The sequence below is a fragment of the Schistocerca serialis genome, chromosome 7 (genome assembly GCF_023864345.2).
Source record: "Schistocerca serialis cubense isolate TAMUIC-IGC-003099 chromosome 7, iqSchSeri2.2, whole genome shotgun sequence".
NCBI classification, from domain to species: Eukaryota; Metazoa; Arthropoda; class Insecta; order Orthoptera; family Acrididae; genus Schistocerca; species Schistocerca serialis.
This window is the reverse complement of record NC_064644.1, coordinates 534,032,750-534,176,928: the sequence shown is the minus strand read 5'-3', so window position 1 is coordinate 534,176,928 and position 144,179 is coordinate 534,032,750. Positions and strand designations below refer to the sequence as shown.

The 144,179-nt window shown below is 42.5% G+C and overlaps 1 protein-coding gene across 2 annotated transcripts; it reads left to right on the top strand.

The window, feature by feature from the left end:
* The first annotated feature begins 26,024 nt into the window (after positions 1-26,024).
* On the top strand, positions 26,025-122,357 carry LOC126412083 (protein roadkill-like). 2 transcript variants are annotated; one of them, XM_050081490.1, is made up of 2 exons: positions 26,025-26,174; positions 99,361-99,852. In XM_050081490.1, the coding sequence occupies exon 2, from the start codon at positions 99,372-99,374 to the stop codon at positions 99,741-99,743; it is 372 nt and encodes a 123-aa protein (XP_049937447.1). In that variant the 5' UTR covers positions 26,025-26,174; positions 99,361-99,371; the 3' UTR covers positions 99,744-99,852. The 2 variants fall into 2 exon arrangements, with proteins under 2 accessions (XP_049937447.1, XP_049937448.1); XM_050081491.1 differs by lacking the exon at positions 99,361-99,852 and adding an exon at positions 121,944-122,357 and having other exon boundaries at positions 26,062-26,174.
* Positions 122,358-144,179: the final 21,822 nt, after the last annotated feature.

The window sequence follows — 144,179 nt, the reverse complement described above, 5'->3', positions numbered from 1 at the left end:
GATTTTGCCTGTGTGTAACAGTTGTTATTGTGCAGCCCAGGTCGTGGCACACCACGTCAGTTTGCACATTGGTTTGTGAAATGTCAGCGCAGCTTACATCAACAACAGTGGCAGCACGAGTACCAGCTGACACACCGCCGGCCACTGGGGACATCAGCTCAACTGTGGAGGTGGCGTGTGACAACAGTGATTGCAGCAGATGCATTGGCAACAATGACGTCTGTATGTGAGTAGTAACAAGAAAAGTAACAAAGTGCCATTAAATGTCATTCAAACGGCGTGTGACTTTTTTGTGCCATGTATTTTCTGTTTATATACTACAGCCAAATAGACTAGAAACTGACTATATTTTAGGAACATAGAAGTGATTTTTGCTCCCAACACCTCACACTGTGAAGAATTGGGGATGCGCGCTTTGTGCCTCTCTGATTAAGCTGTCTCTATATCTCATGAAAGTGTGGATACTTGAGAAAACTACTTGGTCTCTGCTGGCAGCAGCCGCTGCTAGCCCTTGTAGCAACAACAAATCATGAAAAATAGTAATCATGGTTATTTCAGAAGGAAAACAGAATGACAGCACACCGTGTGGCAGAAAGACAGTTCTATAAAATGAACTACCTCTGCTGAAACGGCATCGTTGGTCACATTTTTAGATGCATCAACTGCAGAGAAGACCACCATAGTCAACAATATTCTGCAGAGCTTCAAAACAAACTGAGGCATAAAAGAACCTTCACAGTTATACCAGCACCAGTAAAAAACAAAATTTGGGCACCCGCAATCACTCAAACAAAATTAGAAAGGCAGAATGGGGAGTTAAGTAAAGAAAATGAGCATTTACGTAAAGAATTAGCCAACAGTAATGCACCAGATGCACTGGAATGAATTCATTGTCTGGAATCAGAAATAACCAGTCTCAAATCAGAAAACCAAAGACTGAGAACCGAAAGAAAGTCTACACCACCGCCCTTTGTGGCAGTTGCAGCTACTGGCTCAGTTTCAAAACTGAAGATCAAAGTAGGAGAACACATAGAACACGCCAAATCAAAAAAGCTCAGTGTTGTCTTCTCCAAATTGGAAAACATTCCCGATGACAAGATTATACATGAAACAAGCACTGAAACATTCAGTTCCCAACAAGATAAAGTAAAAATAAAAGCAATGAGATCCACAGCAAATAGTCAGCTTAGAAACAGAAACACAAGCAGATAAAAGGAAAATCATAGAAAAGACAGCCCAACTAAAAGATATTAGATGTGAAGAGCTGAGGAAATTCTGACCTTTCCTTGCAGTATATCAGGTCGCAACTACTCTAACTGAGCAGGACTTCCAGGAAGAACTATATGAGATCACATCTATAAGGAAGAGTTCTATGAGGAAGTCAAAATAAAGTTCAAAACAGACCCAAAAGATAAATGAACAGTTAATAATGTCCTAGAAGTTACTCCAAGGATTCATTTTCTGCTGCTGCAAAGGGAGAGAGTTTATATTCAGTTTGAGTCATTGTACATCAGAGATTTTTTGGCTGTTCAGAAATGCTTTAATTGCTGGCACCTAGGTCACCCACCAAAAATGTTGTGATAAAAAAACCAGGCTGTAGAAGATGTGTGAAGTCAGGCAACAAGAAGTCAGAATGCTGAGAGGAAGCCACAGTTGGATGTATACCATGCAAATATAGAAACAAAACATATGATAAGGCAGGGAGCCTGACTGCTCTGCCTACAACCAATTGTACGAGAGGCAAATAGAGCACACTGAATATGACATTGCCGACAATGTTCACTAACACTGAGTACAACTACAGTGGCCAGACACTAAAGCCCTCTTTAAATACAAGTATAAATATGCAAAGAAACAATACAAGCAGATGCAAACCTAGTCTCCATCAACTAAAACAAGGGACTAGTGACGTGCCCTCGCTTGGTAAAAGCATGTAGGTATATGTGGTGTGCGTACTGTAAGACCTTCGGTACACACACCATCAGCTCTAACGAAGTAGGCGAGTGTCAGCAATATGTCTCGTGGTCTTATCGTGCATGTTTATCTTCTGCCGTTAGGTCAGACGATAGAAATGCCACTTGCACATTTAGAGTAGCAGATTGACGGTGACCAACTTTAAACAGAACTTGCTTAATTTTCACACACATTTATTAAAATAATAACAACATAAAATTACTTAACTTGATTCTGGATGCTATTTACAATTGATAATCTTAAGTTCCTTTGGTCTTGGTATGTTAATCTTATTCTCACATATCTCTGATACTTGACAAAGTGTCTATACATTTCTCTTCATGGCTACGTACAGGAATATGATAATGTTATTAGGCACAGACTGAAACCTGACTACAGGCTAATGCAGACTGGTACAGACTGGTGCAGACAAATGCAGACTAACTAATCGGAGGTCTGTACACTCATTTAATACCTTGCGCGTTCAGGTATCACTGTGCAAGTGTGATCCACGAGGAGAAAAGGTTCTACGTTAGCAGCAATCTCATTGGCTGTGTTACATATTAATACATGGATCGGCAGAAGCAGAATTTGGTCCGTCTTTATGGCAGCGCCGTCTCGTAGAGCGGAGACGGACGAGCGCTGCGCCTGCGCTGTTGTGCTTAGCGGGGTGCGCTCTATTGGGAAAGTTGTGTACGCACTGACTACGCAGAACTATGTACACAACAGTATAGAATGGATTTAGAAATAAACAATCTTATATAGTTGTAAACGTGTGACACAATACAGAAAAGATATTTTAAGATCACTAATTACGTAGATGATGTGTGTGCAGGGAGCCTTTGACTACCATGTAGGAAGGCAGATAAAACATGAAATGTTCCTGTGGGCAATCTTCCAGACTAGACATGCTATGAGTGGAAGAACTGTAAGAGGATGTTTTATACCAATGTACCATGGAATGTAACAAAACAAGCAGAAAACAAACACAGAGAGATACCATAGGTTTAAACATAGATTTTATAAAGTTTATAAGGTCATCATCAGGGTGCATGGGCATATTTATTATGACCCTAAAGGGACAACACCCAAGTGCTATGCCTTTACTAGTTACCCCCCACAGTGAAGATCTTGCAATTTAACTGCTTTGGAAGCACTTTGGTTGGAGTGGGACTGGGTAGACATCTGAACAAAGTACAGGCAGATATAATCTGTCTCCAAGAGCCATATATGCAAGGTGATAAATTCCAGGCCTTCCCAAACATCTTATAACAATTACCAGGACCCAAAATGACGATGACGACAACGACGATGATGTTTGGTTTATGGGGTGCTCAACTGCATGGTCATCAACGCCCATACAAAGTAGCAATTTTTACACAGTCCAATCTAGCCACTATCATGAATGATGATGACGATGATGATGATGATGATGATGATGATAACAATAAAAACACCCAGTTCCCGGGAAGAGAATATAGCCAACCTGGCCAGGAATCGAACCCGGGACTCCGTGATCCAGAGGCAGCAATGCTAGGGACCCAAAATGCCAAGGCTGCAATTGTAATAGTGAACATAAATTACACAGTCACAAAAACAACACAACTTTGTCCTGAATGTGTAGCTGTAGCTGGAATTACACATGGACAAGAACATTGGAGTATCACATCCATATATGCACAGTATTCATATGACAAAGAGCCTTTTGCTGACCAAATGAGAGATATAGCACAATTTTGTAGGGACAAAAGATTACCCAGACATAATGACATCAATGCACGGTCGACTCTATAGCACGCAGATAGAACAGACAATAGGGGACAAATCATAGTTGACACAATAAATGAATGAAGCCTCTGTTCTAAACAAAGCAGGACACAGGTCTACACACTGCAACAATGCTGGAGGATCCAGCAATATTGACATCTCACTAACAAATGTGAAATCCATAATGGGAAAATGGAAATGAAGTCCCATGCTTCTTTACAGAGCGTAGGGGAACGATGCGGGAGACCCGCACCGCCTTACTGGGCAAGGTCCTAATGGAGGTGGTTTGCCGTTGCCTTCCTCCGACCGTAATGGGGATGAATGATGATGATGAAGACGACACAACAACACCCAGTCATCTCGAGGCAGGAAAAATCCCTGACCACGCCGGGAATCGAACCCGGGACCCCGTGCTCGGGAAGCGAGAACGCTACCGCGAGACCACGAGGGCGGACCGAAATCCATGATATACATCAACAAATGGTAAGTACTAGAAAATGCCACACATAGTGACCAAAATGCCATACTTATCCACACAGACACATAAACATGAACACACAAACTTCATATCAACAAAAAAATGTCTTCTTATAAACAAGGCTGACTAGCAGAAATTAAGGGACATGGTTGAAGAACTTTCCCTCCATACAGTCAGTGGAAGCATAAGCTATAAATCTCACATTCTGATGGACCTGCTTCAAAAAGCACAACAATTATTCCAAAGACCAACTGCGCACTGAAACAGAAACTCCCATGCTTTAGTGTGTTCACAAAACTATATAAAGATGCTAGAGAAAAAAGGGAACATTGTCAAAGAGCAAAAACAGCACAAGAAGAGTGGTTAGATTGGAACTATACCATGATGCATAGCAAAAATATAAAAACAAATTATACAAGACCAGACAGGATCACTGGAACAATTTTATCAAAATTCAGTTGCAAAACAATACTTGGGGGAAACCATTTAAATTTCTAACAGATAAGGTAAAGATGCCGACAGTACTGTCAACTCTTAGGTGCACAGACATCACTTTTACATAGGGCTGCAGATGTTCAACAGAGTACCTGCTGAACCAGCTTCTCCCTGTTGACAAAAAGGTGAATGACCAGCAATATCACACAGGCTTATGAAGACAAATGGACCACACCTGCACAAATGGCCCCATTACTGTCTCATTTTCCCACAATGCTGAATTTGTGGGCCAATTTTCTGGGATATTGCCATAGAACCGCACTTAAACAGTCTGCATGAAGATGATAGAGTGAAGGGTATAGTAGCTTATGCTGACGACCTGCTGGTGGTAATAACTGCAAATTTGAGAATGCAACTCGAAAGCAAGGCTACACAACTCCTTATAAAAATAAGTGACTGGTGGAGCTGTAATGTGCTCGCAATTGCAGCAAACAAGACAGTATATTTACTGATCAAAGGGGCCTTGCAGAGAAACTCCACCATCAGGCTGAACAACAAACCAAAAACATCACAGGAGCTAAGTGGTTAAACCATAAGCATAAATGCAGACACCTGCATAATGACATACTTTGTCACCATTGCTGTTCTTGTTTAATACTTTTCTTATGAGCCACACTTCATATGTTCACCACCGTTTAAGTGTTAATTTAGGCTTGATAAGAGAAATGGACACGCATAAAAACTGACGTTACAAGCTTATTAGAAGTCAGCTCAGTGAATTTCTGTACACTGTGTAAAATGTAAATCTGAAAAAAAGTGCTACAGTTTTGCTTCATGTGCGTGATGCAAATTATATACATGAGTAGTATATGTAATTGTTGCAACTGCATCATGTCAGATTTGAACATGAGTCATATAAATGTGCTATTGTAAAACCCTTGTTCTATTTCCATGTGACATCTCTGTCATAGCACATCATCTGTATGAGAAGTATATTTTCAGCACTTCACAAAATGCTTTCACTGCTACCTGCACTCCCGTCACTGAAGGGCCACTCCCCCTCTCCACACGTCCAGCGAGCGAGCTCTTTTTGTGTGTGTTAGTGTGGTGTGGTGGCTGCCCAGGCTATTGGATAACGGTGATGAACCGTGAATTTACTTTCAAAACCTTTTATTAAGAATTTACTTTATTTACTAGCAATTCATCAATAACATTAACACATTTAATCACACTATGTGAGTGTGGAAGTAGTTGCTAGTGGGTAACTGATGAAAAATCAAATTTCTTTCAACAAATGAAAATTTTATTCCTAAAAACCTTTTTTTTTAAACAGATTTAAAATTATAATTTGAAAGCACCCTCTAAATATCAAGTTACAATTTATTCAGAGGCAGAAAGAACAATTTTTGACTGTATGAGCTTTCGGGCTGAGAACCTAGCCGCTCCCTTTTGACATGGCCGTAGTCATGACCACTCACAACAACCTCTGAAAGACTACACTGGTGCAAATCTGCAACACACCAGGTTACTTTAAACTACAAATTTTAACAACTCACACAAGCACATAAACTATGCACCCTGTAGGAGGGATGGAAATGGTACAAAACACTAACATTAAAAGATTAACTTGCCACTGAAGGTGCAACTTGAGTTTAAAAAAAAACTCTTAAATAAAAACCCATGAAATGCAGTCTTACATAAATATACAATGTTGGCCAAACATGCTCTACATTACACATATACCGCCTCTCAAGATGATAGGCAAGATAAAAACATATTTCAGGAATTTGGCCATTACACTTCAAGCAATAAATTCGTTAACACCGAATGCGACAAACATGACAGAGGCAGCTATTAACGTATGGCAGATTGACAGGGAGATTACCGAACAACCCGAACCGCAAGTTGCTCTAACCTGCCCCTACTCCACAAGGGAAAAACGGACCACCCAATTCATAAATAACCACCTTCCCGTGGGTGGGCAAACGGAGCAGAATGGTCGGACAACCCCAAAACAAAACAGCTGGTGACCTCACCAAGAAACAAGTAGAATTGAACAAGTAAGTGAAACAACATATCTCCAATCACTTAACTTCTAATAAACTGCGATTTTTGGTGAAGGCCTGGAGCAGCACCCCCAAAACGCTTTCCCGAATCGTCCGCTGCCAGTCGCTTCAAAGGATGCAGGAAGGCATGCCGATCTCCCGTCTCACGGCATCGCTGCTCGCACCGGGTAGCTGATGTGGGTTGACTCTTGTTGCTGTCACGTCGGGTGTGAAGCCACTACCCCTCGTTATACAGCGCGGCTCACTGCGCCGACACTCAAGGCAGACAAGTCATCTTGTGTCTCAGTGCGTGACCGACCAACCGATCGATCCAACTGCCAATGACCATTGCCTGAGCAACCCGAGCAGACTGTTGGCCTAACGCACAGACTCAGATGCAGGAACTCAGCCTGACCGGGCGACCACTAGCTGAGTTCTGTTACTGGCAGAGTGGCAGGACTCTCATTTTGCCGGCTTTAAGGTTTGATCCAAACGACAGACACTAACTGCCGCACAAATGCGAACGAGAGACAGACCAGCAATTGGTGACAAGTGACTGACCCAGACTCACTCCGACTGACCAACTGACAGACTGGCAAGCTTATAGTGCCCCTTCAATGCCCATGAACAGGCAACCTTTCCCCTTTTCCACCAGAGGGAGACACCAAAGCTGCGATTGCCACAGCGGCACCACCACCAGAAACGGAGGGCGACTGCTTCACACAATGCGCTGCAGCACGCTCTTCAAAACACCAATTTATTTTCCACGGCTCAGGTGACTTAACAAGTCCACAGCCAATAAGAGTTCACTAGCTGGAAATGGGCAGAATTTTCTCAATTATAACCGAGCGTGTTCTTCAAGACTAGGTGTTTGAATTTAAAAGGTTGACGATACTGTTGCTGAATACACTACATTGGAAATACATGCAAAAAAAAAAAAATGAGACTGAACTGTAAGTGGCACAAGAAAAGGTGGTGGCTGGGACCCCTTCATCACATACTGGCTTGGTTTGGAACTCTTTGTGTCGACTGTCTTGTTTTTCCATTATTACTGCAACCTAACAGTAGACGTATCATAATTACTTGGTGAAGCTAAATGTTGCAAGTTGTGTTGGCAACACCAATCATGGATTACATCAGCATTTCCTCTCTTACACCTCCACTCTCCACAACGGCCTAAAATATTCCCTTAATTCTGCCACCACTTGTGGTGTGAACCATCTGTCTTGTGAGCTACTTATAACTTGTTCAGTCACATTAAGCGTCAATGTCGAGTAAGAACTTAGAATCAAGGTAAACCTTACTGGGAAGAAATGTAAAATTGGGGAATTTTTAGCATTAATCTTATGGGTTTTTCACAGGGAATTGGTGTGGAATTGCAAAAAAACATAAAATTGGACAATGTAAAATTGAGGTTCCACTGTATACACTCCATTTAACAGCAAACAACAGCTCACTCAAGACTTGAGTCCAAAAACAGAGTGAGAACAAACGACTTTGAAGAACATAGCCTCTTTGGAAGCAATAAGAAGTTTAATGTATGCTCAACTAAAAATCAGGGTGGACCTAGCTTACTCATTAGGAAATGTCAGCCAGTTCTCTAATAATCCAAGCATACCTTACTGGCAGTCAATTGAAAGGTTCTTTAGGTATCTAAGAAGTACCTGGGATATGAAGCTACTGTCCCCCCCCCCCCCCCAAAGTGGAGGACTGCCACATAATCAATTACTGTGATGCTGACTGGGCTGCAGATTCCTAGAACAGAAAGTCGACAGCTGGATATCTGATTAAATCTCATGGAGCAGTGATATCCTGGCAGAGTGTACAAACACCAGCAGCTTCATCAAAAAATTGAGGTGTAATAAATGGCCCTACAGCAGCATGTCAGAAGACACTATGGCTTCACAGGTTAGGTAGTGAAATACCTCTGAACTCCTAGAAGAATCCATTCATACTACTATGTGACAACGAGGTAGCAATTTACTTGTTTAAGACAAGTGGCTACAAGAGTCACACTAAACATATAGACACAAAGAAACAATTTATAAGACAAAGCAAAGTCAGCCCAAGCAACTGTGCAGCATGTACCATTAGGCCAAATGCTGGAAGACACAATGACCAAACCTTTTCAAAACTTCCTAATCATCTGCTGCTTCAAGACTATGGACTGATAAATGCAGTTTTTGTTTTCTTTTGTTTTGTGATTTTTTTGCGGCCATGATTCTAATGGTGGTGCAAGAATTTAGAATCTACGGCTCACTTGTTAAACAATCTTTTGCATTGCCGAAGTGTAACTAAGGGTGGTTTGACTTTTTTGATCTACATAATATCATTAGTTACAATTTTACTATGTTAATTTTTGTGCAATAAACGTTTTCATTCCAATCAGATACCATCTGTAAATTACTTGACTAACCATTGTATATACATATAAATGATATATTTTCGCTCAGAAAACATAAATATTAACAAACCTAATGTAGTGAATGAAGGAAACCGTGTAATCATTAAAATTAAAACCATGAAAAACTTAATGATATTAAGAAAAAGGAATGGAATAAGACTGATCATCAAAAAAACTTAGCAACATAGTCTGTACTAGAATAATATGTAATTAAATTTAAACCAGCATAAGAGTAAACAAGCCATAAAAAATAGAAACTAAAGCTATAGAATATACCACTCATCAAAATTTATTTAATAAAAACAGGGGGATAAAAATTGTTATAACCAAGTATTTTCACAAAAAATAAACCAAAAGTTTTTTAAATCATTACATCTACATGTATATTTTAGAAACCACCTTGAGGTGCATGGCAGGGAGTATATTCAATTGTACAAGTTATTTAGGGTTTTTTCCCATTCTATTCATGTATGGAGCATGGGCAGAATGATTGTTTGAATGTCTCTGTGCATGCAATAATTATTCTAATCTTATCCTCTTGATCCCTATGTGAGAAATATGTAGGGGATTGTTGTATATTCCTAGAGTCATCATTTAAAGCCAGTTCTTTAGGCTTTAATAGACTTTCTTGGGATACTTTACATCTATGTTGAAGAGTCTTCCAGTTCAGTCCCATCAGAATCTTTGTGACACTCTCCCACAGATTAAACAAACCTGCAACCACTCATGGTGTCCTCCTCTGTATGTGTTCTATATTATAGTCACAGGACACAATGTTTTTTTTTCATTTTCTGGAGTGCACAGTATTACATTTCTGAACATTTAAAGAAAGTTGCCAATCTTTGTACCACTTTGAAATCTTATCAAGATCTGACTGGATATTTATGCAGCTTCTTCCAAATAGTACTTTACTATAGATAACTCCATCTTCAGCAAAAAGTCTGAGGTTACTATTACTATTGTTGCAAGGCCATTAATATACAAAATGAATATCAAGGGTCCCAACACACTTCCCCGGGGCACAACTGAAGTTACTTCTACATCTGAAGATGACTCTCCATCCAAGATAACATGCTGCACCCTCCCTTATTACGATGTCCTCAAGCCAGTTACAAATTTCACTTGATACTCAGTATGATTGTACTTTTGCCAATATGTGTAGGTGCAGTACTGAGTCCAATTCTTTCTAGAAATCAGAAAATATTGCATCTACCTGACTGCCTTAATCCATTAGCTTTCAGTATATCATGTGAGAAAAGTGCAACCTGGGTTTCACGTGATTGATGTGGTAATTCTGTTCAAGAGAGCTCATTAGATTTGAGCTCAAAATATGGTCTACAATTTTACAACAAATTGGCGGCAAGGATATTCAGCAATAGTGTTGTGAATCACTTCTATTACCAATTTTTCAGACAGGTGTGACCTGTGCTCTCTTCCAAGAACTGGGCATGGTTTTTTGTTTGAGAGATTATGACAGATTATAGGTAGAAGAGGGGCTAACTCAACTGAAAATTCAGTATAGAATCCGACAGAGATCCTGTTGGGCCCTGGTACTTTGTTCAGTTGTAACAATTTCAGCTACTTCTCAACACTAATTCAAACACTTATTTCACTCATCTTTTCAGTGGTATGAGGATTCAATTGGGGCACTTGTACTGGCATTTCCTTTGTAAAGGAACTATTGAAAACAGAGTTAAGCATTTCAGCTTTTGCTTTGCGACCCTCAGTTTCAGTTCCTGTGTCATTTGCCAGGGACTGGACTCTAAGAGCCTTAAATATGACCAGGATTTCTTTGGGTTTTTGAAATGCCATTTGACAATATCATGCTGTGGTAGACAGTGAAGGCATCATGCATTGCCCTCTTGACAGCCAATCGCTTTTCATTCAGCATTTCTCTATCTGTAGCCCTATGCTTTGTTCTACAGCTATTATGCAGTAACTGGAGCTTCTTTAGATGTTTCTTTACAGTGACTGTATAACACAGACCATCCCTCCCATTATGAACTATTATACTGGGTACATATCTATCCAATGCATGGTCAACTATTCTTTTAAACTTGAGCCATAGTTCCTCTACGTGCTCTTGTTTCAAGCTCCTCATTGAGATTTGACACTACTGATTTTTCATCTATTTTACTGAACATACAACCTCTCACAATAAAGTTTGGTAAATGAAGTCAGAACGGTTGATCGGGTAACACAGGTGACTCACAATACTGCATCTGCATAGTGGGTGGTGTTGACAAGCTGTCCCCACCACAGTTCAGTTGAGCATCGTGTGTGTTCCATGTTGGATCTGTTGGACAAAGTGCTTGTTTAGCACATTGTTTCTAAACTGAGAACAGGACACTGGACGAGCCAAGGATCACTTTAAAGTTTTGTTATAAGCTTGGCAAAACACCAAAAGAAATGATGCAATGCTGTTATGTGTTTATGGAGATCAAGCACTGTCCGTGAAGTGTGTGTACGAGTGGTTCACCCATTTTCAAGGAGGCCGGGAAATTGTTTCTGACAATCCTCATAGCAGATGACAGGCTACCACCATCAGTGGCAAAAACATTGAGAAAGTGAGGACATTAATCACGAGCGACCATCGATTAACTGTGCACATGATAGCGTATGAACTGCAGATGAACCATGAATCTGTGTTACAGAGCCTTATCCAAGAGTTAGGGAAGGGGAAAATGTCATCTTGTGTCACATCACTTGTCTGACAATCAGAAGCAGGCACGTTTAGAGGCATCATAGGATTTTGTCAAAATGGTGGATGTGACACCCAATTCCTTGAACTGTATTGTCACTGAGGATGAAACCTGGTGTCTCCAGTACAACCCTGGAATGAAAAAGCAAAGCATGGAATGGCATTCTCTGATATCACCTCATCAGAAAAAAGTCAGAGCCAAAAAAATCATGCATCAAATCGATGCTCATCACCTTTTTTGATAGGAATTTCTACCAGGGGAAACGATGTTGAACGCTGCACGGTACATTGAAATTTTGACCTGTTTCATGCAACGTCTATGCAGGATACGACCCCAGTACACACAACAAGGTTCCAGGTTTTTTGTTCTCAACAGTGCTCACCCACACAAAGCCAATATCGTCAAAGAGTTCCTGGCAAAAAAGGGGGTGGTGCAACTTGAACATCCACCATACTCGCCAGACCTCAGTCCTCCAGACTTCTTCCTATTCCCTCGACTCAATCTCGCATTGAAAGGAAAGAGATTTGACAATATTCCTGACGTCCAACAAAACATGACATGGTTTTTGAACACCATCCCAAAGGAAGACTTCGTGCAAAGTTTCCAGGACATGTATCACAGAATTCAGTGGTGCATAGTTATGGGACGTGACTGTTTTAAAGTACAGTAAGGTAACTGTAGTTCATAGTTCATCTAGGTAAATGTTATAGGACTATTCACTGATCTTTATTGTCAGAGGTTGTATGTATTTTTCTACTTGTTTAGTTGTCCTTTGTACTCTGGTAATCATTGTTGCCACAACCGTATCATGGTCACTGATACCAGTTTCTATGTGGACATCCACAAAGAGGTCGGGTCTATTTGTTGCTGTTAATCCAAAATTCTTCCATCAAGGGTGGGGTTCTTAACAATCTGTTACAGGTAGTTTTCAGAGAAGGCATTTAGTACTGTTTTACAGGATGTCTTATCATTCCCACGACTAACATAACTGTAATTTTCCCAATGAATTGTTGAATGGTTAAAGTCTCCACCAATGATTACAGCATGATTGGGGAAGTTATGTAAAAGTGAACTGTATTTATTTATTTACTTATTTGTTTACTTTTTAATTTTTGGTTACATCAGGAGATGAGACTGGTGGCTGACAGAAGGATCCAATTATAACCATTTTATGCCAACTCCTGATACTGAGTCTTGGTCAAACAATCTCGCATGCAGCTACAATTACCATACTGGTCTATCTGAGTTTCTTGTCTCTTGCGACAAATAAACAACCTCCATTTTCCATTTGCCTATCCTTTCAATATACACTTAAATTTTCCCCAAAAATCTCACTGCTATCAACTTTAGATTACAACCAGCTTTCTGTGCCTAGTATTATGTGAGCTTCACTGCTTTTTGTGAGTGCTTCAAATTCTGGCTCTTTGTTGTGAATGCTTTTGCAGTTAACAATCAGGATTTTAATACTCTCACCTGTGGGAGGCATTTCTTTTGGTCTAACACTGTTACTCATGGGTTTCCTACAGTTATTGTATCTGAATTGTACAGAGAGCTGCCTAATCTAAAAAAAACCTTCTGTGCATCCCACACAGCCAGCTGCCTCTAACTTGTAGTGCACACCTGACTTATTTATGAGGGCCCTACAGTTCTCAACACTATTGTGTGTGGCACCATAGTGAGACAAAATAACAGAAAAACCTAAGGCCCACCCACAAACAGGGAAAAAACCTAATAAATAACAAGAAAAAATAACCTTACTCAAATACAATAAGAAAAATAATAATGCAAATAATGAAAGAACATTAAACTCCATTAGTAACAGAACCATCAATCAGTATCTATATTTTTGAAGAAAAACTTAACCAATCGCAAAACAATTAGTAACAGAGTAAAAATAGAAAAATAAAAACCAAACACAAAACCCATATTTTACTAAAAGTAACCTCTGAATTGCTTGAAATAATAAATGCATTATCAGATATTATAGACATAGCAGTTATTAGATGAAATACAATAGATATTTCTTTAATTTTATTAAGATATATAAATAATACTTTTCATTACTTTAGAAACCTTCCTAATTGGATTAATAATGGGAACAATACTACAGGAAATTGTATCAACAATTCTGAGTGGTACATTAGTTTTGATACTTCAAGTTTTCTCAGCATGCTTAATTAATGATGTGTTTTTGGGTGTTCTGCAAAGTTATTGTTTCCATTAGACGCACAATATTTTGATGAGTGACCCAGCCATATTCTTCAGGAGCTGTAAGTATTTGTGTTGTGTGTTCTCACTGCAAGGACTGCAATGAGACTGAACTATTGTTGGTCCCATGCCACTATTTGTAGCCAGTTATTGACACTCCCTATACCCACTGGCACTCTTATTTCTCAGAGCTCATATTGGAAACTCAAGGTAGGAATATCAAAAATGTAGGAAAATATAGAGTTTTACTTACTGTAAAGAAGACACATCAAGTGGCAGACAGGCACAATTAAAAGACACTCACATATACCTTCGGCCACAGCCTTCTTCAGTACAGCAGTAAAGAGACACACACACACACACACACACACACACACACACACACACACACACACACACACACACGTGTGTGTGTGTGTGTGTGTGTGTGTGTGTGTGTGTGTGTGTTTGTTGTCCATGGAACTCAAACACTTTCAGGCAAGGGTAGCCTTTTCTAAGGAATTGCAACACACACAAATAGTTCCTTGAAGAAACTGGTACACAGGTAGTCAAACTGAATGGGCAATGCAGTCAATATGGAAAATGCTTGAGAAACAGGCTGAAACTGAGACGGAGGAAGAGAGGTCCAAAATCGCTTATCTGCCTTGTACTGGCCCAATATCCAAAATGATTGGTAGACTCCTATGGAAACATGGCATCCAGTACATTTCCTCCATTCAGCTTTGTAATGTTAAAGATGCCATAGGCCTCTGGAAGTCAGATCTGTGCCACATTCTGTGCAAATGTGGCATTTCTTAGGTATGGCAGTTTATTAGAACAGTCAATGAGAGATACAAATAACATCAGCAACAGACCCAACTACAACAACCAAACAGATCAGCTCTTACTAGCACTCCCTGAATATAGTTGAAAAATAAAATATAATTAGAGCAGTGTTATAGTTTAAATACCAGATCCTTGTACAGCATAATTATGGGGTCTATGGAAATAAAAATGTCTGAAAAACTAATAAACAGGAGCAGAGGTGTCAACTCTTATAATACTTAGTGTTCTTCACTCAATTTATTAAAATCTCACTGGCCATCACATTCACAATAGCAGGAAAATGTTGAGAGAATTTGCGCGTTTCATGGAATATCAGTGTGAGCTCTCAAGGCAAAAAGGATCACAGGATGTAGGGAGCATCAGGAATAGAATTCTATTAAAACAGTTCACATTCTGATTGAGTTTAGGTGGTGAGCACACCTAATAACAAAGCTTATACACTTGAGAAGGTGGTTGTGTGAGTCATCGAAGTATCTATGACGCATATGGCCCTTGTGAGGCATTTCTTAATGCTGTACGCCAGCATTAAAGGACGCATGTTGGCTCACCGCTTTACAGCTTATGTTAATCTGAAGATGCTCCACAAATGCGAATTGCGTCACTGTCATTAAATAGATAAAAACAATTTGCAAGCAAGACTGTCTTATTTTAAGAAATTCATAAACGGTTGCTTTACCAGGCGCCCAACATGGAGTGGAACTAATTTTACGTGAATACTTGTCTTGGGAACTTTTTGTTTTTCACACTGTTCACGAGAAATTATGCTAAGTTCTTGTTGCAGTGGTAGTTTCGGCGCTATTCTGCAGTCAAGATGGATGCGAACCTTTACAGAACAATGCTGAAGTAGTGTCACCAATCTTATCTGTAAGTATTTCTCGCACAGCTCTTTTTTGAGCAGCAGAACGAGCCAATACAATATACTGGACTGTTGATTCGAGTAGTACATAAACGCGGTAGCAGTATACGTACCTATCATCCATCCCCAGTTACATCAAAAAATCCCCCGGGTCAAGGGAAGTGTCCGATTTCTGTAGACTTTTTTTTGGTGTAGCGGAATGTTGTAATGTTTTTGTTTCTTTTTTTATTCGTCTTTTTGTGCGTTTTGGGATTGTGTGTGTGTGTGTGTGTGTGTGTGTGTGTGTGTGTGTGTTGTTTTACTGTTATATTTAGACAAAATTTTTGAAATACGCTGCCCTCAGTCGCGAACACAGTTTGTGACCTAGGTTTCGGTGTCACAAGGGACACCTTCTTCGGACAAAATTAAAACTAAGTGTTACAGGATAACGTACCAAAAAAATACGAGAGCTGCAGTCATATCTGACAGCGTCAGATAGTCAGAATTAAAATAAATGCAACAGAGGTGCAAGCCACTAGGGGCTGCCGTGTGTCCTCTGCTACAATCAACACAAAACTGTGTTGGCTGTAGCAGAGGACACATGGCAGCCCCTAGTGGCTTGCACCTCTGTTGCATTTATTTTAATTCTATCTGACGCTGTCAGGTATGACCCCAGCTCTCGTATTTTTTGGTACGTTATGCTGTAACATTTAGTTTTACTTTTGTCCGAAGAAGATGTCCCTTGTAACACCGAAACGTAGGTCACAAATTAATTGTGTTCGCGACTGAGGACTGTTTTCTTTCAAAAATTTTGTATTACACAACATTCGCTGATTGACAGCCATGTTAAAAACCTTGTTATATTTAGCTTGTTCCTGCCCTAAAAACCCCCAATTTCCCTCAGTTGTCCCGTTACTTTGATTGTATTTTTGGAGGGAGATGTTATTGTCTTGTTGTTGTTGTTGTGGTCTTCAGTCCTGAGACTGGTTTGATGCAGCTCTCCATGCTACACTATCCTGCGCAAGCTTCTTCATCTCCCAGTACCTACTGCAACCTACATCCTTCTGAATCTGCTTGGTATATTCATCTCTTGGTCTCCCTCTACGATTTTTACCCTCCACGCTGCCCTCCAATACTAAATTGGTGATCCCTTGATGGCTCAGAACATGTCCTACAAACCGATCCCTTCTTCTAGTCAAGTTGTGCCACAAACTTCTCTTCTCCCCAATCCTATCCAACACCTCTTCATTAGTTATGTGATCTACCCATCTAATCTTCAGCATTCTTCTGTAGCACCACATTTCGAAAGCTTCTATTCTCTTCTTGTCTAAACTACTTATCGTCCATGTTTCACTTCCATACATGGCTACACTCCATACAAATACTTTCAGAAACGACTTCCTGACACTTAAATCTATACTCGATGTTAACAAATTTCTCTTCTTCAGAAATGCTTTCCCTCCCATTGCCAGTCTACATTTTATATCCTCTCTACTTCGACCATCATCAGTTATATTGCTCCCCAAATAGCAAAACTCCTTTACTACTTTAAGTGTCTCATTTCCTAATCTAATACCCTCAACATCACCCGACTTAATTCGACTACATTCCATTATCCTCGTTTTGCTTTTGTTGATGTTCATCTTATATCCTCGCTTCAAGACACTATCCATATCGTTGTTATTGTCTTGTTTATATGTATTTTCATGTTTGTTGCCGTGTGTGTGTGTGTGTGTGTGTATATGTCTGTGTAGTGACGTCATAGATGCCATATTGAAGACGCTTTGAATAGCCATTTCCGCCATATTGATGACGTCACGGGTCGAAACAGAAGAGGGTGGAATCGGACACTTGCTGCACAATTGAGTTTCAATGGTAGTTTACCGTTTGTGGACAAAGAAGACCCTTGTTTGCTTGCAAATTCTACACTCAGTTTTACAAAGAACAGCTATTGCAGTAAACTCTGAAGAATACAGCCGTCTGTAGTTTGTCTAAGAGTCCAAACACTTCAGTCGAAACAGGAAATACTATTTTAAGCGCTACAGGAGGGGAAACAAAGGCAACTTTCAAGGTTTAGAAGATGTTGTTCTCTCCAGGATTAGAAAACTCAACTCTGTACGATCCAACACAACGCCAGATGCAGTCACAAAAGCTACGAATTATGCAGTCCATTTGGGCTCATTTCACAACAGTGTGACAACCTGTAGACGCGAGAAATGGCTTGAATGTGAATCAGTCCAAGGCCGTCAGATATCGATTCTACCGGCCACTTTCGATGTGCCCTTGAAAGATTTCTCACATTCATTGAGTCGGATACGTGCCTCGCTTACATCTCACGTTCCGTAGACAGAAAAGTAGGTTTGAAAACACACTTTGCATAATTTTAGTTACGCGAGACAATATAGAACAAATTAAGTAGCACGAAAGTGGTGCAATGAATCCATTGTCGTGTTCAGACATGTTTTGTAAGCAACGAAAGTATTTTAGATCAAATCTATTAAGACTTTTTTCAAAGTTCACAGCCTCTCCTCCACATCGAGAAGTATTAATGTCAATTATTTTTGTTGGTATTCAACTGGATTTTCTTAATCGTACTGACTTTTACCTGCATCAGATTCTTAATTTTCGCGTCCTATCACGTTTTGGAGCAATATTTTTTTTGTGTAAAGATCCAAGATTTATTTCATAACTCGTTGGGTATGCTGGATTTAATCACATGAGGATGAAATTTTTGACTGTTGAATCAAAAAGGTAGCATCCACATTCCTATTAATAAAGTAAAAGATGTATTTTGCATATACGTTTGAATAAGCTTACTGCTAAAATATCAAAATAATTTAAAGTAAAAATATTAATTTGATAACTATCAATCACTTGAGGTACTATAAGTTCTGTGTACTTCTTGTCAAATACTTTCCCTTGGGCACCGAATCAGTTACATAAATATGGCAATTTCTAAATGTTTCCTTCCCTTGGAAACATTTCTGCGGACACTCGTGCTTAATATTTGTTCCTTTTATTGAACATAATTATTTTGTTCTGCTTTAGTATGTGTGGTGTCACCGCCAGACACCACACTTGCTAGGTGGTAGCCTTTAAATCGGCCGCGGTCCATTAGTATACGCCGGACCCGCGTGTCGCCACTGTCAGTGATTGCAGACCGAGCGCCACCACACGGCAGGTCTAAAGAGACGTTCTAGCACTCGCCCCAGTTGTACAGCCGACTTTGCTTGCTAGCGATGCTACACTGACAAATACGCACTCATTTGCCGAGACGATAGTTAGCATAGCCTTCAGCTACGTCATTTGCTACGACCTAGCAAGGCTCCATTACCAGTGTATATTGAAATGGAATTATGTACAGTCAAGAGAGATGTACACCGATTGTGGATTAAAGTTAAGTATTCCACCAGTTACCTCCTGTTTTGCTAGTCTTATTTCTCTGACCTGTTCCAGACCTCACGCCAGCCTGCGTGTAAATAAACGCGTGCATTTCGGCCTCCTCTAGCAACACGGTGTTGGCTCTTCTGCCAACACTTCAGTATGTATGCATTTTTACTGATTGATTGAGCAGCTCTATGGTATCTTTTACACTAGAAAGTCTTCTCTGTAATTACCATTATTATTGTATTTATTTCTAACGGTTACATTCCCAATTTAATTAATCGCACTCGATAGAGGCCAACATGTCCGTTTACCTCTCTCGTCGACCGGCCCTCTCTGCACTGTTGGTTCTTGCGACAGGTGGTCGCGCAGCTGTCAGCGTGCGATCAGCTGATTGCTTAGTATGCGTCAGTTGTGTTCGCACGCTGTCCGCTAGGAGCGCTGACATGTTAATACCCCTTGCTGCGGCGCACTGACGTTCGTGGTTTTCGAATCTTATATTTTAAATTATTCACTACTTAACTGAGACGCTTGCTCTCAGCATATTTAAATGAATTCTTCCTTCCAGATATGTTAATTCTATTTCACTGTTTCTTGTGGTTCCTATACTTTGGAAGCACTCTAACTATGGAAATAAAGTGCGTTGAAGTTCAAAATGGTTCAAATGGCTCTGAGCGCTATGGGACTTAACAGCTAAGGTCATCAGTCCCCTAGAACTTAGAACTACCTAAACCTAACTAACCTAAGGACATCACACACATCCATGCCCAAGGCAGGATTCGAACCTGCGACCGTAGCGGTCTCGCAGTTCCAGACTGCAGCGCCTAGAACCGCTCGGCCACACCCGCCGGCTAAGATGCGTTGAGGTGCATGAATGATACACCTGAACGTAATTCTTCCACAATAAGGACATAATACACGCATCAAAAAAGTTTGGCATTACCCCGGTTCCCGGAACTCCTGAAGATAGACGTTGACTTTGGATATTGTATCACAGACATAGTCCCTTTGACTGTTCTGAGATGTCACTAAATCCGCCCAAAGATGTAAACAACCATGCATGAGCAGCGTCTATTAGATGGAGGGGTCCGACAGCTGATCATTTCCTGTCATTCCACCAGGAAGGAGGTACACGGCTCGTGTTGTCTGTAGTTCAACTATGCCTAGACGGTCAATACTGCGGTTCGATCGCGTCCGCTTTGTTACTTTGTGCCAGGAAGGGCTCTCAACAAGAGAAGTGTGCAGGCGTCTCGGAGTGAACCAAACTGATGTTGTTCGGACATGGAAGAGATACAGAGAGACAGGAATTGTCGATGACATGCCTCGCTCAGGCCGCCCAAGGACTACTACTGCAGTGGATGACCACTGCCTACGGATTATTGCTCGGAGGAACCCTGACAGCAACGCCACCATGTTGAATAATGCTTTTCGTGCAGCCACAGGACGTCGTGTTACGACTCAAACTGTACGCAATAGGCTGCATGATGCGCAACTTCACTCCCGACGTCCATGGCGAGTTCCATCTTTGCAACCACGACACCATGCTGCACGGTACAGATGGGCCCAACAACATGCCGAATGGACTGCTCACAATTGCCATCACGTTCTCTTCATCGAAGAGTATTGCACATGCGTTCAACCAGGTAATCGTTGGAGACGTGTTTGGAGGCAACTCGGTCAAGCTGAACGCCTTAGACACACTGTCCAGCGAGTGAAGCAAGGTCGAGGTTCCCTGCTGTTTTGGGGTGGCATTATGTGGGGCTGACGTACGCCGCAGGTGATCATGGAAGGCGCCATAATGGCTGTACGGTACGTGAATGCCATACTCCGACCGATAGTGCAACCATATCAGCAGCATGTTAGCGAGGCATTCGTCTTCATAGACGACAATTCGCGTCCCCAACCGTGCACTTCTTGTGAATGACTTCCCTCGGAATAACGACATCGCTCGACTAGAGTGGCCAGTATGTTCTCCAGACATGAACCCTATCGAACATGTCTGGGATAGATTGAAAAGGGCTGTTTACGGACGACATGACCCATCAACCACTCTGGGGGATCTACGCCGAATCGCCGTTGAGGAGTGGGGCAATCTGGACCAACAGTGCCTCGATGAACTTTTGGATAGTATGCCACGACCAATACAAGAATGCATCAATGCAAGAGGACGTGCTACTGGGTGTTAGAGATACCAGTGTGTACAGCATTCTGGAGGACCACCTCTGAAGATCTCGCTGTGTGATGGTACAACATGCAATGTGTGGTTTTCATGAGCAATAAAAAGGGCGGAAATGATGTTTATGTTGATCTCTGTTCCAATTTTCTGTACAGGTTCCGGAACTCTCGAAACCGAGGTGATGTAAAACTTTTTTTGAAGTGTGTATTAAGCAGCAGGTCTCATGCATAGCAAGACTTGCGATAGTTTACACCACCGACAACACGATCTTGAAGGTGGAGGGAGGGGGGAGAAAGGAAAGGAAAGCAACGGATCTACTGACGTCAGTTGCATCGGGACTTTATGCGTAATCAGCGGCGACGAGTGAAAATGTGTGCCGGACCAGGATCACCTGCTTACTAGGCAGTATGGTTATGCGCTGCATTACCTGGACAGTGTGTTTATTGCAATTGCGCGGACTCTCTCGTGTCGCTTCTCTGTCGCCCCATAATCCCACACAGCCCCACCTATCCGCGGTACCTGCCCATGCCCTTTTCACACTTTCACCTCTAGCCAGCCCATGTTCTTCCGAACATGTCCGGAATAACAGACACCACGCATTCACATAACTGATTCGCCTCGATGGGCAGTGAACCTACCACCATCAGCGCGGATCGAGTTTCGGTCTAACTCCTGCGAGAATCTCAAAGTAGCGAGCGTGGAGGACATGTTCGGGGAGTGTGGATAGGTAGCGCTGGGTGGCAAGGTGGGTCGGCCGAGATAGTCCGCGCAATTGCAATGATCACTGTGTCCTGGTGGCGCAGCGGTTAACCCAACTTCCAAGTACTGTCCGTGCAGGATCCGGTGGCCCATGTGCAGACCAGTTTTCGTCCAAAGCGCTGGACGAGTTTATTCGTTTGTTCGGAAGGGGAGGCCCATAAGTGTTTGCCCCGTTTCGGCTGGTCGGCGACTGAAGAATCGAGGTGCATGCACTGCAGTCTATCTCAAACGATTTCACAGAAACTATTCGGTAAACAAATTTCATTTTTGCGTTGATTATAGCTTTATATATCAGCTTCGTGTTGACGAGTTTATCATCTCGTTAATGGTCATAGATACTGCGATATTTGTTTGGAAGTAAGACACTGCATGAGATTAGAAAAAGTTTGCAATGAAAAATAGGGTTCGCTATGATTTTTCGTCTGATGCATATTACAAATGTTGCTCTGTATGATTTCGCTAACATACTGAATTTTTTTTACATTTGGACGGAGGCCCCTGTCAGTAATATCGCGAAAATTGATCTGATGTGGCACACTCATTTGCGATCGCGCGCCTAACAGTGAAGTCACAATGAAATATCCACAACATTCTTCATATTTCAAAAACGGTTTCAGATACTGAAATGATAGCACACAAAGAGAAGAATATTTTAACATATAGTTATAGTGTAAAACTTTATTATCTGCCTTGTTATTCCACTAACTACATACGTTGTCGATGAAAGAATATAATTTTTAAGGGCCATCGATAGCTGGTGAAATGAGAAATGCTGTGGGTTCTGGAACAGCATAAGTGAAGACATTACTCGTTTATTTTTGTACTGAGTATATGCTTTTTCTTAAGCTATTGACCTTACCTTGCCTCAGTTGCTCACTTAACAAACCAGTTTCAGGATTCTCTCGCAGTTGCGTCTGCACGACATATTAGTGAGGTGATATTGTGTAAATTCTGCTGTGTTTTGGCAAAAGAAGCAAATTTTAACATGGCAACAAGAGAAATGTAGGTTTTACCCAAAATTCGCCACTCACTTTACTTCTCTGAAAGCTACAAATGGATAAAAACCTAGGCGAAAATAAGTCTCTGCTTTTGTCACATTTTCAGCAGAATCCTTTCTAGATGCTAACCAAAGCATAGGTGACAGTAGATCTTTTTGATTGGTCACCACCATCCAAGTGTTGGCGCAGGGGGTCCGCTTAATATTTACAAAAAATGAGAGTGTAGGCTTCAGGTTAGAACGGAATTTCTCTTAGAGCCCCTGGCCAAAACCCCCACTACTACCACTTCTCACGCGTGCCCTGTCGTCTGCGCATCTACCAGCCACGTTATTCTGCGTGCACTCTAAGCAGATGATCACAGGTTCGAATCTCGGTCCGCCACACGTTTTCACTCGTCGCCGCTGATTCCGCATAAAGTTCTGATGCAGCTGACATCAACAGATCCGTTCCTCCCCTTTCCTTTCTCTCTCTCCCCCACCCCCTCCCCTCTCCATCTTCGCTGTACGTAATATGTATCAAGCTGCGGATTCCACGTGATGTCTGTTATTTCAGACATGCCTAAAAGAACAGACACCACGCAATCCTGATTAAGACTTCCTGTGTGTATTACACTCTGAATGGCATTGTAAATATAATACTTGTACTCTTCTTGATTTCTGCCCTTATCTGTAATATTTGAAGTAAACGATACGATATTTGTTTCTGTTCCATGTTACATAGACATTGGTTTAATGGCATTTGTTTTTGTTACTGATTGCAATGCACGTGTGAAATGTTCCATTTAACTGCATTGTAAGTATTTTGCTTTTATTCCACTTCAATTTTGTTTGCATCCGTTTTCTGTAATTCTCGCGTTAAATGGAGTATCGGTACTCTGTTAGCAACTTCTGACAGAATTGTTATTCAACTTTATTACGTCTTGTCATGGAATGCGTATGAAATTCTGCTTTGAGCGTTGTTGCCTCTTGCCACTGCCGTGCATTTCACAGTGATTTGCAGAGTACAGATGTGGATATAGACGAATATGGTTTGCAGTCTTAGTGACTAGAGCATTTTAGCCCGCAAATGCTAAAAATACTACTGTTTTCACGCAAATAAGTTCACATGTTATTAACAGGAACCACACACATTAGATTTAGCAGATATCAGTGTACTAGAATCATCTTCTCCCTACAGTGTAAATGTCAGAGCCCTCCATCAAATGCGAGGAAGTACGGAAAACGGATGTGAACAAAAATAACGTACAATATGATCAATATACAGTACTTACAATGCATTTAAAACGAAGAGTTCACACATGATTTCGTAATCACTAACAAATGGACATGAGTCCACAAAATATCATGCAACGAAACCGGTTTCCGTTTTCTATGAAACAAAAATGTCGAATCATTTACCCTACCGAGTGCTGTATTATAGTTGTAAGCAAAAATTAACCAAAATACGAGAAACTTATTTACAATGCAATTCAATGAGTGCAGATCATAGTCAGGAACATAATACGATGAAACCAGTTTCTGTGTCATGTCAGATGACTTTTAGATTTTGATAATTGCTAAAGCGAAATTATTTTCACTTGATATGTTCACATGGTCGATTTTGCGATATTAGGTTTTACAAATAATTAATTTTACAGTCAAAAGGTGACCACAGTGACATTTACGAAATTTTACATGACTGAACACCAGCTACGAGACATTATTATTATCATTATTATTATTATTGTAAATTGAGATTTCTGGGATACCTTTCTTTGCAAAGTCACAAAAACGTTTCAAGTACACACTTTACCACCAGACTACGAGGCACACCAATAAAGTGTAACTGAAAAATATTATCCAATATAGTACCTATTGAGCAAAGTGGGACTGCTGATTTTCGTGCCATATTTTCGCTATTCGAATTCACTACTAGGCCACTATGAACGCTGTCGTTGTGTGTATCCGTATCGAAACAAGGACCATGCACTTTTCATATTTGGTGTTCCGTGGTGTACAGAACCTGTATAGTTGCTTGGCTCGCTGTTCGCCGTGCTTCTGCCAAGCGGTCGACAACGTATATAAGATCGTCATGTTCCAAGGGTTGTCTTTACTGTTATATAACTAGATTTCTTAAAGTGTATTATTGGCACAACTCTGTAGGGATCTGTTATGAAGCCAGCTGTCAGTGTGAATTGCATATTGTTTATACGAGTATGCTGCTATAGCTTTCATCCCGATTTTGGTTTTGTTTAACTGTAGGTAACATGGTGTTTTGAGAGAAACCAGCCGCGACGACAGCAATGTGTATGAACACAAATAAGAATGCCATGATAAATGTGTAGTGGTTTCTTATTACTATTGACAAGAATCAGGTGTGAGGCGCATATCTCTTTTCTTTTTTAAAAAATATGGAGTTCATTGTAGCAACTGTAATGTTCCCACAACCCTGTGGGGAGTAAAACAATTCGCTGTGAGACCTGAAGAAATTCTTTGCACAAATCGGGAAGTTTAATCGCTGGGTTTCAACCACACAGTTTCATGCCAGAGATCTGAAAACCGATTTCGTCCGTCTTTCGACTGATAACGAACAAGACCTGTATTGTTTGAACAAAGCTCGAATGCGATGAATTAAAATACACGCAAATTGACACTAAATATTTATAGGCTATTCTGTAATTCAGTTTATACACGAATCTGGTACCGAATGCGTTAACTAAAACTTGATGAGTGAAGCATTAAAAATCAATTTGCAAATTAAATCATTTAGAATACAGACGCTGTGCCTATTTATAATTGCAGAACTACCGTGATTATGACGAAAGTGTTCCGTTTCCTTTAAAGAAAGCAGAACAGGTATTGGAACACAAGAAGTTAAGGTTCACGGTGACTGACGTAAAGTCTGTTGCGGCCTGTAATTGCGCGGCAACAAGGACAAGAGAGTATAAATATTATTGTATACTCCATGGAGCAATCAAGCTGCACGCCGCTATGTTGGCTCTTTTGTCGCGTGGCTGCAGACGCAGGGTTGTATCAGCAGCCCTTTGGGGGTGCTGGTTGTACTTAGTCACATTTATTGGGGAGCGCGTGCGGAAGGGTCAGGCGGAGCTGATCTGGCAACAGCGCTCTGTGACGTCAAACCAAGGTCGAAGCAGCTGCAGGCTTCGTGGCGCAGACCGCATAAGCTCCGTAGCAGCGAGACCGCGAATACCGCTATTTGTTCGAAGGTAAGGTGGCTGATGTGTGACCTATTCTCGAGATTCTGGCAGCTAAGACTGTCTTACGTTGTCGTGTTTGTGATTTGTTGTTAGCTCCTATCACAGGAACGTTGAAGTGCTGTTACTAGATTACAAATTAAGAGTAGGATCGTTACGAAAAGCATATAAGATTGCTTGTCAAGCGTTTAATAATTCATTAGTTAATCATCAAGCTGATATTACGTATTTAACGCTGAAAATGTAACGAAGGTAAATAAATATGGAAAGAACGGAAAATGGCGCTGTGTTTAGTTGCGAAACATTCAAAACAGTAGGCGTTTCGTTCTTTCTCAAAATCGCAAATACAGGTTTTCTTAATATGTTCAATGGACCACTGCGTTGAAACATTCTCGTAGGGTCCAACTTTACGAAAATGACTATTTCATAAACTTATTTCGTTAAAAATAAATTTCGAAATTAACACATAAGTTGTTATAATAATTTAAATTAACATGAGTAGGACTTTACGTAAGAATGGGAAAGGCAACCATTAACATGTAGCGGACTTTATGGTGTGTGGAGCATAGAAACACGTAACGGGCAACAGTATTCACACAAGCTTCAGAGCTTTTCCTCGTTCTCTATATAGAAAAGTGTGCATGAACCCAAATACATACGGACTGGCCGCAGGGGTGTAAGTTTGTGTGTGTGTGTTTACTTTTACTAGAAAAAGATGAGCGTTAACCCACTTCTCACTTCGATGTTTAATTTGTTCATGTAGAAAGTAATGACTGAACGGTGCGTTCAAATTTTTGTGGTGCTGAATAGTGTATACATACCTACATTCCAGCCTCCTCCGCCATCTAAAATGACTTGTAATGTGAGTAAGCAATAAAGCTCATTTGAATGCATGCAAATTGTCCCGTATGCTCCCTTCCTTGAAAGCAAAAATGTTTTTCGTGTCCAATAAATATATTTTATTGCTCTAAAGGTTTAATATTAGTAAAAATATTGCTTAAATAGGTAATAGCCAAGGTATGTCACCGTTGTTTTCAGTTCGAAATTATTCTAACAAGGGAACCTCCCCATCGCACCCCCCTCAGATTTAGTTATAACTTGGCACAGTGGATAGGCCTTGATAAACCGAACACAGATCAATTTAGAAAACAGGAAGTAGTTGTGTGGAACTGTGAAAAAATAAGCAAAGTATACAAACTGAGTAGTCCATGGGTCACACATGCAACATTACGAAGTTCGTGGATTCAGGAGTGCCGTGGTCTCATGGTAGCGTGAGCAGCTGCAGATCAAGAGGTCAGAGGTCCTTGGTTCAAGTCTTCCCACAAGTGAAAATTTTACTTTCTTTATTTTTGCATAGTTATTATCTGTCCGTTCGTTTATTGACGTCTCTGTTCACTGTAATAATTTTAGTGTCTGTGTTTTGCGACCGCATCGCAAAACCGTGAGATTAGTAGACGAAAGGACGTGCCTCTCCAATGGGAACGGAAAACATTTGATCGCAAGGTCATAGGTCAACAGATTCCTCCACAGGAAAACACATCTGATATATTCTATACGACACTGGTGACGGCATGTGCGTCACATGACAGGAATATGTTGTCGACCGACCTAACTTGTACACTTGGCGAATGGGTAAAAAGACTCTTCTACCTTGCCCGATTTAGGTTTTCTTGTGGATGTGATAATTACTCCCAAAAAAGTGATGAAAATATAAGAGTTTGTCACATAAACTGGAAATAAAAAATTAAAATTTTCACTCTATTGAAGATTGAACCAAGGACCTTTCGTTCCGCAGCTGCTCACGTTACCACGAGACCATGGAACTCCTGTTGTCCCAGTGTCCTTGATGTTACTTATCTTCTGATGAACTACTCAGTTTGTATATTTTGCTTATTTTTTCTCGGTTCCACACAACTTCTTCCTGTTTTCTCAATTGATCAGTGTTCAGTTTTTCAAGGCCTATTCACTGTGCCAACTTATACCTAAATCTGAGGGGGGGTGCGATGGGGAGGTTCCCTTGTAAGAAGAAAGCAAGCGCCTCTTCCCTCACATCGGTGATACACTAATTTTCATGAGATAATCCCGTAACACAGTGAGTTAAAAATGTGTGTGCACTTAGTCATGTCCTCGCATGTCTCTTGGACTCTTGAATAAACTATTTAGTGGGCGAAGTTTTATGTATGTGATTGTGATGACATTAAGAGCATTTTTATAACTTGGCAATAATTTTTTGCAGCAAATGCCATCAGTCAGTGGCTACTAGAACTCTTCCTTTAAATATTTTTGTGTACAGCCCAATTATGTCACTCATGACCTACCGATACAGGTGTCAATGCAGGTGTCACATTGAATTTTATCTTCTAGAAAACAATTTAGGGGACAAAATATTTCGAAGCAGACACTTATATATACGCATGAAAGATCCTCCACCGTTTTTGTTCTACCAAACTATTGCACTTAGAGTCCAGCTTCATTGTTATATTCATCCATTCGTAATGAAAATTTGCATGATTTGAAACTAAAAGATTATTCTTTACATTCCTTAAACCAGAGGTATGTTGATTCGAAAGTGGGATCTTACGTATTTCTTTTGCTGTCTGGTCTGCGATAAATGCAGCTGTAGTATGTGCCTCAATCGTACAAACGATCAGATTAACGAATGTCAGGGTCAGCTGTTCAGTTTTTCGATAGAAGTGCCAGTTTTAACGTTTCTAAATTTCGGAAAAAGGCATGTAAGTTTGAAGAAACCCGTGCATGATCTCAGCGGAGCACAGGCAGTTTAAGAAACATTGTTTTATCCTTGCACCATATTTTCCATGATGTGTAATACTAAAGGGGTTTCCTTATATCCCACAAAAAATTAAGAAAAAGAAATTTAAATTGTCGTTGACTTCTATTCACAACATCCATAAAAAAAAGAGATTGCGTGCGTGTGTGCGCGCGCGGTTCTGTAACTGACATGATCGAAGATCGTGCATTGACGATATTGATAACCCCACATATCATAAACCACTGGTGCGATATCAACCATACTTGTACTCGTATCCTGTTCTGTCTTGCAACAATCGCCGTGGTGGTAAGAACCACCTACCTAACATCCATCGGGAGCTAAGTCATAAACATTGAGATGCGTGAATATTTTCCGCATCTGACATGAAGTTTTAATACACACACACACACACACACACACACACACACACACACACACACACACACACACACTTTTTCTACTGAGACACAAAACAGTCGAATCAGCTTACGGGAATTCTTTACTCCTAGAAGCGGTTTTGACAGCTTTCAGCTGCGAAGCACAAACGGCTGTAAATGAAAAAAACAGCCGTCTATAGGCTATGATGAGACATTACCATAGACTTTAACAAAATAGCGTTTTAGACAGGCGAAGCAGCTGCGAATAGTTACATTCATCGCTGACTTAACATTTTTGGGCTCAATTTTTACTGTAAAAATTGAGTTACGGGATCTGTTGTAAGAAATCATTAAAAACAAGTGTGTTCGAATTTTTAAAATACACACCGACAGAAAAAATAGAGACCGAAAATAATGTAATGAAATTTCGGGCATATATTTGTTTATGTAACATATTTAAGTAATTAACATTGCAAAATCAGAAGTTAATGAAAGAACGAGATAAGCCATTGCAAATGTGAAATTCTGGTACATTAGTAACCGGTGTAACCGCAAGAATGTTGAATACAAGCATGCAAGAGTGCAGGCACAGTGTTGTAGAGGTGCCGAATGTCAGTTTGTGGGCTGGAGTTCCATGCCTATTGCACTTGGTCCATCCACGGTCAGTGCTGTGTGGATGACGCTGGAGTTGTCATCTGATGTTCCACTGGAGACAGATCTGGTGATAGAGCAGGCCAAGGCCACATGCCGACGCGCTCTAGAGCAAGTTGAGTTAAAACAGTCGTATGAGGGCGGGCGTTATCCTGTTGGAAAACACCCACTACAGTGCTGTTCACGAATAATAGCACAACAGGTCGAACCACCACATTGATGTATATATTTGTATGTTGGGTGCATAGGCTAACAGTGTGTGTGCTCCTGCTGTCATACGAAATCGCACCCCAGGCCATAACTCCAACGGTAGGTCCAGTTTGTCTAGCACACAGACAGGTTGGTTGCAGACCCTCAACTGGCCTACTTGTAACCAAGGCACGGCCATCACTGGCACCGAGGCAGAACCAGCTTTCATCAGGGAACACGTCAGATCCCCACAGTACCCTCTAATGGGCTCTCGCACCATCAAAGTCGCAGATGGCGGTGGTTTGGGGCCAGTGGAATGCTATCAACAGGGCGTCTTGCTCGGAGCTCTGTTTCAAGGAACAGATATTAACATTTCGTTGTCACTGTGGTGCCAACTGCTGCCGTAGATGCAGTACGATGCGTCAGAGCCATGCGCCGAAACGGTGGTCTTCCGTGTCTGTAATTCTAACTGGCCGTCGGGAGTCCACTCGTCTTGCGATCGTACATTCTCGTGACCACAGTTTCGTTGTCGGGTACAATGGCTGCATTCCCGCCGAGTGTTTCTGCGATATTGTAGGAGCATCGAGCTTCTCGTAGCCATATTATATGACCGTGTTCAAAGTAAGATGTTGATAATGGCGTCTCATTCTCCTTAAGGGCACTCTTGACTAACATCGCCTCGCCACGTCCTATCTCAAGCCTAACTAACGCTCACGACGGTTTCGTCGTGTGTGTAAAGCAAACTTGACTTGCATCCTCATAACTGCGCTGCTAGCGCCACTTTTCTGCGAGTTGCAAGACATGAATAGCCGTCATTTTTCAGATGTGGAAACATCTACCACCTTTCGTTATTTATTTACACGTCAAGTTCCGTAGGACCAAAATGAGGAGCAAATCTCTAAGGTCATGGAACGTGTCAGTACATGAAATTACAACATGAAAGTAACAACAGATAAAAATAAGTTTATGAACCAGAAAAAAGTGAAGCCACGAGTTTGAGTAAGCGCAGTCAACAATACAACAAGAAACAGCTTAATTTTTCAAGGAACTCCTCGACAGAATAGGAGTGAGCCATTAGGAAATTCTTCAGTTTAGATTTAAAAACGCGTGGATTACTGCTAAGATTTTTGAATTCTTGTGGTAGCTTATTGAATATGGACGCAGCAGTATACTGCACACGTTTCTGCACTTGTCAAGGAAATCCGAGCGAAATGCAGGTTTTATTTCTGCCGAGTTATAATTGAGTGAAAGCTGCTTATTCTTGGAATAAGCTAATGTTGTTAACAGTTGACAGTAAGGAATATATATGTTGAGAGGCCAATGTCAGAAAACCCACACTCGCGGACAGTGATAGACAAGAGGTTCGTGAACTTACACCACTCATTGCGCGAACCGCCCGTTTCTGAACAAAAAATATCTAAAAATGTACCCTTTTAGAATGGGAAGAGTTACTCAAAGATCTAATAACTTACGACATAAGCGAATGAAAATAAACAAAGTAGACTTAATTTTCGTGTCGATCACTTACATCAGAGGCCGTTCGAATAGTAAAGATGGCAACATTAAATCTGAACAAGATCCTGAACATGGGCTTTCCACGACAGCTTACTAGCTGAACACCTAGAAATTTGAACTGTTCAGTTTCACTAATCATGTGCCGATTCTGTGAAATTAGTCTTTTTTTTAAAATTGTGTGTTAAAAACTGTAAAAATTAAGTCATACTGTGATTTAGCGTTTATTTTCTAAAAGCCCTGAACTTATGTCATGAACTGCACTATTTGAAGCAGAGCCAATGTTGCACAAAATATCGTTTGCTATCAAGCTAGTGTCATCAGAGATCAGAGAACAGAGAACAGAAATATTTTAGTCTTACCTGTAAGACTTAGACGGCATATCATTTATATAAACAAGGAACAGGAGTGACCCCAACGCTGACCCTCGGGCACCCTCCATTTGACCATACCCCCCTCAGACCTCACATCACAGCCATTCTCAACACTGTGAATAATAACCTTTTGTAGTCTTTGCTAAAGTAAGAGGAGAACAGATTGTGAGCTACTCCCCGTATTCCGCAATGGCCTAACTTCTGGAGCAATATTTTGTGATTAACACAATCAAACGCCTTAGTTAAATCAAAAAATATGCCTAGTGTTCGACCTTTTGTTTAACCCATCCAGTACCTCACAGAGAAAAATATTTTCAGTTGTTAGAAGACTTCTAAAGCCGAACTGTACATTTGATAGCAAATCGTGTGATATACAGTGGTCATTTACCCTTACATACATAGCCCTTTTAGTAACTTTAGCAAACTCTGATGGCATAGATATTACTCTAAAATTGTCTACATTAACCATTTCTCCATTTTTATAAAACGGCTTTACTACTGAGTACTTTAATCGTTCAGGAAACTGACCATTCCTAAAGAAAGAATTAAAACGCCTTGGTGTTATTTTTTGCCGTCAGTGTGTAAAGTACACGACTAGATTACAATAGTTTCAAAAGGTGACCATGAAGTACTCCCCCTTTCCCTTGGTATTGCGATGTTAGGAAAATTGTAACTATATGGCGTTTTTGGCTTGTTTTTATCAACTAATCACAACACAGGGCACGTGACATGCGAACGATTTTGTGATGGAGAAACTGAACACCGACCTTACTCCATTTTTTCAGTTTTCTGTAATTAAGTTTGTAGCAGCAATTTAGTACCTGCTAGACCAAGAGTGATTTCATAAGTCTGTCATGGCATTCGTGCAGCATGACATAAATTCTTCAGTGTGTCTTGTGGTGATGTCGTGTGCCCCGTATTGGGATGGGCTGATGAAGAGCTGGTGTGCTGGACGCAAATTACGTGAGCACAACAGCTCCACAAATGGCACAATAAAATCACTACAAGAAAGTGGCACTTGCGTCCAGATCATTTAGTATTTCGTCGCAATCCTTTTGATAGTCGAGTTTCCCCGAATACGGATAAATTCTACATGAACAACGAAACAAACTGCACCCAATAGTTAGGAATAACCAGGAGATTCGTCGCATTTCTATCTTCAGACTGCTTGATCATTACGATCAATCAGCGACAGATCGCTCCGATCTGAGATTTGCGCGCCATATCACACGACATGGCGACGGATTCCTGTGACCCATCGCACGTGTTGAGACCTCACGAGAAACCTGTCTGACATTCATACATTGTGTGGTGCACTCGTACTACCTATTTTTAAGTAAGTCACAATATCGGCATCTTCAGAAGAGATAGATTGAAACTAAAACAGAAACGCGATTAGCGCGGTCTGTTGGACGCTTTATACAACCTAGCAGATCACAACTTAATCGCAAAGTTTGACTGTTCGGCGTATGCACTGGGCGAAAATAGAAACATTGTTTCGAGTTTTACAATTATGAGGCTAAATACACCGTTGCCAATGTGCAAGAGGTAGTTAGTAAAATTGACGTTCACAATTTGTGACGTAAACAGTAGCAGTTATTTTCGTAAACCACCTGGAATGTGAATTTTTAACAAGTTTGTATCAGGTCGCTATCTTGTCTGTCTGTTCGATACAAATTTTACAATTGGTTTCAAACTCTTTTTCCCGATGAAAGGCGCCACACTTTCAGCATAGCTCAGAACTGGGTTACCGTGCAATGTGAACTTTCTTGTCCGGTGTGTCGCGGAGGGTACTTCGTGTGCCACTACTTGTCTCTCTTCCTGTTCCAGTCGCGAATGTTTCGCGGTAAGCCTACGTTCGAGCTCGACTTCCTTTACTAAGAAGCACTTCTCCTAGATCCACAGAGATCTGTGAACGTGTACGATAGTCGTGAAAATTTGTACTGGTATATATGGTAGTAATGTCTAGGCTAGCTAGATGTCACTAGTAATAACAACCATATGTAAGTGGCCTATGAGTTCATAGCTTTTTTTTTACGGTGTAGGTAGCAGGAGATTGGTAATGTTTGCAGAGAAAACGGTTCAACTCGTTAGCTAGCAATGATCCAGGGAGCCAGTGGTGGTAATTACCGCTCGTAGAGAAGAATTTGGTTTATGCACCTTAAGGGAACCTCTTAGCGTCGGAATTTTCTGATTCATTGCTGTGAACATTCTCTAAATGGTGAAAACGTTATGTATATTACTGAATGGCAGTTTCGAATTAAAGGGGCACGCTAATACAGTATCCCCACAAAGAAACTCGTGGGCTTTCTGTGTGTAACAGGTCTCTTACTGTCAGGTGTGTCCTTTATCAGCCAGTATGATAAGAGTCTGGTTATCTTTGAGTTTCTTATTGACGTTCCGTACTATCTGCTGGTCTTTTGTGCGAGCGTGTGGACTTTCTCAGTTACCACGAAACTGTGTGTCCTGTTTAGAAAATTCCGTTTCTGGCCGTGCTTAAAGGTAACGTAATTTTTGTTGGAAGCATCAAGTTTAGATTGGTCAAGGGCAGTAGTAGTTTAAGTCGGTAGTGTAGTTGGAGTTTTATAATCAAAAGTGGAGTGCGTATTGTAAGACACGCCCTTACTCAGCTGGTCTATTTCGTCACAACGGAAATAAATATTGGTATGGTTGTCCATCTTATTATAAAAAGTGGGGATTACTAGTAGGCGCATCAAACGATTGTGGTCTGTCAGTTCTCTGGCCCAGTTTTCTAAACTTCCACTCATATGTAGCATTATATTTCTTCTCCCTTCTCCTCTGTATGTTAGTTTTGTACATCTAAAGATGGGATTTTAATATTTCTAAACAACCTAACCTAACCTAACCTAACCTAACCTAACCTGTCGTGTTTTGAATAAATATTTAGTAAAACGGAAGTGTATCTCTCTAAATTCATTAACCATTCCTCCCAGTTGCGAATGCCCTACATGCCAGATCTTGGGCAAAACTAAATGCAGCTCCGGATCTTAAACAGTTTGTATACGGGAACATCGAAAGTTCAATAATTTTCATTGCGGTAGGGTCTGCAGCTGGCAGATTTTCTGAATATGAATATGTCGTGATGCCAAGCTGCCATTCTCTTCAGTTCATGCACGCCAAATAAAGAAAATGGCAACTGAAGGCATCACCAAATCAACAAAAAAATAGATTAAATTTTTTGTTCGTATAATGCCAAGTTGAAGGTGCGTGCTTTAATTTCCTCCTTGACTGACTATGTATATGGTATATCCTACAAACAACGGATTCCAATCAGGATTAAGACTGTAAAAGTATTTGCACTGACAAGGATAGGTACCGTTTATAGAACATAGTTTTTATTGGATAATAAGTTTGTTCATTTGATGAAAGAACAGCGAAATTGGAGTTACTGTAATACGTGAAAAATATATTTCCGTTACTTGATCGCAGAATTCTACATGTGATGTTTACAGTTAAAATCACCCGCTTCTTAAATAAATGGCTCTGAGCATCAGTCCCCTAGGACTTAGAACTACTTAAACCTAACTAACCTAACACACACACCCATGCCCGAGGCAGGATTCGAACCTGCGACCGTGGCGGTCGCGCGGTTCCAGACTGTAGCGCCTAGAACCGTTCGGTCACAGCGGCCGGCTCACCCTCTGCTGTGTTCCTCCCAGGACACGAGTGACATCAGGCGGTAGAAACTTTCTTTGGGCGGCTGGTTCAGAGACCCTGAGAAGTTGGTACCTTGATTGTTGCTTGTATGTTAACTGTCCGCTGCGAGAGAATCTCGCATTGCCACAGGTTTTGCCGGAGCGCGAATTTCCCCGTTGAATTTTAAGGGTTAGCGAATCTTCGTGAGAGGGCGGCGTTGTTCTGTGTGCATATGTTGCCTTCCTGAAGGAAGAGAGGTGACCTGATGTGACAGCCAGAATGGATGTGCCTTGTTCGGCGCTGAGGGCTGTTTGTGACCTCTAAGTAATAACTTGGAGGTGCTAGTGTTGAGTGTATTTGCTGGTTCACGACACAGGTTTTGCATGACGTGGCATGGCATCATAGAGCTGAAGTATCTCAGAGGTGAGCACTCAGGTGCGCAGAATGGATTCTGTGGTCTGAAACAGACTGAGGCTGCAGAAGTGTTCAGAAAGCGGTAGTGTCGTGTACGCAGGGTATAAAAGTACAGTGCATTGGCGAGCTGTCATTTATAATCAGGTGACTGACGTGAAAAGCGAGTTTAGTAATAGTCATCAATTGCCGTATTTATTTTAGGCGACAAGTTTCGAACCTTACAGGGTCGTTTCTCACAAGGGAACCTCCCCATCGCACCCCCCCTCAGATTTGGTTATAAGTTGGCGCAGTGGATAGGCCTTGATAAACTGAACACAGATCAATTGAGAAAACAGGAAGAAGTTGTGTGGAACTGTGAAAAAATAAGCAAAATATACAAACTGAGTAGTCCATGGAACACATAGGCAACATCATGACAGTGTGAGCTCAGGAGCGGTGTGGTCCAGTGGTAGCGTGAGCAGCTGCAGAACGAGAGGTCCTTGGTTCAAGTCTTCCCTCGAGTGAAAATTTTACTTTCTTTATTTTTGCATAGTTATTATCTGTCCGTTCGTTCACTGACATCTCTGTTCACTGTAATAAGTTTAGTGTCCTTGTTTTGCGACCGCATCGCAAAACCGTGCGATTAGTAGACGAAAGGACCTGCCTCTCCAATGGGAACCGAAAACATTTGATCGCTAGGTCATAGGTCAACCGATTCCTCAACAGGAAAACATGTCTGATATATTCTATACGACACTGGTGACGGCATGTGCGTCACATGACAGGAATATGTTGTCGACACACCTAACTTGTACACTTGGCGAATGGGTAAAAAGATTCTTCTACCTTGCCCGATTTAGGTTTTCTTGTGGATATGATAATCACTCCCAAAAAAGTGATGAAAACATAAGAGTTTGTCACATAAACTGAAAACATAGACAAATGTAATGTATTGCGAATACATAGAAAGAAGGATCCTTTATTGTATGATTATATGATAGCGGAACAAACACTGGTAGCAGTTACTTCTGTAAAATATCTGGGAGTATGCGTACGGAACGATTTGAAGTGGAATGATCATATAAAATTAATTGTTGGTAAGGCGGGTACCAGGTTGAGATTCCTTGGGAGAGTGCTTAGAAAATGTAGTCCATAAACAAAGGAGGTGGCTTACAAAACACTCGTTCGACCTATACTTGAGTATTGCTCATCAGTGTGGGATCCGTACCAGGTCGCGTTGACGGAGGAGATAGAAAAGATCCAAAGAAGAGCGGCGCGTTTCGTCACCGGGTTATTTGGTAACCGTGATAGCGTTACGGAGATGTTTAATAAACTCAAGTGGCAGACTCTGCAAGAGAGGCGCTCTGCATCGCGGTGTAGCTTGCTCGCCAGGTTTCGAGAGGGTGCGTTTCTGGATGAGGTATCGAATATATTGCTTCCCCCTACTTATACCTCCCGAGGAGATCACGAATGTAAAATTAGAGAGATTAGAGCGCGCACGGAGGCTTTCGGACAGTCGTTCTTCCCGCGAACCATACGCGACTGGAACAGGAAAGGGAGGTAATGACAGTGGCACGTAAAGTGCCCTCCGCCACACACCGTTGGGTGGCTTGCGGAGTATCAATGTAGATGTAGATGTAGAAAATAAAAAATTAAAATTTTCACTCGATGGAAGATTTGAACCAAGGACCTTTCGTTCCGCAGCTGCTCACGTTACCACGAGACCACAGCGCTCCTGCGTTCATAATGTCCTTGATATTGCATATCTTCCCATGAACTACTCAGTTTGTATATTTTGCTTATTTTTTCACAGTTCCACAAAACTTCTTCCTGTTTTCTCAATTGATCTGTGTTCAGTTTTTCGAGGCCTATCCACTGTGCCAACTTATAACTAAATCTGAGGGGGGTGCGATGGGGAGGTTCACTTGTCAGGCGTGGCCTACTGCGGCTGCACTGACAGTGCCTGATCTTAATAGTAAACATCCAAGTGACAACACATGCTTTAGATGTAACTGCAGAATGCCAAAATTCATACGTGCCTCTTACCAAGTCAAAATCAAACTCAATAGGCCAGGGTTGAAAATGAACCGTAAGGTTCGAAAACTAGTCGCCTAATAAATGCTGAAACTGTTCACAGAATTGTGAATAAACGCATTAAGGAATGTGGAAAAGTTGTCCGTTCCGACAAAATGTTGGGACTGAAGTCACACGAAAATGTTTCCGGCGTGATTATGCCCGCATGGCGACAATTAACACTTTAAACGCGGAGTGAGACGTATCGGAAATCACATTTCGAAAATCGTCAGTGAAGTGAATATTACGAAATCCAGTGTGTCGAGATTGTGCCGAGAACACCAAATTACATGCATTATGTCACCACGGACAACGCAGTGGGCGAGAACAGTGGCGTCTGTGTAGAGTTGTCAGTGCTAACAAACAAGCAACTCTGCATGAAATAAAAGCAGAAATCAGTGTGGGACTTAGGACGAATGTATCCGTAAGGACAGTGTGGCGAAATTTGGCGTTGATGGGCTATGGCAATAGACGAACGACGCGAATATGTAATAACACATCGCCTGCAGCGACTCTCCTGGCCATATCGTTTGGACCCTAAGACGAATGGAAAACTGTAGCTTGGCCAGATGAGTCGCGATTTCAGTTGGTAGGAGTTGATGGTAGTGTTGGTGTGGCGTAGATTCTACGAATGGATCCAAGCTGTCAACAGCGTGCTGCGGAAGCAGGTGGTGGCTCCACAATGGTGCGGGCTGTGGTTACATGAATGGACTGCTTCCTCTGATCCAGTTAAACCAATAATTGAGTTGAAGTGGTTGTCTTTGGCTTCTTGGAGACCAATTGCATCTCTTCATAAACTGCACGTTCCCAAACAACGATGTCATGTCACTGGATCACAATTGTTCGCGATTGGTTTGATAAACAATCTGTAAAATTCGAACAAATGATACGGCCGCTCTAATCGCCGGAAGTAATAGGTTAGTTCGTTGGCAACATCCTTCACCACAACACTTACACAATAATGGGCAGCTATAGAGGCGGCATGGCTCAATACTTCTGCAGGGGACTTCCAGCGACTTGATGAGTGCATGTCCCATCGAGTTTCTGCATTTCGCCGGGGAAAAGGAAGGACGACACGATATTAGGAGGTATCACATGACTTTTCTCACCTCACCTCACCTCGCCTCACCTCATCGTTCCATTGCCACCGTATGGTCACGTGATCTCGGGACGCCGTAGATTTCTCTGTAATGCGTCCTGTAAATTTTCAATGTTGTTTCATAGCTAGTACAGGTTCCCTTCGAAGATGCTCCGGATTTAGTATAGGGGTATTGTAGACAACATAGCGATTTGCATGTGATACCTGGAATAAACTGGGAATTAACTGATTTACATTTTTTGACATGTCACAGCTCAGATATCTCAAATTTTTAGTTTCTGGGACATTCACAGCTATTTTTGTGTATATACGGAACTTTATCGTATTTCGGAGTCTGTTTGAATATATTTTTTGTGGTGACGTTGCAAAACGCCTTAATAGTGAGGCAGTGCTTTTGAAAGTATACCGAAAAACGGCGAATTTGCCGCAAAGTGGCGATGATATATCGTGCTTAATTACTTTTTCTGTATTTTGGTCTTACTCTCAGGCTAGCGCACGCGCGGGACCCCCTTTTTCTTCTTTATTGTACAAAGCATTATTTTAGACAAAAGTGAAACATTTCACAAACATTTTTGCATAAATAACAAAACTGTCTCTTCATGTTAAAGCGTTTGATAAGTATATTTCGGTTTCATACTGGCCATACGTTACGCAGATCTGAGCTATCGGAAATGTCTACTTCCTACACAGGACATTTTTTCAAGAGATAGATATAAATTGCCTTTCCTGTGTGGGAACACTAAGATGGAATTTGCTATTAATAGCAGATGGCTAAAGACTTTCCTCAACAAATCTGCACATTTTGCACGCACAGGATTTAAAACGTTCATTCAAAATGCAACCGAAACAGCACAGAACCTCATAGTACTCACACAGCAGTTTTTCTTCTTTCATGTATTTATCTTTGCTTCTGTACCAAAAGTAGTAATTCATCATTGCTGTTACCAATAAAAAAGTTAAAAACGCAACAAATACGTCTAATACTGCACTGTCCAGTCACATTGTGACTGTCAAAAGCATGAATAACCACATTCCGCAGTGCGAACCGCTGCAAGACGTGCAGGAACAGTCAGGTTCTGCAAAGTACCGTGCCATGCCGGACTCAGGTAGATTTCCCATATTAACGCAATGACCACATTCGGCACATTTAGCTGAAACTTTCGTTCAAATACAAAGCCTTGGTATTTTGTTTCTTTCTGAGAACTTACTTTGCCTTTTTCTGCCGTCAGTACTACACTGCCGGGGAAAAAAATTATTACACCAGGAAAGACGTAGAGTTTGATTCGATGACGGCACACGCTACGTGGGGAATAGTAGACGTACTGATAATGGTTTCAACGTCGTCCGCCAACAGATAACGTAGTGGCATATAGATACCCGAGCCCCATCTGGTTTTACCCTTCAATAGGGAATGCTCGCAACCAGGCGTCTCATTGTGGCGAAAACTTGTGAAGCCAACAGGTAACCGTGCTTCCTACAGGCAACTGACAGATTTGGAAAATGGTTCAAATGGCTCTGAGCACTATGGGACTTAACATCTGTGGTCATCAGTCCCCTAGAACTTAGAACTACTTAAACCTGACTAACCTAAGGACATCACACACATCCATGCCCGAGGCAGGATTCGAACCTGCGACCGTAGCAGTCTCGCGGTTCCGGACTGAGCGTCTAGAACCGCGAGACCACCGCGGCCGGCGACAGATTTGGAAAGGGGTCAAATTGTGGCCTTCAGAGTGGAGGGATGGTCCTCCTTTCGGAGAAGTGCCACACAAGTTGGACGTGCTGCGTTAGTTGTACAAGGATGCTGGTCTCAGCGAGCATTCTCGCACCCGTAGAAGAGGTTCTGGACGTCCACGCAGCACTGAAACTCGCCAAGATTGTCGTATTATTATGGCAGCAGTGGCACATACCACAGCACAGAGGGTTTGTGAGCCAAGGCGTTTCAGCACGAACTGTTGCTAACCGGTTTATTAGCAGTGGGGCTACAGGGACTTACACCTCTAGCCCGTCGTCCACTCACGCCACAGCATCAGCGTGCACATCTCGATCAGAGGATCGCCTGGAAGATGGAATGGCGTGCCGTGGTCTTCAGCGATGGAATCTGTTTCTGCCTGCAAGCAAGTCATGGCAGTTTACGCGTCCGAGGTATGCTTGGTGAGCGCCATTTCGTTGACCGCATTCGTCAAAGACACACTGGCCGCCCCAGGGCTTATGGTCTGGGGTGCGATAACCTGCAACTCCTGTTAACGTTTAGTGTTTCTGGAGGGGGCGCTAACCGGCGTTCGTTCGGTACGTGCAGAATGTCGTTAGACCCGTTCTTGCAACAGGTGATGTATTCCAACAGGATAATGCTCGTGTTACGACGACGAACGAGTCGTCGCCAATGTCGACTGATGGCCAATGCTAAATAGAAACACACAAATCACAGTAGGTTTGTCAGTAATGTCGATAAGGTGCTGGCTGCATGGTCTGGATCTGCAACGACAAAAACAATTAGAAGTCGTTGGTAAAAAAATAATACAATGTTGTACTTAACTGGTTGTACAGGACTCGTCTTGGCTGCATACACACAAACAGATAGCTATTGAGGTCTCACTTACGCCATGCGTAGTAGTGTCAGTGTCGCCTCAACTGCCGTCTGCTTCACGTCTGCTGTGTAGCGAGCTACCTTAATTTAAGTATTAACTGTATTTTTCTTACTTGTCACTTCTTCTTCCGTGTGTTTTTGCTTTTAGGAAGCTTTAATTGTCGAGTGCTATTAATAGTGTTCCATAGATTTCGTGTTTGTTTTGAATACAGTCAGAGAGAGTCCCTTTAGTCAACCATAGTGCCAGTAGTGCTAGTGTTTGTTCAATACAGTCCAGAGACGGGTAGCGCTATTTTCATTGTTTTCTACAAGAAGTGGCTAGCAATCACAGTTTAGTCAACAATCAGCCGCCTTTAGTGAATTAGCAGTCTAGTTAAAAGTTGATTAACTCTATACAGTAAATTGATTTCATAGGATGGACAGGATGTGTGACTGCTGTGTACGGACGCAGGAGGAGCTGGCCACTGTTCGCGAACAGCTGAGCGTGTTGATGGCCGCGGTCAGCCGTCTTCAGGCTGCTGCCTCGGAGTGTAGCGGCAGTGGGGAGTCTGGTGCGTCGCATGGTACACCCCATGTGTTACATGCTTCACCCACTGTCCCTGCTGTCGAGACATCTTCGCGGGTACGGGGCGCGGTTGGGCTACCCTCTCCCCAAGGGGAGTGGCGGGTTCAGCGGCGTTCGCGGCGCACGAGGCGGAGGGTAAATGGGGAGGCTGGTCGTGTGGCATCGCCCGCTCTGCCTGTGAGTGGACGTGTGGCCGCTCCTTCAGCAAAGTCCGAGCAGGCACACGGGGGGAGGGGTTTAGTAGCTATTGGGAGCTCCAACGTTAGGCGGGTGATAGAGCCCCTTAGGAACATAGCGGAAAGGTCGGGGAAGAAGGCCAGTGCTCACTCTGTCTGCTTGCCGGGGGTCTCATCCGAGATGAGGAGGCCCTGCCGGCGGCGATAGAGAGCACTGGGTGCACCCGACTGCAAATTGTTGCTCATGTCGGCACCAGTGACTCCTGCCGTCTGGGTTCAGAGGTCATCCTCAGTTCGTACAGGCGGTTGGCGGAATTGGTGAAGGCGGAAAGCCTCGCTCGCGGGAAGGAATCAGGGCTAACTATTTGTAGTATCGTTCCCAGAACCGATCGCGGTCCTCTGGTTTCGAGCCGAGTGGAAGGCTTAAACCAGAGGCTCAGACGATTCTGCAGAGATCTGGGGTGCAAATTTCTCGACCTCCGCTATCGGGTGGAGAAATGTAGGGTCCCCCTGAATAGGTCAGGCGTGGACTACACGCCGGAAGCAGCTACACGGGTAGCGGAGTACGTGTGGAGTGCACATGGGGGTTTTTTAGGTTAGAGAATTCCCTCCCTAGGCCCGACAAGATGCCTCCTGAGACGCGGCAAGGTAGGAGTAGGCAAAATGCAACAGGGAATAACAATATTAATGTGCTAATAGTAAATTGCAGGAGCGTCTATAGAAAGGTCCCAGAACTGCTCTCATTAATAAACGGTCACAACGCCCATATAGTACTAGGGACAGAAAGTTGGCTGAAACCAGACGTAAACAGTAATGAATTCCTAAACTCCGATTGGAATGTATACCGCAGAGACAGGCTGGACAGTGAAGGGGGAGGCGTGTTTACAGCGATAAGAAGTGCAATAGTATCGAAGGAAATTGACGGAGATCCGAAATGTGAAATGATTTGAGTGAAGGTCGCGGTTAAAGCAGGCTCAGACATGGTAATTGGATGTCTCTCTAGGCCCCCTGGCTCAGCAGCTGTTGTCTGAGCACCTGAAGGATAATTTAGAAAGTATTTCGAGTACATTTCCCCACCATGTTATAGTTCTGGGTGGAGATTTTAATTTGCCGGATATAGACTGGGAGACTCAAACGTTCATAACGGGTGGCAGGGACAAAGAATCCAGTGAAATTTTTTAAAGTGCTTTATCTGAAAACTATCTTGAGCAGTTAAACAGAGAACCAACTCGTGGCGATAACATGTTAGACCTTCTGGTGACAAACAGACCCGAACTATTTGAAACAGTTAACGCAGAACAGGGAATCAGCGATCATAAAGCGGTTACGGCATCGATGATCTCAGCCGTAAATAGAAATATTAAAAAAAAGGTAGGAAGATTTTTCTGTTTAGCAAAAGTGACAAAAACCAGATTACAGAGTACCTGACGGCTCAACACAAAAGTTTTGTCTCAAGTATAGATAGTGTTGAGGATCACTGGACAAAGTTCAAAACCATCGTACAATATGCGTTAGATGAGTATGTGCCAAGCAAGATCGTAAGAGATGGAAAAGAGCCACCGTGGTACAACAACCGAGTTAGAAAAATGCTGCGGAAGCAAAGGGAACTTCACAGCAAACATAAACATAGCCAAAGCATTGCAGACAAACAAAAATTACGCGAAGCGAAATGTAGTGTGAGGAGGGCTATGCGAGAGGCGTTCAGTGAATTCGAAAGTAAAGTCCTATGTACTGACTTGGCAAAAAAACCCTAAGAAATTTTGGTCTTATGTCAAAGTGGTAGGTGGATCAAAACAAAATGTCCAGACACTCTGTGACCAAAATGGTACTGAAACAGAGGATGACAGACTAAAGGCCGAAATACTAAATGTCTTTTTCCAAAGCGGTTTCACAGAGGAAGACTGCACTGTAGTTCCTTCTCTAGATTGTCGAACAGATGACACAATCGTAGATATCGAAATAAACGACAGAGGGAGACAATTAAAATTCCTCAAAAGAGGAAAGGCCGCTGGACCTGATGGGATACCAGTTCGATTTTACACAGAGTACGCGAAGGAACTTGCCCCCCTTCTTGCAGCGGTGTACCGTAGGTCTCTAGAAGAGCGTAGCGTTCCAAAGGATTGGAAAAGGGCACAGGTCATCCCCGTTTTCAAGAAGGGACGTCGAACAGATGTGCAGAATTATAGACCTATATCTCTAACGTCGATCAGTTGTAGAATTTTGGAACACTTGTTATGTTGGAATAAAATGACTTTTCTGGAGACTAGAAATCTACTCTGTAGGAATCAACATGGGTTTCGAAAAAGACGGTCGTGTGAAACCCAGCTCCCGCTATTCGTCCACGAGACTCAGAGGGCCATAGACACGGATTCACAGGTAGATGCCGTGTTTCTTGACTTCCGCAAGGTGTTCGATAAAGTTCCCCACAGTCGTTTAATGAACAAAGTAAGAGCATATGGACTATCACACCAATTGTGTGATTAGATTGATGAGTTCCTAGATAACAGAACGCAGCATGTCATTCTCAATGGAGAGAAGTCATCCGAAGTAAGAGTGATTTCAGGTATGCCGCAGGGGAGTGTCATAGGACCGTTGCTATTCACAATATACATAAATGACCTTGTGGATGACACCGGAAGTTCACTGAGGCTTTTTGCAGATGATGCTGTGGTGTATCGAGAGGTTGTAACAATGGAAAATTGTACTGAAATGCAGGAGGATCTGTAGCGAATTGACGCATGGTGCAGGGATTGGCAATTCAATCTCAATGTAGACAAGTGTAATGTGCTGCGAATACAAAGAAAGATAGATCCCTTATCATTTAGCTACAAAATAGCAGGTCAGCAACTGGACACAGTTAATTCCATAAATTATCTGGGAGTACGCATTAGGAGTGATTTAAAATGGAATGATCATATAAAGTTGATCGTCGGTAAAGCAGATGCCAGACTGATTCATTGAAGAATCCTAAGGAAATGCAATCCGAAAACAAAGGAAGTAGGTTACAGTACGCTTATTCCCCCACTGCTTGAATACTGCTCATCAGTGTGGGATCCGTACCAGATAGGGTTGATAGAAGAGATGGAGAAGATCCAACGGAGAGCAGCGCGCCTCGTTACAGGATCATTTAGTAATCGCGATAGCGTTACGGAGATGATAAACTCCAGTGGAAGACTCTGCAGGAGAGACGCTCAGTAGCTCGGTACGGGCTTTTGTTGAAGTTTCGAGAACATACCTTCACCGAAGAGTCAAGCAGTATATTGCTCCCTCCTACGTATATCTCGCGAAGAGACCATGAGGATAAAATCAGAGGGATTAGAGCCCACACAGAAGCATACCGACAATCTTTCTTTCCACGAACGATACGAGACTGGAATAGAAGGGAGAACTGATAGAGGTACTCAGGGTACCCTCCGCCACTCACCGTCAGGTGGCTTGCGGAGTATGGATGTAGATGTAGATGCGTTACTAATCGCCTTGTTAGAGGTTGCTTCCTATCAGCTGAAGGCTATGCTATTTTACTACTTGCCGTCCCCGAGCAAGAGTAGACCAGAGCTCGCTAGATACTTGATAAAAGCCGCGGAGCGGCGCTGGTCGCGACTCGCGGGTCCAACGATACTAATACGGACCGCGGTCGATAACTGCAACCCCTACCAAGTGTGGTATCGAACGTTGATACCACAACTCGCACACACACTGCCCGTGAAACTCAACTGATCTCAAAGACGTGGAGCAACTTCCTTCACCAGTATGATCTCCAGTCGAGAAAGCGTGGGAAATGATGGAGCGAGAAACAGGTCGAGCAGGCGTGGCATAACGTAGCCCAGGAGAGAATTCAGCATCGGAACGATCGATTGGATGGCAGTCAGCGCCTGCACTGCCGCACGTTGGAGGTTACACCACGTACTGATACGGGTGTTTCAGCGTGGGACGATACCTGGTATATCAAAACCGCCTGTGCTGCTGATCCGTACATGTAATCACTTGACTCATTGTTGCAACAATGAAACTTGAGTGAATTGGGAGCCTTAAGAGTGTACTATTTTTCCGGCAGTGTCTGTAACTTAGAAGACGACTTACTTCAAATCAGAATTAACTCACAAACTTGTTTCAGACCGTGGAAATATGAAGGCAGTGCTACACAGACTGAAATATTTCGAATCCAGATATTGCGTACATACACTATGGAAATACCTCGAACCGACATGTCGTGTACGTCTGCTACGAATGCAACGTTTCTCAGGCAATTACGCCATTGTTAGTAGTCCTTGTGAAAAAATGTACACTTCCATCAAGTTATGCTACACTGAAATTCGTCAGATTATGAAATTGTGTTGGCAAAAAACAGTACATTTTCTAAAAAACAAATTCCGGCCGGACATTATAAAAAGCATCGAAAAGCCGGACGGTTAGTAACAATAGTTATAGTCAAATCGAAAGACTGGGACGCATCTGGGTTCCTGATGTTAGGTGTTTTTGAGTGCACGTTACACAATGCAGTGTTGCGGTGAATGATTAAACTTTTGACAGCTGTGACAAATGTAAGGATTATGTTATTCACATGTATCTGTCCGCTCTGTAGCGTTACCGCTTACCACGCAAGGGGGCCCGGGTTCGATTCCCGGCAGGGGACTGGGTGTTATGTGTCCTTCACCATTTTCATCGTCATTGACACGCAAGTCGCCGAAGTGTGTCAACTAAAAAGACTTGCAATACGGCGGCCGAACCCCGAAGGGGATATCTCGGCCAATAAATGCCATACGATAATTTCCTTTCATTTATATGTATCTGCAGTTACAGTCGAAATGTGATAAACTATTGCCGGCAGTATGTGTGCAACTTTTGCACTGCGCGTTAATACGTATCACTAAATAGGCGACCCGCCACGGCTTCGCGGGTATTACAGAGTATTCACGGCCGGATGACTTATCTGGTACAGTAGTGGTAATTATATATACAGACGTTCCTCGTTAGACTGTCAGCGAAAACCATATTAAAATTCCGACAGTAATTCTTCAGATCAGCCTTTTAATTTCTTATATGTATAGATGCAAAGGATATGATCGTTCGTCATATCGCGAGCGCATTTGTACTAGAGAACATATGTCCTAGATTTTTTAAGCATATCCTCCGTTGTTGTGATTGGTAGGACACGTACGATTAATTTCGGTTGTTTATTAGTATAACTAAATTCGTAAGTGTGGAATTCGGCATGGTTCTCTTCCAAGCAACCAGAAAAATTTCTGTAATCGTTAAGGGTCTCTGTCGGAATGCTTACCGCATCACGTTGTGATCTAACCAAATACGGATGAGCAAGTATGCTATCGGTTTCCCAAACCGGGAAGTGAACAGGTGCCCCGCGAAAAACTATTAATAACATGGCTGCTTTTCGGCATATTTCTTTTTAAAAAAAATATGATTTGTGTTAGCTACGATTTAAAATTGAAGGAATCACTCCATAAAAATTTTTGATTTTTTAAATTCTATTGTTTGATCACTTTCAAAATAAAGGCAGGCTATCAAAATACCAGGATTCTCAAAGTGTTATGTCAGGCGAAAAGTTTGGGAATCCCTGCTCTAGAGGAGGGCTCGGCAAGTAGGAGAAAGGGAGGGCGTGTGTGCTCTCGAAGAGGCTGGCAGTGCCAGCCCACGACTCCGCCTCCCCCTCCCACTCCCCCCCCCCCCCACACACACACCTACCTACCTTCACCCCTCCTCTGACAGCTGCAGATGCCCCCTCCGGCACCCGTACCCTCCCCCCCAACCACCTCCCTTCTAAAACAGACACACGCGCAGCAGTGCGGCCCGTTGACTTTGAGACTGAAATTGTCTACTGTTAAGATCTCGTTTGTAGTAATAAGACATACGTAGTGAAAATAAAATAGTCAATAAAGAGCGAAGACCCTTAAAACGAAAATCTACTAAACCCTACGGCCACATGTGCTATTTTTGCAGCGGATTACGAGCTGGTAAAAATGCGCCACGAACAGCAGCCGAACCCAACATTTCCGAGTGTAATAGATGTTAGGTAGCAAGCCCTCTCAATCCCCCCCCCTCCCCCTGTCCCTCAACAGTATCCCAGCGTCCATCATCACAGTCATAAAAAAAAACCATGTTCTTTGAACACATTTCTAAAATGCCGAAAGATGAATATTTAGTTTCTGTAGTGCCTCACGAAACCACGAACTAAAGAGTCAATGAGACAACTGGTATTATTTCTAAAAACTCTTTTCTTACGGAATTATGCCGTAATTCTCAGTGCATCACGAGTACCATCTAAAACTCCTGGGGGAAAAAAGCTACCCACACTGAGGGCAGACACTTGCAACAAAACATCACTTCTCTCCATAGCGACATGTTTCGTACGCATCCTGCACCGCATTTAAAACCAACCAAATTAAAATGTGTGCGCAATAGTTAGGCCTACTGCCCGTAAATCACTTGAGTGCACTCCTTACTTCTGAAATGGCAGAAACTGGAAAACTTCCGGCTGTCAGTGTATTGTTTGACCACTGGTAATAATAATGATACGGAAACAGTGATAATAGTACAGATCTATTATAAATAACTATGATAAATAACTTAACATATAGGTCAACCTTTCTGTTTCTACCTCTTAAGCAACCACTGGATTACAGTGCGGGAATGACTGCCGGGCGTTGGCAATCAGACGAGTTTGTGACACTTGTACGGAGAAGGAATGTGTTGACATTTGTACGGAGCCCGGAACAATGTTGGTAGTGGACAGGGTGTTCCAGAAGTAGGATGCACCGGCATGTCCGCCGCTGTTTGCAACGTATTGTGGGCAAGGCCAAAGCTAATTTCCTGGGCAAAGTTCCCTGTCCCCGCACCAATCCGTAGTGTGCGTGGCTTTATCTCAGAGTTTAGGACTGCAGTTGACCTGTGACTGGCAAGTGGAGTACTGTGCCTTAGTGCCGAGTTAATGTTCATAAAGACCACCAAAGGGAAGCCTTTAGTGATTTACAACGGACTCCAGTATATGGTGGAGTATGCAACCAAACAAGAAGTGACTTAATGCAATTGTTTTAACTTTAAAAAGAATAATGCAAAGGAAGGCTATCCACAAAAATTAAGTTTTAGGGAAAGGTAGACATGTTTGTATTCCGGATGAGGCAGCAAATGAAGTGAGAAAATGTTTTGTCGGAGCAACGAAGTGGGCAAAAGAAACAGACGCTACAGTTTCAGCAGTTTAACTTGAAGCAGAGCAGCTCTTCGATCGCGGCTACAACTTAGTAACATCGTTACCACCACACAGAAGTGCGACACAACCGTGGCCTCGAATTAGACGAAAATATCTTGGAACTACACAAAATCCTACCCATTCTAGAGGAATATTCTTCCAAGAAAATAATTTACTGATGAACGATGGTAATAATTTTCTACTTCCAGATGATAACAGGGGGCCGGATGACAGAATGCTGGTGTTTGCCAGCGAAAAGGGAAAATTGTGTTTAACAAAAAAAATTGTTCTTCGGAAGAAACACACACAATTCCAGTTGTTTACGCTTCGTTGTCAAATAAAAAGCGAGAAACATAATGGATGGAGCACGGAGTCCGAAATCGCCATCTTCCAAGCAATTTGTTTCCTGGAACAGAGGTTACTGTTCGAAATTATCATTTTAATCTGTTTGTGGAAACTAGTTCAGTGTTGTGGTCTGGTTCCATCGCACACGGAAAAGAGGAAATACGCTGTAACATAAGAATGTGTTCTGCTCTAGCACATTTTCCCCTGGAAATCTTGGGCGATGGTTGGCTGCACATTCAGAGATTCAGAGGAGTACGCCTGGAGACCAAAAATTCAGGACTTTCATTTCGGGACCAGAGGCTCGATAAAGAATATACGAAAAGAGAGATGTGGAAGATGTCATCACACTTACGTCTCACAAGGATGGAACCGAAGAATAAATACATTATCAAAACTTCATGCAAATGTTTGCTCAATAGTGAAAAATCTTCGAGAAGATGAAGGGTACTACGGCCACCAATTTGACCGACTAATTTTAAATCTTAAAGGGAACATAAGAAAAAAATGTCAGCAATGAAGACTGACGAAACGAATGCAAAAGGTTTAAAGAAAGTCCAGACTGATGGGAGATTTCAGACTTAAGTGGCCTAAGCACAGAAGTTACGATGACGAAGAAAACGTCATACTCAATGAAACATTTGCAAATATTGAAAAGTGGTTTAACATAATCACAGGCAATCTTGTAAATAAATTTAATGTGGGTCGGAAAGAACGGCACAAAGTCGGATAAATGTCTTTTGAAATTTATAAAATATTTTCTAATGAGGGCTGACAAGACTATCTGAAAGGCGAAGACTTTTCTGGGGAGTAATTGCAGCGTTCGCCTTGATAGGTTCTTCGAATCAAAATCTGTATGGACAGGACACTGAATATAAAATCTTTGTAGCGGAAACCCAGGCAAATGACATGCAATTAAATCCAGATACTTTCTCCCTCCGTTAGAAGATGGCAGACAAACATGAAACATCGATTGGCGACTCCATGGAGTGTCCTGTGCACCACGACCAGATAATGGATATACTTGGAAGGAGAGACAGCATTGGTCGTATTTTTTTGTTTTGTTGTTGTTGTTGTGGTCTTCAGTCCTGAGACTGGTTTGATGCAGCTCTCCATGCTACTCTATCCTGTGCAAGCTTTTTCATCTCCCAGTACCTACTGCAACCTACATCCTTCTGAATCTGCTTAGTGTATTCATCTCTTGGTCTCCCTCTACGATTTTTACCCTCCACGCTGCCCTCCAATACTAAATTGGTGATCCCTTGATGGCTCAGAACATGTCCTACAAACCGATCCCTTCTTCTGGTCAAGTTGTGCCACAAACTTCTCTTCTCCCCAATCCTATTCAATACTTCCTCATTAGTTACGTGATCTACCCATCTAATCTTCAGCATTCTTCTGTAGCACCACATTTCGAAAGCTTCTATTCTCTTCTTGTCCAAACTATTTATCGTCCATGTTTCACTTCCATACATGGCTACACTCCATACGAACACTTTCAGAAATGACTTCCTGACACTTAAATCAATACTGGATGTTAACAAATTTCTCTTCTTCAGAAACGCTTTCCTTGCCATTGCCAGCCTACATTTTATACCCTCTCCACTTCGACCATCATCAGTTATTTTGCTCCCCAAATAGCAAAGCTCCTTTACTACTTTAAGTGCCTCATTTCCTAATCTAATTCCCTCAGCATCACCCGACTTGATTAGACTACATTCCATTATCCTTGTTTTGCTTTTGTTGATGTTCATCTTATATCCTCCTTTCAAGACACTGTCCATTCCATTCAACTGCTCTTCCAAGTCCTTTGCTGTCTCTGACAGAATTACAATGTCATCGGCGAACCTCAAAGTTTTTATTTCTTCTCCATGAATTTTGATACCTACTCCTAATTTTTCTTTTGTTTCCTTTACTGCTTGCTCAATATACAGATTGAACAACATCGGGGAGAGGCTACAACCCTGTCTTACGCCCTTCCCAACCACTGCTTCCCTTTCATGTCCCTCGACTCTTATAACTGCCATCTGGTTTCTGTACAAATTGTAAATAGCCTTTCGCTCCCTGTATTTTACCCCTGCCACCTTTAGAATTAGAAAGAGAGTATTCCAGTCAACATTATCAAAAGCTTTCTCTAAGTCTACAAATGCTAGAAACGTACGTTTGCCTCTCCTTAATCTTTCTTCTAAGATAAGTCGTAAGGTCAGTATTGCCTCACGTGTTCCAGTGTTTCTACGGAATCCAAACTGATCTTCCCCGAGGTTGGCTCCTACTAGTTTTTCCATTCGTCTGTAAAGAATTCGTGTTAGTATTTTGCAGCTGTGACTTATTAAGCTGATAGTTCGGTAATTTTCACATCTGTCAACACCTGCTTTCTTTGGGATTGGAATTATTATATTCTTCTTGAAGTCTGAGAGTATTTCGCCTGTTTCATACATCTTGCTCACCAGATGGTAGAGTTTTGTCAGGACTGGCTCTCCCACGGCCGTCAGTAGTTCCAATGGAATATTGTCTACTCCGGGGGCCTTGTTTCGACTCAGGTCTTTCAGTGCTCTGTCAAACTCTTCACGCAGTATCATATCTTCCAATTCCATAATATTGTCCTCAAGTACATCGCCCTTGTATAGACCCTCTATATACTCCTTCCACCTTTCTGCTTTCCCTTCTTTGCTTAGAACTGGGTTTCCATCTGAGCTCTTGATATTCATACCAATCGTTCTCTTATCTCCAAAGGTCTCTTTAATTTTCCTGTAGGCGGTATCTGTCTTACCCCTAGTGAGATAGGCCTCTACATCCTTACATTTGTCCTCTAGCCATCCCTGCTTAGCCATTTTGCACATCCTGTCGATCTCATTTTTGAGACGTTTGTATTCCTTTTTGCCTGTTTCACTTACTGCATTTTTATATTTTCTCCTTTCATCAATTAAATTCAGTATTTCTTCTGTTACCCAAGGATTTCTACTAGCCCTCGTCTTTTTACCTACTTGATCCTCTGCTGCCTTCACTACTTCATCCCTCAAAGCTACCCATTCTTCTTCTACTGTATTTCTTTCCCCCATTCCTGTCAATTGTTCCCTTATGCTCTCCCTGAAACTCTGTACAACATCTGGTTCTTTCAGTTTATCCAGGTCCCATCTCCTTAAATTCCCACCTTTTTGCAGTTTCTTCAGTTTTAATCTACAGGTCATAACCAATAGATTGTGGTCAGAGTCCACATCTGCCCCTGGAAATGTCTTACAATTTAAAACCTGGTTCCTAAATCTCTGTCTTACCATTATATAATCTATCTGATACCTTCTAGTATCTCCAGGGTTCTTCCATGTATACAACCTTCTTTCATGATTCTTAAACCAAGTGTTAGCTATGATTATGTTGTGCTCTGTGCAAAATTCTACCAGGCGGCTTCCTCTTTCATTTCTGTCCCCCAATCCATATTCACCTACTATGTTTCCTTCTCTCCCTTTTCCTACACTCGAATTCCAGTCACCCATGACTATTAAATTTTCGTCTCCCTTCACAATCTGAATAATTTCTTTTATTTCATCATACATTTCTTCAATTTCTTCGTCATCTGCAGAGCTAGTTGGCATATAAACTTGTACTACTGTAGTAGGTGTGGGCTTCGTGTCTATCTTGGCCACAATAATGCGTTCACTATGCTGTTTGTAGGAGCTTACCCGCATTCCTATTTTCCTATTCATTATTAAACCTACTCCTGCATTACCCCTATTTGATTTTGTGTTTATAACCCTGTAGTCACCTGACCAGAAGTCTTGTTCCTCCTGCCACCGAACTTCACTAATTCCCACTATATCTAACTTCAACCTATCCATTTCCCTTTTTAAATTTTCTAACCTACCTGCCCGATTAAGGGATCTGACATTCTACGCTCCGATCCGTAGAACGACAGTTTTCTTTCTCCTGATAACGACATCCTCTTGAGTAGTCCCCGCCCGGAGATCCGAATGGGGGACTATTTTTCCTCCGGAATATTTTACCCAAGAGGACGCCATCATCATGTAATCATACAGAAAAGCTGCATGCCCTCGGGAAAAATTACGGCTGTAGTTTCCCCTTGCTTTCAGCCGTTCGCAGTACCAGCACAGCAAGGCCGTTTTGGTTATTGTTACAAGGCCAGATCAGTCAATCATCCAGACTGTTGCCCTTGCAACTACTGAAAAGGCTGCTGCCCGTCTTCAGGAACCACACGTTTGCCTGGCCTCTCAACAGATACCCCTCCGTTGTGGTTGCACCTACGGTACGGCTATCTGTATCGCTGAGGCACGCAAGCCTCGCCACCAACGGTAAGGTCCATGGTTCATGGGGGGAAGTTTTTTTGTTTTATTAACCGCAAAATCGATTTTCGGTCACTTAGTGACCATCCTCAGTGCTGTAATATACAATTTAAATGTGATCGCTCTAAGCTTGTTGACACCAGTGCCTACCAATTTAAATTGTATATTACAGCACTGAGGATGGTCACTAAGTGACCGAAAATCGATTTTGCGGTTAATAAAACAAAAAAAAAAAACAAAAAAAATACGACCAATGCTGTCTCTCCTTCCAAGTATGTATAAAAAAAATGAAACAGGTAAAGACAAAGTACACTACTGGCCACTAAAATTGCTACACCACGAAGATGATGTGCTTCAGACGGAAATTTAACCGACAGGAAGCAGATGCTGTGATGTGCAAATGATTAGCTTTTCAGAGCATTCAGACAAGGTTGGCGCCGGTGGCGACACCTACAACGTGCTGACATGAGGAAAGTTTCCAACCGATTTCTCATAAACAAACAGCAGTTGACCGGCGTTGCCTGGTGAAACGTTTTGATGCCTCGAGTAAGGAGGAGAAATGCGTACCATCACGTTTCCGACTTTGATAAAGGTCGGATTGTAGCCTATCGCGTTTGCGGTTTATCGTATCGCGACACTGCTGCTCGCGTTCGTCGAGATCCAATGACTGTTAGCAAAATATGGAATCGTGGGTTCAGGAGGGTAATACGGAACGCCGTGCTGGATCCCAACGGCCTCGTATCACTAGCAGTCGAGATGACAGGCATCTTATCCGCATGGCTGTAACGGATCGTGCAGCCACGTCTCGATCCCTGAGTCAACAGACAGGGACGTTTGCGAGACAACAACCATCTGCACGAACAGTTCGACGACGTTTGCAGCAGCATGGACCATCAGGTCGGAGACCATTGCTGCGATTACCTCTGACGTTGCATCACAGACAGGAGCGCCTGTGATGGTGTACTCAACGACGAACCTCGGTGCACGAATGGCAAAACGTCATTTTTTCCGACGAATCCAGGTTCTGTTTACAGCATCATGATGGCCGCATCCGTGTTTGGCTACATCGCGGTGAACGCGCATTGGAAGCGTGTATTCATCGCCATACTGGCGTATCACCCGGCGTGATAGTATGGGGTGCCATTGTTTACACGTCTCGGACACTTCTTGTTCACATGGACGGCACTTTGAACAGTGGACGTTACATTTCAGACGTGTTACGATCCGTGGCTCTACCCTTCATTCGATCCCTGCAAAACCCTGCATTTCAGCAGGATAATGCAATGCCCAGGCATATCAAGGCCGTTATTACGGCCAGAGGTGGTTTTTCTGGGTACTGATTTCTCAGGATCTATGCACCAAAACTGCGTGAAAATGTAATCACGTGTCAGTTCTAGTATATTTGTCCAATGAATACCCGTTTATCATCTGCATTTCTTCTTGGTGTAGCAATTTTAATGGCCAGTAGTGTATATTAAAGTGACTGGTCGCAGTTTTGCAACCTTTAAACATACGTTAAAACTAATTTCTAGGAACACCTGTCGCAGACTACAGCCGGCCTGTTGAGGATGCGGTTACGCGGGCCAGAGCGGTCACGCTCGCTCGCTGCCTGGGTCGTGAGAGCAATACGATCAGACGTCATTACACAGCACGGCCGACTGGGAGCGTAGATGTGCAAACAATGTGTTGCTTTCAGAGGAATGACCACAGTTAAGTTCGGCGTAGCCTTAGATACGAACGTATACACACTGATAGGCAAAAACATTATGACAACTGCCCACCGCGATGTTGGACGGCGCCTGGTGGCGTTGCGGGAACGTGACACGGCAACAAAGGTATCGAAGTGGAGCAGACTCGGACGTGGCCTCACCCTAGCGAAGATATGAGCTGCAAATGGGGAAGTCCATTGAAATAAGCGATTTTGACAAAGGGGAGATTATTACTGTGAACGAATATTTCGAAAACGGGGAAGCTGGTCGAATGTTCACGTGCTACTGTCGTGACCACCAACAGATGATGTAGGACCGTGAAACAGCAACTAGGCGCTGAATGGTTGGACGTACACGACTCTTCACAGAACATGGGGTTCGGAGGCTTTTCGGCCCTGTAAAATAGGAGAGACGGTGATCTGCGGCATCTCTGCCGAAAGAGCACAATAATGGTACACGCAAAAGTGTTTCGCTCTTGCCCGTTTCGGCCGCTCTGTGGTCTTTGTGTGGACCCCAGGCCATGTTGGGATACCCGGCAATGAAAATGTTGACCGCCTGGCGAAAGAGGCCTCCAGTAAACCATCTCTGGACGTTGGCCTCCCGGAGACTGATTTGCGAGCCTTCTTACGCCGCAAAGTTTTTGCGCTATGGGACGACGAATGGCGCGAACTGACCACACGTAATAAACTTGCTGTCATGGAGACGACAGCTGTGTGGCGATCATCCATGCGAGCCATTCGCAGGGACTCAGTCGTCCTTAGTCGGCTCCGCATCGGACACACCCGGCTGACGCATGGATATTCACTGAGCCGTGGGGACCCGCCTCTCTGTCGCTGCGGTGTGGTTTTGACGGTGGTGCACATTTTATTGTCCTGTCCGCTTTTAGCTGTGCTCAGGCAGACATTTGCGCTGCCTGATACGCTCCCTGCCCTTTTAACAGATGACTCTGCCATGGCGGACTTAGTTTTGCGTCTTATTCGGGCAGGGGGCTTTTATCGCTTAATGTGTTTGTCCTTTTGTGTTGATTCTGGCCTATGGCCTACGATTTTAGTCTGATTTTAAATGTTTCTCGGTGGTTGGCTTTTCCTTTTTTGTTTCTATGGTCGGCCAACCACCGTCACTCTCTGTGTGATTTTAGTTCGTCTTGTCTGGTCTTTGTCTAAGTTTCTCTTGTCCTGTGTCGTCTGTCTTTTTTTCCATTATCCATTTTTATTCTTTGTGAGTGTGTTTGTTTTGGAACAAGGGACCGATGACCGTAGCAGTCTGGTCCCTTTAATCCTCCAAAACCAACCAACCAAAAGTGTTTCGGAGCATACATCGCACATTACGAACATGGAGCTCGCAGCAGACCACTCCCTACGTGTTCACATGTAGACTGCAGAGTGCTTGGGGGCCATCGAGATTCGATCGTCAATCAATAGAAACACATCGGCTCTTCAGGTGAATCACATTTTTGCTACACTAGATGTGTGGTAGTCTCCACAAACGTCATCGTTGTGCACGGCGGCTCGAAACTTGCGGCGTTCGCAGGCTTGTGGGAGGAGTATTACCCTATTCCCCGGACCTTGCATGGGGCCTGTGGTAGTACTCGAAGACGCGCTGGCAGCTGCGAACCACCTGCATCCCTTCATGATTGATGTCTTCCCCGACGCCCCCGATGTCATCTTAGTCCAGTATGTCCATGCCTCGCAGCCGGAACCGTGCTACAGTGGTTTGAGAAACATTATAGTGAACTCACTTTGATGTCTTGGCGACCAAATTCGCCTGATGTAAATACTGTGGAACCCATCTGGGTCGCTATCGGGTGCCATTACCACGTACGCAAATCAGCGGCCCGTTATTTACGCGAATTAGGTGACCTGTGCGTAGAAGTCTAATGCCACATACCTCCACGGACCTACCAGAAAACTGTCGGACCTGTAATACGCAGAATCTGAAGTATTTCGTTCCAAAGACAGACAATTTGTTAAGCAGGTGGTCGGGATGTTTCGGCCCATCAGCGTACGGTGCAGTGCTTAAGCGGAGACACCAACCAAAAATTCAATTTTTCTTCTACTTTCCCAGTAGCAACCAAGTTTTAAAATCGCGTCTATTATGTAAAGCTGCTGCAGTACCCAAGTTTTGAAGTCCGTAATTTTATTGATTTTGGAGTTTTTAATATGGCTTAAAATGGTATTCGTGAAAGCCAAAATTTTCACACGCCAGTCTTTGTAGGTACGGTACATTCACAAGACATAGTTCAACGGTTCTGTGCATTCAATTTTATGGGGCATTTAATAATTTATCAGTGTTTATTTCAATTTTTAGCCTTAAATTTTCTTTAATTATCGGTACAAAATGTGATGATAAAATAGACCAATTACATTTTCGCTAACGTTAATGCATAGAAGTATGCAAACATATGACGACTACTTCCTATATTCATCAGGACTGGTTAATATTTTTCATATAATTGGCACACAGCTAAGAAAAACTTACGGTAAAAAGGATTTTAACGTTCGATCAAAAAATGAATGTTACTGGTTAAAATTCACCAGCACCATAACGTTTTCTCCTCCTGCTTGTATGAGGCTGCTGCTTGTTATTTCGAGATCAGGGTAGCCTTTTCTTCAATTTTCTGAACAAAAAATCTGCTGTCTTCTTGAGGAGGTGCAGGATTAGGAATATTTGATTATAAGCCAATGCCTTTTTTCTTTGAGCTTGCTGATTGTACTGAACAAGGCTTCAGTGTATTCCCTAAATTCATATTTACAGTCAACAGGCAAAGTAATTGATTTCCAACGACTGGCCGCGACTTTTTCACTTCAGTTTTCCTGCAAAACTTGCAGCTTGTTTTTTCCAGTTTGATTTTATGCCAAGTTCGGAGTAAAGATGGCTCTGTTCGATGACAAATCAAAAATTGTCTTTGGCATCTTTTGGTGTGTCACAGCCCCTTACGCTGTCGGTATTTCAAACATTTCTTAGACGTACTTTTAATTCGAACACAGCCATATCGTTTTGGAATCTAAGAGTAAATACTCCAAAGATGTAAAATAGCCATTAATTTCTTTTTGAAAAATTCAAGTTTTAGGTGGCGTCTCTCCTTAAAATGGAGGTTAGCGGTTTTTAAAGGTGTGAAAAGTAGCACGGTGCTCGAGTTAGGAACTTCAGGCAGTCAGATACATAGGTTTACTGTAGGCAACGGTGTCTTCGTACGTTTAGTGTTTTATTAACGTGCTCCAAAACTTTGAACACAAAGAAAAAATTCTGTTTACAGCAACATTACAATCGTCTCCATGCAAAGCATATTGGACACCTGGAAGGCGAACAATGAGAAGCTGATGTTTTGGGGGGGAGGGGGGGGGAAGCAACGCTTTTAAGCTATATGACTGAAGAAAGAATTCATCATATGGGATAAGAGAAATAAATATCTCAATAATTCTCTAGCACACTGCATTCGCATTCGGTTAATTTCCAAGAATGTTTGCCTATCGAAACCGCGGGTTGCAAACGATAGGTATCGAACGTGCGATTGTAAATCGATCACGCGACTATGGCGGCGGGCGTTACGAGCATGTTTAAAGTGGTCACTACAGCAACGACAAAAGAAGAGCTTTACTGAAGTACTTGTAATTACAAAGGAAACGACTTACACCACTCGTCGTCATGAGAAAGTCCATTTGATGTGTACGATACGGGAAGCATTCCCTTCTTGCTGTAATCTGGGTAAACTCTGCCAATGGCACCCAAAAATATGGGTAGAGTGTCACATGCATCAACTTTCCCTTGCAAACGCAAGTTACGGAAATTGAGGTACTGAAACAAGTAGTTCGTTTCTTTCTCCTGGACCCCTTCTCTTTTAATGGAAGACTTCACAGATTTCCACAGCCGCTCGATGTTCTGCGTGTGCACACTGGTGTCATCCGAAGACACGAATTCTACAGAGTGGTTGACGAACTCGTGGTCGAATCATCCTGCTTTCAGTGTCGTGTAGGACTGAAAGCCGTCTGTAATGACTACTACTGGGCAGTATAAAGTGCTTTATCAAACCGACTGAAGTTACCTTGTCTCTGGACAACACTCTCACAAGAAAACACTTCCTAGACTCTCGTTCTATACCACCGAATATGTTTAATTTCATTCTTTGAAGGTCGTCCTCTCTGGTTTTGCGTCTTGCTATGTAAGAGTCGTCCATTTCAACAACTTTACTTGGTCCACCAGTCGGTAAACTCTCGTTCGCGACTATTAAATAACACACCTCTCTGCAAAACCCCAAATAGTCACACACGGTATTAGTAGATAAGTCAGTTTCCGATGATGTCGCTTGCAGGGTGCAGTCCCTAACCCAGCAAGATAGAAGAATTTTTAATGGTCAGACCATGTATTCCTCCTGATAGTCGTTAGTTTTCCACACTTTCCGCAATGACATTCTAACGGTATTTCAGTATCAGAACTCTTCTTACGGCGTTTTATACACACTTCACCCCACCGCAGTCCATCCTTTCCTCATCCGGTATTAATAGATATTTGCAACAGAAAGTCAAACAATTTTCTACATTGCGTAAGCATGGAATTAGATTCTTCCACGTGAGGCAATCGGCCGAAGAAACGTCATCACCACTCACTACGGACATAAATTGTGTGGGTTTACACGATTTATCATAACGCCCGCCACCACAATCACATGATCGATTTACAGTCGAACGTTCGGTACCTATCGATTGGGGCCCGCGGCTTCGATAGGCAACATTCTTGGAAATTACCCGCATTCGGGAGGACGACGGTTCAAACCTGCGTCCGACCATCCTGGTTTAAGTTTTCCGTGATTTCCCTAAATCGCTTCAGGCAAATACCGGGATGGTTCGTTTGAAAGGGCGCAGCCGACTTCATTCCCCATCCTTCCTTAATCCCATGGGACCGATAAACTCGCTGTTTGGTCCCCCCGTCCCAGGTCAACCAACCAACCAACCAACGTCAATAATTCTCAGAAAATAAATTGTTGTTCGGGAGAACCATTCAACGAATGCATATACAGTTAAATCAAGTTACCATACTGCTCGAACAGTCCTTGGATGTACTGCCGGTCCATGGCGTCCAACGGGCCCGTTGGACACTATGGACCGACAGTACACCCGTGGACAGTTCGAGCAAGAAATACGCCGGGAGAAACTGAAGCATCACAATTTTGGTAGACAGTAATCAATAGAGTATTATATTTTAACTGAAGTCAGTCTTGATCACAACACTTATGTCTCAATCACATAGATGACCGTTTTCGGTTATATTTACATAACCATCTTCAGACCCATGGTTCCTTGGAGGATGGTAGGCGGAGCTTTCCTCAGCTGCTTTTCAGCTTGCAGAGGTTTTGTGCAGTTTCACCGATTTTCGGGTTATGGTGACATTGTGGAAATTCGGCTACAAGAACTTTTACACCTACAGTGCGACGTTTGTGTGATTAATTTTACTATGAAACTAGTCTTGTTAACTTCTGTTTCTTCGATGTAAATTTCCACGACTTCACAAGTCTGCAGCTACGGTTATGTCGATGTTTGTACGTACATGGACATGCTGCTTTTTTACGCAATGAAGAGAACGAAATCCAACCACAGAAACTCACTGGAAGACTTCAACTTTGAGTTAGAATTACTCGAAAAGTGGTACAAGGCATTGCTCCTCTAGTAAAAATCAACTGTGTTTTTACTCTAACGTTTAAAGAACATGGTGACTGTATGTAATTTTGTCAATTTAGTCTTAAAACGGAAGTCATAGGGCTGTGCAACAGTTGTAAGAAATATCTTGTTTCTAACTTAGTTGCTCTCGTTCTTAGCATCTTCCAAACATTAAAAGAGATGTTGACTTTGGTCGTCAGTTCTCATTAATGCAGTTTTAAAAATTTGCCACAAAACGGTTTAATGAGGCACATGGTTGGTGATTGCTGTGGTGTGAGCGCGAACCAGCTCACACGAGCAGCTGTGCTGCGCTGCTAGCCTTCTTAATGCACCTGAACCTGTGAAAAGCCGGTTAGCCCGACAAGAGCCCCAGGCTTCGTGCAAGTGTAACTCCATGCAAGTGTTGCAGTCGTACGGCGAGGTACACGCGCGCCGGAGACAACAGCAATAACAAATGCTTTGTTTGATAGTTCACTTTTCACAATAAGTTTATTACTCGTTCGATGTTGTACATTTAAAAAATCGTGAAACGTATTTCGCTTTAAAGTGCTCTCGAATGTTCGAAAATACGTGTAAATCTATTTTCAGCAATGTGATATAGTTACGCCACTCACCTCTTTATTGAGCACACATTGGAAAAAATTCATAAGAGTAGGAGAAACTCAAGAACTTCCTACAGTATTCTAGATTATTCGAAAATGTCAGCATCTCGGGACAATCTAAGGACATTCGCTAACATTCAAGAACATGTCGAATTTTGCGCCATGAAACAGATACTGATGCGGAATATGCTATTATGATCATAATACAATTCTGGAACAGTCTAAAACAAGTTTGAAACTTCTGGAGGATTGATTTCAAACTGATTCTTCTTCACGTGTAAAAGCCCTGCTCCAAATTTCGGTCTAAGATCATAGCAGGGCCGGCGCAAGGCACGTGCGGCCGCACGCGGCGGCAAATCCAAACCTCGGAGGGAGCGGCTTCGGGAACTTTGGCATGGCGCCTGGACTACCTGCCGGCCGCCCTTGTTGAACAAGCGGAGGGAGGAGGACTAATTTCTGCCTCGCCACTGTGGCAGCACCGTCGTGTTTACGCTGGAGGCACAGAGAGGGGGAAGCAGTCTGGCGGCGTGGAGCGCTGCCAGCCTGTCACGCGCCGTGTGCGTTTACTCACAACTATTTTTGCAGAAGACGAAATCTAATTTGTGAAATCGAATACAGTGTTCGATACTGCGTTTACATGTTAAGCCTGAGGCAATTTTGCTAAGCCCTTCAATGGCACTTTCCGAGCGTTTTATTCTTCCCGCATTATGGAAAAACATGGTTGAACGTTACTACAGTCAAACATGTCCAACACTTACAATGGCTAGAAGTATTCCGAATGGATAAACACGCTGCGAGTAATTACAAGGGATAAAGACATTCCTAATAAACCTGGAATAAGTTGGGTTTCCACGTATGTTTGAAAATTTTTGCTATCCGTTTCTGAGTGATAGTCGGACGTTTTTGTCTTCGTCTGCATGAACAACAATTAAATTCTGACTGGCACTTTCTGTTTGACAATACTACTCGCACTCTATATGTAAGCACATATTAAAAGTGTGGCGTGCGTACTGTAAGACCTTCGGTACACACACCATCAGATTATTTGACTTGTCGCTCTAACGAAGTAGGCGAGTGTCAGCAATATGTCTCGTGGTCTTATCATGGCGTGTTTATCTTCTGCCAATAGGTCAGACGATAGAAGTGCCACTTGCACGCTTAGAGTAGCAGATTGACGGTGACCAACTTTAAACAGAACTTGATTAATTTTCACACGCATTTATTAAAATAACAAGCATAAAAATAAATTAACTTGGTTCTAGATGCTATTTACAATTGACAATCTGAAGTTCCTTTAGTCTTGGTACGTTAATCTTATTCTCACATATGTCTGATACTTGACAAAGTGTCTATACATTTCTCTTCATGGCTATGTACAGGAATATGATAATCTTATTAGGCGCAGACTGAAACGTGACTATATACTGGTACAGACTAATGCAGACTGACTAATCGGAGGTCTGTACACTCTATGTACACAACAAAAAGCTTTGAGACTGGCCACTCAGTGGCCGAAACCTAGGTAGATCTGAAAAGTAAAAACAAAAATTGCGACTGATTGCTGACATTTCCTACAGATTTGCTTAAATAAAATTCCACAAATGTCTTGAAGAAATAATAATAATAATAATAATAAGAAGACGAAGAAGGAAAAAAAAAACGCGGGGGGGGGGGGGGGGTGGGGGCGCGGCAATTTAGCAGCTCGCACGGGGCGGCACTTGGGCTTGCGCCGACCCTGGATTATAGAATTATTTTAGATGTTTAACAGGGTGTTCTTTTCTTATTGACCTATGCACGTGTCTTTTGTAACCTGAAGTTAAAAAATGTTAACGTTTCCAAAGTGGTAGACGAAAACTGGAGACCGGAATAGGTACGTGTCCCCCCCCCCCCCCCCCCCCTTTAGCGACGACGACCGCTGCTGTCACTGGAAAGTTGCTCCCGTTACGTAATAGGCGGCGTTCGCATGGCGCTCAAGGGCTCTGCCCGCGAACTGTCAAGCGGAAACTAACGAAGCCAGGCCTGCAATAAAGTTGAAGATTTTGATATCTTCACTCATTTAGTTGCGTTTGTACGTACAGAAGCGATCTTAATTTTTGCAACTGGTTGAGTAACACCAGAGATCCACTTTCACTGGCACGCAAATTAACGATAAATTCTAATGGATTTCGAACTGGTTGGCTGTACGGCGCACCCTGATGCTAGTATTATTGCACACCTGTCGTATGAATAAGTTCTGCATCCCAGAAAGACATAGAGAAAAACAGAAGTAATATCTGGCGTTTCCCCAGGAAGTGTTGCAGGCCCTTTGTTGTGTTCGACATAAGCGATTTAGGAGACAATCTGAGCAGTCATCTTAGACTATTTGCAGATGACGCTGTCATTTACCGTCATGTAATGTCATCAGATGATCAAAACGAACTAAAAATGAGTGACAAGATGTCTGTATGGTGCAAAAAGTGGCAACTGGTTTAGAAGCCATGTAAGGTACGAAGTCATTCACACGATCCCTAAAAAGAATCCGCTAAATTTCAATCACACAAATCCAACTCAACAACACGGGTTTCAATTATGGATAAATTGGTACGATCACGTGTATAATGTTCTGGGGAAAGCAAATCAAAGACTGCAGTTCAGTGGCAGGACACTTAGAAATGTAACATCTACTGGACACCCTACACTACTCTTGTCCTGTCTCTTCTGGAGGATTACTGTGCGGTGTGGGATCCGCATCAGATAGTATTGACGGACGACAACGGAAAAGTTAAAGTAAGCGCAACTCGTTTTGTATTGCCGCGAAATAGGGGAGGGAGTGCGGGCATAATAGACGAATTGGTCTGGCAATCATTGAAACATTCGCATTCCTCGCCGTGGCAGGAACTTCTCATGAAATTTGTCACCAAGTTTCTTCTCAGAATGTGAAAATATTGTCGGCGCCCACTTACATAAGGAGAAATGATCATAATAATAAATCAGAGCTCGCACGGAAAGATTTAAGGGTTTTGTTTTTTTCTGTCGCTGTCAGAGTGAAACGGTAGAAAAGTAGCTTAAAGGTGGTTCGACGAACACTGCCCTGCACTTAATTGTGAGCTGCAGCGTAATCATGTAGATGTAAGTAGTATGATTGGTGGTACAGTTGCGAGACAAGTCGTGTCTTTGGAAACTGACGACGGACACTGCATGTGTCCGGTGGGCGAAGGTTTCTGACCTCCTGTTACAGCAGAGGCTGAAGGTGCTGGTGTTCACAGGACGCTGTTAGGGTGTTGCAGTAACGCTGATGTGCCGTTGTTGGTTCTTGGCTTGACGTTGTTAATGAAACACGTGTAGGCCTTGATGTTAAAATTGTGGACCGCGGTCGTGTACAGGAATAAGTCGGCAGTGTATACTGCATCATTTTGTCACCATTTCCATCGAGTATTGTTACATATGCGCGATGGCGTGGTTGTTGAAATGTCCTGCCTCCGTGTTACAAACGCGGGACTAATCAGCATTCATTCTTACATTAGTAACATGGATACAGCAAGTAACTTCGTGAACACACTCCCGTGAATGCTCTTGTCACGTACGGCTGCTAGATTGGGACTACGAAGATTGTCTGCTTGTTCCAGGAATCCCATGATATGATGGGCATTCAAGTGGAAAAAGAGGCAGATAGAAAATAAGTAAACCGTTTAGTACTTAAAAAATAATCGCCATAACTGTTAGTACAGGGTGTTTCAAAATAGTGTTATTTTGTAGGGAAACAAAATTTTTTTTACCTTAAACTAAAGATGATGTATGTGGCGTCCGTTTGTTATCCTGCACACATCCTACTGGAAGTCAATTTCTGGACGACCTGTTGATTTCCCATGTCTTACCGAACACCCTGTTTCTGCAAAATATTTATGCTACTCATAAATTGGAGGCCTACTAGCAGGATCTTTAGCGTACTTGGTACGGAAATTACGCTGAACTCTTGTCGCAGACGTCGACTCTTCAAACCAAAACACACAGCTAGAACGCTCAGGTTCAGTAAATACTTATTGCAGCCATCTTTAACACAACTGCCACTAGCGCTCCTTACGGACGACGCTGTTTGCACAGACAGTCGACTCTAAATGACGTACACGTGTTACATCGATATCGGCAGGGGCCATGTATCGACTTCTGTGGTCGTTAGCCACACTTTGTCTAGATGCGATTCTGTAAACCGTAAACTATATGGTGTTTGTAAACGTAAATTATGAGTTGTAGGCATGCTTTCGCCGTGCATAGAATGCAGGATAACTACGCCGGTGACTTCCAGCCGGGTTTATAAGATGACAGGAATATTATAGACGGCATTCGCTGCAGAGTTGTATGTCGGAATGAAAAAGAAGAAGAAAGTGAGACAGCGCCCCAATTATTTTTAAGAATACGGAGATTCCGAATTTATATCTAGATTTCATGCTCCGAAGAGAGCCGTACTTTGCGGTGTACTTTGTTGTTTTAAATACCTCTTAAGTGAGAAACTGCAGCATATGACTGACAGATGACACTGTTTTTATGTTTCCTAATTTACCGAATACTGTTTATTTTTAATAATATGCATTTCGTGAATAATATACTGTCATCTTATTTGTATAAACTTGCTACATAAATAAGGAAGTCCTACCAAATTGTCTTTATCTGCCGCGTGCTGAAATTACAGCCGTATTCGAAAGTAGTACGGTACTTCGTATCATTTAGCAGACAGTGTCAAAATAGATCTAGTCAGATTGAAAACTGACACCAGTCGTGGGTGCCATTTGTGTTAACACCTTATTCAGTAGAAAACACCACTACATTTCATGTAGCAAAGTTTTTGTAGAGCACTAGTTTTCCAATTTTAAGCGATGTTATATCCAAAGCAAAGAAAATATTGTTCATTCTCTCCCCTATTGGGAATGGTACTTCTGTAAACACAGCATTGCCAGAATAACTTACAGTGAAAATACTTGGGCCATGGGCCCTTCGAAGCTTTACAGCAATAAATTTCTCTCTCGCCTAGCATTATTCTCATAAACATGTTAACTTTTTGTGCTCACTCAAGTTTAACACAAAAACATTATTTGGAAAGTCGGTCCTTTTACTCATCTTTTTTTAAAAGGAACACAATGATGCTGCATCTGCTACAAAATTGTCCTTAATTAGTATTATCCACATACACATATTTGTAGTTACCATAAAGTAATAGTTCACCAGTGTGTTACAAGAGCATAGGTACTTGCTGTTCAGCTATCAGGTAATTTTAGTTTTTGAATCCACTTATGTGGGGTGACTCACTGGAAAGCATTGTTTCTAAAATTTCTCTTCAATTGTCACGCAAATGTCTCCCGAAATTCTTTCCTTCAGAAATAAATGTTCCACCAAGAAATCAGCTATTATGACACCCCCAATACTTTGTTGTGATTTCCTTCTGTCCATGCCAGACTTTCAGTACTGACAAGGGGTCAGTCAGCAGGATTATTGTGTGGTTCACAGGAACTCAAATGCAGGGCTACTAAGAGTGGGATTATTAATAAGGATGTGTATGACAGTGGGCAACATGCACAAGAGTTTTGTTAATTATTTCAGTCCTATGTTGAAGGTAAATGAAAATAAATGGATGTATATGGATTAATACATTTTCATTCTGAAATCATTTTAAATGCTGTTTTCTATTCGTAATTTTATATTATGTTCTTTTTCGAACTGATACAGTTAACTCGCCCTCCTTGTGTTCTAGTTTTGCTACTTATGAAGTGACACGTTTTGCAATCCTATTTTTTTTTTCATTTTTACACACCTTTATTCCAAAAACAAAATTGACAAGTTGAGATGACTGTATAAAATGGGGAAGAATGCGGTGAAGTGTTAACACTCTAGATACTTACTCCCCCCCCCCCCCCCCCTCCCAATGTAAATGTTGCCAACTTACTCTTGACATGTGCCTCCGATGCAACTCTTAATAATGGTCACACAGAAACAGGGTTTGTATATACCCGAAAACTGTGAAGGTAGATGCATACTCTTCGGTTAAACACATATTGCTGATATGATGAATTATTTATTCCAAGGCATAAATAAAACAGCAAGCCAGCTAGTATCACACCTCGGGATTGCAGTTAAATCTCTACCACATATTGCCTGTGTTGTAATTTTATTGGTAACTATTTTACAAAGCATGGAGCATTTTAAAGTTGCAACTTTATTAGTCACGTAACTCATTTAATCTACTATACAGCTACATTCGATGGAATATATCTTGAATAGAAATGTTGCATCTGAATCAAATTGACTGGTGTTCTTTTAACAACTGTATCATATCGTGAATTTAAATATCTAACTTGGAATGTGTGTTACATGCATGGACCACCACCACTCTGTAGCCTCTGCATTATGGAGGTAGTCTCAATATTTATCACTATTGTGCATGGTTATTACAAATGATTGAAGCGATTTCACAGCTCTACAATAACTTTATTATTTGAGATATTTTCACAATGCTTTGCACACACATACAAAAACCAAAAAAGTTTTTTTTAGGCATTCACAAATGTTTGATACGTGCCTCTTTAGTGATTCGGCAGACATCAAGCCGATAATCAAGTTCCTGCCACACTCGGTGCAGCATGTCCCCATCAATGAGTTCGAAAACATCGTTGATGCGAGCTCGCAGTTCTGGCATGTTTCTTGGTAGAGGAGGTTTAAACACTGAATCTTTCACATAACCCCACAGAAAGAAATCGCATGGGGTTAAGTCGGGAGAGCGTGGAGGCCATGACATGAATTGCTGATCATGATTTCCACCACGACTGATCCATCGGTTTTCCAATCTCCTGTTTAAGAAATGCCGAACATAATGATGGAAGTGCGGTGGAGCACCATCCTGTTGAAAGATGAAAATAGCTCCCTGCTTGTTTTATTCGTCGACTTCCGCGGGCTACGTGTGTGACTTGCCCGCACGTGTTCAACCGTTTCTTCGCTCACTGCAGGCCGACCCGTTGATTTCCCCTTACAGAGGCACCCAGAAGCTTTAAACTGCGCATACCATCGCTGAACGGAGTTAGCAGTTGGTGGATCTTTGTTGAACTTCGTCCTGAAGTGTCGTTGCACTGTTATGACTGACTGATGTGAGTGCATGTCAAGCACGACACACGCTTTCTCGGCTCCTGTCGCCATTTTGTCTCACTGCGCTCTCGAGTGCTCTGGCGGCAGAAACATGAAGTGCGGCTTCAGCCGAACAAAACTTTGAGTTTTTCTACGTATCTGTAGTGTGTCGTGACCATATGTCAATGAATGGAGCTACAGTGAATTTATGAAATCGCTTCAATCATTTGTAATAGCCCTGTACAATCTTAGGGCATGACTAATGACTACGTAATGAAGCACAACACGTTAGTCTGCCCTGTCACATGATACGTAACACAGGCCTACAGCTCTGACACAGGACACTGCGTGCCATATATATTTTTCCAAGCTCTGTAAAATCTTCATCACATTTTACTTAACTGTCAACAGGTACATAATTCAATCCAATATTCATTGTCATTTTTAGTCACTTCAGGAAAGTGCTATGTTAATTTTCAAATATGTGGAAACTGTCAGATGAGAAATGTCAACAAAACACATTTAACTGATTAACAAACCATTTGCAAGTATTGCTGATATAGTCTCTTGAAACTGGTATTTGAGAAACAAGTTACAAGGTCAACTATTATTAGCAAAACTGCCATACTAATCTTGAAAACAAACTAAATGAGGAATTGACTGCATTATAATGTGACTCATGTAGGCTAAGTCGTGGTTTATTGATGGAATACTGGAGAAATGCAGTCAGTCAACAGGGGAGATTGGTTACAAATCACTTGTGCCACCCATCCTAGAATATTGCTCAAGTTTGTGGGATGTGTACTAAATGGGGTACTGAATGCAAGAATGGTCACAACTGATCTGTGGGGGAGTCCTGGAAAGATGAAGTACGTAAAGTCCGGGAACACTTTCAATTATTTATTGCACAGGAACTAAACATTGTACAGATGTCATACATATTGCATTTTGAAGAGAAACTTTGAAAGTTTTTACGAACATTCGTTATGCGAACCGTGAGTGATCCGACAGGTACATAAACCATATCTTTGTGTCCCCACAGAAAAAAGTAACATGGAGTGAGATCTGGTGATCGTGGAGGCCATTTCATGAAACAGCTGTCTGCTTCTGTTGCACAGCTGATCCATCTACGCAGCAGCTCCCGTGTTCAGGTACCCTTGAACTTCACGATGAAAATGGGGTGGAGTCCCGCTCTGCTGACAGATGAAGGTAGAGTACGACTGCATTTGAGGCATCAGCCATTGCTGCAACATGTCCAAGTAGTAATATTCAGTGACAGTGCTCTTGCCGAAGATGAATGGCCCCTACAGCTTGACATGACAGGGCACAAAAAACATTTACCTTTAGGGAATTGTGCTCAAATTCAATGCATTCGTGTCGATGCTTTGTACCCCAGATTCGACAATTATGCCTGTTCACTTTCCAATTAGTATGAAAAGTGGCTTCACTGCTAAAAATTAAGCAATCAACAATGCCATCCCCATCCTCATTCAATTATTGCAACTGCGAAAAAAACTCAAAACTTGTCTTTGTCATCGTCACAGAGATTCTGCCCTAGCTCCAATTTGAATGGTTTCATAGATAGCTTCTGTCGCAGGACCTTCATCGCTGTCATTGGAGCCATTTAGAGTTCACGGGATGCACGATGTGCCGCTTTCTTTGGACTAATTATGAATGTGTCTCTTACGTACTCCACATTCATTTCACTTGTACTGGGACGTCCGATTCTCTTTGCTGTGCACAAGCAACCTGTCGTAACGAATTTGCTGTGCCAGTGGTAAATGGCCCTTCCTTGTTGGTGGCTTCTTACTGTACTTGGTTCTAAACATCTGTTGAACAGCTGTAGCACACTTCCTGTTTTTGTTGAACCCCAACACACAGAAAGCTCGCTCCGCACCTCAACTCTGTGTTTTCGACTAGTGCTGACTATCGGCAAATTACCAAACAACGCTATTGCGGTATACGTGGAAAAAAAAAAAAAAAAAAAAAAAAAAAAAAAAAAAAAAAAAAAAAACTTTCAATGTTTGGTGCTTGTGCAATAAATAGTTGAAAGTGTTCCCAGACTTTATGTACACCCTGTACATACACTCTTGAAGATAGTTGATATCTATCATGAGAGAGCCTACTTTCCAAGTTTCAAGAACCAATTTTAAATCGTTAATGTAGTAACATACTTGGAAGGGATTGTAAGGACTAGATTACATGCTGCACTGAGGCATTTAAACACTCTTCATGTGTTTCAAATATGAATGGAGTGGAGAGAGGGGGGGGAGACACCCTAGTAAATGGTACGGTGGGATGTACCCTGTCCCATGCCCTACACAGTAGTTTGCCAAGTACAGATGTAGATGTATGCTGGTGATCCCTCTGATGTCCAAACAAAAAAGTCAAACCTACACCTGTCTCTCATCCTGGTGAGAACAAAAATTTCAATATTTCTTATCAAATTCAACAATCCTTATTAAGAAAACTTCACACACGGATGCAGTTTTTCAATATGTGTAATTTCTTCACAGTACGAAGAATATATGTTAAATGATGCGTTGGCATTACACATATCTTTAATTTTAACCAGTGAACCATTCCTGAAGACGATAATTCCCTACTTGTTTAAAAGTAGATACCAGTCTTACATTTTGCCACCACAAATGTTAACTTGGAGGATTACAGTGCATGTACATTCAAGCACTTTCGGCCAATTGTTACATTACTTGCGTACTGAGGAACGAAAGAAAACGCATTAATGGTGTATTTTTTACTCTGAAGAATGATGAATCGCTTAATACATTCACTACCACAAGGTCACCAACTACCACACCAGAGCCTCACTTGTGATGCCTTGTGCCTGCTGGCTGCCACAGCAGAGCCTTACTCTTGACTGTGACCTTGACTGGCTGTCAAACATCCATCATTGTGTGTGCAGCAGCAAACATGCTATTCTGTACGTGAACTTCACACCACACTACACAATTCAGAATACACAGACAACATTCCCATTTACTATAAATCCCAAGTGATGATATCATTACCAGGTATTATAGATTTGCATCATTCAGAGACACACACATGATCATAAAATACACCAGAGCACGTTAATAATAATATAATTACAAGTATTTCAACACTGTTCTTTAGCAAGTCAGAAGACACCACCTATCAGTTACCTGCCAGACAATCTTAACAGCTAGCCAAAGTGCTTAAATCTGTGCAATATGCAAAACAAATGTGTGCTATGTAAGAAGATATGCATTTCATGGTAAAGATTCATTTTCACAACAAAGAAGTTTTATGAAATAATTACATGGCTGTAAGAATGGTTCATGGTGGATCTTGTAATTTTAGAACAAGCAGCAGAAATGAAGCAGTTTACATTGAATATCGAAACACATTTGCCTTATTTCTCCACACTTGGCCTACCCATCTGTTATTTCTGTGATATAAACCATAATCAGCACACCCATGTTCTATTAGAAAAATGTCTACATGTTTGGTACTCAAATGGTCTTGTAAAGCTTGTGCCTCTGTGAAAATGATTTTATTCGGCTCGAGACATCTGTATTTCTTCACTTTCCCTGCTGTTGACATCTTCGAAGACCAAGCCAGGATTACATAATCACAGGGAGGCTCTCATCAGTCCTATATTAAGACTGATTTTATAAACCATCGGGCTTCGCAATAATCTGAATATTGATCAGAATTTGTCTTTCAGCATATACTATTCTACAAAACTGTGTTTGTCCGTACAAAGTGAATTCCTGACAGCTACACATCTGGCTGCATCCTCTAACTTCACCGGGAAAATCAGACTAGATCATTATGAAAACTATGTTTCATCCCTCAGACATAACCATTTTTAATCATGTACTTGAATCAGTTTGTAAGAGAAGAAAGACTCCAAATTGATCACAACTTCTGAAACATTAAAGATTTTAAAGGACTGGAACAGACATCAAGCCTACATACTGGGTTTCTCAGAGTCCGAAATAGAAGCAATTTAAATGTTGCCCTGTATGTTTATCTTTGTCCATTTCACACTGAAGGGGCCAAAGATCGTTAAAAATGTGGCAATTTAACAATAGCAGCTGATAAAGACACAATTCTGGATCTGTGAGGACATACTGCTCCATCAGCATCCTCTGAACTGTTCATAGATAAAAGTACGAGTCATCAGTACTGGACAAGTTTGATGAAGGTTAAAAATGGCATTGTATAACACACAGCCATACAACTTCCTTTCTATTAGAATCGGCCATCTTTGGGTCCCAAACTAGTAATGAGATGAAGATGCTAAGATTGATGACAAAAATCAGTCTTCTTTAATAGAAAATAATTTGGGGGCAAAGGTGATTTGCCAGCATAAATACAACAAAGGCACCTTCACTTTCTCAGATTCAACATTTGACAGGTGGTGTTAAGATTGTAGTTAATAAGTATCTCTAGCCCCATCCAGCAATTTTGTAATTGAAATTCCCCAGTTAAACCCTATAACTATGATATCCCTGTATCCTTGCAGCACAGGAAGAATTTATGAAGCAAATCAGTAGAAATTTAATGTAGTACAGAATGTAAATCATGGTAGATGTGGGGTTATTTTGTGTAAAATGTGCAGTAATTGAAGAATTGTCAAACTTTGCAATTCTGATTTGGAAATCTGGACATTTACAAAGTATCCTTACAAGCACTTCTGTGCTATCTCCCAGTTGTTCTTTTAATGTGGATTTGACAAACTGAATTTAAGCTATAGGACTCGCCCATTAATTTGCTTGTCTTGAAACACTTGGGTGTGTGACAAGCAGTGAACAAATTAAACAACACGTAACTTACAGGGCAATTGTTAAACAGTGAACACCATATTATTCCTGAAACATCAAGCTCTAATTCAGCACTGCATCGACAGGCATGGGCTGTATGAAAATTTAATAAATCTGACTTCCTGTAGTAATGAAGTAGAGCAAATTTTTGATAACCTTCCAATCTTGCAATGTGATGAATTGACGAAACCTACACTGACTTCCATTAAAAGTTGTCTGCTACCAAAATACAGAAACATACATTTCAACAGTGATAACACTTCTCCAGCATGTATTATGGAATTAATGATATTCTGCAGAAGGATTTAGTGTGAGAGGGGGGGAGGGGAGTGTGATCTGGTCTGTTTTCCAAGGACTTACATTGCTGCAGTTCATTTCTTACAATAAAGACAACATTTTATCTATACTTCCAGTTGCTTCAGCACCAATTCATCCACAAAGCAATCTCAGAGTATTGAAATGTCTTTGGATTCTTCATTTACTCCAAATTTTGCTTCAGGCTAAAAATACCTGTGATACAATACAAAGGTTCTAATTAAGCTAGTTTGAAACAGTTAAACAACATGGAAATGCGATGGCTAATGTTCTCCAGGAATGACTGAGACCAGATACTCACTATGTTTAATTTTCTTAGCCCTCTCTGAAAACAGCCAGCATTCACAACACTGTCCACTCTGAGCACCCTTGGTTGACCAGCCTAAAAAATACATACAAAAACACTTAAAACTTTCCAATTTAACAGACTAAGTTTTCTGGAAATTAAATAAATTTTAAACAAAATTTGCTGTTATATACCAGATTATGTGCAAAAGTAATTGCCTTCTCCTCTGATTGGGTGTGAGATTCAATTACCAGTGTGTGCTCCACAAAACCATTACTCTAATACAGATGGTACAGATGGCTGTATTTTGTGTTAGAAATGCCAGAAGATAATTGCCTGGAAAAAAGTTTCCATAAGATAGACTGACATAGGTAGATAAAACATGTTTAGTAAGATATTAAAAATGTCCTTTATGGATTCACATGCTCAGCCTTAAACTAAAACACACAACACTTGTGTAAAATAATTTGCCGATCAATTACAATGGAGATCAAATATTTCTTTCTCCTCACAATGTGGGCAAAACCTTTACCCCAAGACAAAAATGATAAATCTCCCTTACGAAACTATCTCAGCATTTGAAAATGACAGGTCAGGGACATACCACACACAAACTTCGCTAATCTTTAGGGTGTATAGAAGGGAATCACCTCAACAAAAAATGTATTGCTCAAATTTAGTTAACTGTCTCTGGCATACAAACTATGCACAAACCTATACTCCAGCCTTTCATAAAATTTTGGCATTACAGAAGATGGTGATACCAACCACCATAGACTTAAAAACTCCTGATATTTTGCTTGTATTTAAGATAGCGACCATGGTGCCATACCAGACAGACGACAAATAGCATGAAATGATCAATGACAAGAACAACTAATATGGGACAACCATGTAAAGTAGGGGTTTTTAGGCAAAGACATTCTAAACAAACAACAAACATGATCCACACCTAAAAAAACAACACTGACTGAATAACAAATATTTTCAACTATAAATTAACCAAAGAAACTTTCAGCAGCATCCATGAATCTGCAACATCAGGCTGAAAACACAACCTAAACAAACACGCAACACACAGGCTTAAAAGTAGTGTTTGCTGGAAGAATGTATGTTAAGCACATATGGTACTTCATACAGAAAATCAATGAACAAGAACTACCCAAGTCTATACATGAACCAGATTTAACCATCAGTTAGACCTTAACAGGAAAAACAAAGCTACAGTGTGAATTAGTGTATTACCTAAAGAAATGATTTTGTCTAACTTCGAAATGAGATCAAAGAAAACAAATAGGCCTAAGTGTTTATCTGCCACAGAAGAGTAGTTATACTAAAGAGTATTACATGAAGTGGTATGCTGTTAATGAACCTGTCACGATTAACACCATATTCAGTGATGCATAGCTTAATATATAGTAGTATAATGAGCAATGAAAAATTATTCTGCTTACATAGCATGTAATTAACTGTTACTGTCATGACTGCATACACAAATCAACTTTAAGAATCAATGCAAACATTTAACTTTCGTAACCAAATAACATGATATAATAAATGATGTGAATACTTTCCTTGGTTTCTACTATAATCTACCAATTAATATTGTACACAATTTGATGTTACAAAACAACGTGATCTGCAATAACATCCACAGTTCCCTCTCGGTACTTTGGGCCTTGTATGCACAATCGGTGGCTTATACCTTCCACTGAGAACAGAGATCCACAAAATCAGATTTCCACACTCCCTTTCATGAGACTAAAGAAGAATATTTGAGAACCTGCAACAGTAGAAACAAAATGTTTCTAAGGAAGAGGTCAGAAGAAAACACGCACTTTCAAGGCCACAAGGTACGAGAACCGGCGTACACTTAAGTTTTGCGAAAACAGTTGTTACACTACTGGTTTGCTGAGGAAATAAAATTCAACACAAAAAAGCCACTTATTAACTTACTTTTATCTGCATCTGAACGTCTGCTGCTCCTCAGAGTAGGAAAATCCAATCTTCAGACGAGCCAGAAGTGCCTCAGTCTCTTCTTTGGTGTCGCAATGACCACGATATTGGCCGCGATCATTTATGCTGAAATCTTTCAGTGTTTCTTTTAACAAACTCTCAAAAGTTCAGCTCATCCTGAAATATGAACGTATCGTATGCAAGCTAACCAGCCCTCTAAAAGACGAACGACAGTTTGACGCTAACTCGCAAAGTAGAGGTGGCAAAAAATAACGTAACTGGTAGAAATAACCGGTTACTGAGAAGTAACGGTTACGGCGATAACCGTTCCTCTGATACAGGCAGTTACTTCAATAACTGTCTAATGTCAACAGTGCCTCGCGCCATCTGTTGACCGAAGATCGTACTACGCTTTCTTGTCAACTCATCGGAGATCTGGCTAGGAACTAGGGGAGAGGGTAGACCATTTGGAAGGCGTTCTATAGGCCATGGGAATAACTGAGACTGCGCGCCATCTGTTGATAAGGCCGGTATTACACTATCAAATTTCTTTGTCAAAGATTTGATCAAAGATGTGATCCAATATTCCGTCCAATATATTTGACAAAGATCTTTGACGTAGCGCTAGAAGGGGTATTACACTGTCATCAAATTTTTCGTCAAAGTTCAAGATGGCTGACAACAACTTGTTATTTAACCGCAGCAGTTCTACGTACTCCAATTGCATTGTGTGCACATGCGGAAAAGAAGTGGGGGGAAAAATGGAACCATACATACGAGGTTGACAGTCTTAAAAGTCCTGGGATTACAACTTGATAATAAATTCAGTTGGGAGGAGCACACCACAGAACTGCAGAAAGGCCTTAACAAATCTGTATTTGCAATTCGTGTGTTAGCAGACATAGGCAACATAAAAATGAAAAAGCTTGCATACTTTCATTCCATAATGTCATATGGGATAATATTTAGGGGGTAAATCTTGAAGTCAAACAAAAGTTTTCAAGGTCCAAAAGCGTGTAATACGTATTATTTGTGGAGTAAATTCACGGACCTCCTGCAGAAACCTCTTCAAAGAACTGGGTATACTAACTACTGCCTCTCAGTATATTTACTTCTTAATGAAATTTGTCGTAAATAAATATCTCTTTTTCCAACAAACAACTCAGTTCATACATACAATACCAGGAACAAAAATGATCTGCACAATGACTTAAAAGCGCTTACTTTAGTTCAAAAAGGGGTCCACTACTCAGGAACACTCATCTTCAATAATTTGCCAGCAAACATAAAAAATTTAGTTAGAAATAAAGATCAGTTTAAAAGGAGCCTGAAAGACTTACTACTGGCCAACTCCTTCTACTCCATTGGCGAAATTTTTAATAGAAACAAATGATGTATTGTATTTATTCGTACTATTAGTATTGTTATTTCAGCTTAAAAAAATCGACGTGTTCCACATCCACGAGGATCTCCTCAGCACGGATCTATGGAATGAAAAAACTAATCTAATCTGGGTGGGTAGCATACGACGACACGATAAAAGCATTCAACAAAACTTGTTACGTGAGCTTACAGTGGAAGACGTCAAGTCGTACATCAATTACTTAAGAATGGATGAGCATACATTTCTGTATGTGCTCAATGAAGTGTATCCTCATATCACAAAGCACAATATCCACTTAAGAACTGCTACATCTTCAGAAGACAGGCTCATTATAACACTCAGATTCCTTGCTACAGGAGAGGGTTATGTTAGGTTAGGTTAGGTTAGGTCTCCAATCTTCTTAATCTATTTTTGTATTCAGGGTGCCTCACGTTGTAAAGCGCCTCATCAGCTTCAGACATCTCTATTAATTTTGTAGTTGTCGGCAAACACCAATTGTATTTACCGGCAATGGTTATAAAAACACTACAGACGACAGAACGCTGCAGCGATGCTAGCGCTCCATGTGGTAACATGTCACATTGCAGTGAACAGAAGACAAGCGGTTTCTTTGATCAAATATACAGCGAGGCCCTAGATTTGATCAAATATTGGACGACATTTGACGAAGTCCCTATTACACTATCAAATATCTTTGACAAAGATTTTGGACAAAGATATTCGACAAAGAAATTTGATAGTGTAATACCGGCCTAAGAACTGTGTACTGTATAGTGCGTCTTTGTTACTTTTAGCACAAACAATTAAATAAAGTTAATGTCCGAGCGGTGGCTGATAGGAGCTGCAGTACAGGCATTAACAAGTACGGTCGTTCCCTTAAGCCACCGCCTCATATGTCAATTTAGCTTGGACGGGTAGTATAAAGAGAGGTACCATAAGGAATTCGATGCTACCCTCCCTATAAACTAGTCCAAGTTCTGGTCCGCCTTCCGTCGCCTTACCGGAACTAAGCTATCCCCCTACCATGATGACCACCCCTTCCCTGACGCCCTTAGTAAGGCCAACCACTTTGCCTCCTACCTGTCCGATGTGTTTTCCATCCCCGAGGATCCCCAGTTCGACTACTCCCTCTTCCCGGATATCCGCGATCGAACTGACACCTCTGTCCCTCCCCTCGCTCCTGGTTTCCAGTACTTGGACAACATTGCACACACGGACCTCAATACTCCTATCACTACACAGGATCTCATTGCTACACTCCGCACAAAACGCAACACCGCTCCTGGTCACGATCGTGTCACCTACCGTCACCTTCGTGAAGCTCCTGTCTCTTTTCTCTCCACCCTGGCCAGGCTCTACAATGTAGTCCTGTCCACCGGTTACTACCCCGACCTGTGGAAAACCTCCCATATCCTCATGTTCCTTAAACCCGGCAAACCGCCGTCCGCCGTCTCCTCCTACCGTCCCATCAGCCTTACCTCGGTCTTCAGCAAGGTCCTGGAATCTATTCTCACCCAATGCATCCACCAGCATCTCTGCCAGCACCGCCTCCTTCCCGTTACCCAGTGTGGCTTTCGGCCGTCCTTCTCTTCCGACGATCTTCTCCTTCACCTCACTCATCTCCTTTCCGAACAGCTCAATTCCCGTCGCTCTGCAATCTTCCTCTCTCTTGACCTCGAACGCGCTTATGACCGCGTATGGCATTCCGGTCTCCTCTTCAAGCTCCAAACCTTCGCCCTTCCCATTAACTACGTCTGTCTGATCGGTTCCTTTCTCTCCCGCCGTCCTTCCTATGTCACCATCCATAACACCGATTCCTACACCTTTTTCCCCTCCGCCGGTGTGCCCCAAGACTCCGTCCTCTCCCCCCTTCTGTACCTGTACCTGTTGTACACGGCGGACATGCCTCCGCCGTCACCCCCCGTCCACCTTCTCCAGTTTGCCGATGACACCGCCTTCCTTGCCCTTGCCCCCACCCTGCAACGCTCCCAACGCCTTCTCCAATCCCATCTTGACCGGTTCACCGCTTGGTGCAACCAGTGGTTGCTCAAGGTCAATCCTTCCAAAACCCAGGCGATCATTGTAGGCAAAACCACCCCTTCCTTCCGCCTCCTTGATTTCTATCTCACCGTCTATGGCCGTCCCATCGCCCTCACTCCCACCCTTAAGTACCTTGGCGTCACCCTCGACCGTCGCCTCTCCTGGACTCCCCATCTCCAGACATTCCAAGCCAAGGCACGTTCCCGACTCCGTCTCCTCAAGCTCCTTTCCGGCCGTACGTGGGGTCTGGACCCCTCCACCATCCTCCACACCTATAAATCCCTCATCCGCCCTATCCTTTGTTATGCCCATCCAGTGTGGATCTCCGCTCCCCCTACCTTTTATAAATCCCTCCAAATCCTTGAACGCCATGCTCTCCGCCTTGCCTATCGCATCCGTCTCTCCTCCCCCACGCGGATCCTGTATGATCTCATCCCCTTCCCCCCACCTCCTCCTTTTCCTTGAATGGATACGGATCCTGTACACCTCCCATAAACTTGATCCTCCTCACCCGCTCGTATCCCCAATCCTCTCCCATCCCCGCCCGCTGCCGCGCCTGTATTCCCACGTCCCGCCTGGTCTCCATCTCTCCACCCTCCTTACCCTCTCCCACGGTGGCTTCTGCCAGCTCCCTCTCCCTGTTGATGTCCTCATCCCCTCCATCTATCCCTCCTATCAACTTTGACCCTGCCCCGCCCCCCACTTCCGCTGTCCTTTCCTTTCGGCACCCTCCCTCCTCTTCTCTTCTCTTCCCTTCTTTTTCCTTTTCCCAGTCCCCTCCCTCTCCCCTGTTCCCCCGGGCTTCCTCTCCCCCTTCCTCCCTCCCCCCTATCTCCCCTGCCCGTGGCATCTCTGCTCTCCCCTCTCGCTCTCCCACTCCACTTCTTCTTCCTCCTCCTCCTCTCTTGGCAGGTCCCCGGACTCGCACACGCAAAGTGAACATTCGCGCGCCGGAGATCATCGCCTTCTGTGTCTCGTGTGTGTGACGTCGTTTAGTGTTTTTGGTGTCCGCCGTCCCACTACTACGTTCACTTGTGCTGTCGGATTCGTCAGTGTTCTGTGCGCCGTGCCAACGTGTTTTCAGTGTTGTTATCGTCACGTGTGAACGACTCCATGTATTTTTGTCTCTCTGTGACCTCTCTCTTATGCCCGTCACTCTGTTTCATTATCATGCTCCGTTCTTCTACTCTTGTAAACGCTATGGCTGAAGAGCGGCGTAGTGTGCCGCTGCCAGCCTACCTGATTTGTACAGGCTTTAAAATAACCACAAAGAAAAAAAAAAATTCGAGCGACTATGGAAATAACTGTCAGAGATCGGTATTTTCCTCTGGCAGTTATCGTTATTGGCTCACAGTTCTCACTCTCTGGCAGTTACCGGGCTACCATTACAGGTAACCTGGAAGTTGGTAACGGAATAACTGTGTGGTTGTGTTCCTGACACAGTGACTCCAGTCTTAGACCCCGGTGATATTTCAGAGACGATAGTTACTGGAGCGAACAAATATTTACGTACTTCTTTGGAAATAGCCGCTGGCCATCGCGAATGACAAATAACATGTCAGGAAGAATAACATAATACAGTTGAATATAATAATTATTATCCTCATCATTTGACAGGAGATTGTCAAAATATGTGAATATATTACAGTAACTGCTAATATTTACAGAATTGATACACTGTCAGAATAAAACACAGTTACGTACTTTTAATAAATTTATCATACACAGAATACCCGATCTTGACTGTTGCAACCAAGTGCTGTCAAAACTGAAATATAGCAGAATTTTTACCTAAGCTGGTCTATCAGTCTCTGTTACGATATTCATCTACAGAGTAGAAGGAGGGGTCAGTGGAAGCGTCCGATTCCACCCATTTGCTTCGACGTTAAAACGTGTTGTGGTGTGTGAATGTCATTACGGCACGGTGTTTGAGTTGGTTTTTGTGTGTGTGTGTGTGTGTGTGTGTGTGTGTGTGTGTGTGTGTGTGTGTGTGTGTGTGTGTGTGGGCGGGGGGGGGGGGGGGGGCTGGCTGGCCGATCTAGTTTGCAGTGCCGGAATTTGCTGGTGGTAATTAATTATTTTTTTCTAGCTGTGATGTTCTGTGTATTTATGGAGTATTGAATGTGATTTGATTTATGTAGGGATGATTGATTTGTGGACTTTTGGGATTGTGGATTTATTTTTCGCAGTTGTAGGTTTTGGTTTTTTGGCATCAGTAGCTGTGGTGGACCTATATAGGTCACCAGAAATGACCGATTCCCATTTTCATAGTTGTACGTGTTGATGTTTTGCTATCGTCATCTGGGGTTTACCTATGTAGGTCAAGGGAAATGTCCGATTCCAATTTTCGTGCTTTTAGTGTTGGTGTTTTGGTATGGTCACCTATGGTTGACCTATAGTGTTAAAGGGAAGTGTCTGATTCCTGCAGATTTTTGTTGGTGTAGCAGAATGCTGTATTTTTTTTCTTTTTGTTCTTCATTTTGTGTTTTGGGATTATGGTGTGTTTCTTTTACTAGCTTGTCCTCACCCTAAAACCCCCAACTTCCCGCAGTTGTCCCGTTGGTTTGATTGTATTTTTGGTGGTTGATGTTATTGTATTATTTATATGTATCTTCGTGTTTGTTGCCGTGTGTGTGTGTGTGTGTGTGTGTGTGTGTGTGTGTGTGTGTGTGTGTGTGTGTGTGTGTGTAGTGACGTCATGGACACACTTAAAATAGCCATTTCCGGCATATTGATGACGGGTGGAATCAGACACTTCTGTATCAAAAAGTCTTTCAAACACACTGTAAACTGCGCTTTATCTGAAACCAAGTTTTTAATGGTTGCTGACTCTGGCAGTTTATTGAAAATGCATGTTCCTGAATATTGGACCCCTTTTGGACCAAGGTAAGTGATTCTAGGTCTTTATGTAGATTGCTGTTCCTATTTATAGTACTGATATTATGTATTGAGCTATTGGTTGGAAATACTTGCAACAAATTTCATTAAGGAATAGATATACTAGGAAGCAGTGGTTAGAATACAAAGTTCCTTGAACAGGTTCCTACATGATGTTCCTGAATTTATACCACAAACGATTTTTATTACACGCTTTTACATGCAAAAAAACTTTTGCTACGTTTGATGAGTTACCACAGAATATGCTGCATTATGAAATAATAGTGAAAAAAATGTAGTATGCCCTTTCCAAATGAATTTATTATCGAGTTGTAGTCCCAGAAATGTAACACTGTCAACCTTTTCGATCTGCATGTCTTCATATCTTATAAACGTGCTGTAGCTGGAGAAATCGAGCAGTTTCCAAATCTCACATAAAACTTGGATTAGCGTACTCACACTTTCCCCAATAGGACTATCTTTTACATCACAGGAGTAAACGAATCTATCACATTACGTAGATTTTTTGTTGTATTACAAGGCTGTACACTTTATTCTATTATGTGAGCAGCACAAGAAATTAAGCTTCGAATTTAACCTACAGTACTCAGTTTACATATTACTTCATACTTAAAAACGCACGTTGTTAACATTTTACTTAAACAGTGCTGTGGCGAAGTTCCGCGTACTTTCTGATGCAGCTGCGAAGATAATATTTCTAATAGCGACCGATAACCTACAAACATATAATATGAAACACTAATAATCGTTCTAACATCAACTAAAATGTACCCGGAGATAGTAAGCTAACGTTATGACACGATTCATATGACATTCCTGCCATTTCACACTACTCGCAGTTATACTGATAACTAAACTGATGGATTCCAACTATGTCGTTATTTAACTCTCGGAGTATTCGGTATTCGCTAGCGAAAAATAACTTGGCAGTTATTAATAACCGTTAACAATAACGGTTATCAGAGAATAACTGGAACTGTGATAACGGTTACTCGAGAATATACGTTTGGCCCACCTCTATCGCAAAGTGTATGTAACGACCACTGCAGTCGATACACGGCCTCTGCCGATTTCGATACAGCACGTACAAGTCATTTTGACGTCACGTCTGACTGTCGAAGTGCTCGATTCGGCACTATGCGAGACAAAACTTGATGTATTTCCCTCAGAATTGACACTACAATAACACATGTAGGCACTACAAATTAATTTATATGAATTTTCAAAGTTGTAAAGTCCTTTTTGGAACACCCTGTACGTTTATGCCACTGCGGGATAAGACGGTCAGTGCTTTGATGGAAAAATGTTTGCCGTAGCCTACAGAACGACGATTGCACCCAGGCGTGCACCTCTTATTCCAAAACAAATCGATGGCCGCGAATGTCTTCCTTCAGGGCTCCAAAATTATGGAAATAGTATGGGCACGGACGGGGAATGTATAGAGCATGTTTAACAGCTTCCCAGCGAAACTTCTGCAGCGTAGTCGAAACAACCGTAGCAACATGTGGACCTATACTTTTTGGAACCCTCAAGACACATTCGTGGTAGATTTCTGTCGGACGAGGTGTTGCACGTCTCGATACAATCCTGGTTCCATAGGCAACCGCAAACATTTTCCCATGAAGGCACTGTCCGTCCCCCCACAGTGGGATAAATGTATAAAGATAAGGTGATTACGTACTTGAAATAATAAACAATTCACTTACTTTCTTCCTCTGTCTCATTCTCTAGTGTCCTTTACACGAGTGTGCTTTTCAAGCGTGAAATAGCCTTTTTATTTGGATTTGTGGCAAATAGTACGCTGCTTTCATATATAGGGGTGTGCAAAGTCGCTTTCAGTCCTGTCCGTCGGTTCCTCCAGCCAATTCATAAAACTCGTCTTTACTTTCGAGGAAGAAAGTTATTATCCAGAGAAGTTTCTAAATTTGAGGCCCGAAAAGGACAGTTTCTCTTTTCACTTTGTAGTCGAGGATTAGGTTTCTTCATTCAGTAGATTAGGCAGTCATGTGTCAAACAAGTGGAGACGCATTACGTTTCGTATACACACGCGCGCGCGCGCGCGCGCGCGCACACACACACACACACACACACACACACACACACACACACACACAAAACCGAGTCTTGTAGTTTCAGTACATTAAACATGTCTTAGCCTTGGACAGACTGCTATAGTCATCCAGGAATTGCGTTACTGTTCTTGTTTCACACCAACTTGCGTTGGTTGCAAAGGCTGGTGCAGATGAACATAACTATTAGGTCTTACAATGTTGTTTAACTCTTTATATGGCGAGAAATATACTTTTCGCTGGTACACTGCCTCGAACATCTTTAGATAACGGTAATCGATGTTTTTCTCTTCAGGAGAGACTACTCATCCTTTCCTATCAAACATGAGTTATCTGCAGTTCTGGTGATGAGCGTCGATAACAAAGACTGTGTGATTAGTTTCGATGGGCGCTTACAACAAAACAGAAGATGGTAAGGTGGTTCCTTCCGTACAGAAGCATATCAGGTTTCGTTTCCTCCCGCGGGAATACAGGCCGCGTTGCGAGCGAAGGCTACATGGACTAGAACGCTGAATTGAATGGGCATGTGACGTTGGGAATTTCGGTCTGGCGTGAAGCTTGATGGACGAGGTAGTTAAGGCATCCGTTCTAGAGAAACGAAGCATCCAGTCTAGTGTACCAGTTCGTCACAAATTTTCAACTCCCATCATCGATGAATTTCAGTGCCCCTAATGCGGCCGCCGTCGGGAATATTCCATAAATACAACTGAATAAAACATTTTTTCTTGCCCTACGCGTTTCGCCTTTATTATTTGCAAGACAAAATGGTTCAAATGGCTCTGAGCACTATGGGTCTTAAGATCTGAGGTCATCAGTCCACTAAAACTTAAGAGTTGTGATTAGATGGATTTTTAACCTAGGCAGAAGAATACATCTTAATAAAAGGTCATCTGAAGATACTGCAAGAGCTGCGACTTAACGTTCTACATCTTATGAACAGTTAAGTTTAATCAGAACGAACTGAAACACTCTTCTCATGAAATTCAATGTCAAAAGACGACTAAGGTGGTATTCCAGTAACCGTGGTTTCTGCGAACTGCTGCCGAGCTGCACCTGCTCCTCTCCCCTAGTGACCCAGCTGATGGAGCATTGTGCTTTACTTATCAATCATATCTGTTTAATATTCAGCCTGCTCTGTGTGCAAAAAATTCTAATAACAGTCGTCTAGTTAGAGAGTTGTGAGACATGAAACAAGTAAACACAATAATCCAAACTGCGAACAGGAACAGTGACGATGATCTTTCAAATAATTGCCCAACAAATTGTGATTTCTACCTAGGAATATCTCGGTACACCCCCCACCCCCACTCCACACACACACACACACACACACACACACACACACACACACACACACACACACACAAAAATCAGAAGCAGACGCTTCGCCTACTTTGACGATCATTGCACACAGTACAATACAACCAGAAATTAGCTCCGATAAATCAGCTGTTACAGATCATAAAAGTAGCTGAATCCTGAAAAACATGTCTTCTGATTATGATAGTATTTCAAACGAGCTGCTAACATCGTGGGCAGATTTAGCAACACCCCATTGCAATTAACTTTGTAATCAGCTGAGTCAGTAAGTATTTCCTGAAAGATTGAAATAAGCAATAGTAATACCCATTTATAAAAATGAGATAAGCAAGTTACCTACATCTAAATGGATACAATGCAAATCACAGTTCAGTGCTTGGCAGAAGTTTCATCGAACGACTTTCAAAATAATTCTCTATTATTCCACTCTGGAACAATGCGCAGAAGGAACGAACTCCATTATCTTTCCGTGCGACCTCTGATTTCCCTGATTTTATTATGATGGTCGTTTCTCCCTAATGTAGGTCTGGTCAATAAAATATTTTCGCGTTCGGAAGAGAAAGTTGGTGATCGGAATTTCGTGAAAAGATAGCGCCACTACGTGAAACGTCTTTTAATGATATCCTCACCAAATCCTGTATTATGTCCGTGACACACTCTTCCCCCATTTCTTGCTAGTACAAAACGTGCTGCCCCCCTTCGAACTTTCTCGATGTATTCCGTAAATACTATCTGGTAAAGATACCACACTGTGCAACAGTACTCCTAAACGAGGACGGACAAGCGCAGTGTAGGCAGTCTCTTTAGCAGATCTGTTAGATCTTCTAAGTGTTCTGCCAATAAAATGCAGTCTCTGGTTTGCCTTCTCCACAACATTTCCTATATGTTCTTTCCGGTAATTTACGGCCTTTATATATCACTGATTCATCGTGTAACCGAAGTCTAAAGGATTTCTTTTAGCATTCATATGGATGACCTCACACTTTTCGTTATTTAGGATCAACTGTCAATTTTTACACCCTGCAGATATCTAATTTAAATAGTTTTGCAATTGGTTGTGATTTTTTGCTTTACTAGACGATAAATTACAGCATCTGCAAACACCATAAGACAGCTGGTCAGATAGTCTCATAAATCGTTTATACTGTACGGAACTACAGGGGGCGTATAACAGTATCTTGGGGAATGCTAGAAATCACTTCCCTCGCGTCTAATCACGAAACTATTTACCTTCGTCCCTTAGTCTCAATTTTTTTAGCCTCAACTCATTTCTAGTACAAATAATTAAGAAAAATGATTTAGTTGGAATTTTAACTAATCTTCCTACTGCCTAATATTGCATAAATCATAAAATTACACTGCATAAATCATATCAGGAGGTTGTCATTTATTTTTTATAGAAAGTGATATCTTCGCAACAGAAGTGTCAGACAAGATACATCATCGGAATAAGACAACGTTAGGACTGGACAAAAAAGTATGGAATTAGAATTAATTGAATACCTTCAGCTGCTGACGGGCGTTTATATACACTCCTGGAAATGGAAAAAAGAACACATTGACACCGGTGTGTCAGACCCACCATACTTGCTCCGGATACTGCGAGAGGGCTGTACAAGCAATGATCACACGCACGGCACAGCGGACACACCAGGAACCGCGGTGTTGGCCGTCGAATGGCGCTAGCTGCGCAGCATTTGTGCACCGCCGCCGTCAGTGTCAGCCAGTTTGCCGTGGCATACGGAGCTCCATCGCCGCGACAGCGTGGACGTGAACCGTATGTGCAGTTGACGGACTTTGAGCGAGGGCGTATAGTGGGCATGCGGGAGGCCGGGTGGACGTACCACCGAATTGCTCAACACGTGGGGCGTGAGGTCTCCACAGTACATCGATGTTGTCGCCAGTGGTCGGCGGAAGGTGCATGTGCCCGTCGACCTGGGACCGGACCGCAGCGACGCACGGATGCACGCCAAGACCGTAGGATCCTACGCAGTGCCGTAGGGGACCGCACCGCCACTTCCCAGCAAATTAGGGACACTGTTGCTCCTGGGGTATCGGCGAGGACCATTCGCAACCGTCTCCATGAAGCTGGGCTACGGTCCCGCACACCGTTAGGCCGTCTTCCGCTCACGCCCCAACATCGTGCAGCCCGCCTCCAGTGGTGTCGCGACAGGCGTGAATGGAGGGACGAATGGAGACGTGTCGTCTTCAGCGATGAGAGTCGCTTCTGCCTTGGTGCCAATGATGGTCGTATGCGTGTTTGGCGCCGTGCAGGTGAGCGCCACAATCAGGACTGCATACGACCGAGGCACACAGGGCCAACACCCGGCATCATGGTGTGGGGAGCGATCTCCTACACTGGCCGTACACCACTGGTGATCGTCGAGGGGACACTGAATAGTGCACGGTACATCCAAACCGTCATCGAACCCATCGTTCTACCATTCCTAGACCGGCAAGGGAACTTGCTGTTCCAACAGGACAATGCACGTCCGCATGTATCCCGTGCCACCCAACGTGCTCTAGAAGGTGTAAGTCAACTACACTGGCCAGCGAGATCTCCGGATCTGTCCCCCATTGAGCATGTTTGGGACTGGATGAAGCGTCGTCTCACGCGGTCTGCACGTCCAGCACGAACGCTGGTCCAACTGAGGCGTCAGGTGGAAATGGCATGGCAAGCCGTTCCACAGGACTACATCCAGCATCTCTACGATCTTCTCCATGGGAGAATAGCAGCCTGCATTGCTGCGAAAGGTGGATATACACTGTACTAGTGCCGACATTGTGCATGCTCTGTTGCCTGTGTCTTTGTGCCTGTGGTTCTGTCAGTGTGATCATGTGATGTATCTGACCCCAGGAATGTGTCACTAAAGTTTCCCCTTCCTGGGACAATGAATTCACGGTGTTCTTATTTCAATTTCCAGGAGTGTACATCAACGAGGACATATGAAAATGTGTGCCCCGACCGGGACTCGAACCCGGGATCTCCTGCTTACATGGCAGACGCTCTATCCATCTTTTTTTTTAATTCTCTGCATTTTGTTCGGTATTGTTCGTTGCGCTTGGTCTGGGCGGACGTCACATAACATCCTTTCATATTGATCGTTGATTCCTTTGCTCTGTTTTTTGATTAGAAGGCAACCAGCCCTCTGACCGAACACGCTGAGCTACCGTGCCGGCAAATCCATGTGAGGCACCGAGGGCACAGAGGATAGTGCGACTGCAGGGACCGACATCGGGGTGGGACACTACGAATGTAGTGTGTGGACGTACAAGGTGAGAGTGTGGGTCTCGCGGGAGGCGTGCGCGAGATGGTCCCTGCAGTCTCACTAGCCTCTGTGTCCCAGGTGGATAGAGCGTCTGCCATGGGAGCAGGAGATCCCGGATTCGAGTCCCGGTCGGGGCACACATAGTCACCTGTCCCCGTTGATATATATCAACGCGCGTCAGCAGCTGAAGGTATTTAATTAATTCAAATTTCGTTCTAGACTGCTGCAGGTCTTCAATGGTTTTTATGGTGTCTGTTCTTTCGGACATGTCCGAAAGAGCAGACACCATATCCATGTAAGTATATAAAAAGTATGGCGTCCTATGCTCGGTTGTTGGGCCAGTCCCGTTCTTTACGAGGTGTGATTGGAAAGTTTTAAGAGTGGGCTTGTAATTGTACGATGGTGGTACTTACATGCTACTGTGATGCATCTCCTTCAAAATAGTCCCCTTATGTCTGAACACACCGACTACAACGGTATTTCCACTTTAGGAAACATACCTGGAAATTTTTTCCTGAAGTGTGTTAAGGGCGCTCTCCGTATTTGCCCGGATGTCTTCAATCTAGTCAAATCGCTTCCGGCCGGCCGAAGTGGCCGACCGGTTCAGGGCGCTGCAGTCCGGAACCGCGAGACCGCTACGGTCGCAGGTTCGAATCCTGCCTCGGGCATGGATGTGTGTGATGTCCTTAGGTTAGGTTTAACTAGTTCTAAGTTCTAGGGGACTAATGACCTAAGCAGTTGAGTCCCATAGTGCTCAGAGCCAATAATCGCTTCCCTTTCAGTGAAAACTTCAGTTTAGGAAACAGGCAGAAGTCCGCAGTGGTCAAATCAGGGGAATGTGGCGGTCGTGGAAGCACAGGAATTTTGAATTTGGTCAAAAATTCAACGATGGAGAAGGCACGATGAGCCGGAGCATTATTATGATGTAGCATCCAACTCCTGTCTAGCACCTTTTCGCACAAACGCTCAAAGACACATTTGTAATATTCCTGGTGAATTGTCTGTCCTCCAGGGGTAAATTCATGATGCACAATACCGATAGAATTGAAAAAAATCACCAACATTGTCTTCACCTTCGACCGACTTCGCCGTGCTTTTTTTTCGGTCGTGGTGAACCTGCAGTCTTCCACTGCGAAGACGGCACTTTGCTTCCTGGATCATATCGATATACGCACGATTCGTCACCTGTAATCTCCCTATTTAACAAATCTGGCTCATTTTACTCCGATTAATCAGTTCTTGGCACATTTCAAGTCGGTATTGTCTCTGGTCACTTGACAACACTTTTGGAATGAATTTGGCGGACACTCGACGCATTTTCAGATCTTCAGTTAAAATTGACTGAACTGCATAGAAATGTTAATTAAGTTCATCGGCCATCTCCCTAATTGTAAGACGACAATCATGGCGCACTAAGTCGCGAACTTTCACAACGTTTTCATTCGTTTTTGAGGTGGAAGGACGGCCGAATCGTGTTTCATCTTCAAATCATTCGTGGTCATTTTTAAACCTGTTGAACGAGACAATAACATTTCACTGGTTCATACAATTACCTCCAAAAGCTGTTTTTGTTTCGAAGTCCCATTAGCTGATTTCCCGGTTTTAAATCAAAATTTCACACAAACTCGTTGCTCCATTTTTACGTAAGTTTCCACGTAGACAGAATCCGGCAATAAGCCCTAACAGACGGCACTCAACCAGCTGCCACAACAAACCGAATAAAGTAAAGTTTCCTGTCAGAGGGCGTTAAAGGACGAGGCAATAACTCATTCCCCACTCTCCGTGTACCTGCCTGCCGAACCAGTAAGCAGTAGCGGACCCATTCTTAAAACTTTCCAATCACACTTCGTATATAAAGGTATATAAATAATTTGCCCAAGGCATTGGAGGACTCAACGAAATTGTTCGCTGATTACACAATTTTGTCGATAAAAGGCCGAAACACATCCGTATAAGACATAGCCAGAAAAATAACAGGTTCGCAACTGAATCACAGCAAACAGCTTAACCATTTGGGATGGATTGTCACTTTGCAACTGTCTGGGCACTGTTTTCGAACTCCATGGCAGATTAAAACAATGGGCTAGGTCAGGAATCAGACCAGCAGATTTCCACGAAAAGAAAAGATTCTGGGTTAGAGTCCTGATCCAGCATACAACTGTAATCTGCGAGGATGATTAAGCTTAACTCTTAGTCCTTTCAAAAAGATACTGTTGCTGCTCCCACCCCTAATCTTACTCCAGTCGCGAAAATTCCGGTTTTGTAAAATTTCTGATAAATAAAACGGTAAGCGCGCACAACATCCCTCAAAGTTGGAGAGTAGTATGTTAATGTATTGTGTTCAAAAGGTTTATGATACCCACGGTTTCCTTTCTTAATTACGAGAAAAACTCATGTGGAAGCATAAAGTTCACTACAGCTCTTGTTAGAGAAACATTGTGAAGCAAATTTTCTAAATTTTCTTGGAAAAAATTTAAAATGTAATGTGTTTTTGTTAATAATGCACACAACTTCAAGAGAAAGTGATTTCCGTTTAAAATGTTAAACCAAAACATAACGTGATCTAACACACACTGAAAATTTTTCATAAGAAAGGATTTGGCAGGCATGCAACCTACTCCGTTATCTTTTAACACATTGTTATGTCACAGAATAGGAGAGGGGAGGAAATTAATATTTTTCTTTTGTTCACGCTAGTACAGCCACACGGGACAGCAGGCAGAGATAGTGTGACACCTATGCAGCAGAAAGAAACAATCTACGAAGTGACATTTACATAAACGAGCACAGGTTGCAATATCAACACCAACCACGCAGGACACACGCTACACATTCAGAGAACCCGAGCGAGGTGGCGCAGTGGTTACACACTGGACTCTCATTCGGACGGACGACGGTTCAATCCCGCGTCCAGCCATCCTGATTTAGGTTTTCCATGATTTCCCTAAATTGCTCCAGGCAAATGCCGGGATGGTTCCTTTGAAAGGGCACGGCCGACTTCCTTCCCTATCCTTCCCTAATCCGATGACCTCGTTGTCTGGTCTCCCTCCCCAAACAACCCAACTCATTCAGAGAAATGTGCGAGGTGAGAGTGACAGAGCTATAGTCACTAGCTCTTGTTACTTCAAACAAGAAGCTGTACGTAACACGCAATACTACCTACCAGAGACCTCACGCTGCAGTTAAAAGGTCTTGTAATAAATTTTTAAGCAAACACAGTGAAACACTGGTGCACTCTATCACAATATAGTGAAGCAGTTCGTATTCATTCGAGCCAGTTCTCGGTCCGCTGCAAGATAGTGGTATTTAAACTACTACGTACTTCCCCTTCTCGACACACACACACACACACACGCCCACTTCAACAGAACGGCTAACAACCAAATTACCTCCGGGCGAGCAGCGACCACTAATCGTACAACACGGACAGGATATCGGTTCCACCTATTCCTAAAACCTCAGCACCTACAATCTACTTCTCTCTCTCTCTCTCTCTCTCTCTCTCTCTCTCTCTCTCTCTCTCTCTCTAACCAGGCTCACGCTGGATTTACCACAACAAACTTTACGACCGAAACTGTCCACAAAACGACATTCAATTGACAGCCCGTGCACCTAAATTCGCCATACCAGTGTATCACCAGCGACTATTCAGGAAATCCCACAGAATCTCTGTATATTTCGTTATTCAGCGTTGGGAGGAAACAACCGTCACAGCCATGTATATGAGCAGGGGCCTAACAGACTAAATAGCCACGCTGCCTCCGTGAACTGCACCCAAATTAAAGTACTGGTACTACCAATGCAGACTTTTTTCCCCTCTCCCAAGCCTTAACCGCCAGCTGCGGTGCCCCACTACACCACGCAGTAGGTCGCCCTACTATCGGACGTAGACGCACACTGATATGTCCACTTAGTCGGTGAGAGGTCTACATGGGAAACTCTGTCACACCATAGGAACCATTTAGAACGACAAACGCTCAGCGCCACGCCAACTTTTGACAGTTGCTGCTGTCTGTTCCCTACGACAGCGGCCGGCCTCTGCGCGTCGCTCGGGCAGCATCTCTGGACCCAGCGAAGACGACTTGTTGCATCGCTGAGTCGCGCGCGCTCACCTACATTATTTCTTTTTCTTAATACATCGTACACGTATATATTTACAGTGACCACCAGGTGTTGTTATTAAGTTATCATGTACGATGCTCAGCACTAGTAAGGGCGAACGTAACCCGTGCGTTTTGACACAGCACAAGGTATCGAGTTTTGAAGAACCTCCTGATGTCTCAGGAGCTGTGCATCTTCAGTACAGAGAGTCCCACTCATTTCTCAGCTGCTGCTGTATCGCTCTCAGCCATTGACCTCTTTCTGCTCTCCCACCATTGCAAACTCAACTATCTGAAGCAGCTGATGACCTTCACTCCAGTGACCACTTTCCACTGTGGGTCGACCTACTGAATGAGGGATTCCTTGAACAGAAGCCACCGAAATTGATCAGCAGGGCTAAATGGACACTGATCAGCCATCTTGGATATGCTTGGACACCACAATAGCATCGAGGAATGGGTGAAACAAATCCTGTGAGTGATTTGTCATGCCACTGACTTGCCCATCCTGAAGTCTTCATATCACTTTAGGAGACAACAAGTTCCTTGATTGACTGGTGAGTGTCGCCCAGCAGTCCAGGGCGTGCTGCTCTTTGCTGCCCAACCGCACAGCCAAGGCTCTATGCGTAATTAAGGAGAGCAAGAAGAGTCCACGGCAAGTGTTCCTAGAGTCTGACAGCCACTCTACTTGTTCTACAAAAGTACAGGAATCCATCTGTTGGATTTCCGGTAAATGTAGTCGTTTACCAATAACAGCTGAATCGGTGGTGTCTCCCAACAAAACCCGCAGACATGGCTCAGATGACTGCAGAGCATTTTGCAGCGACTACTGCCAATGCCAGCCAGGATCCACCATTTCGCCACTACTGTGTGACTGCAGAGGGGGGCAAGTTGGACTTCAGAACCAATAATTCTGTGTCTTACTACTGTCCTTTCTTCCTGTGGGAACTGGAATTGGCACTGTCTGAGACTCATGGTACTGCACCTGGTCACAAACAAATGCTAAGACATTTGCCATTAGCATCAAAGAAAATCCTCCTTGAATGTATGCTTGGTATGACAAACAGGAAACTATCCCAGCTCTTGGAGAGAGGCAGTATTGATACCTCTCCTCAAATCATGAAAGGGCCTCACATGTCTGTCACTGGAGCATCACCTTAACGAGCCGTGTAGCAGAGACCCTGAAGTGAACGGTTAACTGTCGCCTGGTCCGGTTCTTAGAGAGAGCACATCTCCTTAGTTGCACTCTGAGTGGATTCCGTGGATTTTGGTCCACTGTCAACAACCTGACCCAGGTGACGTGGCTATTCAGCAGGCTTTCCTACATAAATATCACTGTCTCGGGATATTCTTCTACATCAGTAAGGTGTCCGATACTATGTGGAGACACAATATTTTCGTGCAACTCCATCAATAGGGCTTTCGTGGCTACCTCCCCATTTTCATAAGGTCCTTCTGGACTAAGCAGTTCTTTTTAGGTCTGGCACACTGTCAGATTGATTTGAGCAGGAGAATGGTATCCTTCAGGGCAGTGTTTTAAGTGTTACTCTCTTTGCCATACCCATAAGCAGTATCACGTTTATGGTAAGGAGTGCTTTACAGTGTTCCTTATTTGTGGATGATTTTGCTGTTTCCTGTTCTTCCTACAGTGTTGCAACAGTGATCCCAGTTGCAATTTAGTGCAGAGATTAGAGGAGTGGTCTGCAAAAACAAGTTTTCAGTATTTGTGTGTGTGTGTGTGTGTGTGTGTGTGTGTGTGTGTGTGTGTGTGTGTGTGTGTGTGTGTGTGTGTGTGTTCTTATCATATTTTTGATTTAGCTGAGTTGCATATAAGGGACACCATCATACATTTTAAAGGCTCAGGTTTGTAGGCCTCATTTTTGACTTCAAACTATCATGGTTACACTGAATACCGTAAAGTGCCTTAGCCACAGTTCTTGGTGGGCAGAGCAGGTGCATCTGCCACAAATTTTATGTGGCTTTCGGGTGTGATCACGACTAGACGGTGGATGCGCAGTGTACAGATCAGTGAGGCCTTCTTGCCTTAAGGTTATTGACACTACACACCATAAGGGAACTAAGCTGGCCACAGGTGCTCACAGGACCAGCCCCAGACCCAGTCTCCTTGCTGATGCTGGGGAGCCGCCAGTCACCATCCGCCGGCAGCTCCTTGGTGCGTCAGGCATTAAAGTTCCTCACAGCTCTGACTTCAGCCGCATACAATACTATTGCCCAACCACAGCTGGAATGACTTTTGTCCAATCCTCCTCAAACAGCAATGACACGTGGGATCCCGCATGCAGCATGCACTGGAGTCGCTGGGAGTGGAGCAAGTACAACCCCAAATCCAGGGTTTTAACTGTCTGCCGTCATAGTACCTGCAGATCCACAGAGTCATTTAGATTTAGTGCAGCAGCGGAGGGGTTGCACTTCCGCACATGTTTCAATACGTTATTTAAGGACATTTTTAACTGTGCACCACACCTTTACAGCTGTCTTTAGTGATAGATAGAAACATGGAGACTCTGGTTGCTCTGTTTTCCCTGATCATGTCCTCAAGGTTAGACTGCCTCAAGACTTAACTGTCTTCAATGCAGAATTATATTCAATCTTGCAGGCTCTGCAGCAGATGAGATGGGATTAGAGTACTAAGTTCCTCGTCTGTTCAGATTCTGAGTGCCCTTCAATCTCCAGAACTCTTGTACCCAGAAGATAAAGTATTCCAGAATATCCAGGATGCCCTCGTCCAGCTACAATGGCTTGGAAACGTAGTGTCTTTCTGCTGGATACCAAGCACATGGGCATTGCAGGGAATGAAAGGGCAGATGCAGCAGCCAAGGAGATGTATCGCAATTCTCAGGTAGCTCAATGTGCAATCCCCTCGCATATTATCGGCTCACTTGTGAGATAGTCTTGTGTCAAGGGAAGAATGAGTGGCTGGAAGTGACATCCTAGCACAGCCCACAACGTGGCCATGGCATATTTCCTTCCAGCCACGTCGATCAAACGAGGTCCTCCTTAGTTGTTTTCGCTTAGGCCACAGGCCTATGACGCATGGCTTCTTGCTCCGGCGAGAGGACTTCGTAATCTTCCCCCTCTTCCCTTCTTCCACCTATTGTCTACATTAAACAATGCCCAATCCAAGTAATTGGTAATTGAAGTCTTTTATGAAGATTTGAGAGGAGCGAAGATAAAAATAAACTTTTAAAGTTCACTTAGCTTGTCATGTTGAGAAGGCTCCACTTCTTGTCCAGGGGTCTGATTCTTGAAGCTGTATATGTAAGATCAGGTCCTCACTGTTGTTTTGAACTAAATAATTGGAAGATGGTTGTTGCAGAATTTTTTTTACGTAAATATATTTTCCACATATTTTTCTCACATTTTAGTAAATCAGTGTGTCTTGATTTTTCACATCAGCAAAACCGAAATTACGTGGTTTGCACCTATTATAAAAAATCCGTCTGACCACATCAGAGGCAGGCTTAAGACTCCCACACTCTGCGGAAATAACAATATTCCAAACGATTTACAGTTTTTCGTAACAAATTAATTTCTTATAGTTTTCCTTACATTATTAATTTCGATTATTCTTTCATAAATGAATCCAGAAATAAACATAGTAAACAGTACAGATTACATAATTAATAATAGAAATTTTAAATGTGCAGATAATTCGTAATTTCACGTGTTTCTAAAAATAATTTTAACTGTACATTCACAACTATTACTTACCGATTGTAACATCGAAACTAAAATATTTTATAAAGTAATTACTTTCATAAATTTTAGCTTGACATATAGCATACTGTCCATAAAACTATATGGAGGTTTTGAGAAAAGCAACTGAGATAATATTAACCGGTCCAAAAATCGGAAAATAATACTTGTATCGACAACTACTGTTGAGGAAAAGCAATGTGTAGTGTTTCTGGCGTACATATCACTGTGCACTAAATTTTATTAGATTGTTTTATTTTCTGATCAGAGGGTGGCAGCAGATTTGATAACAGATCTGCCATCTGTTTTAAGTAAAGTTCAAACAAATGCGAGTTTTAAGGATCTGTGATTCGTCCAACATGTTTCAGAAAATTTTAGGGAGATGTTTTTAACGTGTTAAAGGGGTGAGTGGTTCAGGTGGGCAGTCAGTGTTCCCATCGCCTCTTTTTTTAGCTCCGCTATTTTATTTTTTTAAATCCCAGGTATAGCACCGTTTACGCTTTCTCTATTGTCTTAAGACGTGGCAGATAGTGATTATATGGTTACTACAAGCGAGGTGGGAGTGCAAGAGTGTCATTTTATAGGTTTCCTCTTACTGTGTGATAATTCGTAATTTTATCCACATTCGTTTCTTTTAATGTGTTTAAGGGCGCTGATACTATCGTCACTGAGTACCCATAAGCTCTAAAAACCACGAACACGCACCTATTTAGTGCTTTTCACATTAAGATTGTGCTATGATACATTTGGATAGTAGTGTATTTTTTTCTAATCTGCCTCCACCGTAGCAACAAATCATATTGTTTTACAGATATCACTCATGACAAAGAGGGGCAAAGATTTTCATTACTCTGAATTCCTTTGTCTGCCTTTGGAGATGCAGATGACAGAAGTAAATTTTAGGAAGATACATTTTGTAATTAGTTCTGCCACTGAGATTCGCGATTATGTGCAGTCCATCAATTATCTGATATAGTAAACGTAATTACGTCAAAGGAAATGTAATGTATGTGGTTAAAAGTGAATGCTTGGAACATTACTATGTTCAAAGGCTAGTAAATGATGTCATAACAGAATTTGGCAGTTTTGTGTCTTCTGTATATTATTATTAGAAAGTTATGTATGTTCCTAGAATCATATCCAATGTGAACTTAAAAATTATCATCTTAAAATCACAAAAGTTTAAGTAATGTTGGTGGAACAGAGTAATAGAGTAGTGGATAGAGGCGGATTGTGAAAGGGGCTTATATATTACTTCGTAAAATATTGTTTGTTTTTATTCGTATTTTCCTTAGGTTTTTTTACTTATTTCATGTAGGTATACGTTCAGTGTACAAATAAGACGACCCTATGTTGAGGGCGAGGTGTTAGTTTTTGTGAAGTAGTCGAGGAATATGGACCAGTGACTTGCAAAATTGCTGTTATGTACATTGGCAGATTGACTAGCACTCCAGGGCATTGTGTACTACAGAAAAAATAACATGGGTAGTCATTTTTCATAAGTGAATTGTGTTCACTGACCATCAGGTGTAGCAGACAATTGGCTCTGGAGAGAGATGCACTCCCATATAACCGTACGGAGCAAGTGCAGTGTGATTTACCAAATTGTATTTAACGTGAACCATCTACATTGGAATCCATTTTTGGATGATTCACATTGAGAAAAACATCCTGTGTGTGGATGGAATAAGGATACAGACCTGCTCAATAACGCTGTGTTTCAGGTTCATCCAACATGTCACCAGCAAAGACGATTAGTATGAGTGAGTGTAAGGACCTGGGCTCTCTGCTAGACGCTGATTTCGGCATGGTGACGCTAGTGTCCGGTAACACGCGACTGGTGGTGCACAAGGCCGTGCTGGAAGCTAGGAGCCCTGTGTTTGCTGCCATGCTGCAGGACATGCTAGAGGACGGCAGTGATCAGCTCTCCATCCCTGACGTAGAGGGCCCGGTCCTGCAGAGGCTGGTGGGCTACATGTACACTCTTAGGCTCTCCCAGCTGCAGGGCCTGGGCCCTCAGCTGCTGGCCGTTGCCGACCGGTATGGCGTGGTGGGCCTCAGGGCTTTGTGCGAACAGCTGCTAGATGTGGAAAACGAGGATGACTGACATATGTGAAATAATGTGAAATGACTGACATATGTGAAATAAATCTAAACTGCTTGACTGCATGTGTGTTCGCTAAATACTTGTAAATAAAGAATTAAATGAAGAAAGACCCCACAACTGTTAATGTGTACCCACCAGTATACAGTACATTCAATTAATAATTAAATCACAGTGAATGAGTGGAGAGAGAGAGAGAGAGGGGGAGAGAGAGAGAGAGAGGGGGAGAGAGAGAGAGAGAGAGAGGGGGGGAGAGAGAGGGGGAGAGAGAGAGAGAGAGAGAGAGAGAGAGAGAGAGAGAGAGAGAGAGAGAGAATCATGGGATGTGACTTGTCCTCCTGGCCTCTCAAGCGTAACCATGATAACCTCTACATGATGATTCAGTGAAACTGCAGTGGGTTTCCCTTTCTCCTGAAAGAAAAACTTACTTCCTTTTGTTCCACAAGAGACAGCTTTTCGTCAACAATCTGTGTGAAGTATGCAGCACTAGAGTGTATCTGGGGGATCTGTATATTATTTTGCACAAGTGTCAATAGTGAGTGTATGCAATAGCAGTGAGAGTGCGAATGACCCTGGTGATCATTTGTAACAGTTATTTACCACCAGGCAGGATACATGTATTCTGCGAGATCATGTTAATCCAACAACTATCGACTCTCCCACTTTCCTCCTACTTGGCGATTAATAAGCATACAGTGCTCTGTGGGGAAGTAATTCATCTGGTAGGGGCTTTCCGATTCATCAGTTACTTTCCGATTCATCAGTTACTTTCCGATTCATCAGTTACTTTCCGATTCATCAGTTACTTTCCGATTCATCAGTTACTTTCTGATTCATCAGTTACTTTCTGATTCATCAGTTACTTTCTGATTCATCAGTTACTTTCTGATTCATCAGTTACTTTCTGATTCATCAGTTACTTTCTGATTCATCAGTTACTTTCTGATTTTTGAGCTGCATGTCCCATTGGCAGTACTTGTATCCACTACAGTTACGCCCATGGCACCTTCTTGGCCACTGACCGGACAGCTATTCAGCATTGAGGAGTCGTACAAAGTTTCATGCATCCTTCAGACAAACCTCATCACTTTTAAGTGGCTCGTTGCTGAGGCTTACTACCTGCTTTCGTGCAGTATGAAGGAATGCTGGGAGCGCTATGTCCGCTTGTGAACATGGGCCTCGTCCCTCATTCTAGGTGTGAGGGCAACTTGCATAGTCTGCTTGGCTACCAAACACAAAAACCTGTCCTATGTCTCGTCCTTCACGGTGGTATCTCTCTGGATACGTCTGTTCCTACCAGTGATATTGCAGCCTGTGTTGAGTGTATGCGTCTTACCCTGCCACTTTTCGAGAAGAAGAGGTGAAGACAGGCAATTTTACCATTGTTGGAAAACTCAAAATAATGCTGTAACTTTAGAATCGATCATTTCGATCAAAAATTGCCAATCTGGGAGTACTGGCCCAGGCTGCATGATTGTCCGATTTCCCAGCTCACTGGTGCTGCATAAATGTGTTCAGAATCCTGTCCAGAATGTGAAATAGTGTCACACTGAACATTTAGTGTGTGCTTGTGTTTGCATTTCTGGGGGCTCCTCCACTGTCCTGTGACACTATACACTGCTGTCACCCCTGCACATTCATATGTGGCTGAAAAGAGCTGTGTGTCAACAGACGCAGTTCAGGAAGCAAAACGCATCAACAGTGGCCACTCCTTGTTGCACTGGGTATGTGGCAGACAACTCACCACAACCGCAGTCACTGCATGCTATGGGCACCACTTGGGAACCTAATGAGGAATAGCTGTAAGGGCATGTCTGCAGATGGCACATCACATTGATGTTCAGATCGCATTTACCAGTGTGATGCAAATGGAACTAAAGATGCTTGGCCACGTCATGTGGTTTGGAATGTTAATAAATGCTTGTCACCTAATGTCCCCTAATGGCAGTTCGCCACCACGACAGCTGGCATGCTCTCTGGTACACAGCTTTACACTTAAACTGAGCCCTAGGCTCAGTGGACTTCCAGTTACTGAATTATTTCCAGAAATGTGATGTTAGCATTCCAGCACTCTGATCTACTTACCTGCTTTCATGTATACTAATAGGTGGATACAGCTCCACATACAGTGGTCACAAACTTTCAGTAGATGAAACTACAGTGCAGTAAGTGCATAAGAACTGCAACGAAACGCGATTTTTTTTATATATGACAATATTGCTCTTTAACTAGTATCTATTTTTTGTTGTATTTAGGCGTTGGATACAGGCAAATCTGTCGCACCAAACCAGAATTCTGTTTGGGTAGTGTGGCTTTGTGTTGCTGTAACATTTACACAATACAGCAGGGGTTCCGCACGTACAAGCCCTTGGTATGTTCCCAGGCATATAGCACCAAAAATTAAACTTCCGTCGAACCCTGGTCCAGCAATTGCGATTTCTCATTGTTCAGACATAATTAACAGTAACTTCCAAAAGTTGGAGAATGGTTGTCAGTGAAATGCTTTTCTCGGAGCACACAGCAGAATGGGAGAAAATTAGTAGGTGGTGTTAGACAGATGGCAGTAGTATCAAAAGAATAATGATGTCCTAGTGAGGTGTGAAAGGCCCACAGGACAGATCATACCCTTGACAATAACTCACTGATTTGTTTTACGCAAACTCTGATGACCCAGTGACAGCAGAAGAAGACTACTGCTCTAGGAGGGGTGGAGCAACACTGAATGACAAGAGCTGCATGGCATTCCGAGCAGAATGCTGTGGTGCTGCAAGTAGAGCAGTATGGAAGGAGATGGTGTAGACCAGTGCTGAAGAAATGAAGTTTGTTTCTTAGAGTGAAGATAGAACATTTGACTGACTCTGGCTGCTTTCGATCAACGCCAGAGCATTTGGCTGTTTCTGCAGGTAGCGGTATACATTTTCTTAATTTTTTCTGCAATCGCCTTAAAACGAAATGCGATAATAAAGTTAAAAGTACCGTATGGCAAACACATGAAAATCATATTTTATCAAGCGAGACAAAGTTTACAAAAGCGTTGTTATTTGGACAAGTTAATTTGAAACTTTGTTAACGCTTCGTCCTGTTTCATAAGTGCCTTGTATAGATTGCTAGATTTCTAATGTATGTTGCTCATAGACACTTCGGATCATTCTAGGTTAATGTGTGTTGTGCAGAACAGACATTTTGGTGTTGTCAGCAAAAGTGTGGTGACGTTTCTATTGGCATCAGCGCACATTATTCCAGGAGCCCATTAAATTATTTTTTGTGCTGTCGAATGAAGTTCTTTGAAATATTCTTTCTCTGAATCTGAAACATGGCGACTGTAAGGTCTGATTCAATGTTACAACAATAAATACACCTCTTCTCCATTAAATACAAAAGGCACAACTATTACCCTTAGCAGTGGATGGTCGAGCAGTAGCTTATGTCCGATTCTTGCACCAAGCAAAATACATTAGAAGAATGAGTATTCACTCTCAGGGACTAGGCATTCATTTGCTGAGTAAGGCCTTGGTCGCCTTGGATCCTCAGTTGGGGCTCGTAAGCACTGCCAGTCCTGTCACAGAGTGCAACAGCAGAATATTGTGTGCACAGGTGATGGGATCTTGGCTTGACTGTCCAGATTGTGATGGTGGGACAAACATCTGTAAAAAGCCCCAACAGTCTCAAGGTGTGTCCTGCACTGATGAGATGGAATCATCGTTAACAGGTAACCTATGGAGAAATGGCCGCACCTCAGTTGTATAAAGCTTCTACAAGCAAGTGAGGCTCTGTCTGAGTGGACCTTAAATTCCCTAGCTGCTCATGGGACCAAGATGGAACTGTTGATCTTTTTCTCCTCTTCCCAGCTTGATGGGTGTACTACCTGGGAGTACTCACACCCTCTCATCCAGATGAATGAAGCAGGTTAGCCCCCCTGATAATAAACTTGTCTTAAGTAACAGGGCTCAAAGAGTCATAAACTGGAGTGTTTTTGTAGTGACCAAGAGAAAGGAGGGGATATTTGGAAAAAAATGCCCACCTTCTATATACATAAAGGCTTAGAAGGGCTTGCTGGTACCTTAAGGTATGTCAAGCAGTTGCAAAACTTTTCTGTACCGGTCGAGACTAAAAGGGAAAGTGGGTGGAACTACTTAGGAAGTCACAAAAGTTGCTGATTATGACATAATTGTCGATTTGCACAACTTTATCTCCATCAAGAGTGTGATCATGTGCCCATTAACATTTTGGGCGTGGATGTGACGGAGCTGAAACAAAAATGCGTAACACAGGAGAGTGGATGAGGAGCAAAGGATGCATAGGAATAACGGAGAAATTAAGAAAACCACCACCTAAGTGTGACCTTCACACCATGGCAGGATTCCTCAGACTTAAGGTTAGCGTTATATGTCTAACCCTATGCAGTGCTACAAATGCCATCATGTTGGCCATACAATGCTGAGTTTCAGAAGCAAAGTGACTTGGGGAAAGTGTGGAAAGGCCCCATGAATCTGACTGGCTACCCATCTCCAACAATCGGCATTAACTGTTCTTAGAGGCACCCAATAAAGAGATGGGACTGCCCTGTTTTTGCTGAGGAATGCAAAATTCAGGAAGTGAAAGTGACCAAATGGATCTCCTATGCAGAAGCCAAAAAGGAATGTAAGATGCCACTTCTTATTTTCCATGGTGCAGAAACCTGTTCCCAAGGTCGTAACTTCGATGGAAATGACGTCCAGCATACAGTTATCAACTACGAGGACCTGTACATGCCAAAGGAAGGTCAGTAGTGACGTAGTGATCCAGGCAGCTACACCAGAAGAGAGCAGCAATGTTTCTGCAGTGAGCATCATGAATGCTCCACAGAAGCAAGAGTGCCTCTCGGCGCCCACTTCCGTAAAAGCAGGGTGCCTCTCGGCGCCCACTTACCTCTCATCCTTGAAAGGAAAGGGAGTAGGGAAGGGTCTCAGTATTAGTCAAGAGCTGTCCTGGGTACCATCAGATGTTATTCTGGCATGTCTGTCAGATGATACCATGGGTTTGATGCCTGATAACTGTACCCAGACAGCCCCTGCACTCCCCAACACTCTAACACTGTCTCACCCCCCTAGTGGAAGTATAGAGACAAATCAAAACCATGTTAATGAAATGGCTTCCATACTCGTGGAGTATGAATGGATACAGGACTTTTCTGGAGGAACTGACTCCTCGTACAGGACGTACCTTTTGGCCTCTCTCTTCAAGACACTCAATTTAAGCACGGACGCACATGGACTTGGATGCTATTACCTTACTGGTGACAGACTGAAAGGCCAGGTAGAAATGTTCATTAAGGACACTTTTCACTCCTCACCTCTGTCCATAAACCACAACCCTACAAGCAGTTGCCATTCAGATTGTGTCCTATGTTGCTGTCACAGTGTGTTCTGTGTATCAACAGGTCTATGAGGCCATTAACAGCAAGGCCATTATGTATCATCTTGAACTAACCCATCCCTTTTTCGTTTTAGGTGGTCTTCCAGGGGGATCACTTTTCTTTTGCGAGTTTGTGAATGGCGCCCACTGGGCCCCAAGCTACTGCAGCCCATCCTTCCTACCCAGGCTGCATTTCCTTCCCTGTGCCCCTCCCTCTCCATCCTCACTCCTTCCCTGTTACCTCTTCCTCTGCCTCTGTGTTCGTACTTATGTTGATCTGTCTATCCACCTGGTTTCCTTTAGTCTTGCGTTTTTGTTTCCCTTGCCTTTTCTCTTTCATTGCTTTTGGGTCTTTGGGGTTTGACGTCCGCTTAAAAATTTTTGTCTGTAGCGTCATTTGGGTAAGAACTCCCTCCCTTGTGTCTACGGCATGGATTCATCTCCTCCCTTCCTTGTCTGCTGTAGCCCCCTCATCCCTGCTTGGTTGCCAGCACATGTAATCAGCCAGTGTGGTGAGGCTGTTATGTATGCATTTGGCTGAGCCCCAACAACACAGGAATCCTGATACCTGAGCTGCTGCCTCCCGAAGTATGCATAGGAGTGGTTGCTTGTCATTCCAGAGCATCGGGACTTCCATCAACAGTCACCATGCCAGAAGGCCCTTGCTGTGGCCGGGTGGCGCCCATGGAAAGGACACCTGATCATAGTGGGTGGTATCAGGGCAGACGCTTTTTGCATGAAACATATCAAGCTCCAAAACTTTGGCTATTCTCCTACAGCCATCTCTTAAGAGTGGTAACAGATCATTGAATGCTGCTTCTTATGACCCTGTGGCCTTCCCTGCTCTGGCTACACCCCGGAAGGAGGGTCAGGCACACCATCTTGGAGTGAAACACTTTCTGTGCGGTCAGGTCTGTACTAGGGTGGATGGGGACGCCATCACCGCCGCAAAGCCGCTATTTTCAGTAGAAAATGTCGAAAATAAGTTTGGCGATGTGGAGTTCTTCAGTAAGACATGACCAGGTTTCCTGATGACAAAAGCTTTTTCTGTCACCAAATCTGCAGCTCTTTGTGCTTGTGATCATCTCGGTGACGACTGGGTGTCTGTTACACCTCACGAGTTTCAGAATATGATCCAGGGAATAATTTTTCATCGGGATCTCATCATCCAACCTGACGAACTCCAGGCTAATATGGAATGATGGGGTGCTCATTTCATTCAACATGTGCAGAAAATTCGTAAGGACAAGTGCACCGATACTGGCGCCTTTATTCTGGCTTTTGAGGCAGATATCCTCCCAGAGAAGGTCAATGTTGTGAGCTGTCTATGTGACATGATGCTGTACATCCCACCACCCATTAGGTGCTTGTGTTGTGGGCACATAACTTCCCAATGTACAGAGTATGCTCTATGTGGTGACTATGGCACCCAGTCCATGAGGGGAGCCTGTGTGTTCCGCCACCTGTGTGTGTAAAAATTGTCATAACCGTCACTCTCCATGCTCAACAGATGACCTGGCTCATAAGAAAGAAAAAGAAGATACAGCATGACTGACTCCACCCTGTATTGACGTCTTCTACTATTGCATCTGTTATGCTCTTTCCCCCTCCTCCCTCTTCCTTACTCCAGTTCCACCCCCTCTCCTCTTGCCCTCCATTGGAGTGTCCCATTTCTTAGGCGCCCATCAGTGATGGGGTCCATATGTGGACTGCTTCCCCTGGAGTGTCCAGACCAGAGCTCTGCTACCACAACTCGGCCATGGGACAAAGTCTGTGTGCCCCATGGTCACTGCTCTCTTTCAGTTTCAGATCTAGCGGAAGCCTGCTCTCTCTCTCTCTCTCTCTCTCTCTCTCTCTCTCTCTCTCTCTCTCTCTCTCTCTCTCTCTCTCTCTGTGCCCTGCCCTCTTGAAAGAGGGCATGTAGGAGGAGGAGGAGGAGGAGGAGGAGGAGGAACGTAAGCCCCAGGTCAAGGCCCCTCTGGTATTCCCAGAGGTCTGATCTCCCCCTAGCAACCTGAGTCTGACATCTTATTTATAGATGTCACCTTGTCGTTGTTGATCAGTTGACTCCAGTCTATTCATCTCCCACGTGGTCACCCACTCTGTGATTGTTCGATGGTATTGTAATGGATACTACCGTCCTCTGTGGTTATTCAATGATATTGTAATGGATACTACCGTCATTTGCCAGAGCTGCAATCCCTTATTGTCTTTTACATGGCAGCCTGTGTTGTTGCTCTTGAAGAATCTCATTTTACTGATGATGCTCACTTATCGACCCTTCATAGTTTCCATGCTTCATCGTAACCAGGTCAGGCATTTGATGGCTTCCTGTGACATCTGCACATAGGTCTGTACAGATATTGTTAGTACATGGATCCCGATTCATACAACATTGGAAGTGGTTGCCTTTTGGGTCCACTTGGACTCTGCTGTCAATGGAATTCCCTCCTGAAAGGCCACCTACATCTGCTGCCCTAACTGATCTCCTTCTGCAATTCACCCCTCCCTCCCTTCCTCCTCCTTTGGGATTGTAATGCTCATCAGCCTTTGTGGGGTAGTGCGTTGTCATCTAGTCGGGGCTCCTCATTGACCATTTTCTTGTGGACCACGACCTGTGCCTGCTTAATGTTTCACCTACTCATTTTAGTGCTGCATATGACACTCTCTCTGCCATTGATCTTTTGCTCTCTTCCCCTCCCCTTCTTCCTTCTTTACACTACTCGCCACATTACCTCTATGATAATGATGACTCACTGTTGTTTCTCTCATTCTCTTCCCGCCTCCTGATAAGGTTTCCCAGATGGGCTTTCCATCATGCTATTTGGCCTCTATATACCTTCTTCGTTAGGTTTCATTGATGAAGTCGTGTGTTATATGTCTGATAAGATAATCCACACTGCTGACATTGCCATTCCTCAATTGATGGGGCCTGTTCACCAACTGCCTAATCCATTGTGGAACAGCCATTGCCACTGCTTGAAGGCATTTTCCCCACTAAATAGGGAGACAGTATTGTGGTACCTGTCCTTAAGCATGACAAGGATCCATCATCCCTTCATAGTTACAGGTTGATCAGCCTGACAAATGTCCACTGCAAGTTACTAGACGCAGTTGGGTCCTTGACTCTTGGGACCTTTCATCTCCTTACCAGTGTGGCTTCCAGGAGCTATGGTCTATCAGAAACTGCAGTTTCTCAGCACCTCCGCCTTGTCGCGGTTTTCTTCGACCTTTGTAAGGTCTACAACTCAGCTTGGTACCATGACATCTTAATTACACTCCATGAATGGGGTCTTCGGGGTGCCCTCCCAGTCTTTATTCAACAGTTCCTGTCTAATCAGACATTCAGAGTCCACAATGGCACTGTTCTGAGCTATCTTGGATCTAGAAGAATGACGTTCCATAGGGCTCCATACAAAGTGTCCTTTCTGTCATTACTACTAAGGGATTTGGGGTCTCTGCAGGATTGGTGGTCATCCCTGCTCTGTATGTGGATGATATCTGTATTTGGGCTAGCTCTGACTCGATGGCCTGTGCAGAACAGCAGCTCCAGCGTGCCATCTGGCATGCTTCCATGTGGACACTCGCGCACTGTTCTGTATTCTCTCCCCTTAAGTCAAGGATGGTGCATTTCTGTCGCCATATTATAGTCAACTCTGACCCAACACCTGACCATGGCTCCCCCCCCCCCCCCCCCCCCCCCCACTTTCCGTTTCTTGGGTCTTCTGTTTGACAACAAGCTTCCACATCCACCATCTGAAGGTTGACTGTTTTTGTAAATTCAGTGTTCTTCACTTCCTTCACATGCCTCTTGGGGTGCAGATTGTTCGACCCTTCTCCACCTTCACTGGGCATTTGTTGTGTTCTATAGGGTCTATGGTTGTCAAGTTTATGGATTGGCTGCCCTTCCATGCTGCTCCTCTTGTACTCAGTTCACCATCTTAGTATCTGTTTAGCCTCTGGTGTCTTTCACACAAGCCATGTTTACAGTCTTCTGGTTGACGCTGTGATCCCTCCCCTTTAGATTCACCAGTCCCAGTTCTTGGTTTCCTATGCTGTCACTATCTGCTCTTTCCCTCCTATTCTGTTCTTTTTGGGGGTTTTAGAATGTCACCCACATGTTTTCCATCCTTGGGTGGGTTTACTGGTTGGGCTCCATGTCATGTCTCTCTGCTGCAACTTCCAGCTCCCCTCCTTGTCCCCCACATTCTCTTCCAGCCACCACTCCATGGTTGGTTCCTTGGCCGCAGATTTGGATGGATCTCTTGCAGGGACCAAAAGCCTCCATCACTCCAATGGTGTTCTGTTGGCTCTTATGGGAGTTTCATGTTGCCATTGTTTTTGTACACTCATGGCTCCAAATCCACTGATCATGTGGGATATGCCTACACGTCTTCTATTGGCACAGAACACCATCTCTTGCCTGATGTGTGGGGTGTTTACTGTGAAACTGATAGCCATCCCTTGGGTCTTCTCTTTAATAGTCCTCTGTGACCCAATTTTTTACATACAGACTCAATAGTGGTCTTGAGGCTATCACTCAGTGTTTTTCCTGCCACCCCTTGGTCGTAGCTATCCATGACCTCCTTGCTAATCTTGGTGACACTGCTTGTTTGGTTGATTTCCTTTGGGTTCCTGGCCATGTAGTTATCCCAGGAAATGAACTTGCTGATCATCTGGCTGTAGGGGCGACCACTTGCTGCTGTTTTCCCTGACCCATCCAGGGGTGCATTTGCGGCCTTACATGAAGTTCATTTTTGCTCAATCGTGAGATGACTCTCAGGAAGCTACCCCTCTATGTATTAAACTTCGCACCATCAAGGAGACTCCCATCATGTGGCAGTCTTCCCTATGCCTTTCCCAGAGGGAATTACCATCCTCTGCTATCGTTGCATTAGCCATACTAAGTTGACCTATGGTTCTTTACTCAGCAATGATAGCTCCCACCCCCTCTTCCCCTCTGTAGTTGTGGGGCTCCACTCACAGTGATCCGTATTTTGCTGGATTACCCCAACCTTCCTTGTCACAGGTGTCAGTGGATGACCATTGTGTGGTTATGTCTGTCCTCAGTTTTCTTCGCGAAAGTCGTTTGTACTCTTGAGTAGAAGTCCTTGAATTTTCATCTGGAATATGAGTCCCTCAGTGTAGATGTTGGTTATGAAGGCCTTGTCCTTGCCTCCACACTGACTATGTTCTTCCACCATTTCCCTATATTTTATCTAATCTGTTATGTGGTTGTCTTCTTTGCCTGGTTTTGTCCCCATTACGTTGTGTTGATGGCATGGTATGGTATGGATGTCATGATGGGTCAGTGGCAGTGCTGGTGCCTCACCACATGTAGCATGTCTGGGGCACCCCTGCTCTCCCCATTTCCACCCACCCCCTTTTGTTCTTTCCTCTTCCTGCTACCCTGATGTCCCTATTCCCTCTTTGTTTGGATGTTACCCTTTCCCCTTGACTGGGCTGTGCTGTTCGTGTTGTTCCTCTGTTGATTCCTGACACCCTAGATCATGGAATTGATGAGCTTGCTGTTTTGTCCCCTTCTCCATATCAAACAACCAATCATTACAGAGGACTCTAATGCACACAGTGCACCATGGGGCTCTTAACATCATTTGTCCCAAGTTTGGATAATTAAGGATTGGACATGCACTACAGATATCATACTGATGAACACGGGTCAAGCTACACATTTTAGTGCTGCAATGGGTTCATCTACCGCCATGGATCTTTCTGTGCCTGCCCTTGCAAACAGTACTCAATGGAGAATCAATGACAATCTTCATGGTACCGACCACTACCCTTTCAGAATCCTTCTAACTGATGGAGCAGGTCCTGCAAGAAGCTGCTGAGAGGGTTGTTCAGAATGGCTAATTGGATGATTGCAGAGAGTTTGCTGTTTTTTGAGCATCGGGACAGTGTCCACGACTGGATGGATCAAATTGTTCACGATCCACCATGCCAGTGATGAAGTGGAAGTAGGAGGGCAGCTATGCACAGTTTGTTGGTGCCCTGCGGTGCAAATCTTGCAACCTTTCGAATGGTGGGGGCAAAGGAGAGGAGAATAATTCAGAGTAAGCAGAGGTGTCGATAAAAGTTCCTAAACTCCACTAGATCTATGTCCACAACTAAAGTATGGGAAACTACCAGGAGGATCTCAAGGTGCTACTCGTAACCACCAATAGCAACTCTAAGAAGAGTGCACTGGTCTCTACTAACATCACTGAGAGACAGCTCATACAAAGGCTGAATCATGTAAGTCCCTTGTGACCAATTCTAGCGAGAATCGACTTCCTCTCGATATTGGGAGACACCAGAGAAGGCTGATTTGATTTCAGTTCCATCAACGTAGAGGAATACAAGCAGCCTGTATTCTGCAAAAGGCCTAAAATAATACCTAGAGGCATATTATTTTGTTGCAGCTCTTACAGTGGGGGTTCTGTTGACATGTGTTTTAGATATGAGTTTTGGAATGTCCTATCTGTTTTAAGCTGGATAATGGTATCCCTCAAGGGAGTGTTTTAAGTATCATGGCATATGCCATCGAAATAATCAGTATTACATCCACAGTTCCATGTCCCATAATGTGTTCAGCGCTTGTGGACGACTTCTCCATCTTCTATGTATCCTCCAACCTAGCAACAGCTGCTCAGCACTTGCAATTGACCATCAGGCGATTGGGGGAATGGTCTTACATCACAGGTTTTAAATTGTCCTTGGAGAAAACTGTTTGTGTTGGTTTTAACTGCTCCTGTTCTCTTTTGAATTTGTCTGGTTTTAAACTGGAGGATACCATTATTTGATGTCTCAAGCTATTAAACATCCTTAAATGCAGGAGTCATAGGTCTTGAGGAGGCGACAGGACACGTCTGCTCCAACTTTATAAGGTCTTTGCGCGACCCTGGCTTGACTATGGACGCTAGGTTTATGGATCAACAAGGCCTTCATATCTGAAAATGCTGGATGCGGTTCATCACAAAGGTTTTAGGCTGTCAACAGGGACCTATTGCACGAGCCCTGTCACTAGCTTGTGTGCATCCAGTTCTGTTGCGTAGCCGCCACTGGAATGGCTGTTCAGTCACTGGTCACAAGCAAAGAGACCATTTGGGATCTGTGCAAGGGAGAACTTTGAGCAATTACAGGTTTGGGCGTCAAGGTTTAAAACGAGACGTGGAGTAGAGTATCCACTGGATGCTATTGAGGCCCAGATTACTTTTTAACTGATTGCTTACAGGAAGCGTTGTATCCCAGACTCAATTTTTACAATTGAACAAGATTTTACATCACCACCCAGATTTTTACTGTTACACAGATGGGCCTTAGCAGGGAGATTTTATCCATTGTTCTGTTGTGTTCCCATCATCATCATCATCATCCTAAGGACAGGGCTTTCAGAGTTGTTTTCAGTTTATTATATGGAATTGTTTGCTAACCTGAGGGCAATGGAGCAGATGAGATGAAGCCATGACAAGAAATTCTTCATCTGCACAGATTCTCAAAGTGCCCTTCTCGCTCCTGGTCAGATATACCCAGCAGATCGGATGGTGCAAGGAGTACGGGTCCCTCTCGTTTACAAAGCCAAGACAAGGTAATAATTTTCAGCTGGTTTCCAGGGTACATCAGGATTTGCTTAGAGTAGGATGTTGCCCATCGATACATGGCTTTCTCTTAAGTCCCAAAGAGCCCCCAGTATGACACAGATGCTGGCCACAGGTATCAATATGAGAAATTGTAGTGTGTTTCATTATGATGACCTGATGGTTGATCTTTATCTCCTACAGGACTTACCTTATGTTTAAATGGTAATGAGACGAGAGTGGTTAATGTTTTACGATTTTATGTGATGTCCAGAATTCTTCCCAAAATATTGTGTGTGATTTTAATGTGTCACAGTGCGTCTCGATCGCTCATTATTTAAAAGTGGCCATCCAGCCAGTCATCTGTCCCCATTTTAACAGTGTCGTTACCAGTAGTTTATCCTTGATTTTTATTTGTAGTTAATTCAATGTGTTTTATCGGGATTTTGTTACAGACTCTTCTGATACTCACCTTATTGTGGCTGCTTTTCAACTTTTGTGGGAAAATACAACTTGGGTTTCCATTTTATTCTTATTTTTAAACAGATTTTCACCATGCTCAATATCATTAATGCATTCGTGCTGATGACCCATAAATCATTCTTAATAATCATCACAACCACCACGAAATATACCATCATCACTTTGCTTCCCATTTGCTTAAAGATCGATTACTATGAATTTCTAAAGAGTTCCTGCAACTGCTTGTGCTATGATTGACTGAAAATAATTATAATACAATATAGTATCTGAGTTTTCTGAGCAATATAGGGGAATGTTTTTTCTCTCACAGTACCAGATGCATTTCGAAATATTTGTATTTTATACAAATCATTTTCAGTCTTCAGAAAATCATCTTCAGAAAGCGTTGTCATGTCATTTGGCTGGAGGCAATCCCTAAACACTTCAGTATTCAACTCTACAATTCTTAATAGTGGTTGTGAATTCTATTCTGAATGTCAGCACCATGCCTCTAAAAATTATTTAAGTTGTTAGGAACCTCTGATAATATAGAATTAGTTAAAAGTAATAAGTAATGTAATTACTTAAATTTTGTATTATTATTATTATTATTATTATTATTATTATTATTATTCTGGAAAAAGATGTATGAATAAATGGAAACACCTAAGAGACAAATTTCGCAGAGAAATAAAAATAGAACCTCAAGCCTACTTCTAGTAATGGACAGTGATAAGTGTGTCAGACAGTAACAAATTGGGGCGGGGGGGGGGGGGGCGCAGTTGGGGGTATGTATGTGAAACAGCTATGGCTGTTTGAGAGCATTAAATTACAAAACACAAAATAGACTGTTTACCATCAAATATCGCCTATCTTGATACAATGAATCCAATTGAAGACATGTTTTAGTATCAATGAAAATTTAGTGACAATGATGCTGTTCAACGTGATCCGTATGGACGCTACACAGGTCGACAGTGACTTAGTAACAACTGGGGAACAAAACCCTGTAAGTGAAATGAACTTGCATATGAAATGAACTACAGGAAGCAGAGCATCTGAACCTAGGTAGGTATGCACACAATGTACTCAGCACATGTCTGGTCTGGACACCTAACGACTGACACGATGGCTCTTCGCAAAAGCTCAAGACTAGGTCCATGGCAGTCAGTCTCTGGGAAGAACAGAGGCATGCTACACTTACTGCCACTCACAAATAAACACTTCGATCAATGGGCCTGCCCATACGACATGATGCATGTGTCCTTAATGGCATGTTTCTCAACTGGTCGACTGTTCTACCCATGCCAGCTCGTCTGCCTCCATCGGGATGCCTGCCGGTGGTCATGGTAAACGTCAACAAAATGTTAGCCTGTTCAGTTTTACTATCACCTCATTTGTATTTGGTTAGTAACACGTTCCTTGATGGCAGAAGCCATAACAGACATAAATCATAAGAGACGGTTAATGACAGTGTTCAGAATAAATAGACTGATACTGAGAAAAACTTGAACTACTGGCTGAAGACAAGGAGACGTGAGAGTTTCAGGGCTTTTTAGTCTCTAATGTGTATCAATGTTGTTTACTGTACATTATGTTGACACTAAAGTTTCTGTCTACCAAAAATTAGCCAAATATTTTTAAGTTTAAATTTATGTAGAAAGAAAATTCCTGTAAATGCTAAGAATTTGAAAATGAAAAATAAATTATATTTTAATAATCAAGTATCAAGTATAAAGTTTACTTACATTAGCAGAACTGCTAAATGTTGTTCAGAACTGACGAGATTATATATGACACTATTCAAAGGAGGGTGTAATTTGTCTCGAATGTTTTGCGAATTGACATTTGGAATTTTACATGTCGTAAGTGTAATCGTGAATACAAATGATGAAAAGTTCCAGTTTTATGGCTCTTCAAGTTGATTAGTTAGAGGGATCACATACTTGCCGCCTGCATCAATGTCTATCAACGAGAAGATTATACGAGGTGGTCCATTGATAGTGACCGGGCCAAATATCTAACGAAATAAGCGTCAAACGAAAAAACTACAAAGAACGAAACTCATCTAGCTTGAAGGAGGAAACCAGATGGGGCTATGGTTGGCCCGCGAGATGGCGCTGACATAGGTCAAACGGATATCGACTCGTTTTTTTTTTTTTTTTTTTTTTTTTTTTAAATAGGAACTCCCATTTTTATTACATATTCGTGTAGTACGTAAAGAAATGTTTTAGTAGGACCACTTTTTTCGCTTTGTGACAGATGGTGCTGTAATAGTCACAAACGTATAAGTACGTGGTATCACGTAACATTCCGCCAGTACGGGCGGTATTTGCTTCGTGATACATATCCCGTGTTAAAATGGACCGTTTACCAACTGCGGAAAAGGTCCATATCGTGTTGATGTGTGGCTATTGTGATCAAAATGCCCAACGGGCGTGAGCTATGTATGTTGCTCGTTATCCTGGACATCATCATCAAAGTGTCCGGACCGTTCGCCGGATAGTTACGTTATTTAAGGAAACAGGAAGCGTTCAGCCACATGTGAAACGTCAACCCGCAACAAATGATGATGCCCAAGCAGGTGTTTTAGCTGCTGTCGCGGCTAATCCGTACATTAGTAGCAGACAAACTGCGCGAGAATCGGGAATCTCAAAAACGTCGGTGTTGAGAATGTTACATCAACATCGATTGCATCCGTACCATATTTCTATGCACCAGGAATTGCATGGCGACGACTTTGAACGTCGTGTACAGTTCTGCTACTGGGCACAAGAGAAATTTCGGGACGATGACAGATTTTTTGCACGCGTTCTATTTAGCGATGAAGCGTCATTCACCAACAGCGGTAACGTAAACCGGCATAATATGCACTATTGGGCAACGGAAAATCCACGATGGCTGCGACAGATGGAACATCAGCGACCTTGGCGGGTTAATGTATGATGCGGCATTATGGGAGGAAGGATAATTGGTGCAGTGTATGTTGATTTCATACGTAATGTTCTACCGATGTTAGTACAAGATGTTTCACTGCATGACAGAATGGCGATGTACTTCCAACATGATGGATGTCCGGCACATAGCTCGCGTGCGGTTGAAGCGGTATTGAATAGCATATTTCATAACAGGTGGATTGGTCGTCGAAGCACCATATCATGGCCCGCACTTTCACCGGATCTGACGTCCCCGGATTTCTTTGTGTGGGGAAAGTTGAAGGATATTTGCTATCGTGATCCACCGACAACGCCTGACAACATGCGTCAGTGCATTGTCAATGCATGTGCTAACATTATATAAGGCGAACTACTCGCTGTAGAGAGGAATATTGTTACACGTATTGCCAAATGCATTGAGGTTGACGGACATCATTTAGAGCATTTATTGCATTAATGTGGTATTTACAGGTAATCACGCTGTAACAGCACGCGTTCTCATAAATGATAAGTTAACGTAGGTACATGTATCACATTGGAACAACCGAAATAAAATGTTCAAACATACCTACGTTCTGTATTTTAATTTAAAAAACCTACTTGTTACCAACTGTTCTTCTAAAATTGTGACCTATATGTTTATTACAGCGCCAACTATCACAAAGCGAAAAAGTGGTCCATCTAAAATATTCATATTTCTTTACGTACGACACGAATAAGTAATAAAAAATGGGGGGTTCCTATTTTTAAAAAACCCAGTTGATATCCATTTGACCGATGGCAGCGCCATCTAGCGGGCAAACCATGGCGCTATCTGATTCCCCCCTTCAAGCTAGACAAGTTTCGTTCTTTGCAGTTTCTTTGTTTGACGCTTATTTCGTGAGAGATTTGGCCCGGTCACGATCAATGGACCACCCTGTATAACAGTAATGGTTTCAAAGTACATAAATTTGTGAGCCTTTAATCATATCGTTCATTGCTAGATATAGCAAACTGCGTATATTTCACTTAAGGATCATGAAGACGAGAGAAATTGGAGCTTGTATGGAAGCACAGTGTTCTTGCAGTGTTCTGTTTGAGAGTGGAATGGGAATAACGAGTAGTAGTAGGGCCCTCGACTATACACCATATGATGGCTTGTGGAGTGCATATGTAGGTGCAATTTGAAATGAGATGAAGTAAAAACTTGTAGTGACACTGAGACAGACATACCGAAGACCACTGATCGGAACACTTCGAGAAAATGACAGAGTTGTTTCAATATGGGGAACAAAGTGAAGTCATTTATACAGAAACACAAAAATATACGACCAGTCAACCGTGCTGATAAGTCAGAAATCGTGCCGTTCATGTCACTGTAATCACTAGCAAAGCAAGTGTTGTGAAATCACCTATGGGAAACGTGGAAGAATTAAATAACCAAGGGAAGAGCTGGGATCAATATGATAATTCCACATGTTCACTGGCACTTCATCTCAACTACACTGTTCGCATTTCAAGCCTTTTTATCATTTTAACCACCGCATCCAATGAGCTGAGATCTACCCAATGTGATGAAACAGAGTTCCTTCCTGGAAATACATGTGCAGGGTATCATCATTTGAGGTCTGAAATTAGCAGTATGTTTGTAGTAACGTAGAGAATAGGAATGGAGTAGAACATTAGCTCATCTTGATCCCTCTTCTTCAATTACTGTCAAGCAAATCCTACAGAAATGTGCATAACACCGAGAGAATCGCCCCATTTCGGTCACCGACTTGAAATTATTGTAGCTATGAACCTGAACTACTTGATTTTCAAGGTGCTGGCAAGTATACCAGTTTGGACAGTAGTGGCATAGTTCACAACCCACATTTGTTTCTCTGTTCATCAGTCTGTAACATCAATGGGAAGTGCAACTTTATTTTTCAGTTTTGTGTTATTCCAGTGAATTATGCACACCATCAAACAATGACAATTCAGTCCATGTACCACAAACAGTCATCATGCTGGAAAACAGAATACAGTTCGTTACACAGGAATCTGAATGCCAAAAATTTTAATATGCACAAACGGTTTACCTTAGATCAGCAGTACTATAAGACTGTTCGTAGATGCTGCTGCATGGAGGAAAGTATAACTGGCCAATCGTGAGGGATTGTAGAAAACAAAGGACAAATCTTATTATAATGGCTATAGTGTAGAGAAAGAATCTGTACATGGAAATTCAGTACATAAATCACCATTCTACAGCAAAACTGCAACATATTGGTTGCGTTACAGCCAAATTGTATTCCATTACTGCATTATAACACGACTGGGAAGATGGTCGCTTCAGTCTGGAACCGCGCGACCGCTACGGTCGCAGGTTCGAATCCTGCCTTCAGCATGGATGTGTGTGATGTCCTTAGGTTAGTTAGGTTTAAGTAATTCAAAGTTCTTGGGGACTGATGACCTCAGATGTTAAGTCTCCCAGAGGCATTTGAACCATTTGGTAAGGTGGTTACATTGTGATATTACTGCTCCCGTCTCCCCCCATTTCATGAATTTAAAGGACTTCTACATATTAATGGACGTGTACATTACTGATAGTTTAAAGAAACAATGATTGTATCGATTAAGAATGTTCATTATTAGAACACCGACAGTAAGATTTATTACTTAAAAAATGACACATTCCAGACAATTTTGAAAACGATTATACACTGTTTACTAATATTTTGTATGCCACCACATTGCAATGATTGGTTCACACTGAAACTCTTGGCAAACAATGGTACAGTCTATAGTGATATCGAATAAGAACTAGCAATTTTATATAAAGTCGGCTGTCAAGCACATCGTCTGAGATCCACTAAAGTTGTGGAATTCAAGCTCTGTTCTCCACTAGATTCCCACGTTAAGTTCTCTCACCCAACAACAATCGCACATTTTTCAAGGCATTGTCAGCAGGTAGCGATTACCTGGGAATTCTATATTGGCAAGCCCATAGATAGATACAGTACATGCTCAGCAATAAAGCAGACACACAAATTTACAATCGAATGTTACAGATAATTAAAAATATCTTAACGTGTTACATACAGAATACTCATATATCCCCACATCCAGAGAAATAAATTTCGCCCAGAATTTAGGCGACAAAGTTTCAGAGCAAATTTGATCACTTAAGAAGAGCCCTTCGTGGCTATGTACAGGAATATGATAATCTTATTAGGCGCAGACTGAAACTTGACTACAGACAAATGCAGACTGACTAATCGGAGGTCTGTACACTCGTTATAATACCTCGAGCATTCAGGTATCACTGTGTGAGTGTGATCCGTGAGGAGTAAAGGTTCTACGTTAGCAGCAATCTCATTGGCTGCGTGACATATTAATACGCTGATCGGCGGAAGCAGAATTTGGTCTGTCTCTAAGACAGCGCCATCTCATAGTGCGGAGACGGACATGCGCTGCGCCTGCGCTGTTGTGCTTAGCGGGGCGCGCTCTAGTGGGAAAGTTGTGTACGCGCTGACTACACGCAACTATGTTCACAACAAGCCCAAATAGACAAAGACAGAAAAGAAAAAGTAATTCATAGTGTTAAACTGACAAGCATTTGGATTACTTATAATCAGTAGCTGTCATCACATGAAAATAAATCTTTTAAAGTTCAAGTACATTATGTATATATGTATAATATGGGCACACAAATATCGGAAGAGAAAAATAGAAGCAAAACATTTGACAGTAGGTGTCTGTGACAAACAGTTGTAATTAACATGTATGTTACGATTACTTAACGCGCAGATTTCAGTGCACAGCTGCGGCTTCTGTCCATAAAAATGTACACTTTGTTGTGGCAGCAATGTAATTAAATCAATGAAACGTGCTGTATACTAATGAAGCATCCACTAGTTGCCATTAAATAACTTTCAGAACATACTCTGTTTAGTCCATTATAAATGAAAATCCGTTAAAATTACCCATTTACAGATCTTCTCGTTCATGTTATTATATTAAGCCTATACTAAATGCTTGTGTTGTGGCTGAATAAGTAATGACATAATCAAGAAAACGTACACACAAAATGGATAAATTCCCTACATTAAATACGGTAATGTAAAAAAGAAACTACTCCTTTCCTTGGGACGTTGATTCCTGCACTTTTCGCAGTCGAAAAGGACTCTTCGTAGTAGCCAGAACAAATTAATATATTACGAGTATTGTGATCTGATAGCGTGGAATTTCACTTTGCAGAGCATTTCCAAGTGTCAAAGGTAGGTAGAATCGGATACATCCGATTTTTGCTTTAAGGACAGGAATGTGACGAGTGAGGTCCAAAATTCCTGTATGCTACAGGCGAACTCGGGAGACGTCATTTAAATTTACTTTGTTTGCAGTTGAATCACATGTTTGGTGCTTTTTGTATAAGTCAAACTACGAAAATATGCTGTTTATAGTACTGGTACATCAACGATCTCCTGCAACTGCAAACAAAGTAAATTTAAATGGCGTCTCCCGAGTTCGCCTGTAGCATACAGGAATTTTGGACCTCACTCGTCACATTCCTGTCCTTAACTGGACCAGTGAACTGAGAGATTTTTTTTTTTACACACAGGCTGATTCCCCTGCATTGCAGTACGCTGTGTGATACATAGATAAAAATGAGTCATTTTCAGCTTGCACGCCAACAGCTGCCACTGGAGAGTGCTGTGCTAGCAAATAAGTGAGAAGTGAGATCCGTCTGATGCACCAGCTCGTTTCTGAGTGGCTACCGTCCATGTAGGAAACTACGTTCGGGTGCTCGACATTAAGGAAGATATCCCATGGGAACCTGGCATCGGCATGCTGCGACACATGAAAACAGTTACCCAATCTACTACTCTGCTGATTTGACAGAAGTATTTAGAGGCGAATCAATAGGAATTTCCTGTTCTTCTTCTTCGTCTTCTTCTTCTTCTTCTTCTACTACTACTACTACTACTACTACTACTACTACTACTACGACACTACCAATGTGATAATACAGGTCGCCAGCTTTGCTCTGAGCTGCATTTATCACTAATCCAATGTCAACAAGTGAAACTTCTGTAGTTACTTAACTACTCTTGTGTATATTCTGAGATACAGACACTGGACTTGAATATGTACACTGCCAAAAATTCATACACCACATTTGTCTCGTAGCAACTTTCGCCATTTGTTTGCCCAAGGGAATATCCTGTTCCTGTGGAAAATCGAGTTTATTTTTCAACGAAAACAATCAAGAGGTATCTAGTGAATCCACAATGTGGTAAGATACCTCTGACTATTGTGCACTTGCAAACTCACTAAGAAGCAATAGATAGCTAGAAATTGGGAAAAGGTCTAAACAACATTCCACTCACAGGAACATACTTCACATTCTTTCTGCACTTCCATAATTGAAAAGTAATTTTATTAATGATCATGATGAGGAGCAAGTTCTGTGTGGTGTACCACGTCGTTTCTGCTTTATGTTGAGAGAGACGTCCTGTGTGAGTCTTTTCTTTGAGTCTTGTGGTCTGTTGTAAGCATTCATGGAAGTCATCTAGAGAACACTTCTGAATGTCAAACAGTCTGTCATTCCACACAGTCTTCAAATGCTTACCAATAACTGTAGGACCAATTAAATTTTGATGCACTGGTTACCACGAATAATAGAACTTGCGTTATTCACTATGTTTGGAACAGGGACTGGTGACATGGTGTTCCAAACGTGGTGGATTGTACACCTCAGTTATGCAATTCCTGATGCTTCAACTCTCTCTTTACCCATAGCGCAGAAGTACTCCTTTCAACTGCATCTTTGCCATAAGGATACAGAAGTAGTGAAGAACACTGTGTTTCAGGTTCTTCTGGCATGTCACCTCCAGAGACGGAACAGAGGGGGGCAACTGTGTACCTGGGCTCCCTGCTGGACGCAGACCAGGGCATGGTGGAGCTGGTGTCTGGTGACACGCGGCTGGTGGCACACAGGGCTGTCGTGGCAGCCAGGAGCCCCGTCTTAGCCTCAATGCTGGACAACGGCAGTGACCAGCTCACCATCCCGGATGTGGAGGGCCCCGTGCTGGCAATGCTGGTGTCCTACATGTACGCCTTCAGGCTCTCTGGACTGGGCGGTGTGGGTCCCCAGTTACTGGCCGCCGCTGACCAGTACAAAGTGGTTGGCCTGAGGGCTGCATGTGAACAGCTCATGGCCGCAGAGAACACAGCTGACTGATGTAGTACCATGTGCGAAATAAATTTAACAACTTGGCTTCAAATGTGTTTAATAAATATTTGTACACAAAGAATTCAGATGAAATAAGATGCCATTACCACTCACTTATACCACCAATATGTAGGACATTTAACTAATTGATTTAGGTCCCAACAGAACAGAAGTAACAGCACACTAATGTAACTTAAATTAGCTGACAGTAATCTGAAATACCGAGATCTTTCAATAATTGACGGTCCACAATTTTCTTGTCAGAAGATGTTTATTCTCAAAAGTTAAGGATCGGTGGCAATATCAATCAACATTTCTTTTATATATATTAATTTTTCTACATATTCTATGACGTTGTGTATTCGCTGTTGGTGTGACCTCTGGTCCTGTGCTTATAGCCACGTTTTCACTGCACGAATTACACATTCATCTTCTTCAAAGATCGTCCCCACATACAGAATTCTTAAATGACCCAGATGGGTAACAGTCTGAGGGCGCCTGGTCTGGGTTGCAGGGAGGATGAAGCAGTGATGTCCACCCTAATATGTGATGTGTTCTTAAGTTCTGTTAAGTGTTTTCGTGTTTCAGCAAGATTTCTTTTGGATTCTTGTCAAATCCAACATGTCAGAAATGGTTACAGAGTTCGTTCAGTCGTTACCGTACCTGTGAATTAATGGTTGACCCAATTCACAATACATTTTCGAGACTTTGCCAGCAGAGGAGCATCCTAGAACTTCTTATGTTTAGGTTATTGTGAGCGTTACCACTCAAGTGTCTTTTTGTATCCTGCTCAAAGTGGTGCACCCAGGTTATATCACCTGTGATGATCTATGATAGGAAGGCCTCTTCATCGGTATCAAACTGCCCCGTTAGTTCAGATAAAATGACTTTTTTAAAAATTTTGTTGTCTGTTCTGAGGATTCATGGACGTCACCTCTGAATATTCAATAGTTTGTCATTCCACTTCAAATGTTTACCGACAGCTGTAGAACCAACTAATCGAATTGTGATTCACTTGTCTCAATGAATAATGGCATCTGCGGGATTCACAATGTTTGGAGTATGGTTGTGGATATGACATTTCAAACGTGGCACATTATGGAAGTCAGTTTCTGCAATTCTTGATACTTCAACTCCTCTTATCCATAGCCCAAAAGTACTCCCATCAACTGCATCACACCATACACACCACAGAAACATTTATTAATGTTTACCCTGGTTTATTTTTCTGCAACTAAGAAATCGATTACAACACCTTGGTTTTAATGGCACGCTATGCCTCTTCCATATGCTGGAATTGTAATCTCTGCACACATCCAGGAAAAACATAGAATTTAAAAGATCTAAAAGGAAGTTTTCCTATGTATATTAATGGCTGTAAGAAAATTCGATATTTGTTTACTGAACAACTCTCACATATTTACAGCACAATTTTTTCAAAAGTCTGTGGGGACGAACATATATTCAATTTGTTAACAAGGAATACACCTCCTCTACAATACTGTATTTCGTTACCACTAGGGTTAAAGTGTATCTTACCAGTTTACACGATGCTACATGGACCTACTGTGCGTTACATGCCACCTGTATTACTTCCCTATTAGTTCTGCGGTTAGAATCTTACCATTTTGTCTGGACTCATACCGAATTTATCTCCATGTCTGCAGCAAAGCTGCAGTTTCCACTAGACTGTTGTGACAGTGGAAATATTTACATCAAGTTTTGTACTTACTTCTTACTTACAATGTTCACATGTAAAGTAAGTGGATGAGGGGTATCTAATGTGTGTTTCCAACCAGTGATCTTGCAAATACCCATTTTCTTTGTAACATTGATGCCACAAGCATAGGTGTCACAGAACGTAAATATCGCAGATATACTACTGTACAGTTGTAATTCCGTAGTTGTACAGCTTGCCGCAACCTTCCGTCAAGATTGATGCAACACATTGTTAGTGATCGTTAAGCTCTTCCAGCTCCTTGTACACATACACCAGTAACCCTGGGCATGCCATGTGCCTGTCGACACACCAGCACACCATGGTGAGCAGTTTAAAACCGCTTTTCTACATGCAACTAAAACTTGCACATGCATCCCTTAGCCTTTGCTCATCATCACTCCCAGAGGTAAGTTGGCTGTTCCAATACACGCAATCTGATTTGTACAGGCACTGAATTAAAAATGTCGTTAACTCAAATAAATCCCAGAATGCGTTGTATTGACCTAGGAGCTCACTGAATCTTTAACAAAATAACACTGTTCTACAGATACTGGGTAAAAATAAGTTTTCATGTGGAAATCATTTTGGTGCATCAAACACGCTCAGTGCTGTAAGAAGAGGATGGATGAAGTGTCGTTACAGAAGTAAATGACTGAATAAAACAACTACGCAGAATTTGTCTGGAGGTTTTGGCTGGCACTTTACTATTTGCTTTGTTTTACTATTACTCGCGTAACAACTAATATATGAGATAAAATATGTTGCTACGAAAAGAGCCCCGAAATACCTTTGTGATGCTGTGTTATGACTTTCTTTAGATCATTAATTTTCAACAAAACAAAATATATTATGTTCTTATTATTCTGGATCTGACTTTCTATTAAAAAATGGTTAATTGGCTCTGAGCACTATGGGACTCAACTGCTGTGGTCATAAGTCCCCTAGAACTTAGAACTACTTAAACCTAACTAACCTAAGGACATCACACACATCCATGCCCTAGGCAGGATTCGAACCTGCGACCGTAGTGGTCGTGCGGTTCCAGACTGTAGCACCTTTAACCGCTCGGCCACTCCGGCCGGCACTTTCTATTAAAGGAACATTTTTTCGTTACTGTAACTCGCCATAAAATTCAACATATCTTCCTTACTTTATAGTTATTGAAAAGGTTAATGAAAATTACTTCGTTATCAATACTGATTTTACAGTACGCAATGATTGTTCAACATCAAAATTTTGCAGTGGATTTTTGTTAACAGTAAAACACCAATAAGTACCACGACTAACACGAGAACATGAGACTATCGTCATAGAAAAAGATGTTTTTATTATAAGGTTGGCCTGATCAGAACTACGCACAGCAAGATTTCTTTTATGTTATGAAGGTAAATTATCTTTTTGCACTGTTAATAATATATTATCAGCAGCCCGCGTCAACCTGTAAAATACATCATAAAATCTGCTGCTCTGCTCTGCAATTCCGAAAGCTGAAAGAAATAATTTTACTTCACTATTACCTGCCCGCTTCTTTGCGGTATGATTGATTTCATTTAATGCAGTTTGAATGCGCCGCGGCAGCGGCTCGTTCGTTCGTAGCGCAGCTCTGCACCACGAATAATATTTAAATAACTGAAAATGGGATAAAATACCAGGCAGGCTTATTACAAATCATAATGCAAGGTTTCACTAAGTAACCCTATTCAAAACATTTAAACAAATCAAGTTATTACACACCTTTCCCAAGCTATGTCTAATGGCGTCCCTCTCACAATCTTGACAAAAGAATGCTACGCAGGCGTACAATATAACGTCACAGGCTCTTCCTACTCACGTAACTACAAGAAGACGACAGAGAAATTAATGTTCGTTCTGTACCATTTATAGCAGTCAGACACACTCATCTTTGTTTGATATTCAATAACTTTCGTCTGTGGCGGCCCCAGCACTCGCCGACACAGATACCATCTAAATAAAAAAAACCAGTACATAATTCTATACAAGAACAAAACATGACACGTAATGCTTTCTCTTTATTACATAATATGTCTTTTACTAAGAGACGCTACAAGCTCTATTTACTGAACCATAGAGAACTTACAGTTAATCATGAGATACCTAGCAACGGTTGAGTTTTAATAAGACCGCTTCCTAAAAGCAGAATTTCTAAATTTTTGGGTGAAATTCTGGTTGGCTGAAGGTACATAGAAGAGTGAAAATGGTGTACCTTTAATTTTAGAGTTAGTCAAGGTTCGGATTCGTCATAGTTGTTGTAAATACATTTCCTGTAGGTAATTTTTCAACAACACTGTATTAATGTGCATAACAGTCATCATCCATGATTTGCATGTAATTTTTAATTAGATCAAGAACCTGGCAATGCTTCACAATTGCTAAATATACATGGGTTTTGGATATAAGTCCTACTCTCCTTTTCCCTCTCTCTTTGTCCAACTCCTCGTCCTCCCCATCTCTCGCCAGAAGGCTCAAGGTTATTTCATTAATTCGTGTGTGGCTCACAGCGGGGGCCCGAGCTATTGCGGCACATTCTTCGTTATGGGCTGCGTTTCCTTCCCCGTGCCCTTCCCTGCCTGTCCTCGCTCCTTCCGCTCTGCTCCCACCTTCCCCTCTTCCCCTCTCCCGGTGTTAATATTTATGTGGACCTGGCTATCCACCTGGTTTCTTGCATTCCTTTGGCTTTGTTCCCTTTGCCTTTTCCTTTTCCTCCATGCATTTTTGCGTTTTGGTTACACTTTCGGGTTTGACCTCCACTTCCACATTTTTCTCTTTAGTGTGAGCTGTTTGGTTAGGAACTCCATCCCTAGTATCTATGGCGTATATTCCTCTCTCCCTCTTCCTCCTCCTCCTTTCCCTCTTCCTGACATCACAGACCGCCATCACACCCTGTTAAGTAACCGACACATGTAGCCAGTCCATATTGTGAGGATCTTATCTATGGATGTGGGTTGTCCCTCTGACAATACAATGATCACACTTCCGATACATAAGTTGTTAATTCCCCATATATGCCTAGGGGCTGTTGCTTGACTTTCTGGAGCATCAGAACTCCCGAGAATGACTGCGAGGTCAGACAGCCCTTGCTGTGGCTGGATGGCGCCCATGGGAAGAGCCCCTGATCTGATAGAGCTTTGAATATGAAATGTATTAAGCTACAAAATCTGGGTTTTCTTCCACGGCTGTCTCTTTGGTTGGTAGTGGATCATTTAATGCTGCTTCTTATGACCTTGCAGCCTACCCTTCTCTTGCTACACCTGGGGAGGAGGTTTAGGCTCGCTAGCAGTGTTCATTACTTCTCATATTTCATAGGGACTTCATCCGTAAAACTGATGAGGGACTCTGGGACAATCTGGAATGATGGGGCATTTATTTTGTTCAGTATGTTCAGAAAGGTCATGAGAACAATTGCATCTATACTGGCGCTTTTATTCTGGCATTTGAGGTAGAAACTCTCCCAGAGGAGGTCAAGGTTATGTTTATTGTAGTGACATGAGCTGTACATCCTGCCACCTATGCAGTGCATTTGGTGCCTTTGCTTTTGGCTGCCTAGTGTACAGCGGACCCTCAGTGGCGAATGTGGACAACTAATCCATGAGGGGAACGCTTGTGTACTGCCGCCTGTGTGTGTGTGTGGGGGGGAGGGGGGGGGTGTATGTGTGTCTTATGTCCTTCTCCCCCCCCCCCCCTTTCCCTCCTCCTTATACCAAGCTCTATCTCCTCTCCCCCTATCTTGTGTTTCCCTCCCTCATCCCTCTATGATCTCTAGGAGTCTCATTTTACTGATGATCACTCACCAACCATTTTTGAGCTTTCTGCTGCAACTGGGTTAGCCCTTTGAGGGCTTCCTGTGGAAGTTGAATGTTGGTCCATATGGACGCAGTTAGTGCATTGATCCCAATTCATACCACACCGGAAGCAGCTGTGTTCTGAGTTCACTTGTACTCTGCAGTCACTGTCTACAGTCTGTATCTCGCGCCCAACAGGTCACCTACACCTGCTGCCCTAACAGCCCTCTTTCAGCAACTCCCCTCTCCGTTCCTCCTACAGGGAGATTTTAATGTGTACCACCTATTATGTGGCAGTGTTTCTTCATCCGGTCAATGGCTCCTTGTTGATCACTTTCGTGTGGACCACTACCGGTGCATTCTTAATGATGGTTCCCCTGCTCATTTTAGTACCACAAATGGCACTTTCTCTGGCACTGATCTTTTGGTCACTTCGCCTCCCCTTCTTCTTCCTCACACTGGTCATCATGCGATGGCTCTGCAATAGTGACCACTTCCCATTGATTCTCTCATTCCCGCCTGCCTTCTGATGGCTTTGTTGTCCTGCAGGGCTTTCCATTGTGCTGATTGGCCTCTATATACCTCCCAGGTCGTGTTTGCTTGTCAGATTGTATTGATGAAGTCGTTCCTGATCTCTGTCTGATAGGATAATTCACGCTTCTGGCACTACTGTTGCCCTCTAGACAGGACCTGTTCACTGCCAGCCACCACAATCCGTGATCATCATTATGCCTTGCAACATCTTGAGTGGCACCTGTCCTCTGTTGGTCTAATTCTCTTCAAACAGCTTCACGCCAAAGTCCATTACTTAATGAAGCAGAGCAAGCAGGTGTGTTCAGACAGTCACACATAGATGATCTGCTTCGATTACAAACCACAGTTTGGCAGGCATTTACTTAGTGCCACTATCTTTTTGTAGTTTTCTTCGATCTTTGTGAGGCTTACAACACAGCTTGGCACCATCACATCCTATTTACATTCCACAAGTGGGGTCTTTGGCGCCCCTCCAGATTTATATTCGCTAGCTACTGTCCCAACGGTCATTCAGAGTTTGGGTTGGCACCATTCTCAGCTCTCCACAGACCCAGGAGAATGGCATTCCACAGTACTCCATATTAAGTGTCCTTTTTCTCATCACTGTTGATGGACTTGGGCCTCTGCCAGATCGTTGGTCACCTCTGCTTGTGTATTATTTCTTTATTTGGGATTGCTCCCACTCAGTGGCGTCTGCGAAACCACAGCTCCAGGGTGCCATCCAGCGCACTTTGCATTGACTCTCACATAGTTTTCAATTCTCTCCCATTAAATCGAGCGTGGTGCATTTCTGTCTCCATACTATGGTCTATCCTGATCCAGAGATCTACCTCCAAGCTCAATGCCAGACCTTATTCCCAGCTCCATTTCTTGGGTCTTCTTTCTGACAACAAGCTTACTTGACTGCCCCATATCCACCTTCTAAAGGTTGACTCATTGTCATTCACTTCCTTGCCCACACCTCTTTGGGCACATATCATTCCACCCTTATCAGGCATTAGTTCTGTGTCATGTGGACTATGGCTGTCTAGTTTATGGATCAGCTGCCCCTACCAAATTGCTCCTTTTGGGCCTTGTTCACCATTGTGGTATCTATTTACCTACAAGTTCATTTCACACTAGCCCTCTCGATTTTTATGTCATCACTATGTGGTCTTTCCCTGCTCATCCCTCTTACTCCATTCTTTCCACAGCTTCAGGACATCACCCTCAATTAATTGCCCTCAGGTAGGTTTACCGGTTGGTCCCTGCCTCAATTCCCTCCGGCATGATTTCTTCCCCCCCTCCTTGCCCTCTTCCCCATGTTCTCTCCTCATCACCTTCCTCTTCCCCCTTCCCCCTCTCCTCCCACTATGCGACCCTTGGTTAGTTCCTTGGTCGTGGGTTTGGGTGGATCTCTTCTGGGGTCTGGAAGCCACCACTGATCCAATGATTTCTGTTGTTTGCACCGCCTCCTCTAACAGAAGGTACAGGATGCCACTGTTTTTTTTACACTGATGGCTCGAAATCTTCAGATCTTATGGGGTATGCTTTCAGATCTTCTGTTGATACAGTACATCATTGTTTGCCTGGCATGTGTGGGGTGTTTACTGCAGAATTAATGGCCATCTATCAAGCCCACTGTTTCATTAAAGTGTGCTACCTCACCCAAGTTCTGTTAATTACAGACTCAATGAGCTGCCTTCAGGCTCTCTGTGTTTTTCCTGCCATACCTTCATTTCTCTCATCTATGACCTTCTCACCAATCTCAGCGATGCTGCTCGTTCAGTTGATTTCCTTTGTGTTCCCAGCCACATGGGCATTTTGGGTAATGAACTTGATTGTTGTCTTGTTGAGGTGGGGGGAGCCACATGACCTCTGTTCTCCATGGTCCTTCCAGGGGTTGATATGCAGCTTTGTGTTAAATCCGTTTTTGCTCAATTGTTGACTCTTGGGGGCTACCCTCTTGTCTAACAAACTTCGTGCAGTCAAGGAGACTCCCAACATGTGATGTTCTTCGCTGTGCCTTTCCCAGTGGGAATCTACCATCCTCGCCATCTTTGTATCAGCTGTACTAGATTGACCCATGGTTTTGTACTCTGCAATGAGCCCCCTCCTCCCCCATTTGTAGTTGTGGGACCCACCTCACAGTGATCCATATTTGCTGGACTGCCCTGTTTTGGCCTTGTAAGCTAAATATGTCCTCCCATCTTCCTTCCTTGTCTGAGGTGTTTGCAGACGACCCTCACACAGTTACAACTGTCCTTGGTTTTCTTCTGAAAGTGATTCCTGCTTCCAGGTTTAAGTACCTGAATTTTCCTCTGTAACTGGTGTCCCCCAGTTAGCCTTGGCACATGGGTATGGAGGCGTTGGCCTTTCCTGCACACCCCTTTTCTCTTACGTTCTGTCTGGTCTTTTGTGCCGTTTTGTTTCCTCTTTTCTTTCTCCTTCCCTCGTCTTGTCCCCACTGTGTTGTTATGGTTAGGAGATCGGGAAATGTTTGTTGCTGTGCTGGTGACCCATTGTGTGTTGTGTTTCTAGGTCACTCTAGCCTCCACCGTTTCCCTCTCATCCTCCTGTTCCTTACTCTTCACAACGCCCCAACCTTCCATTGCCTGTTTTTCCTTCCACTTGACTGGAGTGTGCTGTTTGTTTTGTTCCTCACTTGGCTTCTGTCACCTTAGATCATGGGACTGACTTTGCTGATCGGCCCCCTCGCCCAATTAACCAACAAGCCCATCTCCCTATCCATCGTCGTCGTCGTCGTCGACCTCTTTTTCTTGACCTTCCTGCTCTCTCTGTGTCCATTACCTCACTCTCTCTCTGTCTACCTCATCTTCCCCTTCTCTCTGACCTTGAACCTTGTTTATTGTTACTGCCAATGAAACTTTGATCTGGAACTGAAGTAGCTGAAAGTAAGTGGCTAAATTCGTTAGGGTCATTCGTATACAGGGTATGAGAGATCTCTGCTGCTGCTAGGTCTGTGAGGGTAGTAGCTTCAATGACAGTATTTTGCATGGTTTTAATCTGCCAATTGGTAGGATTATAAAGTTTTGGTCAGTTCAGATTTGTAGTAGTAGTAGTAGTAGTCTAATCATAAACTATTAAGCCATAAATACACCTTTCCTGTTAACCAGGAAGACAACCAAAACAGCATTGCTGTCGAACACACACACACACACACACACACACACACACACACACACACACACACACACACACACGGATAGGCTATGTCGCTCCAAGTGTGTATAGCGTATCATCTACATATCATAAGTAAATCGCTTAAGGACAACTACAAACAACTATTTCTTTTTTTATGGTTGTACAGATAAGTGGTGTTAAGGAGCTACTGATGATTACAATTTGATTCCTCTCATGAGGCTTAAGAACAATTTGCCTCTACACAAAATTTGTTGTCACATAATTAAAGACAATACATATTTATTTGTCAACACACTAACTATTAATGTACACAAGAAAATGACTGAAGGCGTGTGCTGTCAAACGAAAGAAAATAGATTGAGATCAGGTCCACCTAGCAGTAGTTGTTGAAGCTCTTGGACAGAGGGGAGCGATAGGGTAAAAACGGTCCATAAATTACATGGTTTTTATCATTTCTGGCGGTCCGTTCTGTTGGCATGACACTGATCTGTCAGCGTATTTCCACGGTCCAGTTGACTGGCGGTGGTGGTGGTTGTTTGGGGAGAAAGTTTTCATTGCCTGTGGAGGTGCGACAAAAAGCTACAGTGCCTTCACTGTACTAGCCACAGCAGAGCCACAGCTAGTTTTACACAACCATGAATTTTCAAGGTGGGAGCTGCGAGTGCTCTCAAACAGAGTGCCAGATTACTAGAATGCATGTCTGGTTTCATGTTAAAAACAGAAGTGTTTTACTTTGTAAGAACTGCAGTTGTGTGATTGTAATATGTACACAAGAGTAAGTCTATAATATTGCCACGTAGAAGAAGGTGTAATTAGATGAATGACGAGCACAAGCTTCACTTAACGAAGGTTTATTCAGCACTTGCACATACAAGAGTGCGGAGCGAACTGCCTCCGGCCAGAACACATACAGTGTATATACACGTACAGAACATTCCAGTACAATAATTCTTGACGTATGTGGATACTTCTAGAATGTACTCGAACCGAATATAGAAATTAAAATTGTACAGTCCAGGTAAGTTTTGAACTCACGGCCCTTCAGGAAACAGTTTAGTATCATAATCAATTTTTTTGCTCTCATTTTGTTCGATATTGGTCGGTGCATTTGTTCGGTGTGGATTTCCCATGACACCCATTCAAGTTCAGTGTTGAGCCATTGACTCAGTTTCTTTTATTGCAGAGGGCAGCTAACCCTCTGACCGAACAAGCTGAACTACCGAGCCGGCGCCACTAAACCACGGTGCTATTCGACTTTTCTGCGACAATATTCTGTAGATTTATACAGCGACAAATTTAATTTTGGTTAAAATTCAGCTAGTGGCTATTTAAATCGAACATTGTAATATACAAAAATAGAAGAGATTCTACTGGGTGGTTATAACTGAAGTGTGGCTACTCACAGAGATCCAACATGGTCTGTTACTATCGCATAACAGCGAAACTTGGTAGATACGATAACGCATAAACGCAGAACCAATTTATTCTTCAGGTTTGGCCATCAGGTGCAAATCTGGCACTGCGACTACAGGTAAGGCATGTAGAAATGTTTCCATATGTAATTAATTAGGAATGGGACGGAGGCGAAAAGGATAAAACAAGTAATAAAGCCATACTGTTCCACTTACACTGTTTGTTCAGTAAGAGCTCTGGAGACATGGACGAGATGCTGCATCCATAAAACGACGTGATCAATAACGCCAAATTTATATCTGGTGGCCAAAATAGGAATTATTTTTTCGGTAGTAATTCAGTTTCGTTTTCTCTGTCACCCTAATTACAGACCGAGCGAGGCAGCGCAGTGGCTTGCATACTGGACTCGCATTTGGGAGGACGACGGTTCAAAACTGCGTCCAGCCTTCCTGCTTTTGGTTTTGCGTGATTTCCCTAAATTGCTTGAAGGAAACGCCGGGATGGTCCCTTCGAAAGGACATGGCCGACTTCCTTCTCCATCCTTCCCTAATCCGATGGGATCGATGACCTCGCTGGTTGGTCCCCCTCGCCAACCAAGTAACCAACCAACCAAACAACCAATGACTATGGCCCACCATACAGCTCTGTGAGTAGGTTCATTTTAATTATTGCCACCCAAAGAAAGTCAGGTGTGTGGTAAGACGTCATGTTCGAATTCGCGCCCGCACACACACTCACATACACATACACATACACACACACATACACACACACACACACACACACACACACACACACACACACACACACTCACTCACTCACTCACTCACTTACACTCACCACCGCAATTCCTCACCGTGACAACGTATCACTGTTACTCTTACCATTTAAATGGAGAAGGGTGGAATTTTAGAAATAAAAAAATATTATACACAAAAAAGTGCAGCTGTAAGGCATAGGACAACAAGAGCAAAATGCATTTAAGTGACACACTGAAAAATGTTTTCAAACCAACTTCCTATGAAGTGTTAGATGTAATAGGAATCAATAAATTTTTTAATGATTCAGAACAATTTGAATGTACATTCCACAGTGTATACTGAAGGAGACAGTAGGTTGGCTATTTTGTAGAAAAAACAGTGGGCATGTGTTTGATAGATTTTCTAAGCTTTATAAATCCATTTACAAATACTCAAAAGACTCCAGAATAATAGGAATTGCATGCACAATACCATATTTTCTTAATTGGGAGACTCGACTGGCAAAAACCAGTCATATATGAAAGAGCAAAGCATAGATAATATCACATCACTGTACAGTTAAATTTTTTTCCTCTTGAAATGCTTTTCTCTTCTGCATACTTCTGTTTGCTATTTTCTTGACACTATGTTATTGTCTCTTTGTTTTATATAATTATTCAACAGAATATTTGAATGTATATTGGATACATCTTCATACATGTCAATTGAAGCACCATGGCACAAACAAGTTTCATGAAGCAAGAAGTGTAGACTCCTGTCTGAAGAAACGACCCTTTTCAAAATGAACATGAAACTTTATGTCTTCAACAATTCAAAAAAATCTGTTAATAGTAATCTGATATTGGTACACAGACAGTACTCCAAGCTAGATGACCACACTTCATAAAAGTTGAGGTTGGAACAGTTAAGTCATCTTCATTTAGAATGTCGAAATACTTAAAAGTGTAAAAAACATAGCCCAGATGCTGTGTGTGTGAGTGAGACAGAGTTCCACCAGCAGTACGTTCAGTGTAGTGGCAGCGCAACTGGGCTGCTTATTTACAACTGGATTACACCTGCAAGCAAATGTAGAAAACGTGATCTGTCCTGTGCTGATTGCTCGAAAAAATATGGCAACCCCCACTGTAATGGGTCGAGAAAAAAAGTACAGTGACAGCTTTCCCGAGGACTGACAGACATTTGAAAAGTATGAGGAAAATCTGTTACACACGTCAGTTTCCAATGCTCTGCTTGAAGATGGGGGATTTCTTAATTTCATTGAGAAACTTGTAAAAAATAATCAATTAATTACAATTTATCAGTCATCACATCACATCACCCCCTCGCTCACACTTGCACTCCCACCCCCTCTCTCCCAATCCCACCCCCTCTCTCCCACTCCAACTCCCACTCCCACCCCCTCTCTCACACTCCCACTTCCACCCCCTCTCTCACACTCCCACACCGACTCCCACTGCCACACCCTCTCTCGCACTTTCACTCCCACTCCCATCCCCATCCCCTCTCTCAAACTCCAACTCCCACTCCCACTCACTCTCTCTCTCTCTCTCTCTCTCTCTCTCTCTCTCTCTCTCTCTCACACACACACACACACACACACACACACACACTCCCACTCCAATCTCCTCTCTCTCACACTCAGACTGTCACACGCACACTATGTATGGAAGTAAGTATAGTCGTATAAACAATCAATATTTTTATTTCATCTGTGTGTGAGAGTAACACTGAAGGGTAACTGGTAGTGTTAGCATGATGCAACCACTGCCATGTGCAGTACAAAGGCTTATGTGTTATTTGTTTGGATGTAGGATGTTTGCAGGTAGTGGAGTTGTCTACAAGAAGGCAGTGGCGAATTGAAGGAAGACCTGTGTGGGACTCAGTAATTGGTGGTATATTTGACCTAAACACCAAGAAATCAGCGAGGGGTTGCTGAAAAGTTTTTTTAGTGTGAAAACCCTTAAGGCTTTTCAAATAAAACAGTCGTTATTGACACTATACATAGTAATTCTTCGTGTCGAGATATTTGCAGCCCTCTTCCGCTACAAGGCTACAAATTGTAGCATGTAACATGGTGAAACCTAAAATAAGTATGTCAGTGCATATGAAACAAAATCCTGTAATGGAGTTTCGAATTAAAACCATTCGTCCTCAGTTCCTTCCCATATGACAATACATTCCTCCCCTTCAGAACGCCGCACCGTTGTCGTGTACTGAAGATGTGGAGCCATAACTGTGGTAACTGTGGATTGACTGTACTTTTTCTCAACACAAAATGCGAATGCGACCAATGGGCCTGCCCTCTAACTAGCTTGTATTAGAGCAATCACACCACTGTCTTGTAATTCTTTTAATTCTCTGGCTACTTTGTCTCATAAAGAAGTGGGAATGGGCCATGCCTGGGAAAATGTAGGCTGTACATTGTCCTTCAGAGTAACGTGTACTACAAAATTATTAGCTTTTCCAAGTGCATCACAAAAGAGTTCAGGAAATTCCTTAAGCAAACTAACAACACCGTCTTTTGGATTAAAAGAGGTCACTGAAAGTACATTGCCTTGGATGCTACATCTACATTTATACTCCGCAAGCCACCCAACGGTGTGTGGCGGAGGGCACTTAACGTGCCACGGTCATTACCTCCCTTTTCTGTTCCAGTCGCGTATGGTTCGCGGGAAGAACGACTGTCTGAAAGCCTCCGTACGCGCTCGAATCTCTCTGATTTTACATTCGTGATCTGCTCGGGAGGTATAAGTAGGGGGAAGCAATATATTCGATACCTCATCCAGAAACGCACCCTCTCGAAACCTGGCGAGCAAGCTACACCGCGATGCAGTGCGCCTCTCTTGCAGAGTCTGCCACTTGAGTTTGCTAAATATCTCCGTAACGCTATCACGGTTACCAAATAACCCTGTGACGAAACGCGACGCTCTTCTTTGGATCTTCTCTATCTCCTCCGTCAACCCGATCTGATACGGATCCCACACTGATGAGAAATACTTAAGTATAGGTCGAACGAGTGTTTTGTAAGCCACCTCCTTTGTTGATGGACTACATTTTCTAAGGACTCTCCCGATGAATCTCAACCTGGTACACGCCTTACCAACAGTTAATTTTATATGATCATTCCAAAAAAAATGGTTCAAATGGCTCTGAGCACTATGGGACTCAACTGCTGTGGTCATAAGTCCCCTAGAACTTAGAACTACTTAAACCTAACTAACCTAAGGACATCACACACATCCATGCCCGAGGCAGGATTCGAACCTGCGACTGTAGCGGTCTGATCATTCCACTTCAAATCGTTCTGCACGCACACTCCCAGATATTTTACAGAAGTAATTGCTACCAGTGTTTGTTCCGCTATCATATAATCATACAATAAAGGATCCTTCTTCCTATGTATTCGCAATAAATTACATTTGTCTATGTTAAGGGTCAGTTGCCACTTCCTGCACCAAGTGCCTATCCGCTGCAGATCTTCCTGCATTTCGCTACAATTTTCTAATGCTGCAACTTCTCTGTATACTACAGCATCATCCGCAAAAAGCCGCATGGAACATCTGACACTATCTACTAGGTCATTTATATATACAGGGTGATTCAAAAAGAATACCACAACTTTAAAAATGTGTATTTAATGAAAGAAACATAATATAACCTTCCGTTATACATCATTACAAAGAGTATTTAAAAAGGTTTTTTTTTCACTCAAAAACAAGTTCAGAGATGTTCAATATGGCCCCCTCTAGACACTCGAGCAATATCAACCCGATACTCCCAACTCGTTCCACACTCTCTGTAGCACATCAGGCGTAACAGTTTGGATAGCTGCTGTTATTTCTCGTTTCAAATCATCAATGGTGGCTGGGAGAGGTGGCCGAAACACCATATCCTTAACATACCCCCATAAGAAAAAATCGCAGGGGGTAAGATCAGGGCTTCTTGGAGGCCAGTGATGAAGTGCTCTGTCACGGGCTGCCTGGCGGCCGATCCATCGCCTCGGGTAGTTGACGTTCAGGTAGTTACGGACAGATAAGTGCCAATGTGGTGGCGCTCCATCCTGTTGAAATATGAATTGTTGTGCTTCTTGTTCGAGCGGAGGGAACAGCCAATTCTCTAACATCTCCAGATACTGTAGTCCAGTTACAGTAGCACCTTCGAAGAAAAAGGGACCAAAAACTTTATTGGCTGAAATGGCACAGAAAACGTTCACCTAAGGCGAGTCACGTTCATACTGAGTTGTTTCCCGCGGATTCTCAGTGCCCCATATACAGACATTGTGACGGTTGACTTTCCCGTTAGTGTGGAAAGTTGCTTCATCACTAAACACAATCTTTGAAATGAAAGATTCTTCTGTTTCCATTTGAGTAAGGATAAAATCACAGAAATCGATTATTTTAATCTTATCAGCTGCAGACAGTGCTTGAACCAATTTCAGACGATAAGGTTTCATAACTAACCTTTTTCGTAGGACTCTCCATACAGTTGATTGTGGAATTTGCAGCTCTCTGCTAGCTCTACGAGTCGATTTTCCTGGGCTGCGAACAAATGCTTGCTGGATGCGTGCTACATTTTCATCACTCGTTCTCGGCCGTCCAGAACTTTTCCCTTTGCACAAACACCCATTCTCGGTAATTTGTTTATACCAACCTTTAATACATCACCTATCAGGAGGTTTAACACCATACTTCGTTCGAAATGCACGCTGAACAACTGTCGTCGATTCACTTCTGCCGTACTCAATAACACAAAAAGCTTTCTGTTGAGCGGTCGCCATCTTAGCATCAACTGACGGTGACGCCTAGTCAACAGCGCCTCAAGCGAACAAATGTACAACTAAATGAAACTTTATAGCTCCCTTAATTCGCCGACAGATAGTGCTTAGCTCTGCCTTTTGTCGTTGCAGAGTTTTAAATTCCTAAAGTTGTGGTATTCTTTTTGAATCACCCTGTATATTGTGAAAAGCAATGGTCCCATAACACTCCCCTGTGGCACGCCAGAGGTTACTTTAACGTCTGTAGACGTTAATGCTAATGCCAAACAAGTCATACGACTCGAAGCAAACCATTTTCACGGTAAATTTGTGTCCTAGTGTGAGGCAAACTACACTGTCCAAGTGCTGGGATTTCCTATCGATTGTATGCAGTGAGGTGTGTGTGAGATTATGACAGGTATGGTTAGCCTAACTGTTCGTACATGGCACGATTAAGCAAAGTTACAGAGGCACGTGTGTCCAATTTAAAGTCAACACGACAGCCAGCAATTTGTAGTGTTACAAATAGTTTGTAGGAATGGCGTCACACTGCACAGGGTCGAGATGAAGCACAACCTTACCTGAATTACTGCTAGAACAACTTTCATTTTAACACTTACACATGGGTTACGTTATAGGCATATCACTGAGATACAGCGTCCAGCACTCAGCCACAGAACGGGGTTTTCATGGTTTCGTATCGGGTTTTTCACATTTGTTGTATCTGCAATATACAGCTACATCTAAGTTTCCATTCTTAATATTTGCATCCTACCTTAACACATATATTTATCACAGTGTTTAACTATTTTTCTCAAATTCAAAGGCAAAATTTTATGAGGAACCTTTCAAAATTTTTTTACTGTACTCTAAAATTAACTTCTCATTTTCACACAACCTTTTTCCCCAGACAAATCCAAATTCATTGCAACCCAACATCTTGTATACAATAGTCTCATATAGTATTAAGTTCAGTAAAAAATGAATTAATTGATACAACAAAAGGAATGGGAAGAGTATTTCCGAAAATTATTAAATGAGGACAGAGAAGAATATCTAGAAGAAGGAGCAGTGGAAGAAACAGGACATGAAGATGATGAGATTCAAATTTTAGAAAGTGAAGTACTTCAGGCGTTGAGAACAGGAAAGAATGGTAAATCACCGGGGCAAGGCAATATCAATCTGGAGTGTCTGAAATATGGTGGTGACAAAATTGTGAAACTGGTAACACAGCTCTTCAACAAAATGATACATGGAGATTCAATACCCAATGAGATGAAGCTGGGTTGCATTAATACAATATTTAAGAAAGAGGATCGGAAAATTTGTTCAAACTATCGAGGAAATTGTGTTACAAACACATTAATGAGAATTTTTGCGAAAGTAATTAAAAACAAACTGGAAACAAATTTTAGAACCCAAGAAGAACAATGTGGATTCACGGCTGGGAGATCATGTGTAGACCATATTTTCACATTACGAGATTTTGGAGAAACATAGGGAAAAATCAAAAAATATGGGATTAATTTTCATAGATCTAGAAAAAGCGTATGATACTGTTCCAAGAAAATTACTTTGGAGAGCACTACATATGGCAAACATAAACCCTTCCTTGATTAAAATAATACAACAGATGTATAAAGATAACATTTGCCAAGTGAAAGTTGGTAATAAACTTTCACAGAAATTTAGAACAAGCATAGGCCTTTTACAGGGCTGTCCCATGTCACCATCATTATTTAAAATGAAAAATTAGAACATGGTCTCGTAAATGTAATAGTATGGGATTAGAAATAAGAGATGGAGTTTACCTACATCATTTATTGTTTGCTGATGATCAAGTAGTCGTAGCACAAGATGGGGAAGATGCTAACTATATGTGCTATCAACTAGCAGTAGCATACAAAACTTGGGGTTTCAAGATTAATTACCAAAAAACAGAACACTTGACTAATGACTCAGATAAGCTATACATTGAAGGAAAGAAAATCAAAAAGATAAGCACTTTCTGTTATTTGGGATCCATTTTAGAAATCGAGGGAAAATCAGAGTCAGAAATCAATAAAAGAATTAGTAGCGGACGGAGCGTCATTGGGATGCTTAGTCTTATGGAGCAGGAATATAATGAGCAGAGCTAAAAAATTAATATACAAATCCATATTAGAGAGTGTGGTTCTGTATGGAACGGAGACCTGGACAATTAACATGAAGTGCATTAAAAAATTACAGGCTCTAGAGATGGACTTCTGGAGAATATCGGCAAGAATCTCTAGGAAAGAAAAGATAAAGAACACCGAAATAATAAGGAGAATGGAAATAAAAGAAAGAATATGTGACGTAATGGATAGGAAGAAATTACAGTGGTACGGGCATGTACGACGAATGGAGAAAACCAGAATACCAAAATTGAGACTGGAGTGGGAACTGGAGGGGAGAAGAAGAAGAGGACGACCTGTGACCACCTGGATCCAGAATGTACAGCACACAATGAGGAGAATGGGCGCAGAGGAAGAGGACACACAAGATCGAAACACCTCGAGGAATATTTTGAAAATATAGTTTAAGGACGTTTATTCTTTGTATTGCAATTTCCAAGTAAATTATTATGTTGGAGATAAGCCTCTGTAATGAGGAAAAGCTCAATAAATGAACTAACCACTACTCAAAATTACCACCAGTACCCAACTTGGCGCTACTACTTCACTCTTTTTCAACAAATCATTTCATGCATTTTGTAGAGAGAGTACTTCAGCAAGTTTCTGCTGAAAGCACTAATTACTGCAAAAAATTTACAAACATTTCCTCTATTAACTTTTTCTTTCAGCAAAAATGTCATGACTTTACATAAAATAAACTACTATCCAAAGAAAATGCAAAATCATTGAAAATAATGAAAATCACTTACACCAACTTCTACGGCTCTCAGATACACATTATACACAAAATATATTTATTTATAAAATATATTTAATAGGCACATTTCTTCTGCCCTTATCACAAACATATTACAACAACATCTATTGGTTCCACAAAAATTGCTTACTTATCCCCTGCTACATAGTCACATTACTTTTCTCCTCATAGTATTCCTTTCATTCCACATCCACATATGTTAGTTTTTTTTAGCTATCTACTTTCAAAGCTGTCTTTCTTTTGCCTCTTCACCCCTAACTATTCTACACTTTTATCTACAAATTCCACTCTAAGAGAGAAGAAGGAAAGATGATAGCAAATGTTCTGAATGATGAAGAGTTAGGTTGACAATACGAAATGAAGAGGAAATAATATTGCCAACAACTCGGGATGCCTGGTGTTTATCAAACACCTGACGATGCATAGAATGCACATTCCCCGAGGCCACCTATGCCTCTACTACAGTTACCAGAGGGAAGAAGGAAACATTATAGCCAAAGATTCTGAATGACGAAGAGTTAGGTTGACAATATGAAATGAAAAGGAAATAATATTGCCAACAAGTCGGGATGCTTAGTGTCCATGAAACACCTGATGACGCAAAGAACGCGCGCGCATCAATTGAGGCCACCTAATTACTGTTGTCTCTTGAAGGATCTTCTTCCGTCCTTTCTCCATATTCATTATAGCATTCCGTCTTCAGGCTACAAGTAGCCTACCGGGACCATCCGACCGCTGTATCATCCTCAGAGGAGGATGCAGATAGGAAGGGCATGGGGTCAGCACACCGCTCTTCTGGTGGTTGTGATGGTATTCTTGACTGAAGCCGCTACTATTCGGTCGAGTAGCTCCACAATTGGCATCACGAGGCTGAGTGCACCCCGAAAAACGGCAACAGCGCATGGCAGCTGGATGCTCACCCATCCAAGTGCCGGCTGTGTCCAACAGTGCTGAACTTTGGTGATCTCACGGGAACCAGTGTATCCACTGCAGCAAGGCCATTGCCCATATTCATTATACCCATCAATATATTCTTTAGTTCTGCAATACTGTATAGAAAAGTCATTTTGTTCATTGGCTACATATGGCCTTTTTCCAGTGAAGGGGATAGCTATTGTTCCTCCATGTACTATTATGACCTTCTCATTATTTCCAAAATCCACCCATCTTTGGTACCTTTGTAAGAAATCCACATCTACCAGCATTTCTACACTAAGCCCATTTATTATTAAGAAGTTCTAACTGCACCCCATCTATAGTAATGGGGCAGCATTATTTCTTGTTTGACTACTTTCTTACTTTTTCCTGTGGCCACAGTGATATTCAATCCACTCACTGGCATTATAACCACCTCTTTACTATCAGGGAGAGCATTTACAAAATTCTACGACAGTGCACATACATCAGAACCACTATCTAATAAACAAGGAACCTTTTCATTAAATAACGTTACTTCAGTTATAGGTTGTCCTATATTCCTTTCTCTGAATTCAGACTCAGGATCATTTAATAAATCCTGCACTACATCATGTCTATTGAAACCTACCTCTCCTGTGGAAATTACACACATATTTGCTGGCTTCTCTCCGTCTTCTTTACTTGTGGCAGCTTTCACTAGCCTGTCCACCAATGACAAATTGAAACATTTCTCTAAATCCTCACCTTCTGAAATAACATCTGATTCTGCAACCATTCCCAAGGTGTTGTCAGAATTTACACAATTATCCTCTACTTCCTCCTCTTCTGATTCTTCTTCCTCACTCCATGAAATTACTCCACTTAATTTATTCAAAACCTCCTCAGCCCTATTATAAACTTCCTCTGGTACCTCCGATTCTGTTCCCCCTATTATTGTACTAATTCCACAACCTATGGTAAGCCCCTCATCTGCTTGTCAGTACTTATTCACCTCCACCTCATGTTCTGAATCATCACTTTCTGCTGATTGTCACCCATTAATCTGGTTCCTGTACTCTCTGTTATGACTTTTTCTCTCACACAATGCCACGACATTTTTCTGATAAAGCTCATTTTCTACAGTGTTTCTCCCCTTTGCCTTCTTTGTTTCTATAATATTACCCCCAAGTTGTTCAGGTGGCGTCTTTCCCACAAACGGTTTTGCTAGCGGTTTTAACTTGTGCTACTTCAGTCTGCAAACGCTAGCACCATTACAGACTGCCATTAGTTTTCCTCCTCCTCTATGCAGTCATTACCCCCAACATTCCTTTTGGCTGGCGGTCTGCGCCACTCCGTCCTGTCAGCTGACTGCTGCTGCCAGTATTCATTGTTTCGGCCTCTGTCATTGTACCTGTTACCAACAGAACCCCCTCATCCTCGGTACCTGCCTCTGTAATTATTAGATCTTTGCAATCCTATTCTGTTCACTTGCCCCTCAGCTCTGTTTTCAGTTTGTCTAGTGGGAGGCCCATAGTCCCTTCTTGCACTTTCCTCCTCTTTCAAAATATTTTCTTCTCTCTCCAGATAATGAATAAACTTAACGATCATCCCTAGAAGCTGATATTTATTCCGCCAATACAAGGGCAATTTATTTTCTATTCCCATAATAATTTGGTCAGTTACCATTTTCGAGTTTAAATAGGATAAAGTTGTAACCCACTTTTGTACAAATCTTTTAATACCTCTTTCTTGGGATCATATTTTTCCCCAGACTAGAATTTATTGAAAATTTCCATTTGCTTCCTTTTTCCCCAATATTTCTCGAAAAAGGCTTGCTTAAATTCCGATAACTTGTCATATTTATCTGAGCCCAAATTTCCCCTAATTCTAGCCTCTCTTATTGGATTTGATGTGATAAAACAAATTTTCTGTTAGTCAT

Excerpts from the sequence above, each read along its gene's own strand:
- LOC126412083 (XM_050081490.1), top strand. The coding sequence starts at position 99,372 with ATGTCACCAGCAAAGACGATTAGTATGAGTGAGTGTAAGGACCTGGGC.